Genomic DNA, 121,896 nt, shown 5'->3' with positions numbered 1-121,896 from the left:
GCAAATTTACTGACATCCAGTGGCAGAAAGACCAGGGTGCAATAATAATATTTTTTTAAAAATCCATATTTCACAGTCATCTTAAGTCTTTTGCATATATAAAATATATGTATAAGTTCTTCTATTTTTTTCTTTCTTTTTTTTTTTTTTTTAAATATTACTACCTTTGGCTTCAATTACACACACATTTCACACATTAAACGAAGTTTAGCCGTAAGAAACACTGACAAGTAGAATTTACCGACACACGGCGTATGAACCACATTACCCAAGATGCTTCAGGATTCTTCCAGTACTTGGCTTTCCAATCACGTGACAGTTAACTATGGCTTCCTTCTCGTAGTGACAGAGGCTTACTGTTGACAACAAGCCAATATTAAAGATTTATTCATTTACTTGCCTTTTTTCCACACAATTTGGATTCACAATGCAGAAGATAAAGTCCCTTATGGCCCGCCAGGTGAGAAAAACCATGCCTTTATACAAGGACCAGCCGGTCGTTTGTATCTGGCAGCTAACCTAGCTAACTGGCTAATTTGACAGCTCATCGTGTGGCATTTAACAGGCGGGGTAATACGGGACAAACTAAGCATTGTCACCTAGTTCTATGAAGGTTTAGACTTACTATTTTGTATAAAGAATAGTCTTTTTTCCCTCTGGAGGAACACTAGACGTTCAATCCGCAAAAACACACCTGCACACAACACTTGCCCATAACAACAATGAATTATGGGTGGCTGAGGAAGGTCTCAGTTTGCACAAAAAGTAATGTTAGCTTGAGTAATTTTTAGGACACAACAGAGCATATCGCTGTCAGTAATCTGCACCGTCAGTTCCACTTTTTTTGTGTGTGTTCAGTAGTGTCATGCTAGCCGTATGAGAAAGGGGAGCGGGCTGCACGGAGAGAAAACATTAATTAAAGGTTTATGGTGTTTTTTGTTTTTGTTTGTTTTTGTGACAGGGCCTCAAAAGCCCCCAGGAGAGCATGGCTGATCTGAGTCCAGTGGAGAACCTGAGGATCCCGAGCACGGTAAGCTTTTTGTGAAACATGATAGAGCAGTATATGTTATGGTTAAAGCTAAAACAAAAACCATCTGTAATGTCTTTGTTGTCCAAGAAAGAAAACATGAAATGCAATTTGTGAATTCACAAATGTGCTGAAAGGTTGTTTACAAATTCATTAGAAATGCATCAATTCATGGATACTTACAACAAAAGTTCCATCATCCCTTCTAATATTTTGTAATGGCATTTGAAAAAAACTCTTTCAACATGTTATTACAATTCGTTGACAAAAAATGCATACACATTTTCTTATTTCTGTCATGTAAAAACCAATCACTTTGCTGTATTTTATTGGGATTTTTGTAACAGACCAACACACCATAACAATGAAATGCAGGGAGTGAACTGTATTTTTATTTATTCTTGAACAGTCAGACTCAAATATTTTGCTACCTCAATGAGACTGTCCTCTTGGGGTGTGCTGTGGTGGCGTAGGGGATAGTGCGACCCACGTTTGGAGGCCCTGAGTCAATGCGGCCGTCGTGGGTTCAAATCCCGGATCCGGCGATATTTGCCGCATGTCTTCCTCCCTTTCCTGTCAGCCCACTTTCATATAAGGGACACTAGAGCCCACAAAAGACCCCCTGGAGGGGAGGAGAAAAAAAAGAGACTGTCCTCTATTTAGCATTCATCTTCAAATCAGTTCTGATCAGCTCTCTTTTTCCTGCTGAAAAAAAAGCATGCTGCCAATACAGTTGTTCACAGTTTGGATGATGATGTGCTGTGTTGATTTGCTGGTATTCAACATTCTTTCATGTCAGCCAAAAAGGTTAACTTTGTTTTCATCTGATCAGAGCACCTTATGTTCTTCACTTTCACAATTATGAGGTCTATCACATAAAATCCTACAAAAATACATTGTTTTTTTTAAGGTTGTAGCTTAGAAAAAAATGTAGAAAATATTAAACTAGATGGTTTTGCAAGGCAATGTAAGAGACTTCCCGTATACCAAATTTATTTTTAAGTAAGACTTCCTCCTTGCCAAAAAAGCAAAGAAAACCTTTATGTTTCTCATTAAACTATCATGTATTCTCTCATGAGGAATAAAATGTTTTCTAAATCATTATACAGTTTCATGTATATAGTGATTAGTCCAAAGGTAAAGTTTATGATAAGAGTTGAGTTAGCTTTTGCTATATCATTTCATTATTTTGCCAAGTAGCCATTAAAATGTCCTCAGTCATGCTTTGTCACAGGAAGCATTTCTTATTCACGCACCAAAATAACAAGACCACACACTATCTCTTTATAATGTACAATTACTTCAATATACCTCAATGCACTGCCAGCTCCTAGCTATGCCGCCCTTCTTAGTAATGTGACTGATGTGACAATCTGGAAGCTGACACCACAAAGGCACCACAAACCTATGATATAAACAGAAACCTTCCATAAAGAAATATAAATACTGTACATCCAAACTATATTTCTGAGTTATTATCGCGGCGTAATAAGTCATCTGACAGTTTTGATTGTGTCTCTGTTGTGTTGGTGGCCTGAATGGTTTAAAGAGCTGCTTTTATGTTCAGTTCCATCTCAACCCTAACAGACATAAATATGCAGTAAATGAATCGATTTTCAATCAGTTTTTTGCACCAAAGACTTCATAATAATAAACACGTTTTCACTTAGGTTCTGTAAGAGCCATATGAATGAAATAAGTAATTATTGATATGATAGGAGCACGCGACTTTGACACTTAGGTGGTGGGTGTGCCGATGTGGGAGTGACGTCATCAAGTATGAATGGGAAGCTTACTGGCCTGCTGGTTTGTGTGTATGAGGAAACGGTGAGCGGGTTGGTCAGTCCTTGCAAAGTTTTGAGCATAATAATCAAAATGGACTAAATCGATAAATGTGACAGAACAAAGAAGTGGTTTGGAGCTAATTGATACACGGACAGATGAGATTCCCCGAGTTAACCCAATACGGCCCTTTACCATAATTAGTTTGTCGTGTTTTTAATAATAAAACGTGTTTATTATTATGAAGTCTTTGGTGCAAAAAACTGATTGAAAATCGATTCATTTACTGCATATTTATGTCTGTTAAGGTTGAGATGGAACTGAACATAAAAGCAGCTCTTTAAACCATTTAGCTAACCAACACAACAGCGACACAATCAAAACTGTCAGATGACTTATTACGCCGCGATAATAACTCAGAAATATAGTTTGGATGTACAGTATTTATATTTCTTTCCTACTTACGGAAGGTTTCTGTTTATATCATAGGTTTGTGGTGCCTTTGTATTCTAAAGAAAGATATAAAACTTCAGATATTTCACAACGAGATATTAACATTCATGGAAAAACCTTACATAACCTTATATTAAATCAGAAAGTACGGCGGCCACCGTAAGAAAGTCTTACAGTATTCAATTATGCCGCATAACTGATCAGTACAGTTTTGCGAGGGAACGGAAAAGAAAAAAAAATCCCCATGTCCCCTAGGGGGCTCCGTAGTTATGTAAACACCTGACAGACTTTTTAAAAAAAGTTATTGATATATAAAATGAAATGGTTGATGTTGCTGCATGACTGAAAGGAAAACATTATTTAGCTGTAATCATAGCTACAATAAAAGAGACGGTAGTTTCTGAAGTAATATTTGTTTACTTTCATTAGGTGCTTAGTGTCAGGTGGCTTGGCCAAACTGGAAATGCAGAAACCAAACACTGTTTTGAGTGTAGATGTTATCACACCTGCTTTGTTTGGCCTCGGTGTTGTGAAGCAGCTTCGCATAATGAACAAGAATATAATGGTCAGCATTCTGCATGGATGTTTGGCCAATGTGACCTGAACAAAGGAAAATGTGGTTTTTAAAAGATGATTCCCTGAGTGCAATAATTGCCATAACGTGTATGTGATAACTAACGAGTATTTTACATTAAGTAATTTTGACCCAGTCTGCAGATTTGTTGTAAGACAGCCAAATTGGAGGGTTTAAATTCAAGGTTTTAGTCGTTTTGTCTTGTACGTCCACAGAATGTCTTCTTAAAGTCTCGTGACGATGTTGTTTTTTTTTTTTTGGGCGGGGGCAATTTGTGAGATTGACTTTTTATTTGCCCATTCTTTTTTGTATTGTGGCATCATGAACACTGACATTAAGTAAGGTAACAGAAGCTTGCTGAAAATATTAAAGGTTCTTTGTGACTTACCGGAAGAGTCATCAGTCGTCTGCTTCATGTTGTCCGACTGGGGATATTTCCTTGACTCAGTTTTTCAGAAAGAAATCAGGCTTTGTTGTGGCTGGTGAAATTTAACCTGACTATTCAAAATATGTGGTTTATCAGTAAACACATGGTTTGAATAAAGAGGACCTACAGGTTTTCCAAATCGGGCCAAGTTGTTTTGAATATTTTCTCGTTCAAAAAAATAAAATCATAATTTCACTGAATATATATTTATATATTTGTAGTAAGTATCCCCAGGCTTATGTATGTTTATATTACATATGTTTATTACATTGTTTGCACTGCTTTGGAGCTGGCTTTAATCTCAGTGTACATGTGTTCAGCGACAAACAATAAATTCTTACTGAAGCTTTACAAAAAATCGAAAATGAAGAAAATCCTGGCGTCAAATCCCTTTTCTCAGCAATATATGTGACATGAGCCATTGGTCAATCTGTTTCATGTTCTGACTTCACTTACTTTAACACTTGATGCCTCAGCTTACAAAAAAATGAAACATCCTTCCTGTATGTTAGAGAATAATACATTACTGTCAAGCTGAGGAAGTCTGTGACCTAGCATGTGCAGTAGAGGGAGGCCAGTGGACTTGATTTTTACATGGTACTATTGTACCAAAACTGGAGCCTTTCATGGGTTTCCAACCATTTTGTTCATGATTTGAATCATTTATCACCTTCCAGGAGCCGGCTGCTGCATGTGGCAGGCTGAGAGCCAGAAATCCTAGAGCTGATGATTGATAGATGATGCTGTTGAGTCGCTGTAAGGACTCAAGTTTGAGAATTTGATAGACAGTTATACACCTTGAGTGCGTGTTGCACTGTTTTAAACCGGATGTACCGCAGCTACTTGTTTTGATAAAACAATCAGTTCAGCAGTATTATGAGCTAATGTCTTTTGGTCATTTTCGAAAATTTTTCATTTTCTTTGTGATTTAACTGTCCACAGCTGTTAGAACCGATTGTGAAAAGTTTTCAAAAAAATCTCTAGCTTCTTACTGCATAAAATTAACACTTGCGTATGTGTGTGTGTATATGTATATATATGTGTGTGTTTATATAGCACTTGGTCTTCTCGTAACATTTCACAACATTTAACTGTTCCTCTAGCCATCTATATGTCAGAGCAGTGGGTTATCTTTTATGCTCTCTTATTTTTTGGTCCACTACTGAGAGAGCCTTCGAGAAAGGTTTATTTTGGACTGTGTGCAACCTTATCTATGTTTATTTTACCATGGGTTTTGAATAATTATACTGTTGAAAGTCCCAGTGATTGCACACATTCAGTTTACAACTGAGCTTCTGAAAATCTTATTTAAAATCTACTAGTATTTCAAAGATTGAATAATAACATGCACTCCGTTTCAAGGGCATTTAACAAGACAGCGTCTAAATCCTGGTATTTTTTTATCAAATGCACACAATTAGATTTCAGATGGCAGGTCAGGAAACGGCATTATTCTTGTATCAAACTGGCTGGCAAGATAGTTTCTAAAGGTTGCCATGGGGACTTGGTGACATCTGGATACTTCTCCTTTGTTTTGATAATCTTGCCTTGTTTGCAACAGTTTCAGTTGTTTCAAGCATGCTCATTACTCCTCTGTATATAAGTGCCAGTTTGGGCAAGAAGCTACTTTCTTGAAGCCCTTTTATGTGCTAGGAAGATCAACACACTCTCATTGTTCCTATTTTTTCTAATATCTTGTTTATGTGCTTGACTTAAAGTCAAATTGAAAATAACACGAGTTTTATTTTTCTCCTTATCTGTACGAAGAATGTAAATATTTGTGTTTTAATTAATATATTCTGCCAGAAAGTGGGAAGTTTCTGTGTTGTGCTTATATTGCGAAATACACTGGCGTGCTGAGGGGAAAAAAATACAAATGTTTTTAATTTCTATATCTACTCATGGTGTCGCTGAGAGACATGATAGTTATAGCAGCTTGAACTCTAGTGTAATCTGAGTTCATGCAGTTACCAGTAGCCGCCAGGAGGGGTCAGTCTTTCTATGTGTAATACACATCGATAACAAGACACTTGGAACCATTTAATTATCCATATTAAGCAGCTTATGTATTAAATATTTTTTTACCACTCTTTGAATGGTTGAACATTTAATGAACATAAATCATATTCCTGATGATGCTAATTTAAATTGTGTGAGTTTTCTAAAACAAAAACAAAAAAAAATGTTGAATTGGGCGGAAGACGTGTTTATAGTGTACAAACGTGTATTATCACGTCTCAGATAATGTGTGATTATACATTCAAGAGCCAGCCTGTCCACTGACGCAGACTGTAAAATGACAACATCACAGTGTTCAATCTTGTCAGGTCAATGAGAGACGGCGCTAAATGGAACATATGAAAGACATGCGCTTCCAAGCGAGATTTTGATATTGTTATCCTTTAAATCAGCAGCCGCCCGCCGGTTTGGGCCCCAAATTGAGCCGTCTGCTGTGTCTATAGCAGACGGAAACATAAACCCAGTTAGCCTAAGATACATATTCAGCAGTGATTTCGGTGATTAGGCCTTTAATTTGTTTACCTTCTTCTTTTCCTCTCTCGGTGCATCTTGTGACGTCCTATTTGTTTGTGCTTCCTTTTGTAGCAAGCGGGGCCCTTTTTCAATCCCCTCTCTCTCCAATAAAACGTCCACTTTGACTCTATTGTAAAGCTTGTTAAACATTCTGCACTTAGGATGCAAATAGATTTCCATTTTCTGCAATGAGATGACGAATTCATTAATTTGGCGAAAAGAGGGGTGGGGGGACTGATGGAGAAGGATGGTTTGTTTGTCCCTCATCCTTCAATGTGAAATTTGATCAAAACATCTCAGCGGGTTCCTGTTTGGGGTTTTTCACTGGCCGTGCAGGGGTGTCTGTTTTGTGTTATTTCTGCAGCTCGCAGAAGGGAAGGTAGGGAATTATTTAACTCGGCGTAGCCTCACGATGAGTCATTCTCTCAAAGGTGTTTCAGCTTTTGCAGCTATGAGACTGAGAGTGGGGAGGGGATGAAGGGAAGCAGTGTCGCACAGCAGAAGTTAATTTCCCAAACTAAACGTGAACTAACTTCACAGTTAACACACAACCATTGTCCTTCTCTCACTCCTCCTCTTCTTCCTTACCTTATGCACAGAGTGACTCATCCATCCTGCCCTTCAATCTTTTCTTTCTCTCTTTTACACTTTCCCTCTATTTTGAGCTGATTTTTCCACCCACCCGTTTGGTAGCCGAGCATATTCTCCCGTTTCTCTCCTCACTCTCTCCTCCCCCTGGGATTCTGGTTGGCTCCATTTTTACCTGATTCAAACATAGCAACATGCACCTGAGGGCTTCTGCACACACAACAATAGATAATCTGATGGTTCATTTTAATCCTCCTCCGTTGCCCTGTATAAGAAAATCCATTTATAGAAGAGTAACAGGGACTTCGGAGGTGGAAAACAGTGAACTAGATGATGCTATGTATTACAGCGGAAAATGAAATTACATGCATTGTGGTGTAGAAATGGCAACCAGCTTGAAGCAGATTTAAATACTTGGATGCCCTGTTGATGCATGCTTATTGTCGTTAACAGTTATTTTTTGTTAACGTGCTGTTTCATGCAAAAATCATAACTTTTATGGATGCATTGATTGCGTTTCTCCTGTATTTATGCACTTTCAAGTAATTTTAACCCCTTGACCTGTTTGTTATGTTGGTGCATGTTAATGTTCTGAAAGTTAAAGATTGTGCTTCAGGTTATTACAGATATAAAGCTTCCTTCCACTTAATATGTAAGTGTATGCAAAAGTACCTGAACTCCTCCATGTTTTGTCATATTACATCCTTGAAGTTCAGGATATTTTCTTGGCCCTTTGTGTTACACAATAAAAATTGCACAGTGTGTTAATCAATGAGGGTCTGATGTTTCTCAGGGATAGCAGTCATTTTTTTTCTGCTCCCCGTTTCTCCTTGGCCTTTGACCAGTAATACAGGTGCAGGCTTCACTCAAAACCTGTGTTTAATGTTTTTTTTAACCCTTTTTTGCCACTCCTTGGACTTCCCTTTCTGCTGTTCTGACTTCTTCCTGCCTTTTGTTTCACCTTCAACTTTTCCCAAAACTTATCTGCATGTTTTTCTCATCATGTCTACCTTCCTGTAATTGCTGTTCCCTGTGGCAAGTTTGCTTCTTGTAGTTTATTCTCTTTTTTTTTTGTTTGTGCGTTTTGTTTGTGAAAAATGTAGAAATAGAAGCGTCACCAAAGCTTCAGTGAAGAACGTCTTTTTACAGCTCTCTCCCTTCCTGTTTCCGTCTCTTCATATGTCCTCCAGGAGGAGTTGCGGGAGCTGAGGCAGCAGCCCATCGACCCCCAAGCGGAGCAGGAAATCATCGACAGCATCGAAGAGATCTACTTCTCCAACGACTCCTTCGACATGGTGCGGCACGAACTGGAGGTCAGTCGCTCCGCGATCGTGTTATCGCGTAAACGAGTCCCACTCTGTTCAAAACAATGAGACTGGCTCCTCAATCGACCGCCTACTTTTTTATTTTTTCAGGATAACAATTGCATCAAAGCTCTCCACATTTCAGCAACTTTAATAACAGTAGCATCGCATATCAAATAGGAATAAATATGTTCTGCCGCTGCTCATTGAGCCACATCTGACTGGCAGGAGTAAAAGTTCTTTCTTACCTGAGCTGCGTGCACATCACCCAGGTCCGGATTGATGGATTGCATCCACGCAACACAAGAAAGGCGTGAAATCTCATTAGATTTATCTTGGTATTGCTACACCATCCGAAATGAGACTTTCAGTCAAGAGGAAAGTAATTACCTCTCATGCTTTGAGCCATGGATTTGTAATATCTTCTTCTTTTCTCTAGCAATGTTTGTTTGCTGTTTACCAAAAAAGATCCTCTTCCATCTTGACTAATCTGATTTATGATCTAACAATGTGTATTTACTGAATAAACTCTTCTTTTTCTTGAGTAAAGATTCAAAGTTACCTTTAGTCTCAGCAGCTGAAAAACCTTCAATTCTTTGAGATGCATAGTTCTTTCAGAATTTGAGACGAGAGAGAAGATGAAATCCCTGTTTTGGTCCGGCGCAGGAAAAGAAAAAAGATTATTGAAAGAAAGTCAGAATAATCTTGCATAGGAAAACACCAACATGTCTCTTAAAAAGACGTGTTTGCTTTTTACCGCAGAAGACCCTGAGAAACTGTATTTACTGACTAAATTTATTTTCTAATTTAAATATGTGAATCATCTTTAGTCTCGACAACTAAAAAAGTTTAAACATCTTTTAAATTCATGGTGGGATATGTAAAAAAACAAAAAAAAACAAAAGACTCTTATGAGGTAGATTGCCTCTTTTAAGTTATATCCAATTCCTTTCTAGTTAAATGCTCAGTTGGGTTATAGGCTGGATGCCGCCTTGCAAATGTGAGAAGGGTTTCGGTAATTGGTTTACGGACACAGAAGCTTTGGCTGTTGTTGTATTGGAGGATGCAAGGTAAATATTCATTGCGGTTTAATGTTTGTCTGTGTTTCCTGTTATTATAGAAGCTCCCACCTGAGCTGAACCTTCAGGGATTGGAAGAGTACAGAGACAAACTCAAGAGACAGCAGGCTGCAGTAAGTGTCTACTCTCACTAGTAGAAGCGCACAGGCAAGAATCCAACCTCTGGAAGATTTGCTATTATTACTTGCATTTATTTTGTTGCCATCGATTCAATGCGTAACCTTTTTTTGGCCTTGCAGTAATATTTCATTCAGAGGATGTAGAAGTAGGGAGGTAAAATTGACCAAACTTATTTTGCCATGAAATTAAACACCAATTATGAGGCCTTTGCTCACCTTAAATCTGCAGAAAATGATGACTTCAGGACCTTATTAAGCAGACCCCGTGGTTTACAGTCAGGAGCACAGAAGTGAAGAGTTCTGTGTCCCATAGAGGAACATGTTTTGGTGTAAAATATACGTATCAACTCCGGAACAAAGGAAAACAACTTTGTCAGCCACTCAGAGAGGAAGAAGCCATAAACCCAAAAGCAACATAAAAAGTCAAATGGCAGTTTGCACTCAGGAGTAAGGAGTGATCTTTACTCTGTTTGGATGTTAGACTGTAAGTATTTGGCTTTATGCAGTGTGTTTTAATATTTGTTTTTAGCTGTGTGTTGAGATTAATTATATGTAAAACTAAATGTAACAGTGTTTTGTTGACAGTTCTGTTTTAGGTACTAAAGAGAAAAATGGACAATAAAAAAAAAGACATATGAAAACAACAGGTCCAGCGAAAACTGTGCTGACGTCACCTTAATTTTCATTTTATTACTCTGGAAAGCCGGAGTAATAAAAACTGCTCCCATCTCGTCACACTGCCCTCCTGTGCTGGCATTAATTTTGAAATAATGAAACAATAAAGCATCTGAAGAAAAAGCTCCCTAAAAGCTCTTCTTTTCATTTTGATAGATTTAAATGTTCTTTTGCTCCATCTTGTCATCTAAAATTAGCTTTATATCGTAAAGGCCTGCCACACCTCTCCACAGCAAGATATATCTTGTTGGGTGCATTTGACTTGAAAGGCTCTTTGACAGCTCCAAAAATATGGTTATTTTCTATACATAGAGTAGTATAGGGAGGACTAAATGGTATATCATGGTTTGCACTCTGTATAAATTCACCTGTTTGTTCCTTTAGTTTTGTCTCTGGTTTTTCTTCCTCAGCTGGATCATTTTCATAAAACCCTTTATGCAGAGGTCATTTAGTTATTTGGAGTTTCACAAAGCTGACTTGCTAAATGTTTTGTTTTCATAGAAGCATATGGAAGACCAGCACTTTCACAAACCAACATAGATGCTATCCACCTGTCTCTCTAGTGTTTAAATATTTCTTTTTAGTTTCCTCATAGCCATTCTTTTTGTTGTATGCCGCATGTTTTCACCACACACTTCATATCCTTTATATTTTGTACACTACTCTTCCACTTGCCCTCTGGTGAACTGGCTGTTTAAATGAGACATTGCTCCGGACACTTTGGCATGGAGAAACAGTAGCCTATAGCATAAGCGTACGTAAGCTGCCTCACATCTTTCCTGTCTGAAATGAAGAGAAAGTTGTTTGTGGCTGTTTGTGGTTCTCCGCCTTTAGGCATTTGGTGAGCTGTAGTAACTGGTCTGGGCTTGTGTCAGACAGGATATTTGAAGGTAATTGTTTGTGTTGTTTGGTGTTGGGTGTACATGACATCTTGACTTGTGTAATTGTTTCCCTTATGATCTTGGGAAGACATACATTGCTCTACCTACTGCCAGACCTGGACTTCTTCTTTAGTCCGACTATTCTGTTGAGCACTCTGATCATTTTGGATTACTCTCTAGAAAGTCTTAATAAAGTTGTTATTATCATCCTTTTTCTTGACAGATTTTATCTTAATCTTAATATGACTGTCTCCACAAATGTGGCCCGTAATTACAGTTGGAACAAAATAATATACATTTTAATACAACCGGAACTGTGACACACCAGCCTGGACAAGAACTCATAATTATTTTGCCACCGTGAGCATTGTGAGAATGCTTAAGGAGGACAGAAATGTATCTCTGAAGCTCATTGTTGGAGAACAGCAGGAAAGACTGGCACTTCGGAGTCATTATGTATTCATAGAGACCAGGTATATTCGGATGGGATAGAAGAAAATAAGTGTATCTTTCCCACCAACACAAATGGAGAGCTGTTGGTAAACTCTTCTTGAACTTTAACTAAGACTGTATGCATTGATCAGATACAATTTAAGACAGAGCTTTTAGACAATAAACATTCCAGGTGTTTTTGACATACATGATAAAATGGGGAAAAAAATACATCTCGTTTCCACTACTTGTTATGGTGGAGGATCTGTGATTCTTTTGGACTGTTTCTCTTCTAAGAGTCATGGGAATCATTTTAGAGGTTGGATTACTTTCATGTCTTAACCAGAGGTGACATTAGGTGTGAAGGGCTCTGTATTTTCTACATTAAAGTGAGTTCAAGCTAAAACATTAAGCTGGCACTAAGATTAATCCCATTCTCTGCTGTTGAGATGTAGGATAAATTCAGAAATATGCTAATAGGGCATATTAGCCTTATTAGCCAAATATTAGGCAATATTTGCCTAGCATATAATCTAGGCAAATATAGCCTATATGCTATATAGGCTATATTTGCCTATATAGGCTAAATATAGAGCTATAGGCTATATTTGCCTATAGATTATCGAGACTGCTGAATGTTGTGTTTTTAGTAGATTTTATTTGGAAGCGTGCAACAAGAATGAGCAGAAAAGTGAAACAAAAAAATCAAAATGTTGTTGGACTATTCTGAAAATATGAAGTCAGGATCGTTGCATGTGCATGCACTGATGCACTGTGGTTCGTCAAACTAATGGTGGTCCCCTGCAGCCAGCTTTGAACAGGCCACATTCTCTCTGAGGAAGCGATAATGATGCTTTTAGACTCTCAGCATAGGGGCTGCCCTGTGTCGGCCTTTCCCTCTGGTAGCTGATGTGGAGAGTCCTCCTCATGCTGCTCAGTTCACTGTTGGTATGAGCATATGTAACTCTGTGGCTGTAGAACTCGAAATAAGAGCTAGTCTGCCAATTGGACAATATGTATTTATATCTCTGTTTACTATTTTCTCTCTGCTCTTGGTGTGCCAGAAAGTCCACAAAGATGACTAACACATTGACTTGTTTTCCCTTTAAAGCCACATCGTGTTCATCACCAGCTAATGGAGAACAACTTTCTCAGTGAAGAAAGAAGTGATTGATAAATGCAAAGTATAGTACACTTGTGAATTGGAAGGAAAAATACACTGTTTATTAAAAATGTTTCACAAATAAATATGCAAATGCACTCTGCCCGTCTTTTCCTCCAAAACTTCTAAATGAAATACATGGCAATCAGTTGCCTTCAGAAGTCAGCTAATAAAAAAAGTCATCCTGTGTAGAATTCAAGCTCTGTATAAATACAGCGCTTCTGTAAAGGCCCCAGAGGTTTTTAGAAAGCAGGGCCTGATCATAAAAAGCAGCCCAGGGTCTATACAACTCATTGAACACTGTTCAATCCATCCTCTAAATATAGATTGGATGTGACACAATGACATGCAGCTAAAGGGAAAGGCCTGGGATGCTGAGCATTAATCAGCCAAGACGCCCCTGGTGACCCCTGAAGATCTGCAGAAATCCACAGCTCCAGTGGTTCTGTCAACAGAACAAGCATTCGTTCCACAAATTTTGGAGTGATCTTCTACAAAAAGATTTAAAAATAGGACAGAATTGCTGAAAGTAGGCGGTAAAATGTCCTTCTTGAAGTTTGTCACAAGCCATAAGGCTTCCACTGCCCTATGATGGACTGGCGACCTGTCTAGGGTGTACCTCTCCTCTCGCCCGTTGACCCCTGGAGAGAGGCACAGCACCCCTCTTGACCTCACTAGGGATAAGGCGTCTAACCAAACATGAGGTGCTCTGGGCAAGTGAGATGAAAAGTGAATTGTTTTGTAACTTTCATTATCGTGCTGTGTGAAGGATTTTCTTCAGCAGGGACAGGGAAACTGTTCAGAATTGATGAGAAGCGAGATGAAGCGAGATTCAGGTCAGCCATGGAAGAAAACCTATTAGAAGCTGTAAAAGACTTGAGAGGAGGCTCATCTGTCCAGCAGGACAACCTCCCTAAACATGTACACAACTAGAGCTGCGACAGAGTTGTGTAGATCAAAGCACATGCATGTTAAAACAAACATGGTCAAAGTCATGAAATAAGTTTGTGGCAAAAAAAATGCTCTCTCAATTTTGAGCTATTTTGCAAAGAACAGAAAAAGAATTTTGTTGAGAAAATATGTACTGAGACGGGCTGAAAAGAAATAAATCTCACACTTTTAAATTTTTTGGCGTAAAAACATACCGGTAATGTTTTTTCCTTTTATGCACAGCAATGCACTACTTTGTGGTAATGCCAATAAAATGCACCAAAGTTTGATTGCGTGGAAGCGTGCAACAAGAATGAGAAGAAAATTGAAACAAAAAAAATCCAAAAGTTGTTGGAATATTCAGAATTCTGTATTATATGGGTTAACAGTAGTGTATTTCTTGTTGCATCTTACCACCCACTATCAACTATGATATCAACATAAAGTTTAATTTGCCTCTGCATTCCCAATCCAATTGGAAGAACAGTTCTCTTTAATGGAACTTGAAAGCTAGCAGTAATGAGTTCTGTCCCTCTGATCAGCTTCCTTATTCGTAGTGATGCGTGTGCAATCATTGCCTGAACCTTGCCGGGCCACATCTGTATGGTTAAATTTGGGTGGATTGATGACGCGCTGCAGAGTGAAAGGTACGAGTGAGTGAAAATGAACCGTTAGAGATTATGTCAACGCATGATGAAAATAGACCCACAGAGATCACTGGCTTCAATGTAACGATGCATATTATTTTAGCAGCTTTCGTTTAAAAATCTGGGCAAATTGTGACACGTATTTTTAAATTGTCATGTTTGTGCTATTGCAATAAGAGTCGAAACTCTTTAGAATAACCTTTTTATTGCTGCTAATCCTGATTAGTGCGTGTTTATTTGGGTTTAATTACCTCACACATTTGTGTTCATTTCTGGCTGAAAAACCTTATGTGTTCAAATGCAAGTACATGCAAATTCACATATCCATTTATATTCAACCTTTGATATGATTATATATTACAACATATATATAACAAACTATACAAGCATTCTTTCTGTCTGCAGAATTTAAAATATTCTGCTACAGTTTAAAAGACATTTTCTGTCTCCTGTGATATTTATTTCCTTTTTTTTATTATCATGTCATGGCAAGCCAATAATTTCCCCAATTGTTTTGTTGTGTTTTTTTGTTGACTATTCATCATTGGCAGCCATTTGTTTTGGACAATATTTGTTCCATCTGCTATATATTAAATGTACCGTGCTTGCTTCGCTGCCCACTTACTGCACAATTAACCTCAGTTTGTGTCTGTGAGGGCAAGCTGAGAATTAATGACTTTGGCCTTGTGGCTCAGGTAGTGCTCAGTTATTCACAGCTGGTTATGTGCTGTGTGTGTTCACACCACTTCACTTTAGAACGTTATAGTATTAAAACGTAGGTGGCACTGTGGGGTTATTTTGGTACATTTTTCTGAGCTTAAGACTTAGTTTTTGCTTTTTTTCCCCCCCTCTCCCTTGTTACCTCGATGTAGTCCTTTTTTTCTTCCAAGCAGGTTTTGTAATCTTCGTTTTTTTCTAATATAGATTTAAATGTATAAGCAGTCCCCTTATTAAGATTTCATGAAAGAACCTCTCAATCTTCAAGTGGAGCCACATTTTCCATCTGTTAAGGTCTTCACTTTTCAGCTATGCATGCTTAACACACGTTGAAATGTCATCTCCACCCCTAACTTCATGCACAGCATACTAACCACTTGACCGCCTCCTCACCACTTTGAAAATACTTGTGCTTGGTAACACAAAAAGAAATTTTCATTACATGCACGCTTTTCTTGTCATTTTGTTGAGCATTTAATAATATACAACAAAAGGAGAGACAGCTTTTCTTTGGAAGATAAAATATATTATTGTGAAAAACCTGAAGCACACAAACAAAAACAGATAAAAAAAAATATGGAAAAATATTCTAAAGCACTGCACTTGTGTAAGGTATATAACTCAAACAGGAGTTCGGCATTTTAGCCAAACTAGCTCAGGTTATAACAGGAAATAATATCAGCTACCATAACTATGCAGATGACACACAGCTCTACATTACGATGTCACCAGGTGATTCAGAACCCATCCAATCACTGAACAGATGCTTAGAACAGATAAATGTGTGGATGTGCCAAAACTTCCTCCAGCTGAACAAAAACAAAACTGAAGTTATTATTTTTGGACCTAAAGAGGAACGATCTAGAGTCAGTGCACAGCTTCAGTTATTACAACTGAAAACCAGCAATCAGGCCCGAAACCTTGGAGTAATGATGGACTCTGACCTGAACCTTCAGAGCCACGTAAAGACAGTCACAAAGACGGGCTTCTATCACCTGAAGAACATTTCCGGGATTAAAGGACTAATGTCTCAGCCAGATCTAGAGAAACTCATCCATGCGTTTATCTTCAGTTGTATTGATTATTGTAACGGCGTCTTCACAGGTCTGACCAACAAATCAAACAGCTGCAGCTGATCCAGAATGCTGCTGCTCGTGTTCTCACTAAAACTAGGAAGATAGAGCACATAACACCAGTTTTAAAGTCCCTCCACTGGCTCCCTGTAGCTCAATGAATAGACTTTAAAATACTGTTGTTAGTTTATAAATCACTGAATGGTTTAGCACCACAATACATTAAAGATTTGCTGCTGTTGTATCAACCTTCCAGACCTCTCAGGTCTTCTGGTTCTGGTTCTGCTCTGCATCCCCAGAACCAGAACCAAACAAGGAGAAGCGGCATTTAGCATCTATGCACCACAAATCTGGAACAAACTTCCAGAAAAATGTAAAACAGCTGAAACACTGACTTCCTTTAAATCTCAACTAAAAACCCACTTGTTTTAAGCTGCTATGCCTTTTTGGCATAGCAGCTTATGCCAGAAAGTTGTTGAGCAGTTTGGTGATTCTGGTTTGGATGTTAGCAGTTCAAGCCTCGCTCCAGTTTAAGATGTTCATGGAGTATGAGTCCGTAATCTGTGTTCAGAGGTCTCTTCCTGAAGAGCCAGAACTTTGACATAAAGTAGAGAAGATCCTTTTAGATTAGTTCAATGCTGAGAAGCAATACCTTGTGATATTATAATTAACTGACCTCGATTGAGAACATTCACCTACACCTCATCAATTGCCTGTCAACACATAAAGGGCATCAGCCAATCACATTACAGAAACTCAGTGCATTTAGGTATCAGAATGAGAAGAAAAGGATTTTTTTGAATGGATTCATTTTGCTTTCTACCAACAGTTTACACAGATGGGGATGCTTTAGTGGTCTTGTATTGGGCCTTTCAGGTATTATCTCAACATTGTTTGTCACAGCTTAACTGGGTATTTTTAGCTGAACACAATCATCCCTTTACAACCACATTGTACTACTGATTGCCACTTCCAGCAGAGTAACAGAGTCACATAGCTCAAATCACGTACTCCAGTAGTTTTAATTATCCACTTTAAGTTCTCAGAAGCTTGCATTTCCATTCATACAGAAAGTAGCAGTAGAGTGTCCTTGTGCTAATTTTACATCCAAACCTTCAAGAGCACAATGCAAGCTTTTAATAAAATGAAAGCTGCTTCAGGTTATATATGTACGTATGGCGTGTATGTGTGTGTGTATTGATTTGGTAAAAGGAACAATGCAGAGAGTGAAAACCTGGAACTGCAATTTGAACAGCTGTTGCAAAGACCTCCCACAAAGAAACAAGACTTTCTATTGAGAAAAATATAGAATGAAGTCACACCGAGAGCAAGAGAGAGAGAGAGAGACGCACTCTGTTGAAATGCTTTGGCTATTTGGTGATTAGATACAGACATCTTTTGTGTTATTCGTGCCCCATTCTCAAAATACAATTACGGTTCCCAATCTGTTTCTGTAGAGTGAACTTGAGAATATCTTTGCTCTTTTTTTAATCATGTTTTCATGTTTTTATTCTACTTTTCTTTCCATAGGTTTCTAAAAGGGTCGCTGATCTCATTCTGGAGAAGCAGCCTTCTTATGTCAAGGTAGGTATCCATTGCCAGCTGAATACTCCCATCTTCCCAAATACTCTGCTGGACCATCAAAGTAGTTTCTGTTCCTGATATTCTTTTAGGGACCAGGTTTATCTTACATTGGTGCCATTCATTTCAGTGAGTGCATCCAGTGCAACAACCGTTGCTTCTGTCAGCCAATCATTTTGTGGAAACTGTGTCTAAATTGGGTTTGAAGTGTATATGCAGTTCAATCTGAGCAAAGTGATACCTTAAACTTTCATCTTAGAATATACCAGGTTTATTTTAGATGCAATGGACACAGAGACAAAAAAGAAATGGAAAAAAAGAGAAAAAAATTGAGAGAGCTGGGATAATAAGTTAAAAGTTAAGAACAGAGGAGAGGAAGAATGATAGAGAATACAAGAAAACACACAAGTAATCTGCTTCTACACCTGCAGAAAGAGAAAAAAAAACAGAATAGAGAAACCACAGTGACAAACAATATATGCATACATAACAATATCAGGGAGAAACCTTTTGCCCTTGTACTTTGCACATATGACACAACTTTTTTTTAACTTAATGCAGAGCAACTTAGATCCATCGAAAACAGTATACCTTGTATTTTCTTACATGGTTGATTCAGAAAGAATTTTTAAACTCGCCTTGTAATTTTTTTTCTTTGTGACCTCAACAGCTGAAATTTAGTTTCAAGACATATTCCTTGTATGGGCGCTTTTGTGTTGTGTAATTGCTTCTTTGCTGAACTCAAAGCACGATATGATTGGACCTTAGCTTATTTCGATGCTACCAGGGTGTCATGTCAGCTACCAGAACTTTGGTAACCATAGTGATAGGAAATTAGACTCCTTTCCCTGAAAAGTCAAGAGAAGGAAGTCAGTAATGTTGTATTTAATTATAAAAAAACCTAAGCCAGACACACTCTTCATGTGATTGTCTGGTGGTTTTCAGCGATTAACTGAATTTAACTGCGCTTTTCTAACATTTAATTATCCTGCACGTCTTTGCTTAATCTACTATGTTCTTGAAGAATATAGGAGATCTGGCCGGCTGTTGTATTAAAAATTATTCTGGATAATTTACCAAATTTAAACAGCATTGTCTTCTATTCCCTTTGCTTCCACCACTTGCCAAACAGATAGTTATGTGCTGCATTCACTTGTGCTCGGACATTTTTTATTTACTTTATTCAGATGGCGTAGGAGTTAATCCACACTTCAATTTAATTCTTTTTTTCTTTCTTTTTCTCTGTGAATTATGGTGCATGATCTGTGATGTAATGAGCCTGCATGAATTTACTAGTGCCACATTTTTATTTTTGCTAGCACATCTTTAATCTCACTAAATACATGATGTGTGACAACTAATTGGCAGGAAATGTCTGACTTTGTTAAGGCCTTTGAAGATCTGTTGATGCTTTCAGACACTGATAATTTTTTAGAAGGTCATGCCAATATCCCACAAGCAGGAAAACGGTAATGCTCTTTGGTACGCATCTGCTGTTTTTCGGCAACATTTCTAAATTGGTACTACTTTGTGTCACTATCAGAACTATGTTTTTACATTGAAAACATTGTGTCCAAAATCACTTAAAAACATTGGTGGCTTTTATTCAGTTATCAAATTTGTTTACTAGTGTATATTGTATGTACTCAAGATCAATAAACATAACAAGCAGGGATTTTTAGTAAAAGTTCCCACATGTACATTTTTGGTTAGTAATTAAGTCCTCAAACTTTATCATCTCCAGGTGCATCAAAAAAAGGTTGTTTTCTTTTCCTCAAAATTCTAATAAATTACCTCCAAATAGGGTGGAAGAGGTAAATTGAAACCATCACAAAAGAGTACAATTGAATCAGTGTTTCTCGTCTTTACCACTGCCCTAACAGTCTCTGACTCTGGTCGCTATGGTAACATTTACGCATTCCTTCAAAATAAGAGACAGATACGCCACAAAAATGAACATTTTACTTTCGTGAAAATTTTAACTCACGATAACGACTAATGGGAGCCCTGAGCTTGTTTCTGTGCAACAAGACTGTCCCATCTGGGAGTGATGAGAGACGATGGCACCCGAAGTGTTGCACGGGGTATTTATGGTCTCTTAGCAGCAAAGCAGTTTGAAGACTTCATTGCCTCATTAACAAGCCGGTGACCATATCATGCAATGTGGGAATCACCTACCGGGATAAATCCGTTCTCCTGTCTCTTCTCTGGGCCTTGTCCCCTTTGTAAAGAAACTTTCCAAAAACATCTGATCTGTTTCAGACTCATTTTGCTGCTTGTGGGCTCAATGTTGGCGCGCAAGACATAACCGAGAGAATCCAGTTAAAGGATTTTCAAAATAAAAGATCCTTCAGGCTCAAATAATACATAAAACGGAAATATTTAATTATTCCTTGCGGAGCCCGGTACCAATTGGTCCACAGACCGGTACTGGTCCGCGGCCCGGGGGTTGGGGACCACTGCTTTAGAGGCCTGGCCATAGCCCAGACCCGAATCTGCATTAACATCTCTGTAGAGATCTGAAAATGGCTGTGCAGTGATGCTTCCCATCTATTCTGATAAAACTTGAGAGCAAAGAGGAATTAGCAAATCTGCCAAGACAGTGTGCCAAGTTGGTGGGACGATATTCAAGAGGACTTGAGATGGTAATTGTTTCCAAAGGTGCATCAACAAACTATTGAGCAAAGGCTGTGTTATTTTTTTCATATATATTTACAAAGAATAAGAAATAAACTCTTTTTTTTCATTTTGTGATAATGTGGTTTTGATGGAAATAATACATTTCATCCAATTTTGGAATAAGACAGTAACATAAAATGTGAAAACAGTGAGTCACTCTGACTACAGAATGCACTGTACTACGAAGTCGCTCATCCTGCCTTTCTCCTTGATTGAATTTTTCTTCTATTATTGCTGCAACTTTACCAAGAATTTGGGATTGTAGCTTCCAGGTATGAGTGAGTTTGAAATTACTTGGCGGAATAGGAAAAAATGTATGTGGCACTGCAGTTATTGTTTTTGGCGTATGTGTGTTTGTATTGTAGGCCTTGCAAAAAAGATTCACGGACTTGGAAGTTTTCACAATTTGCAAACATTACAACCACAAACTTTAGTGTTCGAAGTTCTTATGTGTTAGACTGTTACAAAGTAGTACATAACTGTAAAATTGAATATATTCATCCCCTGTATTTTGAAACATCCAAATAAATCCAGCTCATCCAATTGCCTCTAGAAGTCACATAATTAGTAAATACTACTAATAACCTGTTTGGTGAAGACCTCAGACGTTTGTTGAGAGAACATTAGTGAACAAATAGCGGACAGGTCAGGGTTTAAGTTGTGGAGATGTTTAATGCAAGGTTAGGTTATTTTAAAAAACGATTTAAATCTTATATCTTATATCCTTCACGTCATAACCCAATAAAATAATAAATATAATATTGCAAGTTCTTGGCACCATTCAGTTAGTGGAGTGTCTTTTTATAACTCCTGGCTTCCTAGACCATGCAGGTTTGTGCCCAAAATGGCCCCCTGTTTTACTTTTTACTCCCCTCAGCACAACAAAGTGAGTTGAGCAAACCCCAAACTGCAGCATCGTTACGATATAATGTATGTATAAATGTAAGGAAGCAGGGCAAAGCTAATGTGCTGAAGGGGTCACAGAGTGGACCTCTCATGAATATATGAATAAAACACCTGGAGAAAAACTTCCCTTATGACTAATAATTTCTTTCTCCCACACGGGAGAGCTGCAATCTGCCTGGACACTATATTAGATTTGGTTCTCCTGTACGTTGAAAGTGGGCTGACTATTTAAACCTGTTGGTTATAACCCACCACTGTTGCACAGTTTCTGTATTTCCTCTCACACAGAATGAGCTCACAGAGCTGTCAGGGTAATTCAGGGTAGACTGCGCGAAGGTGTGATATAAGAACAAGTTGGTGGAGCCTCAGGCTGGATTCTAGGCTCTCTTTGTGTTCAACGCATATAATGCTGTGTGTTTCTGCTTTCATTTCAATCAAAGTTCTCTGTGCCTTTTCCAGTGTGTCACTGTGCACGAAAAACAAGACCTTTTCCAAATTCTGTTTTCCTTTCTTTGCTGCTATGTGTCAGTAATGGCACATAGCAGCAATCTCTAGTGTAGAGATTGCAAAGCAAGCCGCTCATTTTTTTGCAAAAAGATTAGCTTCTGTTGGAGAAAATACAGTAAGTGGCTAAATGTTTTTGGTCAGGTTTACCTTCAAATGCACACGTTGCCATTTCAAATACTTATGCCTGTTTATGTTGTTACTACAGATATGCTTTAATAAAAACAGGAATTGCTAAAATATTTAAATGTGTTTATGTTCAGTGATGATACTGAACACAAACCGTATCATCAGTGAAACCTCTGCTTGTGCACCCTCAGTCTTCTGCTGGTTCTTTTTCAGTGAATTTTTCACTATGAAGACGGCATATATGAGAGTTTTGTAGTTATTTCTGACTACTCAATTGGCTGCATGTTCAATGTATTGGATACAATTAGCTGGATTAATTTTTTCCTCAGGTGGACTTGGCAGGTCATTTTATACCTGGCCATAGGTTACTACTTAAAAGACAGTCATTTTGGAGATTATTTTAATGCAACCATCTCCATGCCCTTTCAATGTTTTATTATATTCCTTTCATGCAGGGTTGCTGCCTAGATTACATATTAGTTTTGTGTATTTAAACAAAGAATAAAATTTATTAAAATGATCTGAATCACTTCAGTGACGATCTTTTTCTTTTACAGTCTAGGATACTGATTAAACAAGAAGTGCGTGCAGTGTTGTCCTTTCTATCTTTGATCTGAAGGATGATTTTATGAAAGCATTTTTGGTGCATAAATAAAAAAAAAAATTACTTTATTTTAGATAATGATAAAAAATTAATAATTAAATACCCAAAGTCAAACTGGCAAAACATTTGATTAGCTTGTTGATTTCAATTTCACATTGTATGCATTTTATTTTTGATCCTTTTTAAAATCAACCCAAATCCTGACATGTCGCCAAATGTTTGAAACAGGCATATTTTTTTTTTTGCCTGATGGGAACCAAAATACAGTTAACATGACCAAATTCAAAAGGTTGATTAGGTCTCTCACTTGGAGAGAAGCAAGCTTCTTGTTGACTAAGGTTTTGACTTTCTGAATCTGAACTCATTTCTGACTGTGACTATATGGGGTGTGCTACGAGGGTAGTGATCAGCTAGAGAATATTATTCTACTATTGACCACAAAGGACCTGAGAGAGCTTATTTTGGTTAGACTGACAATATGAAAAGGATATTTTGAAGGGACTTAAAGGGCAGACAGTTCTTGTTGGTTAAAGGGCAAATCTAAAGTTTTTGTGTGGACTTCACCAGCCCTTAATTTCACCAACATAAAAATGTATTTTTAAAAGTCACAATATTGCTCATGACTGATTGCATGATTTTCCTCCGAAACATTTTGTGGAAATAAGTGAATAGAGGTTTAAGTATTTTATTTTATTTTTTTCTGGTTCAAGCATAGACATAACCTTTTTTTTTCATATTCTTTCTCTGACCAAAAAAACCCCCAAACAAAACAAAATCATCACAAGGTGCAAGTCCCTCCGGAGAAAACGCTTGCTATTGAATAAACTCTTCCAACATAATCTTGCTTCTTATCTAGGCCTTCGTCAACAGTCAAGATCATGAGGCCAGATTGGTTTGAAAGGAGGTACTGAACTTGTGCCCACAGCTGAATTGGCACTTTGGTTGTTCTGTTTTTATTACCGTTAAAAATGGATTTCCTTGGATCATATTCTCTTGATGAAAGGTTTGTTTTTTTATCTGACAGTGTTATGAGACATTTTTTTTTTTTTTTTTTTTTCGAGAACACTGAAACATTTTTTTGCAGAAGGACGATACGGTTTTGAAAATAAGATCAAGGAACCAGCATCTTACACCTCCGGCAAGACATCTGGGAGATCGGGAAAATAAAGGGACAAAGAAGAAAAGAAGAGACTGCACTGCGTTGTCTGAGGGTGTGCTTGTTCTCGGCAGAGGTCACTGAAGTGGGATGATTGCTGAACTCTAGGAGCAGACTAATCATTGACGTTTCTCTAAATGTCACAGCTCTAAAGAGCAAAAGGTTTTGCTCTTTATTATATATATATTTTGGGAATTGTTTTCTTGCGCTGTATTATTCATTGGCACTGAAACAGTGACTCCACAACTGAATCGTGTGTTTACTCACAGCAGAGTCCTTCTGATTCAGAAGTGCTCTAATATTTGATATACAATTGAAATCTGATACAACAGTTTGCCAAAGTTTTGGCCTTTCATAATTGGTGTGACCTAGTCAATAATTTCGACATTTTTTCCCACCAGGGGGTCTTTTTGTGGGCTCTAGTGTCCCTTACATGACAGTAGGCTGACAGGAAAGGGGATAGGAGAGGGGGGCAAATGTCGCCGGGTCCGGGAATCGAACCCGCGACGGCCGCGTCGAGGACTCAAGGCAATAATTTCGACATTTTCAATGGGATTTATATCAGGACTTTGACTCTGTTGTTCTGCCACTTTGAACCCAATTTTGTAGTGTTAATAGGGTAATTGCCAATATGGAAGACTTTTTCTTTAATGTATACTTTACTCATGATGACATGGTTTGTTCAGCAACTCTCCCAAAACATGATGCTGCCACCCCATTACTTCTCAGCAAGAATTGCATTATACGGCCTGCAAGCTTCCTCATTTTTATTACAAATGTAATTACCATTACATCCAAACTCGATTTTTTTTCATTGGATTTTATGACATGTCTCCAAATACTAATTTGACTTTTTGTAATTTGACTTTTTCCTGACTCAGTTGGTTTTCAGCCCATGTTGGAACAGGATTCACTTCACTGTAGGTAGTGATGCTCTCTTACCACCTTCAGCAAGAATCTTCACTAGGTCTTTTTCTTTTGCCTTTGGGTTGATTTGGAAATTTTTCTCTTCAATACATAATCTCTGGGACCCCGAAGATGTATGCTTTCTGAACGACATAATGACTGAACATCCCCACAGTTTTGCGTATGAAATGCTGGTTAAACAGCCCATTTGTTAATGGGCGCATAAGTGTATGTAAACCTTTCATATTGAAGAAAGTAATGATGATTTTTTTTTTAACATTATCCTTTTTTCACAGGAACTGGAGAGAGTGACAGCATTACAGACCAATCTGCAGCTGGCAGCAGTTATTTGCACTAATGCAAGAAGGTAATAATGTACTGTAACATGCTACCCAGTGACCAACCAAAAATAACTTCTCCTTTCAGAAATTGCCCCTGCAAATAAAATGCCTGTCTCATAACCATGGTAATTTTCTCTCACGTATTCTCTGCTCAAATTGATGGTTTTGAGTCCACTTTGATAACACAATGCAGAAGGTTTGGGAATGTGGCATCAGATAAACTCGAGATAGATTCAGCCTGGCTGGAGTCAGAATTTGACTGCTTACAGCATTTTATTCAAAATGCCTATCAAATATTATGACTTAAGAAATGTGTGTTTTTTTTTTAATATTTATCTGAACTCAAAATAATATTAATAATTCAACACCTGCTACAGATGTATGTTCTTAACTATGGATGGATTTAATTGTTAAGGACATTATAGCTACATACCAGCTTTTCTCCTTTTGCGGTATTTTTTCCTGATTCCTGTTTGAATATATTGTGACTTATACATTATTAAACTTGGTCAAACTCACTTTGGGGCTTCTTTTGTGAAGACAACTCAGGGTTTCCAAGGAGGAGTTCACGGAGGCAAGCCTGGGCCTGTTAGCCAATCAGAGGAGGCGACAGCTGCTGACAGGGCTGCTCAAGTCACTGAGGACCATCAAGACTCTGGTAATGTTAACAAACCACTGCTACAGCTTTATTTCACACTCAAATGCAATCAATACTACTACACTATCCAGAAAAATCATTTTTGTACAAATTAATTCATTAAGAATTTCTTGTAAATACAATCTATTGTAAGTAGGAGTAAAACTGTCTTTTAGCCTCTATAAAGTTATGTGAAATGCACTGATCATGTGTCTTGTAACATCTGGGATAATAACGAGCAAATAAAAGACTCAAAGAGCCTTTATTAACACATTTAATGCTAAATATGATCGTACTGTTTTCTGAAAGAGAAGAGTTAGGCTTATTTTTAGACTTAGACTTATTTTTATTGTCATTGCACAGAGAAACATAAGTGAAATAGGCAATGAAATTATAACAAGTATTAACACCTTTTCTAAAATAATAATAGATATTAACTAGAAAATTTCTGAAGAAATTTAAATGGGGCTGCCAAAGTGTTCCCGTCAACTGAAACCCAGTGCTCTGATGCTAAAAATTACTGTCAAATTAAGCTACAATGCACTCAATAGCATGTGGAGAGCCACAAGCATGTTGAGCATTACTCCATTCAGTATGTTAAAATTAGTGTACAAGTTAAAATTAGCTAAAATGCTGCTAGTGGCATGTGGGGTATAACTAGCATGTTGTCTTACATTGACTTCCTCCATTCAGTGTGCTAAAGATGGCTAAGAAATAAGCAAAATAGCTAAAAGCTTATGTTAGCGAAAAGGCTGCAGCTAATGTGGGTAATGTTTGCGCTAATGTTATTGCACTGCCTTCTGATTTTTACTTTTGCAAAACTAAAAATCAGATAGTTACTTCAGGCAGTTTGTTATCTAATCTCTTAGAAACAGATTAACAACAAATATTGTTATTGCTCAAAAAACTGATTTTTTTCTGCTCTATTGAAATACTACTTGTCCTTTACTAGCTAAGAATTGTGCAGTTGGTGAATTTTTCATAAAAGTGAAAATGTTTGTTTTTTTTGTCATTGGTGTTGAATATTTTATAAAACGGACATTCAACACAAATGTAAGAACTTATACTTTGTGACATTTTGTTGCCAGAAAAAACGCTCATCTCTTAACACCAAATTAATTATTGTTTATAAAACATAAGCTCTAGTGAAATACTGCTAATCTGCCTAGACTCAAGAAATTTACAGTTGGAAAATTTAGCAAAACTCCAAATTAATAACAAGTTACATTGTTTATAAAACATAAGCTCTATTGAAATGCTGCTAATCTGTTTAGACAAGAAATTTACAGTTGGTAAATTTTGCAAAAATAAAAATCAGATGTTTACTTTGTGGCACTCGGTTACTATAAAATGCGCCCATCTCTTAGCAACAGATTAACAATAAAAATTGTTCTTGTTCAAAAAACATGATATTTCTTCTGCTCGTTTGAAATACTATTTGTGTTACACTACTTACTACTGAACAAGAATTATGCAGTTGGTAAATTTTTCAGAAAAGTGAAAATGTTTTGTTTTTTTGTCATTTGTGGTAAATACATTATTCAACACAAAAGTAAAAATCTGATTTATACTTGTGGCAGTTTATCAGAAAAAAAAAACGTGAAACTCTTTACCCCAAATTAATAACAAGTAATATTATTGTTTATAAAATATAAGCTGTTTTGAAATACTGCTTATCTGCTTAGACACAAGAACAGATTAACAAGAAATATTGTTATTGTTCAAAAAACATCAGATTTCTTCTGCTCTTTTGAAGAGTTTTGCAAAACAGTGACTGTCACTGGTGGTAAATATATTATAAAACACATTTACCTTTCTGTAGTAAGTATTCCGCCAAGTTGGTGTCTGTAGTTGTGGCTGGAAGCTCTGCTGCCTCTGTAGGAACTGAATGTTCCACCATTTCTGTAGTTCTTTACATCTCTGCCTTCCTCAGTGTTCTGTTGCTATGGTAATTAATCCTCTATGAGAATTGTCATGTGTGAGTGAGACACAGAGGGGGAGACAACATTTTATCTCTGTTTTGAACCTAACTGACACAAAACAGTGTCATAGTTTGTTTTGATTTGCGTTTGGCTCGTTTTTTTTTGCTAATTACGTTGCTATGGTTACTCAAAATGCCAACAGAAATAATAGCCCACATGTCAAGATCCAGCCGCATGTTTTGATATATACATTGTACAATATCATCATAAGTATTGATTTAATAGGTATTACTTCTATTTCCCAACTCTTTTGACACTGAAGAAGTGACTGCAGCACTGACATTGCTTCTCTGCAAACAGAGCAATGTCTTGCAGACCCTGCAAGAACCTGCAATCTTGCATTGTATCTCTGTCATATGTTGCAAGAAATACCACATTGCAAAATCTCTTCTCTCCCGGCACACAAACAGCAACAAAATGTAAATAAACTTTGGTTGTTATTATCCACCTGGTTTTATTTATCGGTCTGACACGATATGTTGATAAAGATGCAAATGCGGATATATTGTGCATTCCTTGTTTGATCTGATATACTCTGACACATCTCATAGAGACACATCAGTGGTTATTTATTTTTTTTCTGTTTTAACATGCCCTAGGTACAATTAGTGCAAAGATAGAAACAACTATCTTTGCACTGATCACTGAATACTGATTACTGTTACATATGCTCTTCATATTCTTCTTTTTTTTCCCCTCTTCTTTTCACCTTACAGCAAAGGACAGATGTAAGACTCAGCGAGATGCTCGAGGTACTGTAATCTCTACAAACTCCCACAGAAATGTTCATAAATGACTTAAAAGGTCAAACATCATGGCAGGGTTTTTGCAATCTCTATTCCGCCCAGGGTTGCCAGGACTGTGTCTGCTGTGGCGACTATTTTTAGATAAACAACAATTCTTTGGGTCAGGAAGCTAATACAAAGAGAAGGGCAAACACATCAATGCCTCAACCAAACCCTTTTTGCTATTTATATCTAAAGTCTTTGTGGCAGGAAGCATTTACAATAAAAATGCTGTGAAATTTCTGCCTGTTTGGAAAACAGGTTAAATGACCTCACTGCTCTGTGTTCTTGTAGGAGGAAGACTATCCAGGTGCAATCCAGCTCTGTCTGGAATGTCAAAAGGCGGCCAGCACCTTCAAACACTACAGCTGCATCAGGTAGGCTACAGCATGAGCAGATTGATGTGGTGGTGTAGCTCAGTCCAGGGTAGGGAAAACCTGCTCACTTGTTGTATTGACTGCTAGCAACATTTCATAATAGAAGAATGACGTCAGAGTTGTGTGGTTTTCGAAAAAATCACATTTCAGTTCCGCTCAGACATTCGCAGATCTTTTTAGTTTTTTTAAAATCGTGTTTCCTTTGATAAAACAGATCGAAGAGCGCCAGACGTTTTTGATTTTTACCCTTCTTTCTCAAGGTTGGAAGTTGATTGATTCGAGACATGTCACTTAGGGAATTGTTTCCTATTGCTATTTCTTTGTGGCTGCTGTGTGGCTCCTCCCACAATGTGAAAGGCTTGAAATGTTTAAAAGTGCCTTGAAAAACTAGTAATAACTGTTGGTTGTTTTTTCAAATGTTACATTGCAAAAAACAAAGTCCAATACATCTTAATTGGATTTTATGACGATAGATCAACACAAAATATGCTTGCAGAACTTTGCAAAGAAAAATCTGAACTGTGTGGCATGGATTTTTTTTTTTTTATTCAGCCTTAAATATATTACATATGAACAGAATCTAATGCAGTTCAGGCATTTAATTCAGGAATGTTTGACCGGGGACGAATCTAAAAGTTGAAGAATCTCAAGTACTGGAGATTCTTCAGTACTTGAGATTCTTCAAGTACTGAAGAATCTCAAGAAGAAGAAAAAACTTGAGTATCTAGACAAGTTAATTACGTACGGACGTACCCCAAGACTTGCAAGACTTATTTTACAAGTCTTGCAAAATAAAGTTGCAAGACTTGCAACTTTATTTTTGTTGAAAGCTGAATCAACAAGGAATCGACACAAGAGAACTGAATACAAATGCATACTACACTTCTAAAAAAAAAAGTAAAATATCCGTCCACTTTCCAATTATTTACTTCTTTTTATTAGTTTTTTTTTTTTGGTTTTCATAAAATTACTGTAATACACTGAAGTTTGTGGTTGTATGTGAGTGTAAATAAGTTCAAGGACTGAATAGTTTGCAAGGCAGTAAGTTTCCAGTTACAGGACAGTGAATGTTGTCTCACTGCAGGCCTTGTTTTCCTCTGAGACACGATGGCATATTTGGTATACATCTGGCAGCTTCCAATTTAAGCTTATCCCCTATTGAGAAAACATCCAATTACAAGATTTAGAAACTCTGGAAAGCACCCAGTGAGCTATGACATGCAGATGGTTAAACTGTGACATATCTCAACGGAAAGGCAACTAAAAGAAACAATTAAATCACTGGAGACTTTCATTTACATGTGAGGAAATGTTACTGTAACTCACTGACTTTTTAAACATCCACCCCTAATGTTTAAATGTTCCAAGAAAATTATTTTTCCTGCTTTTGGATGTAGAGTAGTAATAAAATTGGTTGTGTTTAAGATTCATGGATATGAACATATCAAACTTTAAGACTGTAAGCAGCACACACATTGGGGATAGCTGTTGAAATATGTTTTGGTCACAAAGCCCATCCAGCTTTTATTGTTTTGACATTATTCTTATTCGTGTGATATTCAAAATAACTTTTAAAAAAATCCTCATACTGGGGCACTTAAAGCTTTTATAGCCATTAATAAAAATGTTCTTGTCCTGTCCTAGGAAAGGTTAAAATATTTAGTAGGGGGCTATTTTAACAATACCAGCTTTGTGAAAAAGAGGGAAATCTGATCCATGAGCAAATATTATACACATGTGAATAATGGGATGCTGAAATCTTCTCATTGTTATCCACTCTGAAGAGAAAAAGTACAACTGAGGGAAAAGAACAAAACAATTACTTTCCAGAATAGCTATCCAATTTTCGTGTCGTTCTGGTCTCTTATAAATATGTTAAACATTTTATAGTGCGGAACCTTATGACATAATCTTTTTTATTACTTAAGTAATCAGATCTGCATGTCATCTGCCAGGCATCTCCACCCATTTTTTTTTCTTGAAGCTCCATATTTAAATCCTTGTCAGGCTATTGCATATCAGCTTTTTGTTTCAAGAAAAGGATAGACCCACTGTGCTTTCTGATATATGTAATTATCAAGCAAAGCTGATGTGAATTACTTACTGTAAGGCTACATTGTCCAAAATGCTTCTCTCACCTCACCATGCAGGATGCTTGATGTTCCGTAAAATATTCCTCATTTTAGAACTATGCAATCTTATAGGCATATCATCAGCTGTTTAAAAATGTATCTTTATTTCCATATAAAAGCTACATCATGCAGATATGTTCAGAGATGAGTTGTCCACAGAATCAATTTAAAGACTTTTTTTTTATTCTCAGGAGGTGTTGGAGTTCTAAAGACCCAAAACTCTGTTTGTTATGCCCATATTTGTCTGAACTAAAGAGGAAGCTCCTCGTAGATATTCTCAGATGGATTTCTAAAAGTCCACCAACTAGTGAGTCCTTTATAAGAACGTCTTGGCAACGCTAAAGCTCGACTTAATTTCCCCTTGGACATTTTTGTGCAATAAAATGTGGTGATGTGGCTCAAGTACATAACGTCATAATTCAAAATGTTTTATAATAGTCAAAATTAACATAAATTGGTCTAAAGAAAAAAATCTAATTATGTACAATTTAATTAAATTGCGAGTGGAATTTGACCGTGTTGTGACTGTGTATATTCATAATCCCTCAAACTAGTTATTGACAGTGAAAAATAAATTGATGCACTTTGGTAGATGGTTATGAAAGGGCTTGTTAACAATTGGAATGCTATTGTACAAAACAAGCATTTTTCTTTTTCTGCTCATAATTTTTTAGTTTCTCTCTGATGTTAATCTTCCACAGCTGCTTGTTGCTTGGTTGGTTCTTACCAGTTATTTTAGTGAAGAGACCAACTAGCCTGGCTGACTCTAGATGCTGAATTATAGTGGATTCTAGTTAACAATAATTTATTTAAGACGGTTTAGTGGAACGTAAGGCACATCAGACTGGGATTAATGAATAGTCCATCACAATACTATACTGTTTTATTTGAATATCATGTTTGTTTTCATTAGGTAGTTACCTAGCAGATTCACAGTAATCCCTGTTAGACAACCTTCTCAAATGCCAGCAATTTAGAACTTTTTCTCCCCCTAAAGGCAGTAAGAATAATTACATAAACCCTAATTAAAAAAGCCTCTATGGTAAGACTTGCTTAATATCTTATGTGGCTGTCTTTCTCATGTTATAATTTGTTCCTCTGAACACAGATTGTTGCATGAACCTTCTCTTTCTTCATCCTTGCATGTACTCTGCAGCTCAGGCAATTATAAAACACATCACTGCCAGTGTTGGGAATTTCACCACAGGTGCCAGGGTTCAACACTCCTGTGCATAGATAGTTAGCTGCCAGTGATAGGTTTAATCAGCTTTGGATGGACCTTTGGCAACAACCTACATATATTTGATGCTGATTTTAAAATCCTCCACTCCGGCCTGTTGATGGTTGTGTCTGTGTAGAAATGTTCTGGGATCATTATAAAATGAAATGCAGCTGGCTGGAGGATGTTTTACTTTGGGCCCGTCTGTCTCTTCGTCTATTTCATTTTATGAGTGCAATATCCCAGGAATGCCATCAGGGAATATTTTTCATATTTGGCATCAGTTATCATTTGGACTTGTGGATTAACTACAAGTTCACTGTGACCTCATATATTTTTTTAGCCATAATTTAATAATTCGTACTCTGATAATGATGTTTCTCAGCAATGGCTTACATCTTATCCAGAAGCCTTAGCTTAATCTGTCAGGTAAACTCTAAACCCTAAAATCAACTACTTCTGTTTCATATCTATGAAAATTGCAACGAACTAAATTTTGTTATTCCTTTTTACCTGTGCTTTATTCTGTGTTAATAGTAAAAATAAATTCTCAGGTGAAGTTTTCTTCTTCATTTTATTAAAATTGTTTCCCCCAGCAGACAACTACAGAAAAACAGCAAACAGAAAGAAAACCCCCCGACTTCAGAGCAGCTTCAGTTTATGAACTGATGTCACCTTGGAATAACAAAACTGTCATCCAGCCAACGACTTTTTATAATATCTTTATTTTTCTTCAGCATAATGGCATAATTTGTTGCAGAATTGCGTTATACGTAGCCTGTGTTAAATAGAAATCGGTTTTATGTTTTGGGTATAGTTAAGGTAGCACATACGTTGAGCAGCTGTTTTGTGGCTGGTGCGTAGAGGGTCTGGTGATCTGTTGTCATTTAATGATTTTTTTTTAAAATCTCTTTTATATTGGTCTAGGAACATTTAATAGGTAATCTGATGTTATTTTACACACAACCATTTTTTCCCAGCCATTCTTCAAATTAGGAAGGACAGGAAAACATAACATTTTCATATCACAGCCAATATGCACAGATTTTTCCAGAAGTTGATTGCCTGCATTTGCTCTTAGTTATTGTCAGAGCAATAAATAAGAAGTCGGCTGAAACTAATAATTTTGGGTGAGGAGTAATAATTTTTTTTGCAAGAAGGTAAAAAAAAAAATATCCATAGATCAAAAAGGCATTTTGTACTGTAGCTGTACACAAATTAAAGTACTACTAAAAAGCTTTTATATGATCTTAATAGTGTTTTTACACGTCTTTACCAGAAATACCACTAAGTGTAGAGTGTAATAAGTCAAAAGATCAGTGCACTGCCTTAGGTGACTCATGTATTTATAATCTCTAACACAGTCTGTTATGGCTGCTGAAGCTGACAGTGCAAGAGCTGTTGATATTTGTCATATTATTTATTCCCACAATGCCTTTAATCCTCTCTTTAAATTACACAGATTTTCTAAGAAGCTTTGTGAATTTGTCCCTGCACAGACTTTGAAGTATGTGACTTTTGTATGACATGTAATAAAGATTCCCCACTCAGAAAAATAGGTAGGTACTGAAATTTGAATTTTTTTTTTTTTTATGCAGAAAAACATTATGCGGTTGCTGCCCAGTCTTTCGCAACCTACCTCAATATAGTTTCTTTCTAAATTTGTGAATTTATTAGGATTTTCTTATGAATTAGAAGAGTAGGCAACCAGAGAATGGACAGAGAAGTCTAAGCTTATTTATTTGTTTATTTTTTGCAATATTTAAAGAAACTGTCCCTCAGACGTTTTGTTTTACATTTTTTGTTTTACATTTTCATTTTTGGTCCTCATTTTCAGAGCCAGAAAGAGAGAAAACCAAATGCAGAAAGGTATATTTGTTTTCCTGACTTTTTCTTTGCTTCTGTAATAAATTGAGTCAGCATGAAGCAAATGAAACATTCCCCATCACTGTGGGAATCCCATCTTTTTTTATAGGGTCTCATTTATTAAACCTCGTCATGGGATGTTCTTTGAAATTCCCCATGCTGACATATGCTGAAAAAGCATAAAACAATCAGTACATAAAAGTTTAAATAACACTCCTGGTGAGAAATGCTTGCACATTCATCATACAGTGTTTAGATCTTACAGTGTGTTTATAAGTAAAGCAACTGTACGCGTGGAGGTGGAAGTCTGCAACGTTCCTATGTTATGAAAAAAGGTCTAAAAATGTTTGGTATTTCTTTATTATTTGGGGTTAAATGAGTTTAAGGAATTGAAAATCCAGCAATAAATAAAGCTTCCAGATTACAATTGCTTAATTGTCCAAAGTAAAAAATAACAAAAACAAACAACTTCCACCCCCCAGCCCCCCAAATAAAGAAATTTCTTAAAGAAAATGACTTTTATCTTTAGTTTGCCACATCAAATTTGAGTTTTTCTTTGACTCATGAATCATTTTGGTTTTTAAGTCACTAGCAGATGAACACACACTGTCTTAGAAATAAAAACAGGCCAATGTCACTGCTTTCTTTTGGCTTTGAAACACATTGAAATGACTATTTCTTTACAAATCGATTAAATTGATATTTCTCTTATCCTTCAGGATAAATCTAATCTAGTCCAGAATTCTTAAGGTGTTGGATTTAGTCTGATTTAATGTTAGTCAGATGCCAAGAAGACCGAAAACAGACTGGAGTAGTTGCACATAATACCGTTATGTTGCATGATTGGTAGGGGAAAAAAAATCTATATTAAAAAAATAATTATATATATATATATATATATATATATATATATATATATATATATATATATATATTAAAGTGTCTGCAAATTGGACCTTATAATAATGTCTATCAAAAGGTTTTTTTGTTAGAAAATGTTGTCAGTCTTGTTAACGTGGCAGTGAGACAACCAATCTGTGCTACAAGGCAGAGCTTCCTCATTTGGACATCACGTTATCATTTGAACAGATTTGATGCCCTACAGCAGAGCAGGAGTGGCTGGGCACAGTGAATGTGATTGTTCATTAGTGTTGATAAAATATTCAGATTCAAATTTTTGCTTGGGATAAGAGTAGGCTTTATTTATTAAATTTTTATTCCGACTGCGCTAATCACATCAACTAGTTAGGGGATGAGAAATAAATCTTCATTTTGCTCATGAATTAATAACTTTTATGCATTTACCCAGATTCTAGAGGGGTTGTCTTTTTTTTTTTGTCAAAACTATTTGAAATGAGAGAAGGCCTCCTTCAGATCTATTTCTGGGAATGTGGTTTATCTGATTTGATTTAAGACCGTTCCCAAGGTTGAAATGATTTCTTCTGTAAAAGCAAAGTGAAAGCAAAGTACAACTCTAGATCAAAGCTATTCCTTTTGTTCCTTTCACCTTGAAATCTACAACCAGAACTTAACTTGTGCAAAAAAACAAGCAACATCTGCAGAGACGTCGACTAAAAATGACTAAAACTTGTAAAATTTAGCTTGACCAGGTTCTGCCGGTCAGGCCTTCTCACTTGGACTAAACCTCTCCAACCTTGGTGAAAGTCTCACCTCTTGGCCTTTTGCTCCTGCATATAGCCTTATTTCTCTCCTTACATGCTTTGTAACACGACTGCAGCCAAAAATGGTGCTCCCACAAAACACGAATATCCATAGGACCCTTTAAGGCGCTTATGCTTGTTTAGCAAGTCAGCAAATCAGTGTAAAGGGACAAGCCTCAAAGCCCTGCAGCCTCCTAATGCCAGCATTAATTGAAACTTGTTAAAAGGGGAAAATATTTTTTCCAGATTTGTATGTGACCCTGCTGAAACTCAGTGGCCGCTGCAGGGAACAGATCGCTAATTAGCTTTTTCTTCTCATCTGTTATTTATGAATTCTTTCTGATCTTAGAAGAGTGCCTCTATTAGGGACGAACAGCAGCTGTGCACACAAGATTGCACAATAATTATTGTACGTCAATGCAGGATATGGACGGATTAACAGAAACTGAGAGATTGTTTTTATAATAATCAGTGTGCTAAAGATAATGGCGAGAAACACGCAGGTTCAATTTCCATTTTTCACATTCACTGAGTAATATATATGTCAGCCTTCCTGGTGATACTCTTAAGCATTAGAGGAATGCCTTTTAGCTGCTTTTCTTCTTCACAAGTTAATCTCAGTAAATTGGTGTCATCTAAAAGTTAATCCATTCTAGCAATTTCGTTCAGAAAGAAAAACAACCCTATAAACAGTAATTGCAATTGAGTGATGCTTTCCAAGGATTTATTTCTGTTAATTAAAATTGAGCATAGCTTACAAAGCAGTGAATGTTGGATGAACTTAGGGCAAATTAATACAATTATTTTTAATGCAGGAATTTTTTAGTTTAAACATAATTATGGGCTTGACAATGGCGGAGAAGTAAAGTTGACAGTTTTTCTGAAGGCAGTTATTGACGCTCTCAAGAAGAGGGGCAACCCACAAAAGGTTTGCAAGTTGAGTGGAAGGAAAAACTGGTTGAAAAGATGCACAATCAAGAGCTACAACCAAAGGCTTGAGATGATGGTGATGTTAATGTCTAAACCTAAACTTCAGTATGAATTGCTGAAAAAAAAACAAAAAAAACTGCCTTACTATGTTTTAATTTCCTAAATTGAACTGGCATGTCCTTCGGTGAATGCTTCAACCCTGAAAAGGCTCAATAAATCAATACAGACTTTACATGAAGGTGAAAAATCAAAGCATAAGTAAATACAGATACCAGTTTAGTGTTATTCAGCTGTGAAAAAGTTGTCTGAATACACATTGAACTTCAAGTATTTAGTGTGAGCCATGTTGAGATCTACTTCTTCCTAGCCTTTATTGTTCATTAGCATTTAATTGCTGTCATTGTTTGGGGACTGGCTCCTGTTCTTTTCCCTGTGCTCTTTTTAATACCATTCACTGTGTGGTTTAGTTCCAGTTATTCTGCTAAACTGGAACATCAGGACCAGCTAAAATATTCTGCAATGAACCAGTATATGTTTATCCTCTTGGCATGAGCTTCTTGGGTGTATCTCCTTTTTGTGGTTGCCAGAAGTCTAAAGCCTTTGCTTTCCACTTTTCTGGGGCTCGCCTATGAACATTCTGATGCATTTCCTCAACAGTCAGGACCTGACGCCGATCAATTCATTCTTGTGTAGTTGAGCCAGCTTTCTAACTTTTTCCATTTTCTTTGCCTTGGCTTCCTATCTTTGTCTTTACTGAGGGTATTAGCTTTGGCCTGCTATCTTCTATTGTAGCTGAGAAAATAATCTGTTCCAACTCCTCTAATAGCAATTATAGGTACCACAATCTCAGAATTTGATCATTTTTCTTAACTTTCAGCACAAAAGTTTAGGTTTAGACATTGAATTTATTTGCATTTTCATATTTATCTTGCGTTTCTTAAATACAAGGGGTTTGGTTAAGCTATTCAAAAACAATCCACCAAGACTCAAGACACCAAGACTGGAAACTCCCGTAACACCAAAGGTGAATTGAACGCCAGCATACGGGAATTGACACGGAGCCCCGGCTTCCAAATTGACACCTTCAAGCTGGAATGAAATTCACGGGCATCCTCATGAACACTCCCAGAGAGTTTTAAGAAAAAAGAAAAGGATTTAAACATTCTACATTTTGACTACTGGAGGAGTCAAGTTGCTTTTATAACACCAGCTGTCAAGTACAGCGGTGGTTACATAATGCTGAGAGTGCTAGTGATGATGTGCATAGCGTATGGTGAATGTCATGTTGAAAGAGGAGTACCCTCAATCTGATATCTTAAATCAAAACTTTACGCTTAAAAAGGTGATGCATGATCTCACAGGACCAATGTCATCAACGAAGAACTGGTTTTGGAATGGACAAAGAAAGCAAAAGTACATATCCAGTAAGATTTAAGCCTTTTTGATGCCTACAAAAAGTGTGTGAAACTTGCAAAGAAGCATTAACAAAATCTTAGTGACGATTTATGTATAAAATTAGTCTTCGTCTAATTTTAGAGAAATTCACAAAAATAATTTAGACCAATTCTTGTCTGTAAAGATAATTGAAATCCCATTATCTGTCTAGAAAAACAAACAAAAAAAACTGTTCAAATAAATCAATAAAAGCCCCAGATTACTATGATATTCATTGCAACAATGAGTGCGTGTAAACCTGAACATTTTGATTTAGTCTAGCCCCTCTTCTTAATTTCTCTGCCGCCTCCTCGTCCTTTTCTCTCTCCAAGTAAAACCCAAGATGCTTCATTAGCAATCTGTTAAGGACACACACTCCCTTGGGCTGCCGCAGTCTCACAAGGCACAGCATAAGAGCAAGCTGACCTGGTAAAGACCGCAAGCCAAACAATCACAGAGGCAGGGGAACGATGGAACAGCAGATGATTGTGGATGGAGGTACAGGGTGGCAGAGTCACAAGGGAAATGACTTGGTGTCTCGGGATCGGCAAAACAATCGCAATGCTTACTGCTATTGTGGAGCTTTTCAAGTGAAAGCATTTTCTGAGTTGAGGCAAAAGCAGAACAGCACAAAGATAGTGAAGATGTCTCGTTTACAATATTGCATTATTAATTAAACAAGTTGTGCATTCAGATGTAACTAAGAGACTCAGGAAAGTTCACGAGTTGTTTGCAACAGTGCAGGGCTTAGGAAAACAATTGGACTCAGCCAGAGAAAAGGAAGCTGAAACACCCTGAAAAAAGAGCCAAGCTCAACAGTGTTCTGGCAAGAGGAGTGTTGGAGAACTGGAGAATGTTCTGGCTGGAAAATGGAGCCTGGATTGGAAGATTGAGAATGAGCATGCAGGCTAAATATTTGGATGGCTTCTGTAGATGAAGAAGGACCAGCAGGCTGGTAAAGCTGAGCATTGATTCTGGCAAGCAACATTGAATCTTGGGTAATACTGCTTCAGAAAACAAAGCACTAGATTTTAATTGCTGGTGTTTACCGGAATACTAGATACGGAGCCTGGTTTGGTATTCCGCTGAAGGCATCAACACAACTATTCGACCAGCTTAATGGACTTTAGGATCGCAGGAGTCACAGCTGTCACAGTACAAGGTGGAGAACTCACCTACTCAGGTCTGATCGCCAATCTGACACAGGGTAATGCAAGGCCAAGCGACCCTTTGCAGTCTTCAGATAACATAAGATGTATTTGTTTTCAACTTACCTAAGGAGTCCAGAGTACCCTCAGATAAATACCACCAGCCTAGAACTTAGAAACATCACACAGAAAGGGCTCAGCCAAGATTTAAGCTGGAACGTTCCTGCTGTGAGGCGACAGGAATAACCACCGTATCAGTTTTCTGCTGCATCCATCCCTGCCTTGTTTATGGAAAGTAGACACAATAATTTTTTTTTTGTAATAACTGAAGCATATTTCATATAGAATTATTTTCAGCAGAGCATGAATGATGCTTTACATCTGCTATTGTTTTGTTTTGTCAACAAGCAGTACATAAAAGAAATGACAACTTTTCTAAAACTGAAAATAAATCTGTTTTCATTCCACAGTGAGCTGAACTCTAAACTACAAGACACTCTTGAGCAAATAGAGGTATGTGAATAGTTAGTTGGTTTTTTTTTGCTAAATACGTTATTCAGAAGTAAAATGTTCAAACTTCATGAAATGTAATATTTGATTTTTGCCTTGTGTGTTTTTAAAGATTTCAATTGAGAAAAAGCAAATTATGCTTTAATTTCATATTCCGATTGTTTGGCATTGTTGTTTTGTGTCTGCCACATATTGACACAATCTCAGAGTCAACAGTATGAGCATGCAAACCCTGTAAATGGTATCTGTGCCATATCTGCTTGTGTCGCGATGCATGTGTGTGAAAAATAATATTGACGAGGCTATTATGACAGAACCACTGCTGCCGTGCTCCAGTAGATTAACTGCTTACAGTTGTGCCGGTGAACAGGAGGGAGTTTTGAATGTATGGACACACTTAACCCCTTGCTAGGGTTGCTCGTTTAGCAACCCTAGCAAGGGGTTAAGCAAGCAACACAAAATCCTCTAAATCTTAAGCGTAAACACATGAACAAATAAGCACGGTTCCAGATTTCCAAAGTCGGTTTCCACCAGTTGATGTTAGTGCAGAGTTTGCAGTCAAGGGCATTTTGCTCTAATTGTAGCCCTGGAAGTATTCTGAAGCAGTATGAAAAGACTTCAATTCTACATAACACCATAGTTGAAAAAAATACAACAAAGCCTTGGAAGCAATACACACACACACACTATGACCTCATGGGGTGTTGGACCCTTTTTTGCTGTCAAACAGCCTGGATCCATCAAGGCATGGCCTTTACTTCATCACTGAAGGTATTCTGTGCCATCTGGCAACAAGATGTTACCAGCAGACCCTTTGTTTTTTTCAACACACACATTTTTCACCAGGGATACCCACAAGGTATGGAAAAGTATCAGTTCTAATTGATGATCATGGTTTCACGCTTCAAAAGCAAACTGGCAGGGATTTCTGATTTTACTAATACACTGATCGTTTCACAAGAGCATCAATGAATATCAATATATTCGAAAATCTGATTACATGTAAATATCATGGACTGTCTAGCAGTAAAGTTGTACTATTTGGTGTAGCAGTTGCAGAAGGGGTATTTCTGTGTTTAGGGAATTGATCATCTTTACATGCACACTGTCAAAAGCATACAGCTGTACTTTTCAAAGTCACTTATGATTGTTATCACAGAAAATATAATAAAATGTATTATTATTATTATTATTATTAAATGTTAATCCATTTTGTCTAGTTGTCGTACCAATAAGTCTGGATGAATTTAATTTCAATTCACGTCAGCCATGTCCATTAGGCTGAGAGCATCAGCTGCAGATTTTTACTTTATCCTCCTGTGTAGCATTTTCACACAGGGCTTAAGAAAACATTGGTTGATGCAAGACATTTGATCACTTGGCCTTTGTAGGCGCTTTGCCGTCTGAGCTCAGATTATTGCGTCAAACCTGTCACACATCTCACCACTTCTTAAATTCTTCCAAAACATGTCCTTCTTGCAACGCCTCTCTTTTCATCTCTTTATCTTTCACTTAGTTATATATGCACTCATATCCACATCCAGCTACCCTGCCCTTGGCCTGATAGTTTCACATTTGCACATCTGTGTGTATCTGAATCACCCTGTCTTAATACTGATAATCCCTCTTCCTTCTCCCTTTTAATTTGCTGCCTCCTCTCCTTTGTCTTCTGTCTATTTTTGTCTCCAGGAGCAGCTTGATGTCGCCCTGTCAAGGACTTGTAAGCACTTTGATGTGTTGCACTACACCAAGGTCCAGAAAGCATACACGCTCCTTGGGAAAACCCAGGTCAGTGCTTTGTCTAATTTGTGCCTTTGGAATGTTGATGTCTGAATGGGATTATTCTTCTTGTCCTTACTTTCTACCTTTTTCCTGTAGTTTGAGTCTCTCATCTTGACTCAGAGGATAACACGTTATTTTTCTTTTGTTCTTTTCCCTTCTACTATTACTTCAGAACATTCAATCAATCAATCAATCAATCAAACTTTATTTGTATAGCACATTTCAGCAGCAAGGCATTTCAAAGTGCTTTACATCAAATCAAACACAAAAAAACAATGCAACATAGAATCAACATTAAAAACACAACATCAAGTCAGATTCCGTCAATAAATTTGTAATTGATTACGTTTCAAATACAACTCTAAACAAGTGGGTTTTTAGTTGAGATTTAAAGGAAGTCAGTGTTTCAGCTGTTTTACAGTTTTCTGGAAGTTTGTTCCAGATTTGTGGTGCATAGATGCTAAATGCTGCTTCTCCTCATTTGGTTCTGGTTCTGGGGATGCAGAGCAGAGCAGAACCAGAAGACCTGAGAGGTTCTGGAAGGTTAATACAACAGCAGCAAATCTTTAATGTATTGTGGTGCTAAACCATTCAGTGATTTATAAACTAACAGTATTTTAAAGTCTATTCTTTGAGCGACAGGGAGCCAGTGGAGGGACTTTAAAACTGGGTTTATGTGCTCTATCTTCCTGGTTTTAGTGAGAACGTGAGCAGCAGCATTCATTCAGTTGAAGTGATCAAGTTGAGGTTTATTTCTAAAAGTAATTTAGAACAAATACAGTAACTTTAACCTTAAAAAAACAAAATATCCTCCTCAAATAAAGCAAAGAAATCTTTGCTCAAACCAGAACCTTTTGCTTTAAACTGTAAACAGTTGAGGAAATAACCCAACGTCAACCCAATCTCTCAAACCATTTGTCTGGAAATGCACAACCCCACTTAAGATTTGTTTTCTTTCTAGAGTCTGTAGCACTTAATCAATAATAATAAAAAAACTACTACTTCTTTGATATGATAAGTAGTAGCTGTGGTCAAAGTGTTTTTGATCCCAATCAAAAAGTACTACTAGGCTATACTTGTATCTGAAACAATGCATATGTCTTCCAGATTTGTCTGATTTAGATTTTATTTTATTTTTTTCATAGAGCTCCAAAAAAAGTATGCTTTTGGATTGATTTGTTGATCAGTTTAAAGACTAACAGTGACAGATCTTTTGCTTTGAACCACTGAATAAGAAAAAAAAAGGCAGATGTTTCAGTGTTTGATCTGATGATGATCGATTAGATTTAAATGAGTATCTGCCAGTTCTGATCTCTGGCACGTGCATTTCTGTACCTGTCAACGTCATTGACAAACCCTTTGTTATTACATCATCCAAGAGAGTTCAAGTCTAAACCTTGTGAATTCACCGCATTTTAACAAAGGTAGTTCAACTAGGCATTATGCATTTGGACTTTGAAGGACAATGCATTGCACAAATGTAAATTTGTTTTTCACTGCTGCTTCGTCAGACAGCTCTTTGTGTTGTACCATTACAGAATCAAATAAGTATATGTCTTTATATCTTAAAAACAGAATGTTATCTAATCATCTTGGTATGCTTAAACAACATTAATTAGTGTTAAGTTATTGATGAAGCTTTGTTTAGTTGGAATATTTTTTATTGTGGTAAACGTCCTCAGTCACTTGTACAAAAATACACAAGGCTCGCTGTGTGTTTCACCTTTTTCATTTAAATATAGGAACATTTCTCACTTGATTCAGCCGCAGTTCATCTGGCTAAAGCAGTATTTGATATGTTGCAACTTCTTTTAAGCGGTTTTTGTGGCAACATTTGGGGTATGTGTTAAAAAAACAGGGCAACAGTTCAGAACGTTTTGTAGACTATAAATATTGCGGCAACCTGCGGCTAAAGGACAAGCTAAAGTTAGCTTTTGACAACTGCGTTACGCTTCAACTGAAAATCTAAAACACCCGAATTAAATTGATTTACACTGCTTGCTGATGTTTAAAACAGTTTTCTTATCTTGCTGGTGAAAACTGAACCTTTCTGATGTAGGTATAACGCTAAAGTTAGCATGCTGCCTACTCAGTGCCAGAATAATAAAAACACATTAAAAAAGGTTTAATCTTATGTTTATTTTGATGTTAGAACTGCTTGTAATGAGATCCTGTTCGATAATTGGGATAAATATTTTACTTTTAAAACATCGTTGGAGTCCCATCCTATCTAATCTCATTTCGACCTCAGTATTTAAAATTCTTCTCTTTTTGCTTACATTCAACACCCCAACGGCTAAATGAATATAATATGTGCCTTAAGTGACTATTTGATGGAGTTATAATAACAAAATTCTTCCTGATAACATGCAATCTTGCCCACAAGTTTATATCAGGTAGGACAAAAAAAATATATACGGTTATGCAATAACCATAGAGTGACTAAAAATGGAAAAGGAGAGGCAATTTGTCAGTTATTTCCATGAAAATCATCATAGAGGCTGTCATAATTGTGACAGTCTGTGACATGCTGTCATATATTTTCTCTCGTGCTGTAATATTTTAAGCTCCACAGATTTGCTGTTGTTACCTTGGAGTAAAGAATAGTTCAGAGTTTTTGAATGAACAAGGCTGTGGAGCATGCATGTCATCTTCTGTGATTCCATTATAACTTCTTTGCCTGTCAGGTAAATGTCAGGCACAAACCTTCCCCTTCGGTCGGATTCAGATACTCTCACAATTCTTTGGAAAATATAAGACATGTTTCTTTTGAATGTCAGAACAACAGAGAGGATCTTGTCATGAGCATATGTATACCCAAATGTACTTTACATGTAAAGTTATCAACTTTAAGAATGCACTTAGATTTCCGTTGAAATGCTTTAAAGAAAATAAATGTTTAGCTAAACTCAAAACTTTGGCTATTAACGTCTCTAAAATATATTTCTCTGTGCTGAACTAACCAATGTAGTTTCATTGATTTTTAGCGCAGTCACGCTCCATTAATTATGGGTTTCTAATGATTTAGTAAGATTGTTCTGTTTGGAAAGGGGAGTTATTATGCAGAATACATTTAGAAAGAAGAACTAAGTTCACACATTTGCATCCCCTGTTCATTTTCAATTAACTGATAACAGAAAGAAGAATGGCCAAATACCCAACAAGAATTAAGCCACAACTTTATTCGTGGCCAAAACTGTCTGTGGTTAAGGTGCAACTTGTTAGATACCAAGCCAGCTAGTTAAAAGGGTGGATGTGTGAATTCAAACCTGGACATTCAGTAAAAAAACATTCAGGATAACTTTAATCCCAATTTTTGTTTTTCGAATCAATCAAAAGTGGTGTCCATATTAGCATTCCACACTCAAAAAGGAGTAATTTAAATAAATCATTTAGGTCCAAATTGAGTGAAATTCATCTTCTTGAATATAAACTGCTGACTGGAGCTATAGATTTTTTCCTACACAATTTTTTGATATACAGCATATTTAATTTGTGTGGCGGAAGATTACCATCACAAAATCAAAATATCCTGTATCCTCTGGTTCACAAAGCATGTGTCAGGAATGTTGTGGGCATTTGCCTCATTAAAGCATGAATATGAAATCAAAGTTTGTTATAACTTCTTGAATTAAATAATAATCATTAACCACAGGTACCACTAGCCTGCACCAGTGATGATGTAAGTGAATACTTAGCGTGCCTCTTAGCTCCAGCAGACGTGAACGCTGCGTCACTGAGGGTTGTTGAAAAATTTTTTTTTCATTGTTACTGGGACAAGAAGCTTTTTCAGACACAATAAAATCTAAAGAGGCCTTTGGTGGTTTTGTGTTGCCATTATGCTGAAGTGGTTGGTGTTTTTGATTAGTTTGTTGCACCTTTTCAACATCATCTGTTCATTTTATTAATCTGAAATTCAGCTGCTGCATTTTACTGAAGTATCTGGTCAGAACTGTTTGTTTGTTGATTAGACACTTTGATTTAATACTCTCCGGCTGGATAATTGGTTATGTTTTAACAGCTTCACAAAGCACATAGCATTTGGTATGTTTGTTATTATCAAGATACAGAATATTGGATTTGTTTCTCTGCTGTTTATTTTAATCAGGATTTGGAAGAAAGGTACAGGAGGGTAGGGCTATTGTTATGACGTGTGCCATGTTTTTTTCCCTGCTTTCCTTTCTTTTCAAACAATTTTCAGTATATTTTGAGTCCTGGTGAGGTGAAAGTCCTTGTGGTGAGAGGTGCTTGAATTACTTTTATGTTGGCAGGATGTATGAAAGGATTGAGGGCTGTAGTTTGTGGTCAAGGCCTGAATGTAAGAAAATCTAATTACACTCCAGCATCCGTTAAACGAGGGCATCACTCAGCAGCATGCCGTCATTTGCGTATACTCTGGTGTCGTCATTTCTGGAGGGTTCACAGATGATACAGTTGAGATTGAGAGGAGGATGATGCAAAAGAGAATGTCTCTGCAACTGTTATTTCCCTTTAAATTAAAAGCAGACGCACTGACGCTCTTACCTGGGTAGAGTGGGGATTTGAAACTTCTATTTACTTGTATAATAAAAAGCTAAATTATTTACAGAGTTGAAGCAATTTTCTGTGAAAGGTAATAATGGCAAAATAGAGTAAAGGCAAAGGTCCTCCAGGGTACCACTGAAGATTACTGGTTTCTCTACATGATGATGGGATAGTTATTACTGAAATACTTCATGCTAGTAACTTGCGATATAATCTGAATGTTAAACCTAACATAAGAGAGGAGCACAAGTATTTACTGTCCCTTATAAATGCTCACACTGTTTTTACGGGTGGAAAAAAGATGCATTAAAAACCTTGGTGTATGGATAGTGAACAAGTGTTTTAGAATTTATATTGAATTTTAATGTGATGAAAAATTGAAACGGTCTGCCTAAGAAATATATTGAATATATAGAATGTATATATCCAACACTGACTCTATAAAGTATTTTGATGCTTTGATTTAAGGAATTCAATATGGTTTTATTGATTTGGGCTGAATTGTAAATGAGAAAGGTAGTCCTGCAATGTGATGGCCTGTACTGTGTAGTGGGGAATATGTCGATCAAAGACAGTCGCCAATTTTTATAGTAGTTTTTTAATGGACAAAGAAAATAACCATAAAACAGAAAAGTCATATTGCACAGAAGTAAAATGGGCCAGGCAGAGAATCGGACCCAACCATTAAACGAACCCAACAACTGGGCAATCACTTTAACCCAACCAATCAAACCAAACTAATCCAATCCAATTTCCAACCAGTCAAACTCATCTAACAGCCAGCCAATCAATATATCCTAAACCATCAACCAGCCAATCAGTGAGTTTGATTGAAATCCAACTTAACAAAATAGCTTTTTTAAACGACTTCCTTTTGTTCATTTTTGTTTTTATATCAGTCTTAGAAAAATCCTCCTACTGGCAAATCTTGCCAACTTTACAGCTATTTAAATCTAACTTATTTATGTTGTCTTACAATAAAACACTGAATATTTCAGTTCAGTCACTCATTTTCCATACCACAAACACTTTTACCCTACACCATTACTGATTGCTACATATTTTTGATATTTCCCCCTAAAGAGAGCAGTTTTATCAACCAGTTCAGTGTGAATTTGGAAACAACAGGTGCAAAGGACAGTCTAATCTCTTGTTTTTCACTGCACAGTTTTTCAATTCATAACACCAGGTGGACTGGTTATGTATCCACGCAGCTTACTTTGCTGTTTTTTTTGTTTTGTTTGTTTTGTCTTTTTTTACTCTTGTACACCATTAAACAGACCTGACAACATCTTGACACCGCTGTTGTCTTACTCATCTTCTTTGCTGTCTCTTTAGACTGCTATGGATCAGCTGCACATGCACTTCACCCAGGCTATCCACAACACAGTGTTCCAGGTTGTCCTGGGGTATGTTGAGCTGTGTGCCGGCAACGCGGACACCAAGTTCCAGAAGATGCAATATAAGGACTTGTGCACGGTAAGAACAGGACTGTGTGTGCAGTATGTCTGTTTAATAATAAGATAAAGTGAGTAATGTAACACATGCAAAGCCTTTGCCTTTGCTGTGATAAATTAACATGATGTATCGTTTATGGCACTCTCTACTACGCATCAAACTCTTATTTTCTCTTGCAGCTCAACCCCTCATTCACATTTGTTTTATTGTACAGCCAAACATAAATATGCTTCATTTCATGACATGGGAATTCTTCACAGTTGCCTCGCAGGGTGAAGTGAAGGATGAGAGCATGTAGCCAGTGATTGAGCGCGTGCTGCATTGTAGCCCCTCACGAGATAATTAATCTCGCTCCTAACACAGAATAGCATTGCTCCGGTTGCACCCTTTGTCAGGCGCACACATCTCAGTCGCCCTTTGTCTTTTTCTATCCCCTCCTCCTCCCAAACAAATTTTACTTGCATGCTCAGTAAGCCATAACTTGACCAATACATCACAAACTTGTCGAGAGAGCATCCCCCTCGAGGCTGTTTTAATCCGACCAACAGAATGGAAAGAAAATATGGGGAGGTAAATGTTATCGCATCTTTATGGTGAAGCATTCTTTGCTCCGTTTGGCATTGCAGTGTGAGAGCACAACATTTGCCAGGGGGTGTTGCCAGCTGTGCTCATGTCAGTGATGGCCCGTCCTTTACCTCTTACCTTTGTATTACCTCTTTTCTCTGTCACGTATCATCTGTTGCTCTGTTTATGCATGTTTCCCTGTCACACCCATTAAATTGCTTCCCCTTGGCATTTCAAGGGATATCAAGTGCCCAAGGTCAAGTCTTCAACTAAATCTTTGAACCAGTTTTGTTGTTTTGTTTTGTTTTTTGTTGCATCCACTCTTTCAACCTCGTCTGCAGAGTCATAACTGCGCTCCATGATCTCAATTCAAGCTGTACAAATATTCCCTGCCATTCCATTTCTTTTTTTGTGTGCCTTTAACTGCCTCTGAGAGTAAGTGTGGATCCGACTGATGGTGTGCGTGAAACTCTGCCACGGTTACAGGCAGATCTTAGTCTTCAGTTGTGTTTGATAGATTTCCTCTCACACAGTGTGTTGCCGGGCTGATTCTTCTAACACCACAAATGCGCACTGTAGGTTTAAGCTCTCTGTGTTCAGACTGCGAAGATGTTCTGTTACTGTTCCAGCTAGGTGATGCTAAAGGGGCAGTACATTCTCACACACTCAAATGAAGGTCCATGCAAACACCCACATGCACCTTATCTCTGCCAGTGTGAAGATTTTGAACCTGTGTGCAGAAAGTATTAGACATTTTTTTCTTTGCTTCAACATCTCATGGTAGGTTGGTTTCTCCAGGCCATGTCTGCCCACCTTAAAATTATTTGGTGCTTGGGTGCTGTGGAGGCACAACCCTCATGGAGGCCTTAGTCCTCAATGCGGACGTCACAGGTTTGAGTCCTCACCAGATGACCTTTGCCGCATGTCTTCCTCTCTCATTATCCACTTTCCTGTCAATTCGTTATCAAAGAAAGGCCAGTAGAGCCAATGAAACGTTTTAAAAAATTGTTTGATGCTTGATTGCTTAACTCATTAACCTCTAGAACCCGTTGGGTTCTAGAGGTTAAGGCTCTGCTCTCTTATCCTATTGTATACTGTAACGCTATATTTATAGTTTTAGACGATGGATTGAATTGCGCTTCATGAGACCTTGAAAGCTTGTTTCTAAACCTTCTTTGCAACTTTGTTCCTGACCTTTTTATTGTGTTTATTGTGTTGCTTGGTCTTCGTAATGTTGTATGTTCTCTAACAATTTTAACAAACCTTTCAGACTATTGCAGAACAGCTGTAAACTAATCTTATATTCTAAGATTAATTTACACACAGGTAGCTTTGAGTATTGCTGCAAGGCATTGGGAATGGTATATTTCTCTCCTTGTATAAGTTTTTTATTTTTAACAGAATGTGAATGTTGAGAAAATAAAGTCTAGTGAAAAACATGTGATTTTCTGTTCAATAACACATTAAAGTCACATTTCTCCCCTAAGCATTTGGGCTGGGGTGAGAGTACCGATCTTGTGGAACCCTGGCAAAAAAAAAAATAAAAAAAAATCAAAGCCACTGTTTGCAGAGAAGAACAAACTTCTGACCATGTTCCCTAGACAAATAAAGCTTCAGAAAATGTCCCAACCCCCTGAACTTGCTGCTAAGTTATGCTCTTTAAAAATTCAGGGGAAATGGGAGCATCGGCAAAGGTCAGTTCTGATTGTGAAAGGGTCTTATTAATTTTACAACATCTCATTAAAAGATAGTTTCACTTCTTCTTCATTCCCTGGTCTTCCTTTTTTTCAATGCAAATAAGAGAATTTACTTAAAAAATGCCATAGGTGGGTGGAGGAGTTTGACTATACATTCTTCTGTAGTTTCAGCGACTGTAAACTATAAGCCTTTACTAAAGAGTCTTTTCTTTTTGGGCCTGAATATCTTTTGTGTGCAGGAGTTTATTTTGTTTTAATGCTTCTTATTATGGGGTTGGTTATTATATGGTTGTTTTTGACATCTAATATATTTGAAATTTGGAAAAGTCACATTTTTGTAGTTACTGCTGTTCGTAAACATAAAACGTTTCCTCATTTTATTTTATTCTCAACAAAGCACAGTTTTTGTCACTGCAGCACAGCAGTGATGACACAGGTTGGTTGACTTGATGCTGCTATTGGAGAAGCACCTTAAGCTTTGTTCACAATGATGGGTGCAGCCGTCTTCAGTCCAGTTAAGTGCAGTTATTATGTCCCAGTCTGTGTCCGTTGAGCCCTTCAACAATCTACAGACAGGTATATCACACACAAACAGAACACCAGAGCGCTTCTATGTGGGTGTAGCTTAGGTTACTTCTTCTCATTAAAGGCTCACTGAGCAGAAGATCTCCGCCCACACACTGAAACACCTGTCACCCCAGTGCCTTGGCAACACACTCTTGTGCTATTGGTGGCCGATGGAGAACATAAAAAGTCAGCGTGAGAGTGGTCTCGTCCGAACTGGCCTGGAGTTTTTCAATGCATGCTAGAAATGTACTGAATTAACTGGCTGCTGTGCTCTAATGGTCTCCAACCTTCTATAATTGTATTATTAAAAAAAGTGTTGCATCCTTCATAGAGACTATGAGATATAGTAACGTCAAAGGCATTACTGGACTTCATGTTATTCAAAATATTCTTAATTTCTTCACAAAGAATATATATTAAATACAGTGACCCTCATGGTAAAACAAAAAAATAATAAATACATATTGTAACACGTTTTGCCTGGCGTCAACCGTAAAGGCAATAAAGCATTGCCTGGACTTCAAGCAATGCTAATAAATCTGAGTCATGCCATTTGTTCCTTCAGTGGCCTTGGGATCTCTGATAAATGTAACAGAGTACATGAGGGTTTCTTTCAGAGTGCTTCCAGTTATTAATTTACTTCAAATGTTTTGACAAATGTTGTGTTGAGAGATTGTCTGATGCTGGTTTATCAATCGTGGTCTGGGATTTGAAAGAATAAATCCTTAATACTTCTGCTGTTTGTAAATGTGTTATTCTTGCCGTTACAAAGTCTGCAAAGAATGTTGACGTGTGTTACAAAAACATATTAAGTTTTAAAGAAAAAAAAAAAACATGGTCATCCTGTACCTTAGTGTTTCTTTAATTTTGTGATTAATTTGTTTGTGAGCTTATTTGCAGAACTCTGCTTTCTGATGGTAGGGCCTTGAACTGTGTCAGTGCTAACCACTGTTAGCAGCTGAATTTGTCCTAATTGGATCAAATTGTGAGTCAGGACACGTACCTGTGCAGACTCTAGGACCAAAGATGCATAGTCAGGAGTGTTGGTCAACATCTTAGACTTTTAGTTAGATTTAATTTTAGTAAATTTTTATGAAATGCATTCAAGTCATAAACTGATAACACCACCTTAGCGGTTTTGATTAATGTAAATTGATACTAAATGCTTTTACTCTGTGCGCATTGGTCCTTGCAGTTGCATAGAATTTGTTTACTTGAAGGCAGTCCACAGAGAATAAATCCTTTAGCACACACACTAGCTATCGTCACCTGTACTCTTTCATTATAATGAAGCAGTAAAAAAAATTTTCAAAACCTCTGTCTGTCTAAGTAGCACCATGGATTGGGGGCCTTCATTCTTAAATATTAAGAAAACCCCTACCTGCACCAAGATTTTTTTAAAAGTCAAACACTACTGCACCTTTGGCTTTGGAGGTTTGCTTAACAATCCCCAGGGAGGGTAAGTAATCATATAGAGGTCAAACTTTTAGAAGAAAAAAAAGATTTAAAAAAATCTAATCTTGACAGAATAAACAAAGATGAGAGCCTTACACACATGATACTGGGGATTCACAAACTTTACACATGCACAGTCGTGTGCAATTTGACATTTCTTTCTTTAAATTGGTTTTCTTTGATTTGAATTAAACATCACATGCTACTTTGTTTTATTGTGAATCAAGAGAAAAACAGTAGCAAAACGCGAGTAGAAAAACGGACCAACAGTTAAAACATAAAACAAGCAGGATATTCCAACCAGTGAAGTGTTCACAGCTTTCGGAGCAGGATTAGAACACTTTTAGTGGAACCACCAGTAAGTGATTTATTGGCTACCCATTGAAAAGTGACAAGTCAAGCCTTTTTTGTAGTTGCTTATTATTGCTAACTAGTTTTTGTGTGTTTCCACTTGTGTCTTGAATATTTATCTTTGGTGATGAGTTCCAAGTCTTTATCACCCTAATAAAGGGCTCCCTTCTGACATTCTGTATTAGATTAAGTTTAAGATGTTTTCAAACAATTATGATTGGATGATTTCGACAGGACAATTTCTGGGGTTGCTTCAACACAGGAGATTGTATGTTGAGGATGTAATCTCAAAGCTAGAGTTGTGAGGAAGTTTCATTTTACAGCAAGTCAATACACAAACAAACAACTCAGAAAATAGCAGAGGAGGGTCTTTGTTGTATTGCTGTAAAACCCACACACCTTAACTTATGTGTGGAAAATAAGGTGGAAGTAAAGCTGGCTTTTTTCACTTACTAGCAATGCAAAACATAAATAAGAAGACTTCCAATCAATAATTAAAATCTATGGAAGACCTGTTGTCATAAAATATTTCAGTATGTAGATTTGTTTGCTCATCTCTCCTCAAAGCAATTACAGATCACTTATTGATTGCAATGTGTGCATGACAAAGATTTAGCCGAGTTGTAGACATCTTCAAAAAAGATGTGTTTAGAACATTCATGTAACCATACCCATTAATTTCTTTTCATGCGACTCTTGGAAGTGAAGTATTTATGACTTGCTGAGAAGTAAACAGTTCTAGAAAATGATGCTTGATCTAGTTTTGTCTTCCTTGCGCTTTTCTTTTGGCAGCACATCACCCTCGACAGCTACATTCCCTGCCTGACAGATCTCTGCAAGGCTCTTTGGGAGGTGATGCTGAGCTACCACCGCACCATGCAGTGGCACGAAGAGCATGACAAACAGAAGGCCGTACCATCACAAGGTAGCAGTGATCCTTTTTGTAGTTCTTTCATTTCAGAAAAGTATTTCTGTCTTCTAAACTGTTAGCTATTGACTGGGGCTGCATGATGTTAGAAAATCATGTGTTTCGATTATTATTGGTCAGTGATATGACAATAACAGTTGTAATAATTGTATATTTTGTCTTTTTTGTGCGTGTCCCATTTACTATGTGCATTTTGGGCATAATTTGTAATATGCGTGGACATCTCTTTCACTGCGATTCCATGCAGCAGGCTGATTAAGGCATTGATATGCAAAATCAAAGAGATTTGAGTCCTTTGCAGTGCAAACATGTTGATATTCCAGTCTGCTTGCTATATATTGAGCAAGCCCTGTTTTGATTCTCCAAACCTTCACAAGGAGCTCCCTAACTCATTGTGGAAGCTTGGTTATGGTTTATCTAACGTGCTTCTTCTTTCTTTAATCTTAAAATCCGTTTTAAGATTAAAATAATCCCAAAAATAGACTTTCTATACATTCAGGTGTGCAAAATTAAATGAAATCCTGTGACCAGGTATCCCACTGCATGTGGGGCTGCAGATCCTTTTTCTCCTACAAACTGAGCATGTTCTTTGATTTATACTGAAAATGTAAGATATACACATCATGATTATGTTTCACTCATATTAGCTGATGTATTTGCTTTTAGGAGAACCGCTTTCTTGTACCCTTAGCTACACTCAACCAGGAATACGTCTTCACAAATCAGGTGTGCCTCTGTGGAGTTTTATGTTTTTTATGACACCAGGCAATTAGCAGCAATGCACAGTGAATAAAGGCAGAGAGGTGAGACATTTAAGAAGCTAAAAAAGTGAAACCAGAAATTATTAGATGGCAGTTGTTGTGTGTTCAGTTGAAGTCTATGGGTAATTAGTGCTAGATTGTAAAGCTGGGCTTGGTTGTGTTAGGAAGGTTTCATGTGTGGGTGTGGCTTCAGTTAATCTGATGAGAGGAAATTACAGAAATTAATTTTTATTTTGCTTTGTCCTGACTTTTTAACATTTTCTATACTTTGATTTGTTTATTGATTTTTTTTTTGCATGCAGTTTCAGTTAGGCCCAGTGGTTTAGAAAATTAAATTGAAAGACATAAAAAAAAAATTGCATAAAATTATTTTTGCTTTTGGTTTTCTTTTTCATGGACATGTCAAAAAGCCTAAAGGACAAACGTATGAAAAATACATTTCTGTTTATTTTGAGGAAGAACAAATTGCATTGCTTTCCCTCAAGCTTTACACTGCGTTCAACTTGGATATTTGCTTGGATATTGGAATGAATTCCCACTTAATTTCAGTGCATCTTAGTTGCAATTTGGAATATCAATGAGATTTTCTGTTTATGTGGCGGTACGTTTTATTAACGACACATTTCAGCAACAGTATTTCTCAGGATCTTATGCAGGATCCTGCATCCTGCATAAGATCCTGCAGAAGAACAAGCTTGCAAAGAACGCTTTGCCAGCAGAATGAATGCACAGACCATCAGTCAACGCTCTTTTGTTTCTCTTATTCTTTTATTAGCTATTGTACAATGGAGAGGCTGATATTCTTAATGGAAAATCTATTTTTCTTCTTGATAGACCTTTCATCTTAGTGCACTCATTACACAAAATCTGTGCTCGGATGTACGTGTAAATCTGTTATATCTGCGTTCTTGAAATCCCAAAGCTTTTTTCCCGCTACACGTTGTTCATGATTCAGAACATGAAAACACGAAGATATACAAAGTACTCCTAACAGGTAATGTCTGCCTTTCTTTTTCTCAGTATTCAACAGATGCCATCTTCTTTGGCGGGTAAAGGACATATTCTAATTTAACTTTCACCAGTCACACCTATCATCTCAGCACTTGATTGAGTGTCACTTATGTCTTCGGTGCAGAGGTGGCCTCTGCTCTGGCTTTGTAGTGGTTTTCACTCTTTCCTCTTTGCTTTTGGGGAGGAGGTGTGTGAGTGAATTGGGTGGGGCTTGTGTTATGTAGAGATTTGATGAGCCTGTTGAACATGGTGTTTTGCCTGGACTAACGGCAAAGCTCCAAAAACTCCACCACCTACCAATCATATTTCTGCAGTAAGTAAAAACCGACAGGCACTACTTAGCTGTGATATCAAAAATCATGAGCTTAATAATGTGTCAGTACCTTTTGTCCACAGGGCAAAGACAGTGAGGTGCTTGGGGCTTCATGCCAAGTCAGAAGCTGACAGCTAGTCCTTTGAGTCTTGTTTTGTGATGTTTTTTATGCAGTCATTGGACATTTTATAGGTGTTTTTTGTCAACACCAACAGCAAATCAGCTAAAGCCACTAAATACATTTAGATAGCTAGACTGTGAGAAACTGAAGTTAAAACTGAGGATCAGAACTGGAACCAAAGGGGATTTAAGGTACTTTGAACGTTGCATGGTTCTTAGGACCAAGCGGGTTGGTCTGAGTATTTCAGAAACTGCTTCTCTCCTGGGATCTTTGCACACAGCCATTCCTCTGATTTACAGAAAAATGTCTGAAAAAGAGGAAATGCCCAGGTAGCTGTCATATGGATGAAAGGTTCCTTGTTGGTTTAAAAAAAAACAACTACTTGCTTCCTGAAGCCTTTTAGGAACCTTGTGTTTCATTTTTGTGGGATGTACTTAAATCTTGATTCTTAACATTTTGGTTTTCATTTCTACATTGTATGCGTTAGAAATTATTGCAGTTTTATTCAAATTTGGCACAACAATTGTTTTGTTAATAAAATGACCAGACTTGAAAAAGGTTTCCAAGAATTAAGTACATATGTCGTAACCATGCTATCACTGGCTCCTTTATCTGATTTAACAGAGATATTTATGAACATTGCTAATGTGCATGAAGTAGTGCTGTTACATTCAAAGCTCTCTTGGTGTTTTAATACTACATAGTTTTTTTTTCTTGTTGTGTAAAACATTATTCAGTTTGAAAACATTCATTATCTACACTGAGAACAGCAAACAGATGCCAGGTGCTGAATCAAATGACCTGCACAAGCTGGAAAAGAGATTAAAAGCCACAGCATTGACCCCGTGTGCATCTTTAGTTACTGATTTGAGAGGAAATGAAGTCCTGTTTTACTGATGTTGACACAGACTTGTCAGGAACAAGGCATGTTTAAATTCTATCTTTTCTCCCAGTGTGATGCATACAAAATAAGGCAGCTATCAAAGTAAACCAGCCTGCACTCGAGTCGCTTTAGTGGCATAGAAATATTTCATAGAAAACTTCTCGCAAAAATAAGTCTTGAACTTTCAAAAGTGCTCAGGTTGTTCTCTAGCTCTGCTTTACTCACCTATGTGCAATTTTGCTACATCAGGAAGAAAAAAAAATAGATAACATTGCTACTATCATTATCCAGCCTCTTTGAGGACAGGAAAGGTGGCTGTTTGTTTTGTGATTTCAGAAATAAGTTCTGTGGTTTTGTAGAAATAAATTACTGACCTATTACTTTGTCGTCTGTTTGGGTGTAGAATGAGGGTAGAGCTTTATTTATACTTGTAATTAGGGGAACTTCTGGAGAAAAGGAGGCTGTCCTATTATCGGTCACTTGTGTTGCATCTGCTGGCAAATGCAGTGCAGTACAGATACTCAATTTTCCAAGGCTTTTCTCTTCTGTTTCCTGCAAACATATTAACACTCGCAGCGAGTGTTAATATGAAAGAGAGGTGACTGTTAAGAAAGCGATAATTGTTTTTAGATATTTAATTCTGCAGCACTGATCGATTTCAGTTTTTGTGGATTTCCTGATCAGTTAATAATTAGCAGTTTCAGCTTTCTCACCTTGTTTTGGAGCTATGAGCTTTCTCCAACTCAGTTTCAATTCGTCTTCCCCAAATTCTTTTGCTGTTTCTCACAGCCCCACTCATACAGTGCCATCAGTGTGCTCATTAAGTCGAACTTTATGTGTCAAGCTGCTTTCTCACTCCTTCCTTTTTTGTCTTTTAATGAGTCACATACTTGTTTCCACTATCTCTGTCAAATGTTAATAATTTTAAAAATCTGACCTGTGATATTAGGGTCAAGAGAACCGAGGTGGGAATCAAAATATCCTGCACTGCTTGAAATTATTTGATCTTTCCTTATTGGAGGAAATAGCAAATTATCCATAAATGTTAGAATTGAAAAATGGTGTAGGGCTGTCAGCTGAATTACATCAGAATAAATGCAAAAATACTGAAAGGTTTATGCAGCTTCTAACATTCAAGCCTGATGTACTTCATGCAATTTCCAAGAATGATGGGTTGAAGCCAATGCATTAAGTGACATACACTTTTTTTATTAACTGCTGAAGATGTTTTTCCTCTGGTAACTCCAGTAAACCTAAATATAAATTTAAATTAAAGACCATCTCATTTAGATTTCTAAAATGAGATGATACTTGTCTATCAGCTCATAGACAAAAATAGTTATTTCCATCATTCCTTGGCTGCCAAATGTTGCCAAAGAATGAGTATGTTAGACATTGGCCACCAATGACTAACACAGTGACCACTTACCAAAACTTATGGTTCAGTTTCCAAATTTTTTGTTTAAGCAGGTAACAAACACTGCAGTGGTTTGGTTGTGTTCATCAAAGCAGCAGTGAATAGAAGCAGCAGAAAGTCTCACTTTTCTCTACATTGTCAGTTTGTGGTTCATACTTATGTTTTATGTAATTGACTCCTTATCTATGAAATCATTCATATTTAGAAGTATACATAGACTATTTTTATCTGTTAGACATGCTGTGTAATTAAAAAATTGCTACTTAACTTAAACCATAAAAGAGCAAAGTCTGACTTCATCTGTCTATGTAACAATGCATGTTCTGGATGCCATCAGACATTTCTGTCAGCACAGAGAATATAAGTGAAAAATTAAGGAAATTGGATACATGTTCTTAGTCGAGGAACTATATATTTATCTGACAATCTACCAGTTGGCCTTGGTAATTCTTAATTGGAAAAATTCTGCCCTCTTCACTAATTCTTCAAAATTTAGGGGTATCAGATTTTGCATCACTGGGTCTTTGGGGAACGCCTCAGTGAGTTGCAATAAGTAGCTGTGGTACTTGTGTCAGTGCTTTATATTTATACAATAATTACTTTTTCACACAGGGCCAGGATTGTTTACATATCGCTTTTCTCTTAATAATGCATCAAATCACTTTATGAAACTGCTTTTAAATTTGCTCAAGTCATGCTTTTTCAATATTAAAATTACAAAACATTTCAGTTTGCCAAAAGGAAAAAAAAGTGTAAGGGAGCAAATCTTATATTTTATACCACTGTAATGGTCAGTTATTTTGCCAGATAGATGTGGAATATTTTTTTCATATTTTTGCTAGTATATAATTTATTGTCCTGTAAATGGAGTACAACCAACCACATCGGCAGTCCAATTCCCGTAATGTGATTTATTTTAAGAATGACAGCTGACTATTTATTGACTTAAAGGCTAACTGTTGCTGGCTTTCCTAAAAATCTATTTTCTGCAAGGGAAGCAACTTCAGATTTATTGAAGCAATTTTCAGCTAAAGAGGAGTATTGATGTTGCCATAACGCTGTCAGCCGATCTAAGGGGACAAAACAATGGAGACGCAACAAAGAGGATCGTGAGCTCATGATGGAGGAGGAATCGTGTCTGACAGCAAGCAGGACTCGATATTTAGCGGTCGCCCATGCCTGTACTGTTGGCCTCTGAGCTGCTGTCAGTCGTGTACCTCTGCTGGGAGTTTGTGACCTTCGTGTCTTCTAGATGTTGACTGGCAACAAGGGCTGACAGCTTTTCTCAACTGAGTCCTCAGCTGGCAGGGAAGGACTTTAATAATATGGCAGATTTACTGATCAAATGAGGCCGCATTTTCACATTCATGTTTCTATTTATCGGAGCAGTAGAAATGTTTGTATGCATCCTTTATCTAACAGCAATTAGCATTCTTAATCAGCTTAACTTAACTGGCTGTTGATCTAGTTTTAGGTGGAAAACCAGAATGGAAAGACATTCTCTCTGTTCTTTCCGTTAATGTCTAATAATACTTTTTGGGTACTTTCTTTGATTTTTCCTGTAGATGATGCAGCAGGAGAGCCTGATGAGTTGACTGTGGACCGCAGCTATGTGAAGAAAAAGCTGGAGCATGGACTGACGCGGATCTGGCAGGTTTGCAGTCAAGCATTACCTTTTGTCTTGTTTTTTTCTCCCCAACTCATTAGCTTTCTATCAGGTTCTGACTCCACTTACAGCACTCATCTTTCAAATTACCAAATCCATCCCTGTCTCCGCGTCTCTCCTCAGGATGTCCAGTTAAAGGTGAAGGTGTATATTCTGGGAACGGACATGTCAAACTTCAAATACGATGATTTCATAGTGGTACTAGATGTCATCAGCAGGTACGTGTCAGGGTCGGTCCAGACGGCTCGCTTTTATTCTGCTAATTGGGCTTCATTCTCTTGCTTCCGCCGTTCCGTCCTCTGTGGGTCACATTAATCAGATTGACCTGCAGGATTTTTCAGTGTGGTCTGTCTCCATCAGAGTACTTATTCTTTGATGTACGTCCATTCATATTAGGGAAATTAACCTACATCACTTCCTAAGAAGGTTTTATGAATGAATGTTTATTTAGATTTGTCATTACTGGCCACATTTACTCTGATTATATCTACCCTTCCTTTTGTCTATCCACTAATCTATTTTCATATTAATAATGCTATATCACTCATTACAATGTTGTAAGCTGCTCGTTTTAGTTAATTAATCGGGTTGACCTGCAGGATTTTTTTAGTGTGGTCTGTATCCATCAGAAACTTTAACAAACTTCAAAACATGCTAAGAATGAAATGTCGCGTGAACAAGATAAAAGTAAAAACAGACAATTAGATAAATCGCATACCAATTACATTCAACAATCCAATATGTGATTAAAAGTAGAAGTTCATGCATGTTCGATAAAATTGTAAACAAGTGTGAGGAAGTAGATGAAAATATCAGATTATTTAGTTTTTTGAAGATAAGAATTTAGTTTGGCTTATTAGACACATCCTCCTCACATTAGGTTTTCTTTCCCTTTTTTTCTGTCTCATGTCTGCTGAGTTATAGTTATATGGAAAGTGAGCTGATATTGCAGCTGTCTGCTTTCTGTCAAACAGACACACACAGCAAAAAATACTCCAGAGCCTTCAAATTCTGTTTGATATGTCTGCATTTTTTGTGTCCTAAACAGGTAAATACAGACACTTATATAAAATAAAATGTACATTTTTGATGTGGGTACAGAGGCAATACGTAATAGGTTTGTACTACTCTATAGCAAAATCCCTGTGATTTACCCCATATTTCAGTTCTTCCATACTCTTGCCCCTAATGCATTTTACAAATTCAGTTATGTAATAAAATACAACACAATACAATCCAAAAAATAACTAAGCTCTGATGAAATTTTTTTTTGGTCGGGATTTCTTTTCCACTTTTTTTCTCTGTCCACACCGCATTCTGCTTTTTCAGGTTGATGCAGGTTGGTGAGGAGTTCTGTGGCAGCAAGTCAGAGGTTCTGCAGGAGTCTATCAAACGCCAGAGTGTGAACTACTTCAAAAACTATCACAGGTGAGAGGAACTAATTGTTCTTTTCAATAATGTGAAAGTTAGTGACTGAAAAAAAGGTCTTTATATACTGTAAAAGCAAAAGCCTTCCAGCCTGTAAATTGTTCAATGAGGAGAGAACGTTCTATGCAAAATGGTAGCCATTGGCTAATTCTAACACACTCCATCACTTGCATAATCCTCTTTGGAATAAATGTGTAATTACATGGCAACACTCAATGAGGAGAAAAAAAAATCCCTTTTACATCCTGATTACATTAGAGCCTGCCAACCTCATGAATATGTGCTCACAGTCACAGACGGCGCCCTGCCATCAGAGAGGACACACATTGATCAGCATTAAGGTTACGTGTCAGTGGTCATTGACGAAACGTCCAAAGATCAGGTGACACAAGGCAGACATAATGAATACATTTTAGGGTTTATGAAGACGGAATGGAGATAATTTGGGTATGAAAGCCTACTTGTAATTGGAAGATTGTAGGATGTGAAGAAACACGAGTGGCAGATGTCTGCACTATTAATGAGGACACCTTGAGAGTGATTTAGTGGCAATTAAGTGCAAAATGAGTGTTTAGTGGTACAAAAATGACAGAAATTTTATCTTTTTCTCTGAGTGATTTCCTTTCTTAGTTTAATCATCTTTTAATTCTTAATTCAATCTGCAGCAGGTACAACATTTTCCAATTACTGCACGTACCAAGCTTAGTTGAGCGTGCAATTTGTTGTTTTTTCTCTTCCCATGTTCTGTGTTCTGTCAACTCTTATATTTCAAACACCCTTAAGACATAAAAGGTGTCCTGCAGAGTTTAAAGCGAACACTGTGATGATATGTTACAGAGTATGAGATGTTATTAACTTGGCAGGTGAACGCCAGGGTGGCTGTTTTGACCTGTTTACACATCAAAACCTGTTACAGACAGGACACATCTTTCCTCCTTCCTGCTGGGTTTCAGTGACCTTTTGGTGGTTTTGTTCATGTTCACACAGTTAATCTCAGACTGTCTGAACACAGGAGCAATTTTGCAAAAGATCATTTCTTAGCTATTTAACAGATAACGTTTTATTGATTTATTGTTGTGCTCGTTTCTTCTGTGTTTTTGTCCAGAGCACGACTGGAAGAGCTTAGGATGTTTCTGGAAAACGAGACATGGGAACTATGTCCAGTCAAGTCCAACTTTAACATTGCCCAGCTCCATGTAAGTGAAAGTCAAAAAAAAAGCTGGAGTAAGATGACTTTTATTCATGCTTTGTTCACATATAGCACCCCATCACCATTAGAAATTTACATAAAAATCTAAATCCCTTTATATTTTGCACCTTTGTGTGAATGAGCGTGTGTGTCGGAGTGTTCTTAGTGCTCATTATGAAACCTGAATGAACATGAAACGGCTGTCGTCCCCGGTAGTATGCAGATTGTTTTTTTGGGGGGATTTTCCCGCGCTCTGGTGCAATAGTTCATACAAGTGAAAAGTTGAATGGCCCAGCCTCACTTGTACCAGATGTCCTTCACATATGATAACCAACAATGATCACTTTGTGTCTGATATATTTAGCTGAATTTAGCCAGAACATAAATGATCCACCGCTTTCGGAATCAGCCAGAATGTGGTTAAATTGGTCCTATGGGGTGCATTGAGTATGCATTAAGCTCCCCATTATGTGTGATGTAGCATGAGTGTTCCCAGACTGATTTAAGCAGACCCAGATCCTATTGAGCTTATAATGATTTGTGAATGTGGATCGTGGCATGCCTGATTCACAGTGGATTCATTAGTAGAGAATTTAAAGCAGGACAGGCCATGCTCGCACCATCCCAAGGCAACAAGCTAACATACCCACAGTGGGCTGGCAGTTCTCCAGGTGATTGAAACACATCGGCCCAATTCTTTGAGTACACCAAATATTATCTCTCTAAGTATCTGTAGACATACAGATTTGCCCATCCAAATCTGTATGTCGGTCTCCCTGTGACATCTGATTCTCTTCTACAAAAAACTACACACATCTCCAAATTGCACATGTACTATTGACTGAAGTAAGTTGGCAATTAGGAGCAGCTAAAAGCAAAAATGTTTTCATCAAGGTGGCAGAATGGGCGCCCCATATACAGAGGCGATTGTGCTCAACACGGCCGTCCTGGTTTTGAGTCACGACCTTGAGACCTGCTCTGCATTTCATCAAAACTTCCCTCTCCGCCCCCTGCCTGGTATCTGTCAACAAAGGTCACTGTGCATCACTTTAAAGTACTGCACAGCATGATGTGCTTGGCTGCCGTCCCCTTAACCTGCGTTCTTTGTGTATTACTTGTCCAGATATCAGTTTGTCAGTTTGTGGCAGTAGTATAGTAGTTTGGCAGGTAACAAAAAATCTTTCACTACCAAGGCTACCATCACACTCAAACAAGTGTCCAGGGTGCATCCAAACAGTCATGGATGTTCTGGAAATTGTGGTTAAATTTTAACCAGATCTAAAATAATCTTATTGTAAAGACATTAAAAAAAAAATCAATTATCTATCAGTCCCTTAGTGTCTTTTTTATAAGATGAAAATTGTGTTTTTGTTGTGACATTTTCTCTAATCCAGGAGTTCAAGTTCATGGGCCAGTGCCGCTCTCCCTCCGTTTCCCCAAGCAAACAGGCTGCCTCCTCAGCTGGCCCGGCTCTGGAGGAGCTGTCACTTTTCCAGCAGTATCATCAGGATGGGAACCCTTTTGAGATGCACATGGAGCACAAGGAAGAGGAGACTGAGGATGTTCTCGCATCTAACGGGGTACGACTTCAGAATTAAGAGTCATCGCGGGATTGCATGTCTGATCTGTTTAAGCTACCCTTGCCTGATTCTGAATTCTGTAAAATTCAGAAATAGCTTAAACAGAACTTGTCTGACAACATGAAGTACGCTACAAGTTCTCAAAAAAATAAATACATAAATTAAAAAAAAGTTGTAGGAAAGCAGATGAAGACACTGACATTTGTTAGTCTAGAAAGAGCTACAAAGCATAGATAAGGTGTTGGGACTCTAGTGAACCTTAATGGGAGCCGTTATCTAAAAACAGAGACACGATGGAATATTTTTGAACCTTCCCTGCAGTGGCCACCCAAAGAAAATGATTCACAGAGTATATCAAGGACTCAAGGAAAATAAAAAACCCAGGACCAAATCTAGGAGGGAAAGCAGAAAACAGTAGAACAAGAATCAGACCTCTGTCACAGCAGTAGTCTCCACTGCATGTTTTTCCTCAGAAAATATTAGATACTCCTTGATATTTAATGTAGGTCTTCTTTGATCGGAAAGAAGCGAAGTGGCGGGCCGTGTGTTTGACACATTGAGCAGCTTGCCATAGTCACCAGAAAATCTTGAAGGAAAATGTTTAGATTAAGACCTTTAATTTTTCAGAAGGCCTGTAATCCGAAGCACAATGGCATTTCAACCCCGAGTGGTTTAAAAAAAAAAAATAAAAAAATTGGAGTTTTCTACACTTAAATCTGATTGAGATACTTTGCTATGACCTCTAACAGATGACCTTTAAAACACCCTCAATAGAGCTGAATTCCTCCACAGACACATCGCCATTTATCAGAAATACTGAATGGGAGTCGTTGCCGTCAAGGTTAAGAAAACAAGTTGTTAGATTTATTGGCAGTCAGTTTTCCATGTCTCCTATAAAAACAAGTACAAAGCACAAAATTTAGGTTTATTTGATGAAGGCAACCGTTTTTGTCTTCTTGTCACACAAATGTCATGTTTTATGAGTTTATTTTTCTGATTTGGTACCTTAGTCAATGCACCCGTCTCCATTTGTTTTGTAACATATTTAAGTCATTCAGAGCGACTCTGTTTTCTCTGAAAATCCTCTTTAGGAAAACAAAACATCATCCTATTTTAGGAAGTATTTCTTTGATTTTTGATCTGAGGCATTATTGAATATTTTTACCCTTTCTACCTGAATCAAGTGAGTTTTTGTTTGCTTTTCTGACATTTTCTCCATTTGCTGAACTTGATTTCAATCGTCTCTGATCTTTATCCCTTTTAAATTTTCTCCAGTATGAATCAGATGAGCTGGAGAAGAGCGTCTATCAGGACTACGACAGTGACAGCGACGTCCCAGATGAGCTCAAGCAAGACTACGTTGATGAGCAGACAGGCGACGTCCCTCTGAAGAGGTAAGATTCCTCTGCCCTTATTACAGTGACACACGTCAAACTGACACACAGGCCAGGCTGTTTTAAGTGTGTGTAGAGGTTCACAAATCACAGAAGCACACACTGATCTCTCCTTAAATGTTTCTCTGAAGATGTTCCTAAAAGTGTGAAAGTATTCAGGGTTTTTTGGGGGTTTTTTTACCCCTTCAGCAGTCGGTTTAGTTCACCTCTGCGTAACCCTACTTTACTGCCAAAAAGCTTTCAAAAGCGTATTTTCCATTTTCTTACTACTGCCTCCTAAGTCACTGCTCTATTATATTTAAGGATAAGTCAGCATTTAATACTGGTGAATGTTTTTTTTCTTCTCCTGCATATATATATAAGCCTATTTAACTTTAAAGGTAAAATGAATCAATTGCAGCTCTGGAGGCTCTTTTTCTATATTTTATTTCTGTTTTCAGGATGTGATGAATTTAAATGGGTCTGTCACCTGTGCAAATACCATCATAAGCTTAGGCCTTCTCTCCACCAGCTCGTACATGCTCCACTAGAACAAGAACAAAGTTCTTTCTGGCCGGGACGTTTCCTTCTTCTCGAGAACTTGGCTGCAGAACTCTTGGAAATTCTTTATAGCTTCGTCCGACTGCAGCATTTGTATACAATAGTTGTCAGATACCACATAGAAGAAAGAGTTGACACAGCTGCAAGAACCTCCAAACCAAGTCGACAAAAACAGAATGTTATCATATTTTTGGTTTCAGAGACAGAGGAATCGACACCCCTCGCGCATTCGGATCACACATACAGAGCTCTCTGCTGGGGAAAAGCGCACACACCTGACAAAAATGTATTTTTCATGCCGTCAATGGAAAAGTGCAAACAGCAACTTATGAATGTAGGATTTATTTTATTAATTTAACATAATCAAAAATCCCAATCACCACATATGTTGTAGTAAAGAAAAACAACAACATTTTAGTATTAGTCACATGAAAATTACGTTTCCCAAATTTGCCGTGATCCACTGACATTGCAGTGCTTTTAGAGATCAAAACCGTTGAAACTCCATCTTCATTTATACAAAATGCTTACTAAAATGTTCATTTTAATTAATGAAAGCAATACTTACTGATGGTTGATCATTGAATGGATTGCGCGACCACATGCAGGTATATGACATTTCCGGCAATGACAGCAGCCAAGGTAATGACTTCTGGCTAATTTGGCTCATTGAGCTTGGTGTCAGGGATGTAGAGCTCCAGGATCATCAGTTCAAAGCTTTTCCCAGCAGCAGGCTCCAGCTGTATCTCTTACCATGTGTAATGGGTTCTGATAGATCAATTATAGGACTTTGACCCACACCAGCCAATCGCTTCCAAAGATTAGTGATATTAACGTCCATTACTTTCTCATGGTCTCCTCGTTGCTTTCTCTCACTCTCCCTCTTTTGCATGGCTCAGCGTGTCCCGAGAGACCATAAGAAGCAAGAAAAAGTCAGATTACAACCTGAGCAAGGCCAGCGCGCCGATTCTCACCAACACCACCCTCAACGTCATCCGGCTTGTTGGTGGGTGCTGCACGTACACACGAAAGCCCTTTTTTTCCACGTAACCTTATATCCTCCTGAGGAGCTCGGACTCAGCTGCAGCATGTGTTCCCTCCCACCCGCTGAGATTTCAATTTATTCATCAATAAGGCAAATCATTGCCGATTGACACGCGCTGTGTCTGTGTGACTAAGCTGCTCGAATAACGGTTAGCCTGTACCCTGAGCTCTGGCCTTTTTTTTTTTTTTTACAAGATGTTGCTCGCATGTTTTTGTGATGAGACTTTAAAGACTTCTGCACATCCTGGTTGATAAAATATTATCATGGTTGACGTGGAAGGATTTTCATGGACACATCAGAAGTAGAGTAGATACTTATCTTTAAGGCAGTGATGTTAGAACTGTTACTAAGTGAATTTAGATCGATTCAATTTTCTTGTGCATGAAGAGCAAAAACAAAAAATGTCTGAAAACTTACTTCTACCATTTTATTTTTTACTTCACTGGATTTGTTATACTGACTTTTTAGCAGACTAGAAAAACTTGAAGTCATTCCCATATACTCTACAGAGCTATGATGGAATCAGGTTGAACCAAATTCAAGAGAAACTCTGTAATAAGTAAGTTTGAGAAACAGTTCTGTCTGAGGCAAAGGGAGCAAGATTGAGCTTATTTCTTCTCCTCTCTTCCCCTCATCACTTTTTACTCGTTAGACACCTTGTTACTCTTCCTTTCCTGTGTATTTATAGCCTTTATCACCTTTCTGCTAAATGAAGACCTTGCCATTTGTGTGGAAATGCAGGATGTAGCTGTTTAAGTTCTTCTCTAAATAATGTAACTCCCTTAAGACTAACTTAAGGGAGTGTTTTATTATTTTTAATGGCCCAAAACATCTACTTAAGGTTTGAACCTTAAATCGGTATTTGCTTTAAAAATGCTCATCTCTTAATGACACCAAACAACCTGGGACATAGTGAGAGCTGCAGTCTTGATTCAGATTATCAAAGTATGTGAAATAACTCTTCCTTTGCATTCTCTCTATTCAGGAAAGTACATGCAGATGATGAACATCCTGAAACCGATTGCCTTTGATGTCATCCACTGTGTTTCGCAGCTCTTTGACTACTACCTTTATGCTGTATACACCTTCTTTGGACGCAATGACATGGTAAAGTCTTCTAGTTTTTTTTTTTTTGGTGATTTGTATATCATAATAAGTGAATTCTCGATGTCTATAATCCAGATGTGTATTAGTTTATAGCTATAATTTGCATATATCTACAGCTATAAAAGGGGATTTTTATGTTTGAGCTGTACAATGTCCCCTTTTCGTTAAAGTAACTATGCAAAGTTTCAAAGCTCGGCATTGTAATTGTAAATTTTAAACAAGTAAAAAATTATGTGTTTGCTTTCATAGAAATTAGTACAATTTGCATTTGCTGTGTTTATATCTACAGCTCCACATTTCACAAATAGTTTGTTACAACATTTTTTTTGTCTAATTATTTTATCCATATCACTTAAAACATCAATAACTGACACATGCTTGGTGTGAACTCATTCTTCTACAGATCAGCAACAAAACATAGACTTTACTAAACGCAGCTCAATAAATTGGTGTTTGTTTGAAACAAGAACTCATATAATTTAATTTTACTCAGAGTGATGTGTTTTCTTTTCTGTTAATTTTTTATTACAGTGTAGAGCTTGTAAAATTCTAAAATCAGAACTAGAATATGACATGAAAACGATAAAAAGGATTTTAGTGAAGAAATATTATACTGCTAATATATATTATCACTTACCCTTGCGGAGGACTGCTAACTTGCTCTGTTTCAGAAGTGATACTCTTCACAAAGAGGGTAAGCCATAAAGCTGGATGTTCATAGAGAGCTTTCTTTCAGAATATCAATGTAAAGTTTTTTGCTTTTTTTGTCTTTCCCTGCCAGGGGGTCTTTTGTGGGCTCTAGTGTCCCTTATTTGAAGGTAGGTGGCAGGAAAGGGGGAAGGAAAGGAAACTTAATTATAATTTTTATTAGTCAAAATGTTTATGTAATCAAAAACTAAACAGAAGAAATCCTTAAAACGTATTACGCTGATTGTGGAAAAAAAAATTATTTTATGTTTAATGTTTTTGAATAAAGATTTTGATTAACTTATTTAATGGGACCCCTTTCTACTGCTGCAATAAAACAAAGATCCTATTTCCACCGCCTGCTTAAATATAAAAATTGCCTGATTTAAATTTCGTAAACTGTACCTGTCCATGAGGGTTCGATAGGACTCTCCATGGATGTCCACTTTTTTTTTTTTTATCACAACAGCAACGTAAAATTTAAATAAGTGGCAGATAAAGAGTAGAAATCATTCTAAAAGCAGAAGAAGAAAAACTGCAATTGACTAATTTATCTTTAAGACACAAAATGACACAAGTATTTTTAAAACCAAATAAGGATTCCCTCAAACGTCTGTATAAGCAGTGCAGTATCATCACATCATAGACTGTAGTGGAAATTTAGAGCCCTCTGAGTGGAACACACTGTCTAACCCTAAAATAAAAATAGAGTTGTATGTACCTTTCAATGGTTTGTTTTTGTGCATCTCCAGAAAAATATATTTACTTAATTTCATTGAGAACTAAATATCTTTTTTTATGCTATGGACAGAAACAGCTGTTCCCTGCTGCTTTTATTAAATTGGTGTCCTGATTGACCTAATATGGAATATGGAAATATTGCTGTTAATGTAAATAATAACTCCAAGTTAATCCAGTGGTAAATTTAGGGATAGAATCGCTGAGTTATGGTTGAAATTAAACTCTGACGGGGCTCCGTAAAGCTGAGGCAACACTGAGAATCCCACATCCAAACAAATACGGACATGAATACAAAGTGAGAAATTTTGTTATGTTGTATATGCATCAATTACTATATAAACATATGTGTTGTAGTGCGAATAGTCTGCATAAGCAAATATATTTACTCTGTATTTTTTTTTGTGTACACCTCAGTTTTTTTCCTGTTATAATGTTTTGCTTTTGTTAATTTTTTAAAATATTCTCTCAAATTGTACACATTACCGCTAGAGATTCTTTAAGTTTATTGGATGATCTCCAGTAACACACTGAGTAACAACTAATCCTGTTGTTACTCAGTTCACATCAAGTTCACATCTAGACTCTGTAACATCAGAACAGTTAAAGACAGACTTACAGTAAACCAGCAACCTTTTTGCCGTTTATTGCAGTACACGTTTCAGCCGAGCAATAGGTTTAAATTTAGTGAGCCCAGTTCTTCACTGAATGTAAAAGCTTCGTCAGTTTTACTATTCCTCACGAAGAATGGAAGAAGGCAAAATTTGTGTCTTTATTGCCCTCAGGGAAATGGTAATGATAACAGTGAAATGACTTCTGTCCCTTCCAAATGGGAAAGATAAAGATAAAATATTCGCCATGGGGGCTTTTTTGAGTCTGATTGTTGACATGTTGCTGTGTGTGTGTGACAGTTTGCTAAGGCAATCTCAGAAAAGGTTTGAAGATAGACTTGTCATTGGCTTACTTTTTTCACCAATGTTATGTGTCCGTGTGATGTATGCGCATTTGCATTTTACCAGAGGTTTAATGAAACCTGCAGCTCATAAAACGAGGCAGTACATCGTATTGGGTTCACAAGAGTGAAACAAGACTGAAGCAGTATTATTGGAAAGTATAAGAATATCCATGTTTTTATTTCGTTGATAATGGTTTCACGAATTATGCATTTTGATCAACCTGGCATTAATGTAGAATTTCCCAGTCCATGCATGAATGGTCCATATGTTGTGGTTTTTATTGTTGCTTAATTAAACTGGTCCAAATTCTAAATAAAATCACATTTCTCTACAACACATTTTTTTTAATCATTCAGTCATACATGCATCCATCTATACATGCAACCCTTTCCTGAGTGACACCCTCCAGGAATCTCAAACTTCATTTAAACAATTTTTCTCAGTATCATACTATCCACTCAAGTTTGATTTATTCAGAATCTGAAGTGGAGATGATAATAGTATGTGATACTTGGTGTGGGTAACAAAATCAAGTCATCAATGTATTGCAATTAATTATTTTCCAAATCAATACTGATTCGGAAAACCTGTGACTTGATTAGCTCTCCTGACCAGTGGTGTCTCACCGTGTTGAGCAACACTTTCAAGAAGTGTAGGCACAGTCCAGGAATATTTGAGATTTCCCAGTGGAACGACTCACTTCCTTTAGCTCCCACCTTTTTCATCAATGGGATGAAGAAGAGCAGTGGATAGTGGCATGTTTGATGCTTGCTACTTGATGTTGAACACCTGACACCATTTGTTTGTCACCAAATGCTTGATGTGAAGTTGTCTTTTTCTTCTTCTTGAGTTAATTGGTGGCTAAGTGTGCATTAACACCACCCACTAGAGAAGCATGTGGTAAGATGGCAGTATTGTTCAAATATGCTTGAAATATTTGATGTGAATTATCTGTTTTTGACAAGAAAAACAATTTATTATGTTTACATACACTTCAGTTTTTTACAGTACTGTCACATTTTTAAATTTTGTACTTCAATTTGAGTTCAAATACTACTGTGCTACAGTATAATATTCTGAAATATTTTATTGCTCAAAAATAGCTATTCATATGGGCAGGAAAATAAAAAAATTTTTTTTTTAAATTAAGTATTGGATACAATTATTAGTAGGTGTTCTGGTTAATTGCTTGTATGCTACTTATTACTAAATCTAGAACAAAAATTCTAGATTTACATCAAAACGTCATATTGTATTGAAGTATTTTAACCAATATCAAATTGAATTATGACCCAAATAATTGTACTTGAATTGAATTGTGAGGATTTTAGCAATTTAATATACATTTACTTCACCAGAGAAAATCACACACTGACAAGTAACTAACTATTCCTTCCTATAGCGGACTTCATTTCGACAAAAAATCTTCTCCCGGTAATACCCAAAATATTACCGAATCTTTTTATGGCATCCCTTCTAATTTCAGCTGTTTTACATTACTTGGATGTATAATGTTTCAGTTCAGCATCATATTGTGAACCTGCCTATTTCCACTAATGGATCTCACCGAAACACGCACACACACAGTGAATGTTAATGTTCTTTTTCATTTTGAAAGAGCTCGTGGAAATTTACCTCGCACATTTGCTGCTGCCACGACCCACACTTTGCTCTCTTTTACGCCACTGGAATCGTGATTGAGCTGCCTGACTTCTCCCTCTTAGAGAGTAATGGTCGGACCTTAATATGTAAAAGAGTAAATATCTCCATTATCCGTTTAAACAACCACGGTTTGACACTGTGACACATATGCTAAAGATGCGTGATGTGCTTCGGTCAGATTCTTCATCACTGTTAACGGTAATGTGTCAGTCAGCTGCGGGGGTTGAGAGAGACAGATTTACAAACACATTTTTGGAAAAAAGTGATTAATGTTTCAAAACTCTGGAAAGTTGTTCCCTAAGAGGATAAATCAGATACCTCTTCTCTGGAAAAAGACAGTAGAGGGTTAGAAAAGACAAAAACAACTTTGATGATAGAGCTGCAAACTGAACAGATGAAGGCAAGAAATATGGGAGCAGAAAAAGAGGAGGTGAAATACTGTCTACCAAAACACTGGATCAGGAAGACTCAACAGAAGAAAAGAAAGAATATATCATTAAATGCCACACACTTCAGTCGAAAAAAATAGTTTCTCTGAAAAATTACCTATAACGCATAAAAAAGGTTGTTGTTTTTTTTCTCTCTGTTCGTGACGCACACATGATTATTCTGCATGTCTTGCAAATTTCTCAAATTCCTATATGTAAAAACTTGGGACTTTAGTATTAATTTTACAACAAGACTGTCATGTAAGCTCCAATTTAACCAATATCAAATTGATTTATAACCCAAATAATTCAGTTTGTCAAATTATCTCACACTTACAACTGAGACCATTCTTTCCCTCTCAATCGTCTCTTTACATCGCTTTATGACTGCCCTTTGGCCTCCAGGCTACACGATCATTTTAATGTCACTCGATCATGACAAATATAGTAAAACCTAGTTTCAAGGGGAATGCAAAAATGAGTTTTTGGCCATCATATCAGTTTTTCTCCCCTGCTGAATAAATCTGCTTGGGGATATCTTCTTACCATCATTGATGGACCTTGTTAGATGCAGCCAGATTAGTGGTAGGATCCCAAGATTATATCAGCCAAAGAATAAAACGTTGTCATTGGTTCGGTGCCAAGTGTTGGTGTGGTTAAGTTGGTATGAAGCCAAGCCATGAGGAGAGAGGGCAGGCCAGACACCACAGATAAGCTGCCATTCTCCTCTACCCACACTGTTAGACTTTTTATTGTAATTTTACAGTACCTTACTGGCAACACTGTTGCCAGTAAGTTACTGTAGAATGGTAATTACAGTAACTTACTGGCAACAGTGTTGCCAGTAAGTTGCCAGCAAGGTACTGTAATTACCATTATACAGTACCTTACTGGCAACAGTGTTGCCAGTAAGGTACTGTAATCACCATTCTACAGTAACTTACTGGCGACTTACTGGCAACAGTGTTGCCAGTAAGTTACTGTAATCACCATTCTACGGTAACTTACTGGCAACAGTGTTGCCAGTAAGTTACTGTAATCACCATTCTACGGTAACTTACTGGCAACTTACTGGCAACAGTGTTGCCAGTAAGTTACTGTAATCACCATTCTACAGTACCTTTACTGTTATGATATTTCACAGTTAATTTTTACTGTGAGTGTGATTTACAGTTATGACTGCTTTACTGTAAATGTAGTTTATAGCATAAAACTGTAAATGTATTTTATAGTAAAGCTGGTCTACTGTAAACTTGTTTCACAACATAATGTCAGTTTTACTGTAAATTAAAGTTTACATTTTTTAATACAAGAATATTTTACCATAAACCGAAAAGTTTCACAAAAGAAATTTTAGTCCAAGTACTGTGAATAAAAACAGGTATTTATTTTCAGCAGATTTGTTGAAATAAAATCCATTTATATATTCACAATGTCATAAAGAACAATGTCACAATACAATATAATGTGCTATAAAACAACAAAACCATAGAACACACTACAGGTCATGTCAATATTTTTATGGCACATGTATGTAGCAACATGAACATGTGTGCATCAAGTACCAGCCATAAACTATTAAAGACTGACTTTTAAAAATATATAGAATATACTTCATTTAAAAACCAGCAGAGGCTGCATTGTCAGAAAGCAGTTAACAGAAGCTTAAATGTGCTCTGTTACACAATACATCACAGTAACAGTGCAAGTGCGATAATGTACTATATGGTAGGCATTCATATCAATAAATATTGTTATATCAGATGCATTTCCTACATTAGAAGAACTTTTATTCCATTTGTCAAACAAAATCAGTGGGATCCATCTTGTGGAAGCTGAACTGTAAAGAATAAGACAGAAAATGTGGGAGGTCATGAGATGGTCAGGAAGTTATCTACATTTTCAAATCAACAGGAAGGCTGACAAATTAAACTGAAGTGACAATGTCCAAATGCATAAAATCATTGGCATAAAGCAGCATTAAGTTGATAATTTGTTTAAAAAAAAAAAATCAATTACACTGAAGTGATAATAGAAGCTGCATAAAGAATGAGCAGGACTGGCTTCACTTCAGGTTTTTGGATTGTTTATGGCAAAAGCAGTCAGTCAGTCTTCACTAATTCAAGCGATTGCGTATATTGAGACCCTGCAAATGTCCCCAAGGAGACGATGAAATACAACATGTCATAACAATCTTTTTAGTCATTTTGTTGGTGCTGATGGATTACTGCAAAGGTGTGCCTAATAAACTGAAAACTGCATAGTATAAAAAAAACACCTCAATTAAACGACTACACACTTAAACATTTCTGTGATTTAGTAAGAGATGCAGCGACATCCACTTTTCCCACGGACACAGAAAAGATGCAGGCTACTCTAAAGGGCTATTGTGTAGGAATCGCATGCCATTTATAAATAATCATTAAAATCATATTAAAAAGGCTAAAGTAAAGTCAGAACATGCAAGATAGGAGGAAAAGACAATAAAATAATAAACATTTGGTAAAATGCTTACCTAGTTGGAAGTCCTCTATTCAAATTCAGCGAGTCGTTTGAGGAAGGTGGTGATCCGGGAGTTGACACTGACTACTTTCCTCTTGACAAGACTTCCCATCTTGCAGCTTGTACTGACTTTGGCTGTGCATTTGGTATCAACATCTGGATTGATCCTCACAAAGAATCTTTTAACAGAAATAAAATATATTAATTGTATTTTTTAAAATGAAGACATACAATACAGCAATCAGCTATGGTTCTTCATCATCAGTCAAACTGTCATTAAATTTTATTCATAAATGGCTTGGTGTAGAGTACTTACAGTTGTATCATCTCCAGCGTGGTGGATGCTGACTCCTGATACTCCAGATTGAAGTCATAATATGACCCAAAAAGACAGCAAGGACGCAAAGTCATGTAGTTGCTCAGGTTCGAAAAATACCTTCTTCTCCATACTGACCATCCACCAGGTTGCAGACATCAAGCTATTTCCTAAAATAGACAAACCCTTGTCAAGCTAATGCTAGTGAGTAAAAGTACAGACTACCATAACTATTACATACATTGCTACAAAAAAATTATAGTGATAGAAAATATTCCTCTTACCAAGCATGATTACCCTTGGTGTTGTAGGTAAGGTCATTTCCATCTCAACAGACATCTTGGTGGAAGATACCTTTGAAACATAAAAGGAAAACTCTTAAATATGAATTACTGGTAGTAATTTATATTTAAAGGGTTCACCCAGATTACAACAGGTTTTGAGAACCTCACCCCAGAGACTAGACTAGACTTTACCCCTACATCCTGCTACCACTCTGAAACAACGGATGTGAATGACAGTTTGTGAGGCTAAATGAATTTTTTAAAGCATTACATTCCACAAATACAGTATCTGAATGGCTAAGTACAATATGGGTTAACAAAATGTTTGTAATTTGGGTGAATTGATCCCTTTAACAAATTAATTGAACAATTCTGATTTAAGATGTGTGTTTTAAGTTAAGAGTCGATATAAAATTACATCAACCAAGATGAAGATTGAGTCCTCTTTTTCTTCTAAATGTTTTATTTTCTCTGACGGAAGTAGGACATTGCTCTATTCCACAACGAAACCGATAATTAGCTGTGTGTTGATGTTTCTTCACATGAGTACAAAATTCTCTAAATTCTGAAGTACAAATGCTGCAGAATTTACACCTGTACATAGTTGCACCTGTTAGTACTGACTTAACTTTAAATTTGCAAGAGCATGGTTTAAACAGGTGAACAGTCCTTATATGTAACCAGGGTTGGAAATTAACCTTTTTGTCCACCTGCCACTGTGGCTGAACCAACTCAAAAAATAACAGAAACCACTTGAATGTTTTCCACCTTTGTCCTCATTTACAGACTCTTATACACTATGTTGGAGATGTAATGATACTTTAGCAGGCTAACTAGCTGTAGCAAGCTCAAAGTTATAGATTAGGTTAGCTGCTCCTCTACATTTCCAGATTATTTTGTGGCTTCAAATATGTTTGAAGAGCTGTCTTTTTACCTGTTGTCTTGTCTTTTCAAGAGTTGAAACTATGTTAGCACTCAGCAGGACAAAACTGCACAGCCACTTGGAGGGAAAAAGCTTGGGAGTTAAAAAAAGTCATCTGACAAAAAGAAAAAAAAGAACAACGTTAGAATTCATCCTTGTTGACCTAGCTAATCTGCACTCTTAACATTTGCAAGGTCATGGTTTAAACAAATGAACAGTTAGATGTATTTTTTTTTAAAAAAGGGTGGGTGGGGGTCAATTATCAGTTAACGTTATATTGTTCGACAAAGGATGTAACAACAATGCTAACAGACACTCATCACTGAGCTTATCTCAACCCAAAGCTAGTCGCTCGAGGAAGATTTAGCGGCAAAAGCCAAGCTAAAACCTTCGGTAAAATTAGCACCTTAGCTAACGTTAATTCCGAACCAGCTCAAAAAATAACACCATCATATTTTTCTATCTTTCACCTCATGCTAAGTTATAGCATTATAGCATGATGCTATAAGTTACGTTAGCTCCATCTAAAATATACATTGGCTTCAAACAGTTTTCTAAGTGTTTTTTTTACCTGTCTTGCAAAGAGCTGAAGCAGTGTGAGCCCACAGCGACAGAGCTGCACTTGCACTTGGACGGAAAAAGCTTCGGAGTTTAAAACAAACGTCATCAGAAAAACGTTGGAAGCGAAGCCACCCTTGATGACGTAGCTAGATAAACTGCATATTAATGTTAGCTAGGATGTGAAAAAACAAAAATACATGCTCTCTTTCTGCCTTAAAATATGTTAACCACTAAAGGAGTAAAAATACAGAAACAGAGAACCACGATGAAACATCTATGATGACCGTTGGAAATCAAATAGAATTCTTACATGGCCAGCGCAAAGACATTATTAGTACCACTACTGCAATGTGTAAACAGTAAATTACAACTTCAAAACATACAGTAAGTTACTGTAATGCTATGTACTATACCCATAATGCAATGCAAATTACAGTAACTAATTGTAAAGATGTTTTATGTTAGTTTACTGGGCATTTTGCGGTATTTAGCTGTAAAAAATACAGTAAAGGCTAACAGTGCAAGATATTATAAATACAGTACCACTACTGCAATGTGTAAACAGTAAATTACTGCAACTTCAAAACATACAGTAAGTTACTGTAATACTATGTCCTTTACCCATAATGCAATGCAAATTACAGTAACTAATTGTAAAGATGTTTTATGTTAGTTTTACTGGGCATTTTGCGGTATTTAGCTGTAGAAAATACAGCAAAGGCTAACAGTGCATTAACCAGACCCAAATATGACACCACCATAGTATTGTACCAGGATAATTGAAACTTCACAAGGTGAAAAAAACTCACTTCCTGTTAAGATCCTGCCATAACAATGCACATTACAGCTGATTTTGGATGTGAGTGGGGCTTCATCAAAGTTTTTGGTGTTTTAAGCTCAATGAAACCTATGCTAAATTGATCCTTTATGTAGCGTATTTTCTATTCAAACCTATTTATTGTCTGAACTGTGAGATATGCAAGCAACGTTTAGTCAAACTTTCATAGAAGTTTTTTGATTTAGGAAGCAACTCTATGGCCCGATTCCTCATTAGCAGTTTCCAATTAGTTTCAGCTGAGTTTTGTTGCTCTTAAATTAAAAGTCTGTTTAAAGCTGAGGCAGTACTGGTGTGGAATTTATTTCTCTCATTACCTCCGTTAATCTGCTTCTGTTTGTTTGGCTTTTTTTTTTTTTCAGTCTTGTTGCAATATATCCTCAGTGTTGCTTTTAAAGTTTGTGTGCTTTTGCTTCTCATTTTTTTCCCTTTCTGCTGCCTGTTCAACCACATCCATAGCCCGTCCCAAGCCCATCTTTGCCCACCTATAGTGGCAGAGAGGCAGTCCCAGCCAGGGTGGTGGGCCCTGCCTGCTTGGTAAGCATTCCATCCTGACATATAATGACTAATGTTTGGGCTGTGGTAGTTTTTTAACCAGAATGCTAGCCAGCATATGTTGTTTGAGCCTCCTCGGATGTGTGTGACTTGCTTCTCCTCCCTCCCCCAACCCAAGCACATCTCAACATCAATTGAGCAGACTTCTGTTGTTGAGTTTGCAGTGCTTTTACCCTCTCCATGCCACTATTTTCTCTGGGCTGTCAATTCCACGATTGTTTGGTTTTGATGTCTGCTCTTCACTGTTGCTCCTCCATCGTTAGGGATTAGAGTCAGTTTGAGGCAGACAGCGGCGACTCCAGCTTGTCTCTGTTGACACGAGAGGAAAGCAGCCATTGCAGTCTGTGTGTGTTCCTGTATAGTGAGGTGTCCGTGCACTGTGCAGACCCTCATTGTGTGTGTATTTCTGTGTGCCTTCCACAGTATGAGTCATCGGGTCTGGGCCTCATCAGCAGCCGACTGAGAACCACACTGAACCGGATCCAGGAGAGCCTCATTGACGTGGTAGGACAGCTCCTGTCTGCTCCACCTCACTTTTTCCTCTGCTCATTGTCTTCCTCCCTCGTTCGCTTTTACCGGTGCTTGTTAACTCGTCTCCCTTCTGACACTCCATGCTCTCGCCATCTATATTCTCTATACCTCCACTCATCTTTCCTCTTTATGCTTCTACCTTTAGATCTTTTCCATCCACTTTATCCATTTTGGCCATTTCTGTGTGCGACATTACTGTTACGCCAGTGTCACCACAAAAAGCATTATAGGTCATCATTATCTGGACATTCATCACCTCGTCCCTTTTACACATGGACATGCTCCCTCTCTTTATTCAGAGGCGGGGGTTGTGTTAGTCCATTAGGGCTCTCTGCTTTTGTAATGCTTCATAGAAAACCTTAATCTACAGTAAGTGCAACTGTTACGACCCGTCTAGGCGAGGCCAGATCGCAACATAAAGGATCCATCCTCTTCAGATCCCCAGCAACCAACACACAAAGTTGAACAGTTTATATAATATTTATTTTAAAGAGATGTATGTTTAATTTACAAGGAGTTGAGCGTATAACCTCGGAGTGAGCTAACGCCGAAAACAACAAACAAAAAAAACTATCTGAATATAAACCAACTTACCTAATTAAAAGTAAATAAACCAAATGACAAAACTTACCTCCCTAACTAAAAAAAAAACAGGAGAAAACTAAGAAAACAGAAACGGCAGCTCACTCCTACAAACTCCGAAACGTTACAAACAGTGTGGTCGATAGGGATGGGCCGAGGATGGAACCCCAGGAAGTCCGCGTCACCAGCTTTTATCCGTCCTCTCCGGGAAGCGACCAATCAGACGTCCCCCGTCGTCCTCCAGGCACCAATCAAATAAGAAAAAAAACACCTGCACACTCAGGTATATAATTAGGTCAAACGACCCCAGTCGTAACACAACTGTTAGTCTTCAAAAATGTTATCTTCTCAGATTGATTATGACTGCTTCTATGTGTCATTGCTCACTAAGTCAGCATTCTGAATGTTATGCTGGCTAGCATTTTGCTTGTTTAGTTTTAGTTAAATTAGTCAAACTGTGTTAGTGAGTCGCTGCATATTTATTACATCGTAAGCAGTATTAACTTGTGCTACTACACTCATCAAGCAATAAGTGAGCTCCCATAGCTGTTATTGCTTCTTTTGTGAAAGTAGGAGGCACATAGTAATATTTTGTCATTATCATACATATTTTGAATAGAGGTTTCCCATAAAATGTCTATAGAAATAAAAATATAGTTGGTTCAACATCAATGGTTAATGTTAACCACTAAGCGTTAACATTAACATTAAGCATGAACTTTTAATGGTTAATGTTAACCTTTAAGCTGTTAAGAGGCTTAATGGTTAACCTTTAACAGCATAAACAGGTGCATCTCAGTTAATTGGAATATTATTGAAAATAGTAGTTATTTCAGTACCTTAATTAACTAAGTAAATATGTTTATAGATTAATAAAACATAGTCTGATGTTTTCAAGCCCTTACTACTTTTAATTATTATGATTTTCTCCTTGCAGCAAATGAAAACATAACATTTAAGTTGAGAATATTTCAGAAGACTACTAATAGAAAAAATGATAGTTATGTGGGCTTCTTGAAAAGTATTTTTAATACCTGCTTATTGGGTTGTTGATTTTAAAAGGTGTCTAGTATCCGACTCTCATTGGATACCAGACACATTGGACAGGAAGCTCTGAAGTCGGCTAAGACAGAATATATCAGTGGACTTGAGGCATGGCAATTGCTGCTCTATAAATATCCAGAGACAGTTTGAAGACGGAATCAACCTTTTGAAATAAATTAAGTTGTGATCCATAAGTCGTTTGTTGGAAAAAAAAACAGCACAGAGGCATTTGCCTAATCAGTCATCTCTCCATTAAAAGTTATGATTTGTCGGTGCTTGCAAAGCGTTCAATCTCTCCTCTGATGTTGCTTGAGGACGGATTCTCTGACCATGTCATGTTTGAGTAATGCAGTGAAACTCTTCTGTGTTCACACTAACACTGCCAGTTCAGCTCTAACACTGCTGAGAGCTTAAGCTACTGCAGCTGCTGGCACCGTTACAAACAGAGCCAACAAAGGCTGGCATTTGCAGGGAGCTCTGGCCAGGGAAGAGACTCAGCTTGTGGTGCAGTGAAATTTGTAAGAAACAATAGCAAAATATTATTATTTTCAGGAGTTCTCACCTTTGCCTCTTGGTGTTTTGTTTTTTGCCTTAGGCCACACCCAACTAATCTGCCTTCAGGCTCCATAGTGTTAGAGCCTGGAGGCATAAGTATCTGGGTTGCATGCCCATATTCTATGACGCTGTTGGGTGAGAAGCTGATAAATGATAGCTTTACAGATAAATGGAAGGTTTTTTTTTTCTCCCTTTTCCTCTTTTTGTTTGCTCCAGCGTGGCGTCTTGCAGGCTCCTTATGGGGGAGGTCACACAATTTTCAACAAGCAACTCACCGAGGAGCAGACTTCTCAGTGTGGCACAAAATCGTTATTATTTTCGTCTGCAACTCAGTGGAGTAGAACAGAAGAAGCTTCCTTTTTATTCCCTCTATCAAAAAACAGCAAAATTGCAAACCTCACTTCTAAGGCTACAGAAGCTTTTCTGTAGCCTTAGAATCAAAAAGTTGATTTATTTGAGTATTTAAAGTCAGTTAACCACATCTAGATTCATTCCAGACAGTGATATATTTGAGATTTTTATTTTATTTTATTTTATTAATTTGATGATTATGGCTGACTGGTTACAAAAAAAAGAAAGTTCAATTTTGCTAAAAGCAGAAACATTACCTAAGACCAAATGTGGTCTTAGGTAATGTTACTTGATCGGGGCTCATTTTGCATGAATTACCACATTGTTGCGATGTGGGATTGAGATGATCAGCCTTTAGCTTCCAAGTGGCTTTAAGATTCAGCTTCAGCTCATCTGTTTTTTTCTTCAGAGTGTGGGACTGCAATTTCAAATTGAAATGGAAAGTGTACTTTAAAAAGAAGAGAGGACATAAGACCACTTAGCAACAGTCCACTCATTTTTGCTCTTATATAACTCTGGTTCAGAAGTGGCTGATGTGATGAAAATCTTGGATACATCTGTGTATGGTGGCTCTAACACAGGGGTCTCAAATTCCAGTCCTCGAGGGTCGCTGTCCTGCAGTTTTTAGATGTGCCACAAGTACAAAACACTGGAATGAAATGTCTTAATTACCTCCTCCTTGTGTAGATCAGTTCTCCAGAGCCTTAATTATTCTATTCAGGCGTGGTGCAGCAGCGGTACATCTAAATGTTGGAGGACAGCGGCCCTCCAGGACTGGAGTTTGAGACCCCTGCTGTAAAAGCACCGACTCCAGCTGCAGTTCATGACTTGTGAATCTTAAAAGTTCTTTAAATCTCTTTCCTATTAAGGCTGTGGTTTCCACTAACCTACATTTATTAAAGCACACCTTTTCCCTCCACTTAACTTTCAAATCAAAGGTTTGGATAGAGCTATAAATAGCCAGCTTCTTGACTGACTATCTATTCTCTGTAGAACAGTGAAGTGAGCGCTCTTCCCCATGATTGTCAAATCATGAACGAGCCTATAACATAACATTTGTGGATTTAAAATATATATGAATTTTCTTAAAAACTGAATGTTTGTGATTTGCTGTGGGGCATAATCCTTAAAATAATAATAATAAAAAAATTATTACATCTGCGTATAATGAGACGGTATTAATTCACTTTTTTTGATGACATTCTAATTTATTGAGTCACACCTGCAAATACAGCCATCAATACGAAGCCGCGTCAGAAGCATCTGGAAATCGTTCTATCAAAGCATCAAATAATATTTGAATTTCCACAGCTTTTACCCACACATGGTTCAAAGGACTATTTTGCAGGATTTATTTTCCTCTATAAATTAGTGTCATTTTGCTGTCCTGCGCTGACTACCTAATAATCAACAGCTGGCATCTTGGTCGTGAAAGAAAACAAGCACACGCTCAATATACCAGAGCCAAATAAGTTCTGAAAACTTTAAACAGCTTTTTTTTCTCCTTTAATAAGCAACATGTGCTCTCTCGTCAGGAGGCCATTTACACCTGTGTAATTTTCAGGGTAGATTATGAGCCATTTTTAGATGACAGACAAGCTGAAGCTGACATGCACCCTTCTTTAGAGAATTTAGGAACCCTCTGAACTGTTCAACCCATCAAATGGACTCAGATGGATGGATGGATGGATGGATGGATGGCTGCAGAGAGGAGAGGAGTGTAATGCACCGAGACATGTTTGAGCTTCGTTTAGAGGGCTCTCTCTGGCGCTAAAACCGAAGTCGCATGGCTGCCAGCATGCATTTCAGATGAGCATTATCATATCACTTTGTCCCTGATTAGGAGCTTTTTGAAATCCTCCTCAGAGGAAGGACACAGTCAGGCTTTGTAACCACACCTGTCCTTTTCTCTCTAATGCATTAGCAAATGCTTTTAGCCTATCTTATTTCATATGCAAAACTGTTGTAACTCCTCTCAATAAAGGATTTGACACTGAAAAGGCACTTCTTTTCCAAAACAACATTCCACATTTTTTTTTTCTTCTCATTCAAACCAGACTCTTGCTGTTGTAATTTTCACTCTGGAGTCATGTCTTCATGCAGAAGCTCCTGCACCTGCATACAAATACCTCACCATCACTCACCGGAGATTGTGACTAGGTAGACCTCATTTGTAAACACATTATAGAGTTAATTGCGCGCTGCACGCCGGTTGAGCCGCCGAGTCCATGCGGCTTTGTTTCCCCGGTTTGCCGGTGCAGCTCTTCGATTCCAGAGCCAATGTGCTGGTAATGAGTCGGGAGTCCCAGATGAACATGAGTGACATTTCATCTCATCCGGTCTCTGGTACAGAGTAGCTCCAGTTTAAACTGGGCTGTCCACAGAGAACAAAAAAAAAGCAAAGCGTTTCTTAGTTTACTTGCTTGCTTCCTTCTCTGCCTGCTGTCTTCATAATTACCTTTCCAGAACCTTTTGGTTGTCTGAGTTTGAGACTTTAATTTCAAATTTTCTCTCTTTGAACTTTGATTACTTCTTGTAGATTGTTTGGACAACTAGGAGGATTGGGAGAAACTTCTGGTGTGTTGTGTTGTGTTGTCTGGCACCGTGTGTTCCACGGTTGTTAGCACTTGTGTTTTTGAATTTGAATTGCTTGAGCATTGTTTTTTCCACTTAGTCAGTCCATTCCACATTTATTTTAAGTTTATCAGTGGGTCTCTGTACGTTTAATTAACAATCTTTGATACTAGTTCTCTGAATATTGTGTAACGGTGACCCATTTCTCTTAGCCAATCTTCCAAAATGGAAAAAGGACCCATGTTCATCCTACTACCTCAGGATAAATAGCAAAGAAGATGGTAGAGGAGATAAAAATTCTCTGTTGGAGAACTGCAGTAAAAAGTCTCTGTACGTTAGTTGTTTGCAAGGCAAGCCACGAAAAGGTTTTTTTCTTTCAAATCATCGCATGTGAAGCTTGCTGAACTCTGCTGGACTTTAACTGAAAACAAATCTGTTGGTTAAGGGACAAAACAAAAATTAGAAATTATGCTTTTCCCCATGAAACATGTGCTGAATATGTGGGGGAAAAAAGGATTATGTGCCTAATCTAAAGTTAAATGGAGAGTCTGGGATGGTATTTCTCTTAAAAAGAGATAAAGAGGGAAGGGGATTATTCAAAGATGAATGGCCAGAGAAGTGACTTTGCCAATTACTGTGATCACAAAGTATATCATATAGATTTATATTTTAGGGGTTTTTCCCTCTTATTATTTTTTCCCCAAAATTTTGCAATACAAATTCAGGGCTACCACCATAGATGATGTCTGCATTTTTTAAACACACAATTAGCCAGTAATTGTGGAAGGCACTGGACCTAAACGTGAAGCTTTGAGATTAAGCTATCGTCTGTCAGCAGATCAGCTTCTTTACTTGCCGAGTTTTCCAACTGTCCTGTGATGTTCCTCGAGGACATGTTCTCTGACCATGATGTGTTTGAGTAATGCAGTACAACCCCATCTGTGGTCACATTGACACTGCCAGAAAGTTCAGCCATGACAGCTACTGAGAGCTGCTGCTGCTGCTGCTGCAGGCGGCGTTATGAAGAGAGCTGACACAGACTCGCGTTTGGAGGGAGCTGATAACAGAAGTCACCTCGGGTTCACCAACCTTCTACTTCTGCTCGGTTCTCGGATTAGATGTATTCAGTGTTTCATTCCTCCTACTTGTTTTAACCTCTTTTCTCATCTTTTAATTCTCTCTTTCGATCTTATCTTTGTCTTATCGCTACCTCTTCCACAGCTGTGTGCCCAGTGATTTCATGCCTTTTAACTCTCTTCACAAGCATCTTCTTGTACTGGTCCAAAATTTGTTGGTGCTTGTGACTGAAAGCACAATGAGGTGTTTATTTTCACGCTTCGCCATCAGGCCAGGACGGAAGATAAGATCAAATGGCTCGAGATTGCGTTTAATTTTAGTTCTGTGGTAGCCGAAGTTAAGTCTGATGAGCCGACTCCATGCGTTTGTCTGATTGCTCGTGGGAATGTAACTTCTCCATGGAGTTTGGCTGCATTCCCCCTCCTCACCCAGCTTGGCACTGAAATGGTAGCAACAAGTCTGATGATTTCTATGTTGGCATCAGTATTCTGGCAGCTCAGATTCAGGCAAAGATGCACACAGAAAAAAGTCACGCTGACAGGCGAGAAAAGAAACGCAGGCTGATGCAATCTGAACGTCGGCAGACAAATTGGAACGTTAGTTGGATTTGAATTCTATCTGTCCTCTGAGAGTGTTGTAGTTGACGTTTGTTATACTGGGGTAGATGGAGGCAACATACACACTGCTCATTGAATGCTCTCTTAAGGTTTTTATCTCACAATTTTTGCTTTTTCCAATATGATTAAACTCATTTCCTGAAGAGCTGGCATCATAGTAGGTCTTGGTAATTGACTTCTCAATTTAGGAAAGATCCATCTGCTCTTTGGCAAACTATTGGACCCATCTGTGTGATTATATTGCTATATTTGTGACTTCGAAATCAGAAATTAGGTGAGATTATAGTTCTTTTCTTTTTTTTCTTCAACAGCGAAAGCTCAGTGGAAAATCTCATTAGCTGGAAATACTCAAATGTTCTGTAAGCACCACATGAATATTCATGGTGGATTCTATGATATTAAAAAGGAATTTACTCAAGTCCTGTTTCAGTAAACCATACCCAAACAATGACACTTCAAGCTTTATTATTTGTGAGTTTTCTTTCCTTGTATATTGTCTTAAACCAAATAATATCAGTTTCCTCTTTCCAAAAAAAAAAAAAAAAAAAAAAGTTCTTCATCTAGATTTTCTCTGTCAGACCTTTGGCTTGGCTTCTTGTTTCCTACTTTCACATTTTCCAATTTTGACTCTTTCACTTGTACAAGTATACACTTCAATACCAACAATATAAACAGCCTTCTGTCGGTCCAATGATATTCTACTGTTTTGGAGACTTCCTTTAGCATCTTGCAGTCTGCCTTCAGAATAAAGTTGCTTGATGGCCAAATCTGGACGATATTTTTTATTGCTCTCCACCTGTAGACTATTTTCTGTTCTTTGGAAATACTCACCGCAAATTCTTTTGAAACCTCCCTTAAACTTCAAACCAAGTCTTACTTGAAAATATTTACTTCTTTTGGAAACGTATCAGTGTGTGTCTTTTATTCCCGAGAGGACCATTTTGGTCAGGAATTATATATCGTAATTAAGAGCCAAAGTGTTGATGTGTTTTTCCAGTACCTGTCGGGAAATCTTCATGCCTTTCACTTTGTTGTTGACTCAGAGGAAAGTGTGCACCCGGGAGTGCACACTTTCTCAGTCAAACTGCTTATCTGTGAATCTGACCTGGACACAGTTTGTCCCGCTAGGGGCTTTAACTCAGCTTTCCCTCTTCACCTTCGATCCTCACACATAACGTTCTGACACACTCTGAGGAATCAAGGCCAATGCTTCGGGTTTAAATCGTTTCACGTGTATTCTACATTTTGTTTATTCCCCACCACGGCTCAATACACGTCATTTTGATTTATCCCTCTTTAGTTGTTTCATCCCATGTTCCTCAAGGGGAGCTTTTGTCTCAGTGTTTGGGTTGTTTGTCATCCCAGAGAAGGTGACAGAACCAACAGCAGCGGGAAGAGAAAGTTACCCGAGATAAGCTAAGAGAGGAAGCCGACGTCACACAAAATAAATGAAGGGTCTAATTCCTCATGACATTTATCTAATAAAAGGCAAATTTCAAGTATTAGGTTGACAAAGAGTCGCAATAGGAACCACTTGACAGTAATTGCCTTGCAGCCGGTCCATTTGACTTTGGATATAGATTTCTATAGAGCAGATTTGAGCAGTCAGTCATGAAAGACTGAGGCACTCAGTCAGACAAAAGTTTTCAGTCTTAAAAGCGGAGTTACAAAATGCTGCGCCGCACAGGTTCCCTGAATCTGTCAAATTATCAGGTTGATTTTTTTTTAAATTGCCGGTAATTACTATTTTGAAATATTACTGGGTTCTGCAGATTAACAATATTGGCTTTAGAACATCTAGTGGGATTGAAATTATTGCTTTATTTACTGTTTTATTTTTTTCTAAATGAACCCTGTTTATTTCTTGACTTAGAGCTGAAAACAACAAACTAGAGCCGAGTGTTTGTCCATGCTGTGTGTCGCAGCTTATGCAGCTTATTTATGGCAAAAATAAGATGCATTTATAATGCTTCTTGTTTAGGGTTTCTGAAGACATTTTATGCTTTAACCATTGGTTTGTTGGTGGTTTTCTGTTCAATACGTCAATGCATTTTTCTCTGCAAAAAAGATATAGAATGAGAAATATCAAATCTGCTTGCGTTTTTGTCTGGGCAGCAGCAACATTTTTCTGTTCCTGAAAAGAAATGTTATTCCTGATCAATTCAGAGCTTTGGTGCTGCTTCTCCCTCGAGGTGCTCCGTGACAGGAATTACACGTCCCATGTGGTTTTTCTTTAGCTGCAGAGAGATCCCATTAGACCAAAGTTACAAAAATATGGTCTCACACACACACACACACACACACACGCACACACACATGCAGTCATTTGTCTTAACTTATCTTTATTAAGAATCCTTCCTCAGATAAATATTCCAGACCCGTCCCTTTGATCTGTCTGAAAGAAAACTCTAGGGACAGATCATTATCAAGAAATACCCCAGTTTTCTTTTTTCTTTAATTTAAAATGTTACTTTTATCTCTTTTAAGTTCCTACCGTGAGTTTTCAGTCACGTTTTCTCTGAATCTTAGTTTCCCAACTTTACAGCTAGGCAGATCTTAGTATTTGAAGCTTTGGGAATTTTATTAAAGCTCCTGCTCCGCATGGGGAAATCGTATTTGGCTCAGAATACTGTGGTTCTCAAAGGCAAACATTTATGCAGCTTGTTGTCTCTCAACTGGTGGATGGCATCAAGTCTCAGAGGATTTGGCAAAAGATTTTGTCTGCAGTCAGTTGCAGAGATTGCCTGAAATTACTATATTGCTATTGCAGATTTATTTTTATTCATATCCTCTTGTTGGAACAGAAGACCTTAGTAAAACATTTGTTGACTAATGTACACATGAAGGCGTAGCTTTGGCATTTAATTGATAGCAGTATACTTTTTTTATTTTATTTATTTTTGGCAAAAATTAAATTAAAAATTTCAGCTTTTCAAGTCTTCAAAAAAACAATGGCAGGTGCAATTTAGGACTGGCATCAAAGTCAGATAATAAATTGTTTTTATATAAATTGTTGATGATAATGTTTGTTTTTTCCTACTTCATGAAGCTTTGAAGAGGACTTGTTGCTTTTTTGTAGTTATCAGAAAAATTAAGCAAATGGGAATCATGAAATGATTTTAGAAATCTTTGAAAATTTTTGTGCATAAATGACAGGGATTAAGGTCACATTTTATCTAATAGCCCTTTGTTTTGGTAGTTTTAGAGGCAAATGTTTCAGAAGATGCTTAAACAGGGACTGAATCACCGAATTAGCTAGTAGATTATGTTCTGTCCCTAATAATAAACCTCACTTAATAGTAGCATGTTACCAGTGTGAGTATATTTAGTCTTCTTGTGAATAATTGATCACACACTGAAAAATGTGTGTTTTATATGTTGACCCTGGTAAAGGTCAGTCCATTCAATTGTTATTTCTAAAAAACTATATAGGTACGGTATGTAAAAAAAAATATATTCTGCGCATTATGAAAGTAAAAATGTGGAAGAAGACCCAAACAGGGGACTTGGCTGCAGACACCTGTGACCTGTGCCAGACAACATGTTGAGAATTTTGAACCAAACTGTGTGAAAAAAGCAACTCTCTGTCAAAGACCCTTAATTCTGTTCACAGGGAGTCGGTGACAGAGTAAACAATGTGAACAGGTTATCGCTCGGTGTCTTCAATGCCAGAACATATTGTAGGTCTTGTGAAGGCAAAAACGATTTGCCAGCTTTATAAAAGGGTCAAATCTTTAGGTGTTTATGTTTTAGAGAGGTCTTATGCAGGGATGAATCTAAATTAACAAATGCAGCTGGAGACAAATTGTGAAGTAGCTTGGGTTTGTATTGACCATACTGAAGACATAGAAGTTGATGGGAGAAAAACAGCTTTATTCCTATTATTTGAGTTTTCTCTTCCCATCCTAACATTTTGCAATTTTCATCCCAGTTCTTGGCCAACATTTTTAGAATTTAATATGCTGCATAACTGAATTGATACAATCACATTAACCTATCTTTGTTGCTTTCACCAGTATCACTGCAGATGTTTTAAAGTATCATATTATTGCATTCATATTAGTGTTATCTGCAATGGGCCATGTTATTTTAATTTGGGTACAAATTCAGAACACACATCCTGGTAAATCTAATAGTTGCTTTTATGTGCTTATAATGCAGTGAATACATTTTACTACTTTACTCTTTAGACAGTAACACAGGTATAATGAACCAGTTATTTAATCTGTTTGCCTGCTCAGGCAGCCACCATGCAGTCGACTAAACTGACTTTAACTTGTTGCTGGGCAGCTGTACTTCTCTCACAGTTTTACCTTAATAGGACATTTGTCTTACAGAAAAATTTCTTCCAGATCAGGAATGCTTAGTTTTTATTAGTACTTAGAAACGGTGGAGTACTCATTACTTTTACAAAGTTAGAGCATGCTTTGAAAGTCCAGAGAATACTTACTTATACTTATCTAGCAACCCTGAATGGCAGTATCGAGATTCTTTTTCTTCTTTTGCTCTTTCCTTTGGTTTATTTTGTTTGTGTTTCCTTTTAATTCTTGTAAAGCACCTTGAATTGCCTTGTTGCCGAACATGTGCTAAATAAATAAAATTACCTTACCCTATCTTACATTTTAAAGAAAATAAACTGTCTTATTTTAGCCAGCTGAATAGCAGTGTGCAGAAATTTAGAGAAACTTAAGATGCTCTAGCTTAAAGGCTTTAGACCGAACTTAGCTTTCAAAATACAGTTTTTCTTAAGTTTATCCTTTTATTTTTACATTTTTGTGATAATTTCAAAGTAGCAATATTTTTTTTTTATTGGCAAATTATTAAGATTAATTAAAAATGTTTTTGGTTTTTTTTTAATATAAAAGTGTTAGTAAGACACATTGCTTTAAAAATATTGCCATTAGTTTAATTCAAATGTTCTATTTGTAGATGAATAAAGTTAAAACCTGCCTTGCATTTATTTTGTATTGTTTTTGAGAGATATAAATATCGGCGCCAGGAACAATCTGTAAATTAAAACTTTGTTTTGTTATACAAGTGTTGTTGTTATTTCCTATTCAGACACATTCAGAGACAGCATGGCCTCAGACAGAAAAGTAAAATAATAAAAGACCGAAGCTATAAATTTTAGGGGATCTTTAAGTGGCTCATTAACCAGACAACCACTTCGGAGTGTCAGTGCCAGACAGATAATTAACACACTGAACCTCACAGTGTCTTTTGGCTTTATGGTGTCATGGCACATTCTGCCAAGTACTTTTTCTAATTTTAAGAGGAGGGTATGTTTTATCACTTTGCGTTCAGCTTGAGCTATTTCTCACTTATTGATGTACTTCAGGGATGATCCAGTGGAGCGTTCTCATTAGATGGATCGTTCTTTGACGGTCCTAGATATTGGAGACTCAGCTTGTGCTGAACCAGCTATAACAGTTATCTCACCGGGCAGACTTAAACGCTTGTCTGTAATACGCTTTAAAACGTATCTGGCGTAATTGCTAAAAAAATAAGTCACAGATATTTACGCCGTTTCTCTAAGGAAACTTGTAAAATTATATTATTTGAATCACAACTTTGCAAATAAGCTCTTAAAAAGGTTTAGCTTTGATTTTGCCAACAAATGTGAATACTTCTTTTATTACTTGATGTCAAGCATCTTCTGTTTGGAGACAGTGGTGACAGGAGATATTAAATAAGTAGTGAATTCACAGATAAAGGCCGTAATAGAAAGCAAGGAGGCAGAGGCAGTTTGTCATGAAGCAGCTGTAAAAATGATGCGTTATTGTCATAGAAACAAAGAGCTGCTATCCTCATCATACTGAAATAACACGGGGAGGTATTTCTGCCTAAGTGTGTAAACACACACAGAGAAGTCCAGCTTCTCTGCAAATTTACAGCGTTAGTGGTTTTATAAAATCAAGGAAAATGAGGCACAGTTTACCTTTTTTTGATAACTTTCATCAGTTTTCTGTTAAACTATAAGCACAACTTCAGAAGATTAAAATGAAATACTTTAAACTCTGTTGTTTAGTATTGATGCTACTAAAAATGGCTTTCTAATTTCACTTTAAACACAACAGTTATTGTCCTCGAATGACTTCTTAAACACCATTGCCACGGATTTATTGTGACAAATAAGAAGCTTCACTGCTTCCCATAGACACACTGCCTTAGCCGCCACTTAATGAAGTTGCCAAATGAAGAATAAAATTGCTTAAAGAACCCCTGTCCCTTAAAAGGCAACCTGTGTGCACAACACAAAGAGGGGACGTTTTCTCAAAGTTAAACTTGCTAAACTCCAGTAGTTTGATCTGACATAACCTCCTTCTTTTTAGGAACCGCTTCGTCCAGAGCCAGTCTTACTGCTGCTCAACCTCCTGTAGTGTCGGCCTCTTTATTTCGCTATTGTGAGCCATCTCTTCTTTTGGAATGGCTTCTAAAGGTTTTCAAGTGCCTGAAAATCTTTACTCCCTTGCTTGTTGATTGAGGAGCTGCAAGATCTCAACATAGGCAGCATTATATGTCATCTTTAGTTCTCTCTGCTACTTTTTAAGAGCTTGTGTTTTTTTTTTTTTTTGGTTTTTTTTGCTGCAGTCACTCTAGCTCTTCATATAGTTCTTCCTTTCTTTGTCCATCCTCCATGAGAACAATACACTATTGCAGAAGTGTGAGATCTGAGCTCTCAGTTTGTGAGGCAAGGGACATTTCTAAGAGATTTTCATCTGCAAAATGAAGCTTTATATATATATATATATATATATATATATATATATATATATATATATATATATATATATATATATATATATATATATATATATATATATATATATATATATATATATATATATATATATATATATATATATATATTTAGTGGAATGTCCCTGTAGCTCTGTTGTACTAACACAGCCCAGATGCCTTCTTGGGTAATAAAGTTTTACTTTGATTCATTCAATTAGTGTTCAGTAAGATAAGCATCTGGGGATTATTAAACTGTTTTCGATCAAAGTTTCATGTTTAGCTTTTCACTTTAAAACTGTATTCTTGAGACTGACATTTTATTTGAGGAAGACATGTGTTTTTGGCTTTGCTAAAATCCTACTTTGGTCAAATGAGTTGGTGGCTCTTATCTTAAGTAAAAAATCAATAACAACAAAAGAATTAAGAATCGTACTTTGCCATGACTTTATAATGCGCAAACTTCACACATATCAGAATAGCTTCTTTTTTTCATGAGTGATCTTGAATTATCGGCATTTCAACTTTATATTAAATATTGATCCATATTTACACTGCTTACTCATGCTCCAAGTCAATGGACCTGACTAAAGTCAGTGCATTTATTATATTTTCTAGCATCAGAAAAATTTAAACCGCTTACTAATGGCTAAAAAGAAAAATTAACTATTTCTTTTTAAAGAAACAAACCCCTGCTTATATCTTTAACAGCTGCATAACGTAAATCCAACAAAGGCCACATCCTAATAAGTCAAGATATCTGGAAAGTTCTGTCTCATCTCCCCTTTTTCAGCCCCTTGCATGACTTTAAAACAATACATGGACAAAACCTAATTCATCCAATATGGCATTCTTCTGCACACACACTTGGCAAAGAAGGTAGCACATGGTGTTGGTTTACTTTTCCCCCCATCGAGCCCATCTGCCATTTTGATTGAGTGTGGTCATAACAGTGAAAACATAATTGCATGTGCAGTTTTGTATTTGAGAAAATAAGAGTTAAAAAAAAAAAAGTACACGAGGCGGAATTGTTGCTTTGAATTTCATTTCTGATAAGTCTGAAGATTCACCAGCTGTGGTTTGTTGCACCGCTACATAGCCAACGATTGCTGAAGTTGATAGAGGAAATATAGCCGACGAATGACTGTGCATAGCATGTGTACTCTTAGGAATAACGGATTTACAAAAAATAACCGTCTGCCTCAATATTTGAACAAGAAATTAGCTTTAAGTTAATTTATTTATAGTGAAAACTGCCAGATCTCATTGTGCATGGCAGATAAATTAATTTGTAAATTAAGTATCTGTTTCAAAAATTTTAATAAACAATTTTCCTAAGAATTTGCATACTTTAAAATCCCTGAAAGGATTTACAAAAAATCCGATTATGTTTTTGCTAGGACATATGCAGTATCAGTAAGTAATATTACTAGGTAATATTGGATATCAGGCCTCATTTTGTTTGCATAAAATGTAGTTGTTCTTTTTGTCCAAAATATTTAAAAAGAAAAAAGCTTTTTAAAGGAAAGGTTGTCCAAGTTTTCCGGTCCTACAATAAGAGTCTTTATTTTGGTGCAGAACTAAAAAAAACAAAACAATACATGTAATCTTAAATGCCACAAATGTTTTCTTACTTTTTTTCCTTTTTTGCTTTTTCTTTTGTTTACCTTGTTTGCCATTTTCTGAGGACTTTCTTGTATTAATTGAGGTGTCCCTGCAGTCCTACTACTTTTGATCTGTTTATAAAAACCCCCAACTATTTATTACTGTGCATTACAAAGCCAATGGGAGAGGTTGGTTTTACAAAGTGTTGTCCTTTTCCTTAAAAGAAACGTGCATGGGGAAAAGAGATTAAACATTTTGAATTATACTTTGATGTAAAAAAGAGAGAGAAAAGCTAGACTTGGTAGAAATAGAGATGATTGCTTAGCAGCAATGGCCACTTACTAGAGAAAAGACGTCTGTTTTTTCTTAGAAGTCGACATTAACGTCATTGTAATATTTATCCATTTCCAAGGAGCCTTCAGAACATTGAAACAATTTTGAGTATTTTCTTACTCAAAATTGCATACAAGAACTGCATTAAGACATGTTTTCTGTGAAAAGTAGCCTTTACTGTCACAAACAGAATAACCATTTTCCATTCTGTTTCTCTGTTTGAAGCTTCCTCTTTTAATCCACAAACAACTTCCCTCATAAAGTTAATGTGTTTTCATCTCACTTGTTTTATTGCAGCTAAGTAAATTGTTGTTTGGTAATGGTGATATTAGGCAAGATCACATAAGTTTACTTGACTGAATTACAAGATAAAAAGCCCCCGAAATGTCTGAACCGCCATAAATAGAGACATAGGTATAGTGCATAAATTTATGAGCTGATGAATGGACTGAGAATTTGTTAATACTTAAATGTTTGTACAAGTAGACATACTTCTTTTTTTAGACCCTGATTTACAGTTTGCATATCACTTGCTTTCGGTTTGCCACGTTGTGTGAACAAATGGTCCCCAGTTGTTATTTTCCAGATTGTTGAGTCATTTTCTAGTATTCAATAATCTTACTAATGGCCTTTCTGGCAATTATTCCATAACCCCTGCATATATTTTATTCAAATCGTCTTTGATACAGCTGAAATGCTTTTGAGAAGTTCTTTCTCAGCAGCAATGGTTCTTTACTGAATCCAGTGACCTAAATGACAGATTTACCGTTGCATAAAGCAGATTTATACAGTCGCTTTTTTTTTTCTTTTTCTTTTTTCTTTTTTTTTGGTGGAAGTGGAAAGCATTTTTAGAAGGGAGAAATGTTTCCAAAATAAAATTAATTTGGTATGTGATAAACTTGATATAAATCAGTTTTCTTTTTTTTTTTTTTTTCCCTGGGTTTATTTTAAGTTTTGAGTAAATAATAAAGTGCTTAAAAATTGTAAAACTATCAATTAGGACTGACCGAGCATGAGTAAAATTAAAAGCCTTACATCAGAGAAAAAATATGTATAACTATTCTCTCCAAGACCGGATGAATGCACAAACGTCAAAAAACCTTGAAGAGCTCAAAGTGAAGAAAGTTGTCTCTCGACCTAAATAAAACAAAATCTTATCATTAAAAATGTTAACATGTTAATCTTATGAATGACTTTCAGCCAAGTGGTGCAGCAGTCATGTTTGGACTAATTGCAGAGAGATAACCGCAAGTTTCTGGAAAGGTTGAAGCTTTCACATATTAGGAGGCAGCAGCAGATCTGAGCTATAAATTGTCTCCCGAGCTACATACCATTCATTTTTTATGCAATATGTATGCTGGACTGTCACATTAACTTATTTTACTGAATAGTTGGCTCTTTGAGGTTTACAAGCTGTATTTTTTAAAAACTGTCTTCCTTGATTTACAACAACATTTCACCGCAAACCCCTAGTATTTTTTCCACGTTCTAATCTCCACCAAATGCTCCTTCATGATACCAGTATTTTAACCTTGACCCAAGCAGGCATTTTACTTTTTAAAAGAAATAGTAATTATTGTAACTAAAATTTGGGAATATAAACCAAAACTGTCACTTTGTCAGTTTATACCCTTGATATCTAGATCTCAATGGGGTTTTAACCTGGTTAAATAAAGGAAATGAATGAATGAATAAATTCATATTTTTCTCAGTCTAATTTGCATTAATAAACAACATGGAAAAAATGAGTTGGCATGAAGGACATAATTCAATTAAATTCAGTTTGGGTTTTTTTCATATAAAATTGACAACACATGTCGCAAGACACTTTACAGAAAAAGGAAATTCAATCCAATCATATGGGCAGATTCAAAGTCAAGTAGATCCATTCCAGTTGATACTAACAAACGCAGTTGAGTTAAATGTATTATTCAAATTGTTTTTTTGTTTTTTTAAAAGTATTGAAACCTTAATTTAGAAACCACCACTCCTGACTGATATGGTTCTGAATGGAGGCAACAATCTGAATTATCCATCCAAGCTTCATTATTTGGTTGTTGCCATTTATTTCCCCAAGAATGAATTCCCTTTATTAACGTTTGTGTTGTTTAGAGCGAAAACATCAGCATAGTATTACCAAATAATTGCATGACATTACGTTTATTCCTTATTACTAGTGAAACAAATTTTGCATTGCCCTAATCTGCCCTGCTACCACTCAGTGATTAAATTGTAAAAGTTTTGATAATCTCATATTTCCGAAGTGTCACGTTTTTACTAACTATCAGCTGCTCATTTTTAACATTTTAATAACATCTATTACTTCAATGTAAATATAACATAATCAACAGACAACAAATCAACAAATCCACTTCTCTTGGCCCACTGGGGTTTATTTTTGCTTCAAAAACCAACCTGATCGAATGCTGGAAAAGTCTATCACTGTGTGTGAGTTGAGCAAAAATGTGTTAGCCGATCACCAAAGCTATTCATGCAAAAAAAATACCATCTCAATGCAAAACATGTTGGAGCAAGCACAGATGTCCCCAACTTTATCTTACCGTTCACACTCCACATTTCTAAACAAGTATTTTGTTCAGTGATCAGGGATACCTGAAGCACTTGAAAGCTGGCATAATGGCACTTTTCATCAATCTGGGGATTAATAACTTAAATAACAGCTTGAAAACAATATCTTGTTGAGCTCATTTGTGTATTTATTCAGTCATTTAGCAATGCTGCTAAATGACTTGAAAATGTTTCTTATGTTGTTCACATATGTGTTTTGATTAATTGTGATTAATTAATTAATTAGACACTCATCGAGTCCCACCACTGTTTTAAACTGACCCGTGGTTCACTCCCCAGTCCTCAAATAGACTTCCTCTGCAATCCGTACTTGGAATTGCCTCAGCTATAAAAGCTTCCCAGGGCGAGACAGAAAATGCCCAGTCATGATTAAATTCAAGCTGAACAGGATCACTGTATCTAAGTGGACAATATGGCTTCTTACTGATAGCGCTTATTTGTTAACTAGCTGCATAATTTCTCCGAGTCTTTTAGAGGCAGTTTTACAGAGGCTTGCGGCAACAACAGTGTTGAATCTGTATGCCAGTATGATCCATTACAGCACCAAGACGTGCCGTATAGATATATTACGATGCTCTACCTCATTTTATGACTTCTTTACAGATACAGATAATTATGTTTGATGGGAAGGGACTCTGGCTGACTTTTTTTTTTCTTTTGTTTTCTATTTCTGCTGCTTTTTAAATAAAAGAATAAAAAGCTTGTTGGATAAAGGGGTGTTTTGAAAGATATCCAAAAAGGAAGATACATTTGATCACTTGAAGAATGTTTGGTCAGCAGATTTTTAGATTGAGTTTGTTTAGTTTGGCTGCATCTCCCACAAGGTTGATTGAATTCAAAATCATTTTTGTATGCAAGAAGCTACACATCGCTGGAAGGTTAACTGTGGGCACAAGCACAGAAGCCCTGTGTTGTCATCGTTCTCACAGTTTGATGTATGTTGACTCTAGCTGACAAGATGATTCAGTGTGAGCCCGACCTTATGATTACTTTGTAAAGTCATCGAATCACTTGTTTCTTTACTAGATGACAGGCTTCCTGTCAACTACACAAGGATGTCTAAATAGCCTCTGTGTCCTGATGGCAGCCACATGTCTAAACATTAACAGACTCCAGCAAAGTATCCATAAACGGGATTAAATAGAGACAAATAAAGGCTGAAGGAACATTTTCACATCGCTTTGCGTTGTTACATTGTTCCTAGTATTGTATTCCTCGTTGGGTGGTCCTTTAAAATATTGGATTAAACAGGTTCCTTGGGATATTTACAATTTCACCCTCACTTTGTTTCTTTTTGCGTCATTTTTTCTTTCCAGGATCCTGTTGGGGAGAATGCAGGAGTCCATGGGCCCCCAGAGGACAGGAAGGAGAAGGTCCCCAGTCCGCACCTGAGCCAGATGGTGATCCTCACAGACAGTGGAACTCTCTATGGGCTGGCACAGAGAGTGGTGGCCACCGAGTCTCTGTAAGCAGCATAGCACTTCATACCACGGCACAGCATTTCATCAATAAGTCATTGTATTAGCATCTGGTATGTAGTCTGGCCACTATGATGCAACATACCAAATATCAAAATTCTACTTTTGATGTATTGTGTTAATGCACACGGTGATGCCAAGACAAATCAAAACTTGCTCACTTTGAGCACTTTACATGAAGCCCTCTTTTACTCTTTGTTCTGTTTACACCCTCTATTTCTGTGCATAGTTGTATTTCCTTTGACTGTTATGAAAAGATATGCATCACTTAATAGAGCCTTTGTTCTAAATTAAGCTAAACATCAGTGCCTTCAGTGCATTTTTGAATAATAATGACGAAAACAAAATAGTTAAGTTGCAGAGGTGACAGTCTATCTTAGGTAAAACCTTGCAAAGAAGAGAATATGGCAGATTTTCATTTTATCTTAACTTGTTACCCAAAATGGCAGCAGGTGACCTCTGACCTCTTCCTTATAGGTCACGTTTAACTGCAAAAGCACCATTTTCTGGTTGAACAAACTAGGTAGGGGTGAGAAACATCAGAGTAAGGAATTAGATGTGGTAGCCGAACTGAGGAAGCTGGCCGTCTGGGTGTTGTTGAGCCCTCCGGCTGTTGATGTGGTGTCACATTTCTGCGAGTGTGATCAGATAATAGTGAACCGTAGCGTGCGCTGCTGCTGCTTCTATTTTTTCCCTTGCGTCGAACAGAGGAAGACACAAGATGTTCCAGGTTAACGTAACTGTTTCAGTGTATCCAGCTGAATTAGAATCTAAAATGTAATTCAGCTGAATTGCAATCTAAATTAGAAAATTTGTTTTTGTAAACAAACAAGACACATATAAAAGCAATCATTTGTGCAGAAGATGCACCAAACAGTTTTAAAATGTCACAGTGTATCAGATAATGCATTTAAGAAATTCTACCTAAATTTCCTACCAAACAGGGATCACTACGCATTAGCATTCAATGAACTTCCCAAACTCAAAAGTGAGTGTGCTTTGCATTGGCATAGAAACTGCTCTTAAGTCTGTTTGTTTTGGCTCTAATGGCCCTGAACTGTCTGCCCAAGCGGAGCAGTTCAAACACAGAACGTCCGGGTTACATAGGTCTCACAGAATGTTTTCATTTTCTCTGTGGAAAATCTGCTGGTCATCCAGGGAGCAGAGAGGGTAGATGATGAGCTTCTGGGCTGTAGTGATGACCCTCTGGAGAGCTTTCTTGTGTCTGACCAGAAGCAGTAGGTTCATCTGTTCATTTAAATAAAGCTGGAAACAAAAACCTAAAAGAAACATCCATTCCAATTGCATACCTTGATTTAGTAAAAGAATAAAGGAGTGCAATCTGAATACCATAAATGTTTAAGTAACTTTATTTTTGTATTTATTGAATATTATGTTAGTGTTACAATCGTGACTGAAACAAAACTGTCTCTGTAGACTCCATAGTCATATTTTTTTTATATAAAACTAAAAGAATAATGTTTGTTTGTCTAGAATAAAAGTTTCATGTCTGTAAAATATTGTTGTTTTTTTTGTTGTTTTTTTTAGAAACATTAAGTTTAGAATAATCCAGTTAAATTATTTGACATTTTGAAACATTTCTTTTGAAAACATTTTAAAAGAAAAGTTTAAAGCAGAAGAAATTGAACAAATATATTTTTGCACCACATATTATAAAGTTGTAGCAATAACAGGGTAGAAAAAAAACAACATGTTTTAGGAGCTGCAAAATAAAGAAGCTTTAAGACTTTAATGAGGATCCCTGAAAATATAGATCCACCCACAAAACAGAAAGGACAATAAACGTAGAGAAATCTTTACGTTGTTACTAGACTTATTCAAATTCTCGATCCCAAAGCAATTAAAGACAATTCATCCAAGTTTAATTAAACAAAATGTTAGGGAACTGTGTGTTTTAAATTTGAAAAGACTTTGCATCGTATTTATTTTCCGGTATCAGGCTCCTGAGAAACTCATTCAGAACGCATTACTTCACCGCTGAGCTGATATATGTTACCTTTGTGTTCTTTCAGTGTGTTTTTGGCTGAGCAGTTTGAGTCCCTGCAGTCTCATTTGGACACAACGATGCCTGCTGCCAAGAAACCATTCCTGCAACAGTTTTATTCCCAGGTACTGAAAGCTTCAGCTTTTTCTTTATCTGTCTACAGGCAAGGGTCAGATTTACGACCATGGATTTGATGGTTTGATCATCATTATCTGTGGTCACTCTTCTTCCATAAGTTTAACTATTTATTTTCATTTTTTTTAAACAACTCAAATAAAGGGTTTATTTTTTTATGAGAATTGTTTCCACCATTTTCCATAGTGCAATTTAACTAAATTGCTACCAGATAGCATGCATAACATATCTGGTATACTGAGTTGTTAAGGGCCTGTACTGTACAAAGTACAAGATTATATAAAATTTTCAAAAGAAATGTTTCATCATAATGAGTCTAATCATAATTCATCAGCAAATGCATCTCTTTTATGTTGATTGCATTTAAGTGCTAAGCAGTAATTCACCTTAGAGGAGACGTGACTCCTGTCAAATCACTACGTACTGCTTACATTCATCAACATTTGACCTGCCAAATGTAACAAAACAACCAAATTACATCTGTTTTTCCTCTCTACTCTCACAGACGGTGTCCACAGCCAGCGAACTGCGTAAACCAATATACTGGATAGTAGCAGCCAAGGCTATAGACTACGAGCAAATGCTGCTTATGATGGCCGGAGTTAAATGGGATATCAAAGAGATAATGTCGCAGCACAACGTTTATGTGGATGTTCTGCTGAAGGTAACAGTAGTTGTAAAGGTTACTGTGATGAGTCAAATAATAATCTTGTGGCTTGTGATCAGTTTTTGCATAAGTTGAATCCATGCAGCGTCTTATTTTTATATATTTGACAAATTTTGGCAAATGCGAGACAATTTTAAGGTGACTGTGAAACTGTAGTGAAATATTAATTGAGGATTTCAGCAGAGGAAAAAGCTATACCTAAAAACAAGGGATGTGGGAGTGCTCCTGAATCTTTTTTTATGTCTTTTTTTCTCACTAGTAAAAAATACATATCCTGGGTTCTTGCTTGCAGTAAAAGGTGCTGACAAAAAAACTAACTTAAAGGAACACAATAAATAACGTGGAGACAATATTTAAGCTGTCTTTATTTTACATGGAAAATTCACTGAAAACGATCTTGCATCTTTTAATCAAAAACCTGATAGAAAAACCTGCGGTACTTTTTGGACCCTTGTTAAGTTAGAATAGAATACTACCTCACTGGGGAAATTAAAGCAGCTACATGACAAATAGAAGCACGTATATAAATATTAAGTAATAATAAAAATTACAAATGTGATAAAATGGAAAGCAAAATAAAGAGAAAAGTGTTATGAGGCACTCATTTAAACCAACGAATGAGTAAACGCATTAGGTTTACACATAACGGTGCATTATGTGTAAACCTTTGAGCCGCAGTGAAGTTTTTTGATTGATAGTTTTCAACACTGATGTTAAATGGACTTGCTGGTGTTTCTTTAATCAGGGACAAGTCTTAGGAGGTGGTTGAAACAACTTATGCTAATATTTAATGAGGTCTAGTCATTAAGATTATTGCATCTTAATGCAAGTATACGGTTTGCAATAGGAGATGAAGGTAAAGATCATTCTAGGTTTTCTGGTGTCTGATAAACTTTTAGTCTTAATACAAAACTGTCTATTACAGCCTTTTTAAATTCCTTTTCCTGATTTTTGTTCTTTCGGTCATACATTATCGGAGAAAACAGCTCAAACAGTTGTAAATATGTATTTTGTCAGACATGTCTAAAGTCGTGTTGTCACTCTTCAGTCTGACTTTAAATAGTTAGTAATTTCTTTGTGAAGATTTTATGAGTCAAGTGCGAAACTTTGGGGAAGTGTCATCTCCTCTCATTGCCCTCATCGTTATTTTTAGAGTGAAATGTTTTCACTGAACACAAGTCTCTTTGCGTGCTGCCTGCTTGCTCTATGCATTTTTCATGGAGGGCAAAGAACACACAGCCCACTTCATTTTTTTTTCCCTTTTCATATGCAATGATGAAAACCAGAATGCATTACTCAACTAACAATAGATGAGGTTTTCTTGAATATTTTTATTTATTGTGAAATAAATTGCTTTTAATGGTATTAGAAATTATGAGCAGACCTCTATCAAACAGATAGATAAATGTAAAACTAAAAAATAAACTGTGTATGTCAGCTAGATGTTTTTTGTTTTGTTTTGTTCAGCGAGAACTCAAACTTGCTTTGACTCAGTTTTTATGTTTAATTCTAATGGCTCAGCCATTGACACACTCTGATCCTTTCTTGATCAGCAATTCTAACTCTAAGAAACAACTATGTGAGAGGAAATTAGTCACACAGGCTCTGTTTTTAACTGGCTAAATGTGTCAGACCAGTACAGCTGATGTACATGAAGTACATTACATCAAGCATGTATTTTCTCCTCATCAGGTGCTAATGCCATGCGCCGTCAACCTGTCAGACAAACCTAATGCACACGAGCTGAGTTATGGTGCACTGATTGAAAATAGTGTGCCCTATTTTGTTGCACTGCACTGCACACGCACACAAACACACAGGCATATTTTATTCATGAACTCAGGTTGATCGCTGTCATTCCGTGATGATTTGCATATAAAGTGGTGCAGAAATGCAGAAGGCTCTGAATGACTTCTGTGACAAAATGCTTAAGCCAAAAGTCATTATGAGGCTCTCTGTAAATAAATGAGATTTCTTTCTTACTCAAAAAGTTGTGTTAGCTTTACAATCCTTGGTTCATGTCTTACTTAAAAAAGTGGGCTTAAATTAGGGTTAGGGTTAGGGTTAAATTAAAGTTGTAAGACACACCAACAAACACCTACTAAATAGAAAAGCCCTTTACTGAGGAGCATCCATCTTATCTATGCATCTTCTACATAGCCACTACTTTTGCTTGTGTAAAAAGAAACGTAATGTCACGAGTGTTTGTCATCCATAATTGAACATTTCAGCAAGCAGCAAAGTACATAACACAAACTCCTTTTTTTATGGCTGCAAACCAGGAAACATCAAAACACAGCACACATAATGCAGCTGATGGCCTCTTGTGACCAACACAACACCGTGCATGTTTATATCCTGCAGTCTGCATCGTCCTCTGGGATAGTTTGCCTTAACGTTTTGTGTCAAAACATAAAAAGCTGGCAATGAGAGGCTGTGCTTTAATTGGTTAATTTGACCTTGCCTATAGGGTACAATGTTAGGAAGGGATCAAAGGTTCACTTAAAGTATGTCTTTTAGAAAGTGTTAATTAAAACCCCTGTGCAGTTATAATTTAGTTTGAGACAACTCTAAAAGCCCACTATTAGATTAGGATGTTGCTTGGTGTATTATTTGTTCCTTACTGGATTAATGTTGTCCAGTCCTTTCTTCACTCTATTTCTTACAGTGCATTGAGAATAATAAAATGGTATTGTAGTATTTACACCAAAAAGTAAAGCAGAATAGTAAAGCAAGTAAATTGATTCATTTGCTTTTCCCTATTCCAGTTTGGTACGGTAATTTCGTCTGAAATTAAAAACATCATAATAACCTGCTCAATTTAGTAACATTGTATTTTTATAGAACAAAGTGAATGTGGCCAGGCTGTCTGCTGGCATTCAAAATAGCATTACCTTTATAAGAGTAATGCATGGATTCCTCTAGTTTCCTCTCAATAACGGTTTATCACAGTCAAGAATATTTTTTAAGATAACCAAAATTTGATGTGTTGCAGCTTTTTCAATTGACCAATGTGCAGCAATGATTGACAGAATGAACCTCGTAATTAAGACAGTAAGCTAAATAAGAAATATACCTGGTCTTTAGCTTTGAAATCACTACTTTTTTAGCAAAATGATGTATTTTGCTAACATAATTTGGAATACATCAGAAAAACTGATAACCTTTCAATTTCAATTAATTTGCCAGTGTGCAAGTCCACCAAGTTGGATGCAAAATACCAACAGTTAATCCGTGTTTTTATTGGGAGTTTTTCCTCATACGCCGTCTCCTCTATCCTCTTAGGAGTTTGAGCAATTTAACAAGCGGCTCGGTGATGTTTCCAGACATGTGCGCATTCCTCTGCCTGTGTCCAACGTCCTGTGGGAGCACTGCATCCGCCTGGCTAACAGGACTCTGGTTGAAGGGTAAGAAAGTCTGAAGGCATTCCTCTGCATGACACAAACATCTCAGATCCCTGGTTATTCTGGCTATACTGTGTGGTCGGAACAATTTTGTGGTGACATATTGTCAACATGGAATCAATAACACCTCTTTGTTCTTTCCAGTCTTTTACTGAACAAATTCTCTGAAAGGAGTAACAAACATTCTGAGTGTTGCACTGTTTTTGTCACCGAGTATAAATGTGAACTGTGCTGTAGGAGTTTGACTTGCAAGAGTAAATTCACAGAGTGGCAACACTAAAAGTATGGCCTGATATTGTCACCAGATTCTACTCTGGTAAACACTAAGATAGATCATTGACAGATAGGAATAGTTTAAGTGCGTGAATGGTGGCATGTGCATTTTGCTTTTCTTTAAATTTAGGAGGGAAAGAAACAGCCAGGTGTGAGTAATTAAAGGCAAACTAGGCTTACAGATGTATATCACCGTGGTACTTAGGAGAAAAAACATCACCAATTAACTCTTGCTGTCGATCAAGCAGGGAAGGATTATGAGACAATTTTGAAACCGGCATTTTTGTAAATGAATATTAAGCCATGAGGTTCACTCTCGTGTTTGGTGAAAATCAAGGCAAAAAACAAAAACATCTCATACCAGCTGTCACACGTAGTGAGGCAAGGAAGGACGATGTGGTTGAATCGAGCATAAACGACTCTGTATGTTAAAATACTTTAAAGTCCAATGTGAAGACATGTGGATCAAACATGAAAACGCAGCATAAAGCCGACTAAAGAATTGCTGATCAAGAAAGGATCAGTGTGTGTCAATGGCTGAGCCATTCCACAATGCCTCCTAAAAACGTTGCCTGAAAATTATGAACAAGTCAAGTTTTAAAAATGGGTATGCAGATTTTAGTTATTTTGTCATGAAATAATTAAGTTAGTTATTTTAGCACTTCACTTACAAAATGTATTGGGTTTTTTTTTGCTCTTATCGTAATTTCTTAAAGGTAAAGCTTCAAAATCGTCTCAGGTAAACTAAGTCAACTACATTTAAACTAAAGAAACCACTTAACACACTTTGGACTGTTTCCTATTTATTAAATTCCACTCTTGCAGGAACCCCCTCGGTGCCGGTTACATCTCTTAAGCCTTTCTAAACTCCCATCAGAGGACGGCCTCAGCGCTGAGCTCACAAAACACCACATTGCTCTTGACACATCCCTTGTAATGCATTTCACCACTTTCCTCCCCTGAAAGTGAGAAAAAATGGGATGTGTTAGGTGACAGAAAGCAGCAGTGTTTGTATTTTTATTTTATTTATTTTTTTTGTTTATTTATTTATTTATTTTTTCTGAGCATTAGCATCCCCACTGTCTTTACACTCACGTGTCGAGTGTGTGTGCGAAGTGGGCTTTTTAGACGGTAGGTGTGATAAATCCTTCTCTGTGACAGAGATGAGCTACCTGCTAACAATCGTCTTGGGGTTTCACACATTTTTAATGGGACGTGGAAAGAATGCGGACGTTGGCTGCTTCCTGTTTTTTTTTACTTAAACTAGTTACAGTAACTCTGTGGGACTGATTGCAGGCGCAGAGTACAATTTAGGTTGAAGAAAATTCACCTAAATGCCTTAGTGCTGCTGAAGTGTTTTCAAGCAGAGGGCAAACACTGAATATTGAGCGTAGGTGGAAGGGCTGCCCTTACCCGCTGCGAAGGGGAAACATGTTTACCTCCCCGGATATTTGCTAAACACGTTTCCTCTCATTTTGTGAGAGAACTTTTGAACCCACTCCAGTGAGTAAATGTGCCATTACGACTCAGACTTCTGCTGCCTTCCTTCGTCTCCCGGTACACTTCTTCGAGCATCGTAAATACACAGGAACACACACGCACTCCTCCCAGTCCTCTCTGAGATAGAGTGGTCATACTTGTTTGTTTGAGCTCTGCCTCCCTCAGTCTCTTATCTAATTTCTCTGTCCAGAGCTCGTGTCTTGCCATCAAGGCGCACAAAAATGGCTCTGTTAGCATTCTGCGCTGGAGTTCAAACGCTCCACAACAAATTCTGACAAGCCTGAGAAGCAAAAAATAAAAAAAAAAGAAGGAGAAGGTAAAAGAGAGGGTAATTAATGAGACAAAGCAACACTAACAATGAAAAGAAACCAGTGTATCTGTGTGTTAATGTACTGTAGATGTGGGCAGCCATTAAACACAAACACACATGTGAACACTGAGCCTCAAACACATCCCGCTTAACCCACTGTAATACACACACACACACACATATAACTCATCTGAAGGTAACGCATTAAATCTAATAAACCGTTTAGGTGCATTCAAAGAAAGGTAAAAGTATGACTGCCTGTTGTACCTTTTTTGTATTCAAAACATTTACAGAATTAAATTTAATTGAGCATTCTACAGAAAGGGCACAATTCTCTCCAAAAACTGCTGTCCAGGGAGGAGCTTTGGAAGTAGAGAGGCAGGCTCTAGCTTTACGTTTTCAGCTTAGTCTTTTTTCTTTGAGTTTATTAAGACTCTGCTTATACGGTATATAAAAAAATGCCTCTATTTTTGCTCTAAAATCACCGGACTTGAACACATTTCACTTCTGCAGTGAAAGTGACTTTGTAAGCTGAACAACAAATATCTTTACACTGTAAGTACTACCTAGGTGGATTCACAGCACTCAGCAAAATGCAGCAGTCTTTCAGTGGGTGCGCTGCTATTTATTTTGAGACTCAACAGCTTCCCACTGTACCTCTACAATCTGCAGCAAACCAGTGTGACCACTCGTATTTGCTGAAGACGACAGTACTTGGTTCGAGTGTCCTTGCATGAAAACCATGAACCTGAAACGACAACCTCTCAGCCACACTCATGCGACCCGTTGCTGCGATGGCTCACAGGTATTAAATGAAACCCTTTTCTCCCTCTTTGTCCTCCGCTGTAGCTACGCTAACGTAAAGAAATGTAGCAACGAGGGCCGAGCCCTGATGCAGCTGGACTTTCAGCAGTTCCTAATGAAGCTGGAGAAACTGACTGACCTGCGTCCCATTCCCGACAAGGAGTTTGTGGAAACGTACATCAAGGCGTATTACCTTACTGAGAACGACATGGAGCAGTTCATCAAAAACCACAGGGTAAGACGGCCGGTTTAATATCAAATAGACGGGTTTTGCCAGAACTGGAACTGGATTTCCCTTGTCTTTATCTCTCCTGCTTGCTTTCCTTTGTGTTCCGGTGTGTGTCGATGCAGGAGTACTCCATGAAGCAGCTGGCCAATTTGGTTAACGTGTGTCTGGGCTCGCACATCAACAAAAGGGCTCGTCAGAAACTTCTGGCTGCCATCGATGACATCGACAGACCAAAGAGATAGACTCGCGAACGTCTCGTTTAAGCAAACGAGTAGAGATGAACGTGAGCGAAAACTCACAGCTGAATGTTTTTCTTTTACAGTTTAAATTATGAAGGATTCAGAGAGCTGTGCAACATGCACAACTGAAGACGTCGGTCTAAGTCACATTAGTCAGCCTGATGATAATATATATCAATGTTGTCCTTATGTTGTCCCAGACACGAGCTCCTGTTGTTGAATGCGCTCCATGTACATCGACTTGCATTTCACATTAAAGGCGTTGCAGGTTTTCCTACCCACAGATGGATTATAAGTTAGCTGCTTTCTCTTTTGTAATCAAGTTTTAGCTTTTCTCATATAAACTTCTAAAACATCACAGATATGAATATGACACAACAGGTTCTGTTAGACAGAAGATGCATTGATTTGATAATGTCGCACCGTTCTGTCTGAATGTGTTCACTTATAGCGGCAGAGTTGATCAGCATTAATGACTCACTCTTCCAGGCCGTACTGTACGCTCGCTGTATAATATTTGGCTTCGGGGCGTTGTTTCGTCGTGCCTGACTGGAACCTCTGCGGGGATTTTTTTTGTGTTTTGTTTTTATTTTGTTCCGTCCACAAATTAGATAAATGTAATATGAAGATGATGATTCTGAAAATAATATAAATTACGCTTGTTTGCCCTAACAGTGTTGTGTTATGTGTTTGCACCAGCTGCGTGCGTTTCTGTCCCTTCTCAGGAGAGGTGTGTTTTCCATTTTTGTCACCTCACTCGGTGTCCTCATTCAGTGTGACCTTCACTGAGCAGTGCAACTCGGTTTATTTGAGCTGATTTGCAAGCTGAAAATGATCAAAAATGATATCTAGAAGAGTTTTGCCACCAATTTCCCACCTGCAATTGGAGACTTACTCAGATTTATGCTTTAGATAATATTGTAAAACTCAGACAAAAAATTGTTATATATTTATTTCAGAAATTAGTGCAGCTAGCTTGCCGTAGCTAAATAAAATCAGCACCTGCATGTATTGCTGGAGGTTGTTGAGTCTTTCTCTCATTTCCAAAAGGCTACCAACATTTCCATATTCGGCGTGTTCCACGGAGAGGTCAAAGACTCGCAAGGTTAAAACTAACCAACTCTGTTCTAAAGTGTCTGTCTAAGTTTTGCTCTCTTGAAGCCTTAATGAACTGCAGATATTTCAACATCTTTTAGAACATAATTTACTTAGAAATCATCTCTCTGCTTCGTCTGGCCTCATTGTTGACACTAAAAACGGCTTTCTTTTTTCTTCAGCAACAGCATCCACGACGAAGAGTTTAGTGTTGTGTTGTGCACTCACTGACTGGAAAAATATGGAATAACTGCATTTCTGGCTCACTGGCCATCTCAAAAAAAAAAAAAAAAACAGACGATAGCCGAAACAGGCTGAGAGTCAGATGTTCCCACCCCAGATTTTCCTGTGGGATTTGTTTTGGATTCTTTTTGAGGAGACATTGGAGCAATAGGACTCTGTTAAATTTACAGTAAGTCTTAAGATAAAAAGTTCCTATCTGTAAGTTTAATTTGAAAACATATTTCACAACGCTTTGTGGTATTAGCAGAAACCAACATTTAAACAAAGCGTTACCTTGAAAATGTCAAAATTTGCACAGAACATTAAAAATAACAACTCATTCTGTTGCATAAAGAACTTAGGCTCCACTTTCTATATCATGTGAAACAATTCAGATCCTATTGTCTGGTCTGACAATATTCACTTATTATTTCCAGGTAAAGGGTTCGACTTTTAAAAATGCACTTTTGAACCAAGTCTGCAAAACTGTATCCAATAGTAATTTAAAAAACATTTTACCTTATTTTAGAGTGCTTATCTCATTTAGAGACTTGCATCTAACAAAATTCTAGAATAAAATGTGCAAATTTGATTAAAATCCTGCAAAGCATTGTTATTGTTGTCTGTATGAGCACATTAAATTATCAACTACGCAAGTTGGACCTCACGATCAGGTTTGGGCGACAAGGGTTGGCTTTGTGCTGATAAATGAGTCCCACGTTGTTCTAATTTAATAAAACAGTTTGGGATCTTTCCATATTTGTCTCCAAAATATCCATCCAATACAGTTGAAGCATAAAGGCAAAACTTTCCTGGATAAAAGAACGGAGCAGATGAGAGGCTTCCTTTATTCACCTAACCGTCTAAGAATGGGAAAAAAATAAATAAATGGAGTTCCAGTTTTTGCGGTAGCCTCATCGATTCATCTTATGTGCAGATATTTCTGAACAGCAAACTGTAAATATGAATACTTTGGACAATGGCTGCATTTATTTAATGCCTTTTTCTGTTGTTGTTTTTATATGACCTCTGTTGTGGATGTTATCGCCTCGCGTAACTTATCATCCGAGTCAAAGACAAACATTTTAACGATCGTCAAGTTAAACGTCAACTGCACTATAGTGAAAATCTGTATGTAATGATTGTCGTTACTGTAGGAGGGAGAAGGATGAGAAATAAATGAATACACCAACACTGGAAATGCTTTTTGTCTGTGCGTTGTCACATGAGCAAGCCTGATATCATATTTCTGCCAATGTTTTCATCGTGAATTAGCATCAACTTTTAGTGGTCCTAATGTTTTGCTCAGCTAGAGGCTATGTCAGGCTAATTAATGTGATTTTCTGTGTGGCTACAAGCCTAAAAGGAAACTGATCAGGTTGCCCTCACCGATCTGTAAGGGAGTCCTTGTAAATATGACATCTGGATGTTTTTTAAAAAAATGTTCTCACTTCAGAACAGATTAATTCTTATGTGTCCATACAGGAAATGCAGCCTTTGTGGCTCAGAAGATGACTTGCCACTGGATACACTGTTTACTGTTTACGCCGTTTGAGTCAGCAGCCTATTACACAAAAATAACGCCTGGATTTTCCTCTTCTTTTTTTCCCCCCAGATTGTATTTATCAAAGAGGGAGAAAATTTCAAATTTCTGCTCTCATCAGCAGTACTCTGCGCCCCTTGAGCAGCCGACTTGAAAGTGGCATATCAGTCCTCTTGGCTTTTGCTGGCTTCCCAGCATAGGATGCCACAGGGGTGAGGCACAAAACAGATTGATGACTAAAACATGTATATGTGTTTAGTAATGTGGAAAAGTTGGGAGTCATTCCTCGTTTTTATATATTTTGCTTTCAACCAGCCAGACCTTTTTCTTTCAGAAGGTTTCTCTGAGATGTTTTTTGTGCTTTGGCTCATTTCTCCTCTACTTTTAGTTCAGTACCTCGACATTTTCATAGGACTTTTATTTGCTAGCGCAGTTGACTTTGATGGGTCCGGGTGCCTTACAGTGTTTGCACAGATTTCCTCTACAAAAAGTGGAGAATAGGGTATCTGCAGCCCTGAATAATTTATTTACAGGGACGATGGCGTTGAGACATTCCTGCTGTCGTCCTTTCTGACATTTTATTTTCTTCCTGGTTTAATTCTTTAATTATCCTCTTTCCTCCCTAATCTCCTACCTTCGTTTTTCCTTTCTTCTCTCTGTCGTTCCCCTGTCCTTTTGCTCGTGATCCTTGTCTCCAACTTCCTTTTGTGCACGTTCTTGCTGCCTTCCTCTAACTTGGTTTCCTGTCACCTTTCGCAATAAATCATCCTGGCAGCACCAGATTTTCTCTGATGAATGGTCGTCTCTCCTTCTCAGTTTTGGAAGACGACCATGTTTCGGTAGCTTTAGCGCCGACATTTGAACGATTGATTAATCTTTTCAAGCACCCGGGCACTTTTTCCGACCCTATGTACGGGGTCTGTACCTTGCAATCCTCCATTTTGGCAATCCCCCTGTAAAAGCAGTGTTCAACCATTTCTGCCCCGTGAAGCTGCGCCCCACTTGCCCTTTCAGATTAAAGGCCGCGCTCTCTGTGCTCCTGTGTGTCGGCGCCTCTGACAAAATTCCACGTGTCAATTCTGTAGAAATCACCGCCGCTGACCTACATGGCCTCTCAGTGCTTCACTGTTTGCATAAACTTCATTCATGTTTATTCACACCTGCTTAAGTGCGAACAACAGTTGGCAGAACCTATTAGTTTTGTTTACTGCTTGTGGTGGCTACCAGTCTAAATTTTACTGTGGCTGAAACAGTGGAACAGCAGGGTTTTTTTTTTTTTTTTTTTCTTCATTTCGGGTGTGAATGAAAGACGGCGCCATCAGGATGCCATCAGCTGGTGCCCACATAGATCAGAGGTCACACAGGACTTGCATGAGAGTGATAAAAGCTTTATATGAGCCGCATGTGTCATCTGAAGCATGAAAACGTCTTTGATGAATGAATTTTAAATTCAAACCAGCCAAGTCAACCTTTTTGATGCAACAGTTAAATCGTGTATTGAGTTGTGAGTAGGCTAGTTTTGGATCCTCGTGGATTATAATACAATTAAATTACTGTATTTTCCCCGTCATCTTCGACAGCTAAGACTCTAGAAACCGTTACTCAGTACTTCAGTAGCATTTTCATCAGTCACTTTTTAACTTGTGTATTAAATTGGATGGCTCTCTACTTTTTCCTGAGTAAAAAGAATATGATATTAAATACTCTACCCAACTCTGATAACGAGTTTTCCTTAATGAATAGAATTGTTGAAATAAATGAACTGTATCATTCTAATCTATGGAACTTCTTTATAGACTTGGATCAGTGACAAAACACAGTTTTACTTGGCAGAGATTTAGTATCTCGGCCACACTTGGCTTGTTAGATTAAAAAGTGACGTGATTTCAATAAAAGTCACTTAAATCCCATGTCCTCCTCCGTTTGTCACCACCACATCTAAAAGCCTAAATGTGTTGAGCTGCTGTCTTGTGATTCATTATTTCTTTTTTTTTTTTTTTTTTTTAATCAGATCCACCTAATAAAGTAGCCAATGACCACATACTGGTAAAACAATGGACTGTCACTGAAGAGTTTACTAAATCTTCCTGAAATCTTCTGCTAAAATTGAATTTTGAGCCTCGGCGCTAGAAGCAGCTCTGTGAGGAAGTTAGTTCTGCTTCGTTAAGTTGTTGATTTCGATAGTCGGAGAATTGAAACTTTGACAAAAAGACCCGGATAAATTATACATCCGCCTAAATCTCTCTGCGCGATCCCTTCTGTCGGATGATTTGAATACTAATGATACTGTCTTATCTTGTTTTAATTACTTTTATAAACGCCTTTTATGCTTCCTCCTGCTGACTTTGCCTTTTCTTGCATGAGAAGAAAAGAAGAAAAAAACCTGACCTGAGCTACAAAGTGTTATTCTTCCTTTATGAACTTCATGAAGAATGAGGGGATAGAAGTCTTTTATTGGAATTATTCTTCAAAATCAACTAAAAAGAGTAGATAATTGCGAAAGCAGGATGATTTTTAAAAAAAAAATCCTTTCAAAGATTTTTCCAGAAGTAAAAAACTGAAAAGTGTGGCACGCATTTATTTTCAAAATTGAGTCAGTCCTTTCTAATGCTGTGGCTTACTGTCCTCGCAGGATGGTGTCTTTGTGTGCATCTCTACCAGTTTTTGTGGAATAGTTCATGCAGAGTGAAGGGAGATCATGTGTGAACGTATGTTTTCATGTCTTAGATCATGAACATGCCACAAGTGTCTGGACTAACCTTACAATATTGTTCTATGGTTTTTGATGCTGCTATTTCAATGATATCCACTAAATACATCCGGGGACTTCGCAGAATGGTATTAAGATATTTTCCGGCGGATTATTGTTGGTTGCACTAAGTTTTATTTAGGGTTAAAAGAGGCTAAATCAACCTACAAATAAATGTGCGTAACTTTGTGTTCATATAGCACATACAATCCAATTAACAGTACAGTTTGTGGCTGTAGTGTCACAGAAAGTGGAAAAGTTTGAGTGGTATTAAAGCTTTCTCGGCAAACCTTGTTTGATAAAAAGCTATATAACTTGTCTTCCCCATGAGCAAAGCTGTCAGTCAGTCACGTATCTGACAGAGAGGAGACAAGCACAATGAAAAGCCATCTTAAGAGAGTTGTGGGGGTTGGGAAACAATTTGGGACGTCAGGCAAACCGAAAGTCTCAAACACACTTGAGGACCTTTTAATCTCAGCGTCTCCCTCTGTAAGAGCAGAAAATCGAAAAGTGTAACCGGGGAACTGAGCGGGCGGTTCAGACAAACCCATTCAGTCTTTTCATTAAGGCAGGGTTATTGAATTAGCCTTGTCACTAACAAACCTGCAGGGGAATGAGTGCAGCTTCTTTCCCAAGGAAACTGAAGACAACTAATTGTCCTCTGGGAGTGGAACTGAGCAATCTCCACGTTGTGTCTCTCTGATTCTGTTGATTTCAACTTAATTAATAAAGGGAGCCATAAAGTAGCCCAATAAAAATGCATTTGGCTTCAAGAAACTGATTTCATAGCGTTTTCAAGCAGCATAAAAGGGATGATTTAGACTCTTCTCAAACCCTTTGGTGATTATTTGAAGTCTTCTTCTTTTGGGGTAATTTTCTAACAGGCAGTATTTTCTAATCTTTTTGACTGGCAAGGGGATGAAAGCAGCTAAGCCTGCTGTATAAGCATTAATGAATGCCCTCTGAGAACCTTGTTCCACCGCTTGCTGCTAATTTATTGCTCGACTAGCTGTGTCTGTCTGGGAACAAATGTTTAGTGTGCTTGTAAACAAGAACGGGGCAGGAAGTCGTCCCCGGAAAAGTTGCGACCATGTGTACAGCCAAAAAGGAAAGACGCAGGGAACTTCACTTGGAGGGAAAGTTCCCTTGATGACTGGAGAAAGTTTCATAGATTGAGCAAATTTGTGTCTGGACAAAAAGGGGGATTAAGTGGAATTTAAGTAATTCGGGAAAACTAAAGTGGGCATACACAATGGGTGTTCCCAGCAAGTTGACGACTTAGCAAAATAACTCAAGCTCAGTGAGACTAGATGAAGTCTGGCTTTGACTAGGCCACCCTCACTCATGAATGTAAGAGGATCCAAACTTTTTCATTCTCATTGAAGCACTGTCTGCAGGGTTGCTGATTCTGCGTGATGCTGTCGGCACAATGTTTCTTCTTTCCACTCTTCCATAAAATCCAGATTTGTAGAGTGCATGACTTGTCACCTTCCCACCTGAGGTGGGAATCTGTGCAGCTCCTCCACAGTCAACATGGGCTCCGATGGCTGTTATTCTGATTAGTGTTAGGTTGGCAGTACTCTAACAAATCCCTAAGGCTATTAAGGAACATCTGAACTTAAACTGAGATTAAATTGCGCACAGGTAGAACATATTTAACAATCAGGTCGTTTCTGAAGGCAATTAGCTGCCTGGGATTTTATTAAGGGGTGTTGAACCAATAGGGGCATTATGTATACTTCACTTTTCAGATTTTCGTTTCAAAAATTTTTTTTTATGTTTTTCCTCTTCACAATTATGTACTTCTTTTTCTTTTTCTTATACAATCCCATGTAAAACAAACAAAAAAAAAATCTCACAGAAAGACAGTCGAATTTAAACTGAAGGCAAATTTTTGTTATTTTCATCGCACCACGGAAGAAAGAGTTAATATTTTTTCTCTTTACTCCAGCCATCTCCAGACATTAGCTCATATATATATTTGTCAAAACATAAAACATGTATTTATACAATCTGTCCTACAGACATGGGAATGGATCTTTTTTATTCCAGCTCGCCTCCTCCTGACAAGCTGCAGGGTCGATACTCCCCTCTCTCGTGAATGTGAATTGATTTTTCTCCTCTGGATTTTGGTGGGAACCACCAGTTTTCACACAGCTTGAAATAAAGGGACATCTTATCATTGACACTTCAGCTGTAACGAAAGGTTTATTTTCCACACGGCTCACGCTGGAACTAATATTTGACATTGTCTGGGTTTCAGATCAATTAGCTTGTTTGTTGCTGAAATTAGTTTTCGCGTATATCTTTGTTTTAGAATCTCGACTCCAAACTCCCCACTTCCTGACTCAATGCCAGGGGGTTGACATTTTATTTAAAGTGAGACTAAGTGTTATCTTATCTCAAAAATCTCCTCTTGTTGGACCACTGGGGAGCAATTCTTTATCTTGTTACTGGAAATAATTTGACTGATCTTTGCTCCAAAAATCACTGTCTGATATCTGACTTTCTTCATTTCTAGACATCTGGTAAATGTTATTTGGACGTTCCAGGAAGATTCAAATGAAAAAAAAAAAAAATGAAAAAAAAAGAACCCACCTTTTTTTTTTTTGTTAAATCGACATCTACTAATTTATTTCAGTTTCCATCCATCCATCCATCCATTTTCTATACACCTTTGTCCCTAATGGGGTCGGGAGGGTTGCTGGTTCCTATCCCCAGCTAACATTCCAGGCGAGAGGTGGGGTTCACCCTGGACAGGTCACCAGTCTGTCGCAGGGCAACACAGAAAACATACAGGACACACAACCATTCACACTCACACCTAAGGAGAATTTAGAGAGACCAATTAACCTGACAGTCATGTTTTTGGACTGTGGGAGGAAGCCGGAGAACCCGGAGAGAACCCACCATGCACAGGGAGAACATGCAAACTCCATGCAGAAAGACCCCGGGCCGGGAATCGAACCCGGGACCTTCTTGCTGCAAGGCAACAGCTCTACCAACTGCGCCACTGTGCAGCCCTGTTTCAGTTTCCTTCTTTACAATTAAAAACAGCAATTATGAGGACATTATGTGACAAACATAAAATTGTGCATAATTGTGAAGTGGACAAAAAAAAAAAATCTTGTTTCCCATTTTCTCCAATCAGTGCTAATCTCGATCTGTTCATGCTGAATAAAAGCTTTCTCACGGCGCGATGCTGCGTTTCTCTTTGAGGTCAAACGTCTTCAGAGACCTTCACTGAACAGCTTTGTTTATTTAAGCATTAAATTACTCTCAAGGTCACTTTATTTAATAAAGAGGTGACACCTGAAGCAAGTCACGCCGGATTCTCATTGGGGTTTTAGTGTGAAGGGGATGTATATGTTTACTATTGTATTTCTGGGTGTACAGATAATGGATGGATGGATGAACAAATGATTGTGATTCTGAAAAGAGGTCAATCAGATAAGCAGGGGTCTTTTTATGCAAGTTTTCATGAAAGTCTAATAAAATCCTATAAAAAGATTGCTTGGTGTTACAAAATGACTTCAGACTCTTTCTTTTATTCCTGTCAGCACAGGAATCAAAGAATAATTGTTATATTCGTGTTAGCACAGTTTCACTGTCAACTCCTGAGCTTTTTAAAAGAATAACTGAAAATTGAACGTTAAAGCAATAAAATCCAGTTGGTAAATGTTTGCATAATAGGCAGCGGCGTTAAAAATGTGATAACTCATAAAAATGAGAACATGACCCATGGAGAAGGCTATACCAGTTCCCTCTATTGTAATTTGAAAGGGATCAGAATTGACATTTCTGAAGGAGCGGAGAAAATTCGTTTGCCGCCATTGGAGTCATCTAGCTGACCCAAGAATGGAAGCAAAAATGCCAAAGATGTCACAGAGTCTCTCTGTTAGCAATGAACTCTCTTCTCGCCAGGCCGACAAGGGAATGGAGCCAAACGTCTTTAGTAACATGTAAGGCAGCATCTCCAAAAAGTGTCGAGACGTTTTACTCGAAACCAAAAATGTCATCCGCGATGGGGGAACTTGAGGAAAAATTAAAATGTCACTAAAACGAAGCTGTGGCCCTCAGAGGTTCCTGTAAGTGATATTATTCAGCCAAATGTGGCAGATTGACAGACATGCACAGCTGCTGCAGTGTGTCCAACACGATTTTACACTCCTCACACAAACAACTCCCTTCCACTAAAACCATCTGACTGGCACTCACATTCATGTAGCAGCGAGTGAATCGCATTAACCACCTATCACATTAAGTAGCAAACAGTTATTGATTACAGCAAAATAATTTCACGGCTTTTGCCTCACGTTTTTATACGTTAGCGAAGGCAGAAACAAGAGTGGAGACCAACAAGAACGAAGCAGACCATCACAATTCGAATTCCACCGGTTGTTCGTAACGCACAAAAATTTTTTATTGGGCTTCTTTTGGCGAAGCGAAATGTATTTCAGGTTCCAATAGTGATCAAAAAGCCTGTGAAACCACGGTTCAAATATGCTCCATTTTTTGGCTCTCTCTGTTAAATCAAGCTTTGTTTTATAGTAGTGGGTGCAACACAACTCAACACTTATCATAACAATAAGTTACACCGTTGAACCTATCGTTACTGAATTCATCTCAGAGTAAAAACAACAGAAACACAATCCTTCTAAAGCTCATTTTAGTTTGTTCTGTATTTTTTTTCTGTCCCTGCTCTTTTACCATCACATCAGATATTGAAAAAGAATTTCATCCCTATTGACGATTTAACAGGCAGCGATCAATGTATTTTTGGCATTTTGCTTAAAAAAATATATAATCAAATGAAACTGTGTTGCTTTTTGCTAAGGAATAATAATAAAGCAATACCTTCCATGGGGTAGGATACATCACCTGAAGTGTAAGCAGCAGAACAACTCACTAAAGAAATGACTGTAACTCTTACTCTGTACTGACCTTCATCTGAAGTCTCCATGGTAACCAACTTCTGAAATGCCCAGTGGGATGCAGGAGTCCCCACCTGATTTTCATTTGCTTTTACTACAGATATGTGCTACAAAATTGTATTGGGTATCAACCATTTCCCTGGGGATGTTGACACAGGAGTCATATATCCTGGTGAGTTACCAGCAGCTGCTGCTGCAGTAATTTGTTTTGAATAACAAGTTCTTGGTATAGTGACTTGTATCTTCTAAATAACTGGTTTAGCCAAATTGCAAACCAGCTGAATAGGTAGGTGCCAAACATTTACCCAAAGTTAAACAAGATTACTTAAGTGATCAGCTGTTTTGTTGTTGTTGTTTTGTTTTTATCTGACACCAACAGATGAGCAATCGAGACAAACATGAATCTAAATTTGAAGCAAACACTGGAAAATTCGTGTGTTTGCTTTTATATAAACAGAAAAACCAAGAAAGAAAATCCTTACCTCGTATTGTGGCTGCAAAACCCACCAGAAAATAAGATTCATCCTTCTAAAACGGATGAATCAATGAATTCTTGCACACTGTGGTGGAACATGATTTTGTTAGCGGCAACTCACACCATTTGCAAAGAGAACTTTGTGAAGAAATAAGTTATACAACGACACATGGATTAAAAATGGCTCTGACTAACGTCTAAGTTAAATTTAGAATTGCCATGAATTGCTTTGGTCTCTCTTTATTAGTTTCCAGCAAAACTAAGCAGCTTTACTGTTTTACTGTGTAATGAAAACTATAAATTATACACATTTACACATGACACATCCCCTTTTGTTCTACTGTTCATATTGTAGAAAATACATTGTGTTCAGTTGCAGAGTTGTATAAAAAGATATGTCACATGGTATATTTTTCCTTTTGAGGTTTAATGTATATATATATATATATATATATATATATATATATATATATATATATATATATATATATATATATATATATATATATATATATATATATATATATATATATATGTATATATATATATATATATATAAGTATTACAATATAGGAGGGGAATTAGAGCACAGGTCTGTCTTTTGACACCACACACTCATGAATAACTTACTGAGCAACATTTCACACGCAGTTCTTTTAAATTGCGTGGTGATCATAAGACCCAGAAAGCTTCTCTTGACCTTCACTGCTTCTCATTACTTGGAGCAAAATGTCCTTCTGATCGGGGAAGGCTTACTGAGTCAGAAGGAAGCAAAATGGAGGTTTTAAAGGACTTGTGAGAAACTCAGACTGTGACAACTTTCCTTTGGATGCCAATTAAAACATCCTCCCATGTGTGTCACGGAGGCAGTAATACAAATGTGTTATATAAAGGTACTGAATTGCTGCTTAATAATGGTGTAGGCAATATGGTGCAGGGAATAACAATGTGTCAAATCTCTGAGCCCTCCTACCTTAGTTTTCAGAGTTTAGCATTAACATTTCATTTATTTTAATAGCAGTTCAGGCTTCATTTTCATGAAGTGGTTTTAATTAATCTATTACGGATTTCTTTTTTTTTTTAAATCATTTATTGAGCCCTGAAATTACACACTTCATCTGCAAGAGATCCAGCTCAATCTCATGCCTAAACATGAAACCGACACAAAGAAAGAATCTTGTTTATGCAGGTTAACATTAAATGTGTGTTTTCTTTCTTTTTTTTTTTTTACTTGCCACAAAGTATGATGAAGTAGTTTTTTTAATGTAAATGTGTGTTGCCTGTGTAAAACATGGTTTGTGTATTAAGAGAGGGGTAGAAAATGTTACAGTCATATTCTAATGAGGAAGTTATTGGTGCTTGAAATTGCAACAAAACCCAGCAGCGCTGTGTGGAAGACTAAATCCTCGGTATACATGGAGTCCGTTCTAACTCACACTGTACCCAGTATCAACACTTTTTTTGCAGGTGCTGAAACATCGGAAACCTAAATCCCAGTGTAAAATACTTCATTTCAAAACCGTTTGCTCACTCTGATATCCTCACTGGTCTTACAAATGATGAAGTCATATCAGGCCAAGGGGATCTGCTGCGTGGATGGATGCCGTTTCACCGAGCCACTCGATTCAAATAAACGTCAGGGGCAAGATACTTAAAATCCTCCGTGCGAGCCATCGAATCGAATTCATATTGATTCAGAACTGAATGGGAATTGATCAGTGTAGATGTTGCAAGTTACCGGATGAAACATAATTTAATTATTTATTAAATCACCACGGCGTTTTTTTTTTTTTACTTTATATTTAGCATAAAATATAAAGTATATAAATGATAAATGATAAAGTTTATCATTTATTTCTTCACTCTATTCTTAAAATCTAAACATTTCTAATTTCTACAATTTCTAAACTTATTAGATTTTTCACCAGCTTCCTGTTGCGTTGTACATTTTCACATGAAGGCGCCAAATTAGTCAGAAAATATCTCTGCCAGCGTCTTGCTATATGTAAACTTTAATAATTTTTTTTTTTTTTTTTTTTTTCTGAAAAGGTGCCACTTTTTTCTTGTTCCTTTCTTTGTTTTCCTGGTTTCTTCAAAGTCAGAGGAAGAAAACTGTCATCCCTTTGAAATACCCCTTTTTTCATCTGGCATTCAGGATTTGCTCCATTTTGATCTTGATGTTGTTAATCGGGAGGATTTAGGTGTGTACCCTGGGAATCAGGATTATACTCTGACTGTCGGATGAGCTCGTTGTTGCCTAACTTTAAGCCGGCAGGTTTTTAAAGGATTTCCCTCAGGAAACTGCAGACAGACTAACAAACTTGCTTTGGAGAAACCCTCTGTTGCAGTCCCATTTGGATGTGAGCCAGTGCTATTTCCATATTTTAATTATCCCCACAATTGACTTGGTGGGAAAGTAGTGCAGTACATATCTGCCTTGAGCAGGTGGCACGCCGTTGTACCTGTAGATGTAAATTGCAAAACAAAAATTAAAAAAATACATTTTAAAAAAAGTGACCTTTACAAAAACAAATCACTTTTCAAAAAGGTTTTGTTGGCCAAGTTATTCTGAATTTTTCTACACATTGCTGATGTGCAAACAATAAAAAAAAAATAAAATAAAATAAAAAAAACCCAAACAATTCACCCAAAATGAAGCGAACTATTTGAGTGCTTGGCGTCTCCTCTTTGCCTCGTGGTTGAGTAGGTGCGTGGTCGGCGCTGATGTTAATCTTCCACGTCAGCAGATGCACCGAGGTGTGTGTAGTAACACTGGCTGTTCCTTGCTGGGGCTTGACTGAAGCCTGATAGGGTGACACTGGCTCATGTGCCTCCAACAGCTTCGACTGACAGTAAACATTTCCTCCTCTTGTGCTCGACATGATTTTCGGTTTGCTCCTCCTAACCCCGGGGGACATGCTGCGGCCAACTGTTTATGAGGCCGCGGCTGTCTTCCAGAAGAAGCGAAGTGCTCGGAGTGTGTGTGTGTGTTTTTTGTTTGTTTTTTGACGTGGTACAACTCATACAGATAGATGCAGAGTAAACACAGTTATTAGTTGTGGAACAGATAACATCTTGAGAAGTCCTGAAATAGGGTTAATGTTTTAATTCAATTCTTATAA

The 121,896-nt window shown here is 37.3% G+C and overlaps 1 protein-coding gene and 1 long non-coding RNA gene across 3 annotated transcripts; one reads left to right on the top strand and one right to left on the bottom strand.

The window, feature by feature from the left end:
• The first annotated feature begins 287 nt into the window (after positions 1 to 287).
• vps50 (VPS50 EARP/GARPII complex subunit) lies at positions 288 to 107,780 on the top strand. 2 transcript variants are annotated; one of them, XM_044138321.1, is made up of 29 exons: positions 288 to 460; positions 962 to 1,030; positions 8,574 to 8,696; positions 9,808 to 9,879; positions 17,933 to 17,986; positions 25,164 to 25,234; positions 25,749 to 25,866; positions 28,544 to 28,579; positions 28,907 to 28,989; positions 39,850 to 39,892; positions 41,579 to 41,677; positions 47,534 to 47,674; positions 53,080 to 53,212; positions 59,287 to 59,375; positions 59,511 to 59,605; positions 60,717 to 60,815; positions 61,921 to 62,011; positions 63,399 to 63,584; positions 64,860 to 64,978; positions 66,418 to 66,524; positions 67,549 to 67,670; positions 78,021 to 78,098; positions 78,540 to 78,620; positions 98,029 to 98,177; positions 100,224 to 100,320; positions 100,836 to 100,994; positions 104,283 to 104,404; positions 107,334 to 107,523; positions 107,640 to 107,780. In XM_044138321.1, the coding sequence occupies exons 1-29, from the start codon at positions 428 to 430 to the stop codon at positions 107,757 to 107,759; spliced, it is 2,979 nt and encodes a 992-aa protein (XP_043994256.1). In that variant the 5' UTR covers positions 288 to 427; the 3' UTR covers positions 107,760 to 107,780. The 2 variants fall into 2 exon arrangements, with proteins under 2 accessions (XP_043994256.1, XP_043994257.1); XM_044138322.1 differs by lacking the exon at positions 78,021 to 78,098 and having other exon boundaries at positions 297 to 460.
• LOC122843520 lies at positions 17,082 to 27,788 on the bottom strand. The gene is made up of 3 exons (XR_006372719.1): positions 27,658 to 27,788; positions 25,728 to 25,863; positions 17,082 to 17,115 (listed from the first exon to the last, which is right to left on the bottom strand). It is a non-coding gene; the product is annotated as an uncharacterized LOC122843520 (long non-coding RNA).
• Positions 107,781 to 121,896: the final 14,116 nt, after the last annotated feature.

The sequence above is a fragment of the Gambusia affinis genome, linkage group LG14 (genome assembly GCF_019740435.1).
Source record: "Gambusia affinis linkage group LG14, SWU_Gaff_1.0, whole genome shotgun sequence".
Classification (NCBI taxonomy): Eukaryota; Metazoa; Chordata; class Actinopteri; order Cyprinodontiformes; family Poeciliidae; genus Gambusia; species Gambusia affinis.
The sequence above is the reverse complement of the archived record's forward strand: the minus strand, read 5'-3'. Positions and strand labels throughout refer to the sequence as shown.

Bases quoted from the DNA above. Each gene is read 5' to 3' on its own strand.
- vps50 (XM_044138321.1), top strand. From the start codon at position 428: ATGCAGAAGATAAAGTCCCTTATGGCCCGCCAG. The intron at 59,606-60,716 runs GTACGTGTCAGG...CTGCTTTTTCAG, and splicing joins GTACTAGATGTCATCAGCAG to GTTGATGCAGGTTGGTGAGG. The intron at 98,178-100,223 runs GTAAGCAGCATA...GTGTTCTTTCAG, and splicing joins GTGGTGGCCACCGAGTCTCT to TGTGTTTTTGGCTGAGCAGT.